Source organism: Brachyhypopomus gauderio, chromosome 3, assembly GCF_052324685.1.
Source record: "Brachyhypopomus gauderio isolate BG-103 chromosome 3, BGAUD_0.2, whole genome shotgun sequence".
NCBI lineage: Eukaryota > Metazoa > Chordata > Actinopteri > Gymnotiformes > Hypopomidae > Brachyhypopomus > Brachyhypopomus gauderio.
Genome location: NC_135213.1, coordinates 33,226,343 through 33,347,935, shown reverse-complemented (window position 1 = coordinate 33,347,935; position 121,593 = coordinate 33,226,343). Strand labels below are relative to the sequence as shown.

The 121,593-nt window shown below is 42.6% G+C and overlaps 13 protein-coding genes across 19 annotated transcripts; 10 read left to right on the top strand and 3 right to left on the bottom strand.

Annotated features, from left to right (window-relative positions):
* Positions 1-5,592: 5,592 nt before the first annotated feature.
* On the top strand, positions 5,593-24,067 carry jak2b (Janus kinase 2b). The gene is made up of 24 exons (XM_076997733.1): positions 5,593-6,285; positions 11,042-11,319; positions 12,535-12,658; positions 13,033-13,150; positions 15,301-15,446; positions 15,700-15,994; positions 16,943-17,062; positions 17,628-17,785; positions 18,008-18,119; positions 18,205-18,391; positions 18,490-18,614; positions 19,011-19,145; positions 19,297-19,384; positions 19,505-19,632; positions 19,720-19,858; positions 20,049-20,200; positions 20,494-20,644; positions 21,121-21,260; positions 21,738-21,927; positions 22,133-22,257; positions 22,385-22,557; positions 22,709-22,826; positions 23,166-23,279; positions 23,433-24,067. The coding sequence occupies exons 2-24, from the start codon at positions 11,115-11,117 to the stop codon at positions 23,565-23,567; spliced, it is 3,378 nt and encodes a 1,125-aa protein (XP_076853848.1). The 5' UTR covers positions 5,593-6,285; positions 11,042-11,114; the 3' UTR covers positions 23,568-24,067.
* Positions 24,068-27,003: 2,936 nt separating this feature from the next.
* mboat4 (membrane bound O-acyltransferase domain containing 4) lies at positions 27,004-31,598 on the bottom strand. 2 transcript variants are annotated; one of them, XM_076997730.1, is made up of 4 exons: positions 31,521-31,598; positions 28,975-29,010; positions 28,662-28,886; positions 27,004-28,465 (listed from the first exon to the last, which is right to left on the bottom strand). In XM_076997730.1, exons 2-4 carry the CDS (start codon positions 28,980-28,982, stop codon positions 27,532-27,534), a joined length of 1,167 nt encoding a protein of 388 aa, XP_076853845.1. In that variant the 5' UTR covers positions 28,983-29,010; positions 31,521-31,598; the 3' UTR covers positions 27,004-27,531. The 2 variants fall into 2 exon arrangements, with proteins under 2 accessions (XP_076853845.1, XP_076853844.1); XM_076997729.1 differs by lacking the exon at positions 31,521-31,598 and having other exon boundaries at positions 28,975-29,044.
* Positions 30,339-41,560, top strand: gldc (glycine dehydrogenase (decarboxylating)). Its single transcript, XM_076997728.1, has 25 exons — positions 30,339-30,910; positions 31,105-31,183; positions 33,103-33,238; positions 33,712-33,876; positions 33,960-34,037; positions 34,125-34,272; positions 34,527-34,723; positions 34,876-34,972; positions 35,081-35,186; positions 35,266-35,405; positions 35,542-35,622; positions 35,723-35,820; positions 36,433-36,517; positions 36,597-36,638; positions 36,881-37,023; positions 37,511-37,586; positions 38,685-38,810; positions 39,043-39,192; positions 39,282-39,394; positions 39,553-39,694; positions 39,773-39,884; positions 39,963-40,058; positions 40,159-40,331; positions 40,464-40,544; positions 40,700-41,560. Exons 1-25 carry the CDS (start codon positions 30,632-30,634, stop codon positions 40,835-40,837), a joined length of 3,081 nt encoding a protein of 1,026 aa, XP_076853843.1. The 5' UTR covers positions 30,339-30,631; the 3' UTR covers positions 40,838-41,560.
* Positions 41,152-44,644, bottom strand: coq2 (coenzyme Q2 4-hydroxybenzoate polyprenyltransferase). 2 transcript variants are annotated; one of them, XM_076997732.1, is made up of 9 exons: positions 44,464-44,644; positions 44,119-44,203; positions 43,673-44,013; positions 43,320-43,486; positions 42,506-42,627; positions 42,249-42,334; positions 41,967-42,100; positions 41,647-41,835; positions 41,152-41,505 (listed from the first exon to the last, which is right to left on the bottom strand). In XM_076997732.1, exons 3-9 carry the CDS (start codon positions 43,977-43,979, stop codon positions 41,338-41,340), a joined length of 1,173 nt encoding a protein of 390 aa, XP_076853847.1. In that variant the 5' UTR covers positions 43,980-44,013; positions 44,119-44,203; positions 44,464-44,644; the 3' UTR covers positions 41,152-41,337. The 2 variants fall into 2 exon arrangements, with proteins under 2 accessions (XP_076853847.1, XP_076853846.1); XM_076997731.1 differs by lacking the exon at positions 44,119-44,203.
* Positions 44,645-46,422: 1,778 nt separating this feature from the next.
* Positions 46,423-51,869, top strand: LOC143509227 (major facilitator superfamily domain-containing protein 10-like). Its single transcript, XM_076997725.1, has 13 exons — positions 46,423-46,581; positions 47,381-47,581; positions 48,452-48,548; positions 48,637-48,740; positions 48,914-49,072; positions 49,195-49,383; positions 49,461-49,569; positions 49,808-49,919; positions 50,265-50,373; positions 50,567-50,657; positions 50,793-50,840; positions 50,992-51,081; positions 51,325-51,869. Exons 2-13 carry the CDS (start codon positions 47,435-47,437, stop codon positions 51,426-51,428), a joined length of 1,359 nt encoding a protein of 452 aa, XP_076853840.1. The 5' UTR covers positions 46,423-46,581; positions 47,381-47,434; the 3' UTR covers positions 51,429-51,869.
* A 1,064-nt stretch (positions 51,870-52,933) lies between these two features.
* inpp5e (inositol polyphosphate-5-phosphatase E) lies at positions 52,934-58,482 on the top strand. 5 transcript variants are annotated; one of them, XM_076997721.1, is made up of 11 exons: positions 52,934-53,076; positions 53,561-54,362; positions 55,064-55,187; positions 55,330-55,427; positions 55,502-55,626; positions 55,760-55,879; positions 56,194-56,301; positions 56,381-56,542; positions 57,092-57,207; positions 57,304-57,440; positions 57,679-58,482. In XM_076997721.1, the coding sequence occupies exons 2-11, from the start codon at positions 53,581-53,583 to the stop codon at positions 57,806-57,808; spliced, it is 1,902 nt and encodes a 633-aa protein (XP_076853836.1). In that variant the 5' UTR covers positions 52,934-53,076; positions 53,561-53,580; the 3' UTR covers positions 57,809-58,482. The 5 variants fall into 5 exon arrangements, 4 of the variants coding, with proteins under 4 accessions (XP_076853836.1, XP_076853835.1, XP_076853837.1 ...); XR_013129612.1 differs by lacking the exon at positions 52,934-53,076 and adding an exon at positions 53,088-53,344 and having other exon boundaries at positions 57,321-57,440; positions 57,679-57,819; XM_076997720.1 differs by lacking the exon at positions 52,934-53,076 and adding an exon at positions 53,088-53,344.
* Positions 58,483-59,682: 1,200 nt separating this feature from the next.
* Positions 59,683-64,352, bottom strand: pmpca (peptidase, mitochondrial processing subunit alpha). The gene is made up of 13 exons (XM_076997724.1): positions 64,247-64,352; positions 63,697-63,899; positions 63,522-63,601; positions 63,342-63,424; positions 63,051-63,145; positions 62,867-62,967; positions 62,170-62,433; positions 61,929-62,021; positions 61,692-61,810; positions 61,039-61,129; positions 60,878-60,940; positions 60,643-60,787; positions 59,683-60,519 (listed from the first exon to the last, which is right to left on the bottom strand). Exons 1-13 carry the CDS (start codon positions 64,291-64,293, stop codon positions 60,350-60,352), a joined length of 1,554 nt encoding a protein of 517 aa, XP_076853839.1. The 5' UTR covers positions 64,294-64,352; the 3' UTR covers positions 59,683-60,349.
* Positions 64,353-64,662: 310 nt separating this feature from the next.
* On the top strand, positions 64,663-68,888 carry LOC143509228 (arrestin domain-containing protein 2-like). Its single transcript, XM_076997727.1, has 7 exons — positions 64,663-65,268; positions 65,693-65,731; positions 65,984-66,044; positions 66,358-66,505; positions 66,999-67,095; positions 67,208-67,464; positions 67,564-68,888. Exons 1-7 carry the CDS (start codon positions 65,001-65,003, stop codon positions 68,041-68,043), a joined length of 1,350 nt encoding a protein of 449 aa, XP_076853842.1. The 5' UTR covers positions 64,663-65,000; the 3' UTR covers positions 68,044-68,888.
* Positions 68,889-69,919: 1,031 nt separating this feature from the next.
* Positions 69,920-80,086, top strand: LOC143509224 (arrestin domain-containing protein 3-like). Its single transcript, XM_076997719.1, has 6 exons — positions 69,920-70,265; positions 70,632-70,686; positions 71,692-71,836; positions 78,320-78,416; positions 78,538-78,794; positions 79,146-80,086. The coding sequence occupies exons 1-6, from the start codon at positions 70,004-70,006 to the stop codon at positions 79,440-79,442; spliced, it is 1,113 nt and encodes a 370-aa protein (XP_076853834.1). The 5' UTR covers positions 69,920-70,003; the 3' UTR covers positions 79,443-80,086.
* Positions 80,087-91,227: 11,141 nt separating this feature from the next.
* Positions 91,228-95,421, top strand: LOC143509223 (arrestin domain-containing protein 3-like). The gene is made up of 7 exons (XM_076997718.1): positions 91,228-91,647; positions 92,005-92,043; positions 92,296-92,356; positions 92,670-92,817; positions 93,336-93,432; positions 93,535-93,791; positions 93,891-95,421. Exons 1-7 carry the CDS (start codon positions 91,386-91,388, stop codon positions 94,368-94,370), a joined length of 1,344 nt encoding a protein of 447 aa, XP_076853833.1. The 5' UTR covers positions 91,228-91,385; the 3' UTR covers positions 94,371-95,421.
* A 6,541-nt stretch (positions 95,422-101,962) lies between these two features.
* Positions 101,963-106,070, top strand: LOC143509219 (uncharacterized). Its single transcript, XM_076997713.1, has 3 exons — positions 101,963-102,490; positions 103,140-104,191; positions 104,763-106,070. The coding sequence occupies exons 1-2, from the start codon at positions 102,043-102,045 to the stop codon at positions 104,144-104,146; spliced, it is 1,455 nt and encodes a 484-aa protein (XP_076853828.1). The 5' UTR covers positions 101,963-102,042; the 3' UTR covers positions 104,147-104,191; positions 104,763-106,070.
* A 5,714-nt stretch (positions 106,071-111,784) lies between these two features.
* Positions 111,785-115,831, top strand: LOC143509641 (arrestin domain-containing protein 2-like). Its single transcript, XM_076998492.1, has 4 exons — positions 111,785-111,835; positions 114,681-114,777; positions 114,899-115,155; positions 115,535-115,831. Exons 1-4 carry the CDS (start codon positions 111,785-111,787, stop codon positions 115,829-115,831), a joined length of 702 nt encoding a protein of 233 aa, XP_076854607.1.
* A 2,622-nt stretch (positions 115,832-118,453) lies between these two features.
* polr2g (RNA polymerase II subunit G) lies at positions 118,454-120,933 on the top strand. The gene is made up of 8 exons (XM_076997716.1): positions 118,454-118,601; positions 118,880-118,989; positions 119,073-119,232; positions 119,352-119,402; positions 119,685-119,750; positions 119,870-119,941; positions 120,075-120,108; positions 120,315-120,933. Exons 1-8 carry the CDS (start codon positions 118,590-118,592, stop codon positions 120,326-120,328), a joined length of 519 nt encoding a protein of 172 aa, XP_076853831.1. The 5' UTR covers positions 118,454-118,589; the 3' UTR covers positions 120,329-120,933.
* Positions 120,934-121,593: the final 660 nt, after the last annotated feature.

The window sequence follows — 121,593 nt, the reverse complement described above, 5'->3', positions numbered from 1 at the left end:
ATATTGCTTTTGGTACTTCATCTATACGGCTTCAGCAAGTGAAATACGCATTTCCTGAAGTCCAAATATGAAACCTTGATTTATATCACACAAAAATATCACACAAATCACATGAGCATCAGAAGAAAGTGATCACAAGTGACTCCAGCACTGTTTTCACCACAGCTGTTTTTCAAATCGTCAACAAAGACGTCTTTTTTTGTGCTGAAACACCCACCCCCGAGCTCCTGCACCAACATACAGTGTGCATTTCCCGCATAAAAAAAACACAAATCATTTGCGCTCTCTCTCGCTCTCATAACTCTAACCTTTGGTCCCTGCATTGACAGAAGGTCCAAGAGACAGAGGGGGAGACAGGCAGGTGGCCAACCCAATCCTCACATGCCCCCTGCTCCTCTTCCCCTCCCCCTCTCCGCCCTCCCCTTCCTTTCTTTCACTATTTCACTCCATTTTGCGTGCTCTAGCTCCCGGTGACAAGACGCCCCATTCACGTGTTCACTCTCCTCCTCTCCCTCTCCTTTGTTCAGCCCCTGCTCCCCTATTCAAGGTCCAGACGGCCCACCATTGACGGGAACCCTCGCCCAAGACACACTGCCCTACCCTGCACACACCCCCCACCACCACCACCCCCAACATACACACACACGCACGCACGCCTGCACACATACTCACACATACACAGCTCTGCAGCTGCTATGGTAATGAGAGAGAGAGAGAGAGAGAGAGAGAGAGAGAGACGTGAAGTAGAAGACTCCAGAGGGGAGGGGTAGAGAGGTGGGGGGGGGGGGGTATCCTTATGCAACTCAATAACCAGTGGCCCCAGGTTTTTTTTTTCTTTCTTTCTTTTTTTTAACAAATGGAAAATCTCTCTACCCCATGCTCTCCTCCTTTCTTCTGCCCTCCTGTCGGCTTCACACCCCTGCTCCCTCCTGCACTCTCCGCCCCCGCCACCCCTCCCCTTGTCTGGCCTCCACACCTCCTCTCCTGACCTCCCCCTTTCTCATTGAAATCCATTTTACACTCAACCCTGAAAAATGCAAGTCCAAAGGTGTGTAAAGTTACTCTAGTGCACTGCTTTTAAAAGATGGTGAACGTGGTGTGTTTCTGTCCCTACATTTGACATTTCGCTTTGCTTTTGGCATATGAAGCCCATTTATGTTACACTGTGTATGACCTGAATATCATCACCTACCCCAATGTATATATATATAGTGCTAAATAATCATAATCTACATCATTATAGTTTTTTTAATAAATATAAATACATTAAATGTTATCTAAATCACATCTTGCAAAATAACTTAGACCCTAAACTTAAATGGAACCAAAGTATGTGTTTGCATATGTGTGTGTGCGTGCGTGTGTGTGTGTGCATGCGTGTGTGTGCGTGTGTGTGTGTGTGTGTGCATGTGTGGGTGCGTGTGTGTGTGTGTCTGTGTGCGTGCGTGTGTGTGTGTGTGTGCATGTGTGCGTGTGTCTGTGGGTGTGTGTGTGTGTGTGTGTGTGTGTGTGTGTGTGTGTGTGAACTCAAGGCCTATGCTGGCAGACGGTGGTGGGGCCCCATGCCGTCTCCGATGCGCAGCTATTCGTCTTGCGTCTGTGCATGGTGACCTGCAGGATCATGTCTCATCTGCCTCCCTGTCACATTAGAAAAGAGATGCAGGACCGTCCATATGGAGAGCCTCCACTCTCCAAATACTGACACATAGCTCGGCCCATGTGTGTGTGTGTGTGTGTGTGTGTGTGTGTGTGTGTGTGTGTGTGTGTGTGTGTGTGTGCGTGTGTGCACATTTGATTAATAAGTGCAGACACACAGTATGGTGTTAAACATCTGTGAGGTAACAGGTGGAGGGGTTATGATCTTAGAGGCAGATTTTAGACAGAGGATGCACTGAAAACCCAGATGTTATTTCACCTCTTTCTCTCTGCTTGAACTTGCCTGACATTTTGTTTGTTATACAATGTGGACTATGTGGCACGGACGTGTTTGGTGTTATGTACACTAGAAGTACTGACTGTTTTGGTGAATACGTTGCATCTTTGAACATGCTGATTTAAGCTCTTATGTACCAAATCTTTGACCTGTTCATTCTAGAGGTTTTGGAGCAGTGATAATTGGATCCACTTCATTCGCAAGAGTTCATTATGCACTATTTAAGCCAAAGATCGGGAAGGTTTATTTAAATTCAGAAAGAATGTTAACGTTTAACACATAAAGTTGTATACTTTTTTAAAACCTCTCCATGACTTCAACTTGAACTTGAGCAATAATATATGTCAGACGTATATATTAGAAATAAGACTTTATAAGCGAGTGGGGTGTTTATAAAGGAACGCGACCATGGATCCACCTGCAAGGAATTCATTTGCAAATGCAAGAGCATGTGCGTACCACTGTTTGCATGCACACACGTGGGCATGTGTTCACACCCCTGCTCACGCATGAGCATACGTATGCGTGTATATGCTAGCGCGTAATTATGGAGGATAAAGGCACAGTTGTAGTAAGTGAAACCCCGGGCTGGAGAGAGCCCGGCTGCTTTTCTCTGGGGCTGGCCTGGCTGAATGGAGCCATTCACGAAGCTTTAACCGCATGCTTTCTTTATCTGCATTGTTATACCCCCTCCCATTTACCCACCACGGCATAATGGCACTCCATAATGGGTGCAGGGTTTGGTTTGTGTGTGTGTTGGGGGGGGGGGGGGGGGCAGAGGGAGTATTTGGGTGAAAGTGAAGAGTGGGGCAGGGGGTTTGTGGACACACACACACACACAGACACACACCCATGCACAAAAAGGGTTGGGGCGATGCAGAGAGGGGGTAGAGGACAGCCTAACAGAGCAAAGGCTCCTGATCCTACGAGCCATCCTTTTGTCACACCTTCTCCGGGACTCTCTCGCTGCATCAAAGGTGTGTGTGTGTGTGTGTGTGTGTGTGTGTGTGTGTGTGTGTGTGTGTGTGTGTGTGTGTGTGTGTGTGAGCGGAGCACTCGCGCATGCGTGCGGCTGGTTGCCGCTCACGTTACATAACCAGGCTAGGAAAGGCACACAAGCAAGTGAAGGCAGTGGAGACAAACGCAGAACTGGAGTTGGTAAGGCCCCAAGTTGAACTCTGCACACCAGTGGAAGAATGGTTCCCCCTGGTACCTTGTATGTAGCTTCTAAAATAAAGGCTGCCCCATCTGGCCTCAAATGGTGATGCGGAATTTTTGAGAAGCGGCTCTTTTGTATAGCAATGGCGGGGAGCGTTTGCTGAGTCTAAATGTCTGTGTGGGATAAGGAGACGCCTGGTCGGGATCTTGGATAGGGCTCAAGCAGAGTAAATAACCCTAAACCTAACCATAACCAAAGCCGGAGTGGCTAATCGGGAGATTCGGGAGGATTCCCGATGGGCCGGTTCATGTCAGTCTCTAGTTTGGGCCGATTGGGAGGGAAAAATAATTTTGGGCCGGATTTGGTCATAAAACTCCCGGGCTGAAAAAGTGTCCCACTCCGGCCCTGACCATAACCCTAACCCTAACCCATTGGATGTACCTCCAATATATTTACTCTAGATGCTACCACACTCCTCTCAAAGAACACAGGATGATAATCACAAGTCAAGGAATATCAACAACAAAGATTAATTTTACAAAAGAAAACACTAAAGGTGTAGAAGACTGCTCAGGTAGGCCTGGTGCAATGACACATCATGATCTGCAGATTTCTGTCACCTTTGGTCAGATAAAATAATTGATATTTCTGGCTAAGAGTGTCTTTCTAAAGCAGACATACGGTCAAACATGTTTGATGACTGAATTGATCATACACCATGGCATATGAACTCTGGCATCAGGTCTGATGTTCTTTATATAGATTTTATAAGGTAGCAAAATGTCAAATATTCATATCAGTGTTATTACTCTATCACATTTGATAAATATGATCCAATTACTGTAAGCTTTATATTTAAATACAGATACATTAAAATTTATTTGTTTGTATAGGTCTGGATCAAACCTCATATGAGAAATCTAGTTGATCTGAGAGAAAAAAAGATTAGTTGGTTTGAGAGCATATTGTTGAACAATGACTCTGCGTTTGAGAAATGCGATATTCATTTATCCAGCAACTTTTGAAAAACCACAACAGTTGCTTAAAGATTGAGATTTGTACGACCAACCTTGCACTCACTGAAAGTCTCAATAGACATGTTTACTTTTTAGCATGGCAGAAAAGTCAACAGATGACCAAGAACAAAAGTCTTGAGATGACCAAAGCACTGATCTGGACACCAAATAGAGTGCATTATACTGCGGTTGAGGACAAGGCTTGCGGTGTTAAAATAATAAACAGTAGCGCCCTCTAGCGGCTAAACCTCAAATGCTAGAATTTGACTCCATTACCTTAAAAGTACCAATGAAAACAATAGGTTTCCCACACTACGTGTGTGAACCCTAAAAAAACAGATCACTAATTGTCAGTTAGTGTGATGGAACCAGAGCAAGGAGAGAACGGAAGGAGGGCTGGAATAAAAGCGTCCTAATATATTTTACATAAACTCTGGTATGTCCCATAACGTGACACTCCGAAACAATAACATGCATTTCCCCATGTACTGAGGTCAACACTGCAATGGTTCTGTAGGAACTGTGAAATGGATTCTTGCAGAGGAAAATGGCAAAAAAAAACCCCAACAACATGACCTTCCGCACTTCACATGACCTTCCGTGAAAAGTTATCTTTTCAAGGGAGGTGCAGAGAGTTTTAACACTGATAATAATCCTAGAGTTATGATTCTCAATACAACCTACGAATAGTAGCAGTGTTTGTACATCTAAGACCTACTTGTTAATAAGAATATAATAACGCTCATTTGGGTTCCTTCTGCAAGTGAAAGGACATTTTCTGTCTTTAGTGTTTGTGGGTATCGTGTGGCGTTGTTGTTCCTGTTTTTGTGGTGAGGTCTTCGTTGCTCTGAATAGATGTCGCTATAGCCATTGCTGATTCTGACACCTAAGGTCTTCTATATACATCCTGAATCATTTTCAGGACAGTGTCTGTACTATACTATGGGATCAGAGACCTTATTGAAATGTATATTAAAATCAGTTAACTGGTTTTAAAAAAACAGATTTTTGTAAAATGCTACTAATGTTCTATTAATCACATTAATGACTGGATGAATCAGACTAAGAATAAAGTTTTGTAAGGTTAAAGATTTTAATCCTAGGTCTCATCATCTAGATAGTACAGACAATTCAGATTTCAGGGTTCAAAATTCATGGTGAAGCCGCGTTACTTCTAATCATCATCCAGAAAACCCTAATTTTCCAAAAGCAAATAATTTGAACCCTAGTTAATAATAAAAAGGGCCGATATGCGAGCTGCCACTTGATTTCATGTGCGCGGCCTGCAGAGTTCACATTTCACAGGAAAATTAAAGCAGCGTGTTCATACCTCGACCACGTTATAGATGATATGGAGTTAGACTCACGGTGTGTGTGCATTCAACAGGCTTGCAGCACACACTAGTGTGCAGCCTACAGGTGGTGGTATAGTCTGTAGATGTAGTTGAGTCCGTTTTGTGTGCCATACGCGTACGCCCACATAGACCCGATCACCCACACCAAACCCCATCATGTGTCAGTTTTAACAGCTTCTCTTTCTGTACTTACCTGAGTAGCAAAGCTACGGGCAATTTAATAATTAAGAAGGGGAAAAAATACACATTACTGCTCTCGTCTGGCTCCCCTCGACTGTAGGCCGGAGCATTTTTAGGTTAAATGCAATCAGTAATTTAGTGTTGAAGATCCAAACGCGGTGACTGATCTTGGGCTTGTTGTGTTTTTGGACAAAGTCAATGAACTAAGTAACGCTGGACGGATGTCTCGTCTCGCTGGCTAAGCTAGCCGGCGCGGTATTAAACGTTATTCGGCTCTAAAAACGCGGTCATGCGTTATTTCTTCGTGTTTTGGATCCGCCGTCCTGGCCGTGATGTTTGACTAACCCGGAGTCTGGCGGATTACACCTTTTTGCTGCCAGATGTGAGTGCCAAGATCCACTAGTTAGCTGGACGGCTAGCTAGATAGACTGGGTCGCCCCACCAAACCCGTCTCGGCGGCAGAGACTCGGATGATACGAACAAGCGGCACCGACGAACACGTTTGGACCACGACGGACCGGCGCCATGGATTAAACCCCCGACACTCGAGTCGGGATTATTCGAGATTACGCGAGCCGTGGCCAGCGAGCAGGTCGGCTAGCCTCGCTAGCTTAGTTTAGCTTAGCGACATCGAGCAGCCAAGTAAGTTTGCGGGTTTGCTTTTTTAAAGTTGTGCATTGCGTTTCAACACTTTACTATTGTTTAAATGTAAAAAATATATATATTATAATGTCAAATATAAAACCGCATATTAGTTTGGAGACATTAACCATGCAGCCAGTTGGCTAACATGGCTACTTATTAAGAAAGATTACAGCTGTAAACATTCATGGGGGGAAGAATATAAATTGCGAGGAGATGCGTGGAAAACGAGTGTTGTTACGACCTTTAGCTTCATGTCTAAACACACCTGCGAATAAATGTGCGAATAAAAGCGAGTTTAAAGCCGCTGGCTGTGAATGTCTGGGAGGGGAACGTTATAGTAGTGCCAGCCTTACATGACACTGTGGCCTTCGGGGCTTTGGGCTCCTGTTTTCGGACAGCGCACGCGACCCTTCAGTTTAGTGTGTGCTTCGTTTTGTACTGTTTTGTCTCTGTTTTTTTGCCAACAGCACAAGTGTAACGTGAGTGGTGACAGGTTTATATAACAGAAAGTGAGTGTTGAAGAGTGTAGGTCCGTTGTTTTTGATCTTATCTCCCAAGCGGAAGTGAGGCGGGCCCCTGGTAGAGCGGTCATCTTTGACATGTGTCATCTGTCACTGAGATTAGTCACTTGGGACTGACAGCCTGAGATGTACGTTGGATTGATTTGTATCACAAATTTCTGATAGTCTTGTCAGTTTGTCCAAATATTCAAACCAAATCTAGGCCTGTTGCTTTAGCAGATATTGCAGCCCACACACACACTGTGTGTGTGTGTGTGTGTGTGTGTGTGCGTGTATATGCATGTGTGTGTTTGTGAACAGAATGGTGTTTATTTATTTGTTTGAGCGCTTTTAACAACTGACGTGCTCAAGTCACCTAAAGATTTTGGGCAGTTCTAGGTAGTACATTTTACATTTACATTTTACATTTACAGCATTTAGCAGACGCTCCTATCCAGAGCGACTTACAAAGTGCTTTGCTTCTGATCAGGTAGTAGAATTCCTAAACAAATGAATCATAACAGATACAATTCGATAAATGTTCACATGGTTCAGAAATGAAGTAAATGATGACAATCCGAGGGAGTAGTTTGTTGCACGTTTGTTGCCTGCCAAGTTGCACGTGCATATTATTCATGATAATTATGGCTCTAAAAGTCACTGAGTTTGTCTCATGTCTGGCATATCCCGGAACGAGGAAACAACACTTGCAGTTCCAGGACGGACGCAGGAACATGTTTAAATACATACATGTCACAGATTTCATTAAATTGCATTGTAAGTGTAAGAATTAAAAGGGGATAATTAAATAATTAAGGGCCAGATTTAAATGTGCATGGCAAAATTCAGAATGAAAATAGTATGCTTTCAAAGTCACTGCTTGATGATTTGCCTTTCAATATAAAAACAAATATTGAAATATTGTTGTTTTAAACAATTATCATATTACATATTTTGTGAGGGAAGTATATTTGCACTACAGTAGATAAATGTTTTAGAAAAATACTTCTTTTTAATTAGACAAACACGATTTTGGCTTGTATTTTGTGGTGTTTTCAAATCCTTGTACTGACACAACAACACAGAAAGGGCAGAATAGCCAAAAGACAAATGTTTTCTAGTATTCTCAGATCAGTATCACTATGAACAGCACAAGCCTTGTGTTAGAGATATGGGTTTGTTTGGTTTTTGTCACTGAACTGAGTTTGCTTTTGCAAGAAAGAGCTCACTGACAAAGCGAGTTGTTCATTAATGCTGACTGATCTGAGTTGATCTGTCCGGAGGAACAGCTTCCATTCAGCACCCTATGTAATACCTATACGTTCTAGCTGGTGGAAGTTTTCCATTTGCGTAAATACACTTGACGTTGAAAGTGGTTTTGGTCTTCTTTGACCCAGTTACCCTGTAATATAACTGGATTGAACAGTTAACAGAGATTATCTGCAACGGAACAATTTATTCATTCACCACCCCCTTTGATGCTTTGATGTTTCTTATTCACATCATATTTTGTGGACTTTAGTGGCACGTTCTCAGAGCCATCTGTCGTCTTTTTCACTTACTTTTCTAAATGACATGTTTTGTTTTAATGGGTAATTACATAATAAACTTATTCTACTCTGGATTTTCTTATTGTTTCCTAGATAGAGGTTTGTTCCATCTTAATTTGGATTTACCAGATGAATGTGCTTGTTTGTGTAGAGCACTGATCTTCGGGTTCTCCGGCAGTGTCTGGAGTTTGTGACCAAGACTTGGTGGTGTGCTCTCACTGATAAGAGAAGTGCGGTCACAACTTTAATAGTGCCAGTCCCAAGACGAAGGACACTGTTGTGCTCAGTTTCATTAACCTGAGTGTGAAAATCAGACAGAGTTTGGAAGCAAACAAGTCGTTTGGTGTATTCCATTAACTATTTCTGCCTGAATATTCGGTTGTATGGTGTATTTTTCAAGGATAATTGAAATGTTTAATTGTGCCAGTTAGGGAAAAAGACTTGAAGATCCTTAAACAACTAAATTCCCCCCCAAGCTGGCTAGTTTAGAGTGAAGATGACAGTAAACAGTTTGTGAAGAGTGTTGTTTCCCTTTTAATTTTAAGGGTGAAATAAATTGATCAAAGAATTTCACTAACGTTCGCTAATGGCGTTATTGTAGCTAGTTCTGTTGAGCGTTCAAAGTTGTTGGCTTGAAAAGCGAGATGTCAGTGATGTCATTAATGGTGAGGAGATTTGCTGTAGGCTGATTTAGTCTAGCATGTTCTGCTTTGGCCAGCGTGAAAAGGAAATGATTTATGTTGCTCAGGAGTTGTAATAACTGTTAAGTGTAAGCTGTCTGGTAAAGGTAGGCTTGTCTGCAAAAGTACTGCTGTTTAAGATACATAAGCAGAGGAACTCACCTCTGTAGATTAAGTATTTAGGTAATACACGTATACATAGATATTAAAACTATAGTGAAGTACGCAACGTTTCCAGAGAAACAGGACGTTTCGGACAGAGGTCTTCCATCAGCTGTGAAGCCCTTGGCTTGCACAAAATTGAATTATTAATGTTCCTCTTCAGTCAGAAGGGGTTAAAGGTTTAGACCAATTCAGTAGTAGACGCTTCGTAACATCATTGGTAGGGGCAAACATGGTGAACCTAGAGTTTCTAGCTTGCTTCAGAATAGACAGAATCAACTTTTGACTCAGTCAGTACTTATTGACGCAAGCAAGATGGTACCTGTATTCACCCAGTTATCCTCAACCAGTGGGAATGGTGGTTAGTGTCATTAACAATTTAATTAGTCAAAATCCTTAGCCTCTTCTGATTGGCTGACAACTTTTGCCCATGTTTTGCGAGCATGGGGGACCTATGGACTCCACAAATGAAATCAACTGCAAGTTTGAGCATGAACAGGATGTATCAGAGAGGCACGTCCTGTCCAAACGAGTGCGGGGTACGTCTGAGTGAGCACGTGCGTATTTACCATGAGGGAATGGAAATCCACAAAATCTTATAGAAATAACATATTTGTTCCTTTTGATGTCTGGTAAGCATGAAAGCTGTCTTGCTTTTCAGTGTAACATTACTGTGAAAGCAGTTGTAATGGGAATGTGAAAACCGATCTTCCCTTACCTGCATCTTGTTTCTGAATAATGTCCTGATAAGATTTCAACCACATGAACGGAGACCCCGTTAACATTTGGTCATTTCATGCATCTCGAATATCAGCATTATAGGAACTACAAGGGAATAGAAAATAGTAATAGTAGAAGTAAAAACGTAAATGCACAAAAGACATTTAAAATGGATTCAATGGATTTGCTCAAAGCAGTTCAGAAGATGGTCTGAGATATATTTGACAGATTATATTCAAGTGTAAACGCATTAATCTCTCTGAGCCACATTTGATTACTACACCCTCTTCGCCTCTCATCAAAGCCTCACAATGGAACTTTTCAGGAGTTAACCCCAAGGCGGAAATGCAGATCTTGGTGATGTCATCCAACATGAGAATTAAAAACATTTTCATAGCAGCTGTCATTATCTATGTAAAGCACATGAAAAGGGAACTCTCAAGAAAAAGGAAGGAAGTGTGTTATGACAGTTTTTTTTTTTTCGTTTGTTTGTTTTTGGGTTTTTTTTTTGGTTTGTTTTTGTGTGCTAAGCAACAATTGAATTACAACTTGGCTAACCATTTGTTTGTGATGTAAGTGCTTGTGGTTAAAATCTTCTCAAGGTTCCACCCAAGTTAAAGACGCATGAAGTAAGCAGGTGCTCTTTCATCGCTAAGGTTTTTAACATTCATCTTTCATTTTATTCTTAGCTAAAATTTCTCTCAGAAATGGTTGGAATGGTTTTGATGTTTTTACTTTTTTATTCTCTTGTGGATAATCTCCATCCAGATATAATTCTGATACTCCAGATTACCACCTGTAAGTGGTTCAACGACTCAGCTGTTATGTCCTAGCAGCTATGAGGCTAAAGTTCTCATGCATGTTTTTTTCCCCCAAGGTATTGTGTCATTATATTCACAATCTTTCAGTATTGTAGCTCAGGAATGTTTTTTTTTCTCCCTTTCTTCCATCAGTAACCTTTTTATGGCGCTGTTTGAATGTCCTGTTCATGTCCTGTCACTTGCCAGCAAAACTGGAAACTATAATAATGGAGCACATGTCGTGTGTGATGGAAACAAAATGCATTGTTGAGGTGCTGTGATTCCTTCCCGTTTCCAAGATCACTAATCTGCGCATTACGCTGTGAACGTATTTCTTCTAGACCCGTCGCCACCAGTGCCCCCTACGCCCAGCTGAATGTTGCTCCATCACCTACGTCCACTTGCGTGTCTCTGATGGACATGGAGCTAGCTGCGTGCCCCACGCCACACCAGAACGGTGACGTTCACCGGCAGGAGCGAGTCTCTGAGCCGGCCACCTCCGCCCTGAAGGTGCACCTCTACCACAGCAGCTCGGGCGAGGAGGACGGCTCCTCCCTGTGTTACCCGCCGGGCGAGTATATCGCAGAGCAGCTGGCCATCGAAGCAGCTCGTCAGTGTGGTGAGTCATTCACAAGTGCTAAACAGAGAGAAGCCGGTGACCACTAGACTGAAGGGTTCAGCATCATTGGTTTCTAGTTATGCTGAGTATGTTAGCCATTTGTCATTGGCCAAGAGTTGATATGGGTGTTTAAGAGCTTTGTTGGGGAAACAATCACAGGCAAAAGTCAGTTATTTTGAATTTGAATATTTTTTTGTACAATTAAAAAACACAAAATGTAAATAACATAACATACAGTGCAGGTAGAGATCAAAACCTGATATGGGCTTATATAAAGCCTCTACCCTAATAATCAAAAACATATAACAAACATAACTTCAGCAAGACAAAATCAGATCGCACCAATATAAACACAAAAAAACGGTTAAAAGTCAGTTATGAAATTTAACTAAGATAAATAAACTGAATGTAATTATGTTTTTAATCGTGGAATTTTTCTCCAGGGTAGCCTGAATTCTGGAGACTGTTCCATCATGATTGATTACAGGAGGCCTTAAAATTTGGGACCAATATTGAGTCTCTTAAGCAAATTGGATCAAATGTTTACAGATTAATTGAACCAATCACCAAGTGAACCAGTCACCCAAAGAGACTCCATTGCCCTACAGCTCTTTTTGTCCTTGCAACAGATTGATGGGATTCCTAACCAATTAAAAACATCAGCAGTTCCAAGCAGTAAGATAGGCGGGAAGCAACCAGTCTAACATCTGGCTGTAGACTGGCTTAAAAGGCAGTGGCACTGAGACAGCGTTTGAATGAGAATCATGGGAGAGACGCATCAGTCTACCTCTATTTACTGATCTCCAACATAAACATATAACTCACCAACTGGGAATTCATTAAGAGGGTAAGGCACCAATGATTGGTGTTTGGGTTCGTTTAAGGATAGGTTTGCTATTTACAGTCATTTCTATTTATTTATTTATTCAGTTCCTTAACAGTGTCATACAGGCTGTGGTACCATATGAACATATGCTCGGAATGCAAAAATATACACACACACACACACACTGTGGGGAGTGTGTAAATATGTATATTTCCTGCTCATAAAAAATTAAAATTAATGAGACTGCAGACAACAAAGCTGTTGTAAAGAGCTGTGGGAGCATGTGACGAATAACAATGTTGAGCTCCTTGAGCTTGAATGTCTGTCTGCTAATGAAAGTGAGGCGCTTCTGCCCTTCACTTCTTCTGTTCTACTTTCTGCCCCTGCAGGGGTGACACCGGCCTACCTCAGCCTCTTCTGCCTTTATCGAGAAAGTGACCGAGTGTGGTTGCCTCCCAGTCACACCCTCAGTCTGGACGAGTCCACCAAAGAGAGCCTGATCTTCAGAATTAGGTACTCCGAGCACTTTTGAAGTGAAAGTCTACTCACTGTACTTACCCAAAAACATGCTTAATTTGTTTATAAAACATAACGCCCAACATGATATATGGCATCATGTTATGGAAATAAATCGAGCACTTTTTTTGGGGTGCGGGAATCTGTCTCCTGTGCATATTTATCATTTTTTGCCATTCTAATTTGGTTAATTACCTTTTTTACATTTCTTTAGTGGCCAATATTTGTGGAAAATCAACCACAATTATTTGGTGCCAATAGTGCCCACATAAACTGAAATCTGGTTTGCTTTCACCATTTCCCAACTCCCTTCATCCTACTGCCGATGGTGATGGTTATGTGTCGTGTTTGCTCCCGTATCCTTCGCACAGGTACTATTTTCCTGGGTGGTACAGCTGTTCAGCCTCTCGAGCATACAGATGTGGCGTTACTAAGGGATCCGAGAGCCCTGTTCTGGACGACCACGTCATGGCTTACCTTTTTGCCCAGGTGAGACAGTCACGTGCAGCCTGTTCTGAGATTTGAATCGCAGCTGTGGACCTTTCCGGACAGGGACATTGGTCCATGTGGCAGACCCGTTCTCATGCCTGGGACTGAGGTTGGGACTTATTAGACCCCATCAGCATGAGTTTGCATTTTGAGTCATGGCAGTGACTCACTGAAAAGCCAGGATTGAGGTTTCAACCTCAGGCGCCATGTGCCAGGATTGTGTTCAGATCGGGCACAGCAGACAGTAAGGGTAAAAGTCCTCTTACTGTTCAACAGGACAGCAGGGCCCTCTCCTAGATCCTGTGCCACTAAACTGTAAAAGGTGTAAGAATCGTTACTTTGGAATGGAAATGCATCTAAATTGTTAGCCAGAAGTGGGTTTTTATAAATCATAAACCATTTTCTTTAATCCAGGTTAGTGTGGATGGTTGTGGATGGCTTGGTTCTTAATAATGAAAGCACATCTTTCAGCATGCGGTGTACAAGTTGGGAAAGGCAACCCAGTTAATAACGGCTGTATGTTTTTGTGGATTTAACACTTGTTTCAGTATTGTTGTTCGTTGGGCGTTTTGCATATGAACCAAAGAGAGCTTTCCTTGTGGTGAGGACTGGATCAAAATGAATTTGTGCAGAGTAAATCTACATACACGTTGGCCTTTATTTACAAAACAGAAGGTAAATAAAGGAAACCCATGCTGGCTGACTCCTCCGAGAGGTTCTAATCTGCCTGCAGTGCCTGTTTTGTCGTCTGCCAATATTTTGGTGTGTGCTGTTTACTATAAGTCAGCTAGGGTGATACTTAACCATTACATGACCAGGTTTGTTAGATGTATGCATTTGCGAAAATAGCTGCGATCCCTAAGGAAATGAATGCGAAATCTCACATATCTTGATCAGTGTGCAAGATATCCATGACTCTAGACAGGATTCTGTAGGGTCCCGCTGTCTTGTAATGGGATAGTATGGAGAGTTCTGGAGTGCTGTCAAAGAGCCTATTTATACTCATATTTAAAGTTCAGCATGATGAGCTATGCTCTCTGTTTACTCTGCAATTATGACAGGATCATCACTTCGACGTTTATCCGCACTTTGTCACTTCATGTTCTTTTGTAGCTTATTGTCTTGTGAAAAAGCTGCTTCTGCAACATTCCTGATACCCTTGTGATCTGCACGTTAACTGTCATTTCTGTCAGCGTAATGGCTATTATTTTTTTTTTATAATGAACATACGTTAATTAAGTTGTTACAGGCCCTCTGTGATTGCCCTTGACTGGTAAGAATATCAAAAGGATTCTGAGGAGCTGGTAACTTTAGAAAAGGGAATCGTACAAAATGGCGGATTGTGAAACGCCTCCTTAGCCATTTAGGAGGTCTGAAGTGGGAGAGTAGCCTCAAGATTTTGCCTGGGGAGAGGGAGGGCTGGAATTAAACTGCAGTCTTCCAGGAGCTGAACTCCGTTTGAACCGCCCATATTGAGCATATTCGTGTCTTGGGCCGAAGCCAGTCAGTCACTCCGCTCAAAGGAGCCAAACTCTGAGGTGTTGGCCGTTGCGATGCCGTCAGCGCGTTCTCCTCACCTGTGTGATGCGGGAAGGCAGCAGTCGAATCTAGTGGCTTCGCACGCCGACACGAACCACGTTAGCTTAGTCGACAAAATTGCCACTTTTCTAAAGCTTGTTTTCTTCTTCGTTTCGGCCTCTTGCAGAGAGCAAGTGGTGGTCGATCTGTCGAGAAAGATATGACCAGAGGTGCATGACCTTTGTTCTGTTTTCTGCAAATCAGCCTTTAAACACCTCTGCATAGCACACCAGTATCAGGACGCCGGCTTTGTCCACGGATTATATATAACTGGCGTTTGGGGCCTTGCCAAGCTGGAACTGAAACCCAGAACTCTGGTGAGCGAGGTTAGCGTGCCTGTGGGGTCATTTTACGTGCTCCTGCAGGGCTGCCGCTAACTTGCCACATTATTGCACAGCCTGCCAGGCATAGTTAACCTTGGTGGGTCATTCAGCCCACCACACAGGCACCCGCGACACCAACACCATATCCTCCCTCCCCCCCCCGCAAACACTAATTGCCATGTTTGCACCGGTTTGACAGCCACTTCTTAACGAGCCTTTGTTCTTCCTTCACGTCGACTTCCTCCGCAGTGGCGGAGCGACTTTGTGAGCGGCTGGGTGAAGCTGTCTACCAGTCATGAAACCCAAGAAGAGTGCCTCGGCATGGCCGTCCTAGATATGATGAGGATCGCCAAGGAGAAACAGTGTTCACCACTCGATATTTACAACGACATAAGGTATGAATTATTGAGAGCCTGTTCAATCATTCAGCATTTGGTGGGCGCAGTTATCTTGCAGCCTCCTTCTAGCGCTACTGTACAACCCCAGTTGGGTCTGACCTAATTTCAGTGCTTACATCCTGTTTGACTGTTGGCTGAGCCCTTCCTTTGCGTCCCTGCACGTATTTTTGCGGTTTTAGAGTTATTAACATCTTAGCTCTTTGTCATCCCCCTCAGCGCTGATCTCACCACGCTTCCTCTCCCCCTGCAGTTATAAGTCCTTCCTGCCCAAAGACATGCGCATGCAGATTCAGGACTATCACTTTGTGACCCGGAAGCGGATCCGCTACCGCTTCCGGAAGGTGGTGCAGCAGTTCAGCCAGTGCCGGGCCACGGCGCGCGACCTCAAGCTCAAGTACCTGATCAACCTCGAGTCCCTGGACCCAGGCTTCTACACCGAGCGCTTCCAGGTCAAGGAGGCCTCGGCCGGCCAAGTAACCATCGTCGTGTCCGCCGACCAGGGCATCCAGTGGTGCCGCGAGAGGCAAAAGGAAGCTCAACCAGAGGTGAGGCCCATTTCGCAGCCTGCCCGTCGGAAGCTGCACAGGTGGCCGCAACTCCTCACAGTGCCTTGGAGTGGATGGTGGAGGTTCTGAGTTGAGACCTTGCGTAACCGTGGGCAGATCGGGTCTTCATTGGGCTCTGGTTCCTCACAATAGCACCATGGGTAATCAGATAAGTCAGATAAGTTCTGCCCCATAGCGCAAGGACTGCACTGGGAACCCCTCACCTATAAGAAAGTGACTGGCCGGTGATCAGGACACACTTCCCCTTCCTCATATCGTGTTCACAGCATTGCTGGGTGTCCAGGTGATAAGTCGGCTGGAAAGAGAGACTAAATTTGTCGCTGACCTCACAATTACCACAGCAAGAGCAATGCTGCCTCCAGATGTCAGGGGTAATGATGGTCTACTGGGCTACAAAGCCACACAGACTCGGATGACAGTACCTCACAGTTTCCTTGTCTCAGAGTTGCTGAGCATAAATGGAAACACTTTCTGACCTGCAGTAATAGTATCTGCTTCCTTTCTTTATTCACTGCGTGACCTTTGGGTTTAACATTGAGTTACTTAACTATTATAGCCAAGCTCTGCTCTTTGCTAAGTTCATATAAGGATCAACTGAGCAAATGGTCCAGTGAAATTAATTAATTGCGTGTCTCTGATGTTTTGAGACGAGCGGTCCAGGATGTGTTGGTGGGGCAACTTTGGTCCTGGAGGGGCCAGAGTCCACCAACTGTTTGGTGATTTGTCTGCTCAAACACAACTGATTTGACTTATCGGTTAAAAATACCAAGTTCAGTCAACGTAAGCGGGGAAATCACCAAATCGGCCTGGACTCTGGCCCTGCCGGACCAGACTCGGGCCCCCGTGGCCCGGATCAGTTGCGGTCACAATGCAGGCCACAGCAGTGTCTTTGCTGTTCCCTGTTCATGGTGTTTGCGTTCCTCACAGGACCTGCAGACGTATTGTGATTTCCCAAACATCATCGACATCAGCATCAGACAAGCAAGCAAAGAGGCAGCCAACAAGAGCCGGGTCGTCTCCATCAACACCCAGGACGGCAAAACTCTGGTAGGCCCGTCACCCCAGATCACCCCAAAAAGGCCAATGCTTGTATGAAAGCACGGGATCCTGCTGCCAGTAATCACTTGGGATCTGGCTAATGTCCAATGGCCTTCATTCATGGTTATGATTTAGCTTGGCGTGTTCGTTGGGAGCGAAATGTCGAACCAGCATGGGCTGGAATTTGAGCAGTGGAACAAGAAGTGGGGGCGTAATGGAGCGTAATGATAGTACGCCCTATACTGATAGTACACCCTATATTGATAGTACGCCCTATTTTGATAGTACGCCCTATTTTGATAGTACGCCCTATACTGATAGTACACCCTATATTGATAGTACGCCCTATTTTGATAGTACGCCCTATACTGATGGTACACCCTATATTAATAGTACACCCCATATATTCATAGTACACCCTATATTGATAGTATGCCCTATTTTGCTGCTGTTGATTCAACTGGTCATTGGGGTATAATTCGAACTCTTTCTTGCCATCATAATGCTTCTAGCTTCTGGTTTGCGTAAATGCTTTCGCTGAAGGACGTGCGTGTGCCGTGTGGTTCTGTGACAGGAGGTGGAGTTCTCCTCCCAGGCCGAGGCCCTGTCCTTCGTCTCCCTGATTGACGGCTACTACAGGCTGACTGCCGACGCCCACCATTACCTCTGCAAAGACGTGGTGCCCCCTCGGCTCCTGGAGGCCATCGAGAACTTCTGCCACGGGCCGATATCGTAAGCCTTAAACCCCAGCCAACGAACCTGAGTGCAAAGACCAACTGTCCTTTGACCATCCAATTCGTATGAAAAGCCTCAGTTGTGGGTATTGCAAATGCTAGCTAACCAGAGATTAAGCGGCATAGATCATTAAATAGATGAAAATCAGATATATGTTTCTTTGGTTGATGGGTTTTAAATAACAAATGCAATGTAGTGACTATTTCTGTGTTTGTGTAGAATGGAGTTTGCCATCAGTAAGTTGCGCAGGGCTGGAAACCAGCGGGGTCTTTACGTCTTGCGTTGCAGCCCCAAAGACTACAACAAATACTTCCTGACTTTTGCCGTCGGGGTACGTTCCCCGGCCCATCTCATGGAACTTGTAGGTGTCACGCTTGCCTGATTCACACCTCTTCGACGCCAACCCTTTCTTTCAGATGTACGATCAGGTGGAATACAAGCACTGTCTGATAAATAGATCAGACACTGGCGACTATGTCCTGAGTGGGACTAAGAGGACCTTCAGAAGCATGCGGGAGCTGCTTGCTTGCTACCAGAAAGAGACGGTTCGATCAGATGGCATCACTTTTCAGTTCAGCAAATGCTGCCCTCCCAAGGCCAAGGGTTAGTACTGCAACAAAAGTACCAGTTGAGTAGTCTGTGTTTTCAATCAGCACAGAAGATTCTAGGTCATTTTTTGATGTTGCCTTTGTTTGTTGCAGAAAAGTCGAGTCTGCTGGTTTGTCGGAGTAATAAGGACTGCGAGGTTCTCCTTTCGCCCACCCTGCACAGGCAGAACATTAGTCAGATGGTTTTCCACAAAATCAGGAAGGAAGACCTAGAGTTTGTAAGCATTCTGTCTCACACTGTCCTTATCTCCCCTTCTGTGTAATCATCTGTAAAAGTGCAAGTGCAAACCTAATTCTACCAATCAGTTCTAGAACAAACCTGATTCTACCAATCAGTTCTAGAACAAACCTGATTCTACCAATCAGTTCTAGAACAAACCTGATTCTACCAATCAGTTCTAGAACAAACCTGATTCTACCAATCAGTTCTAGAACAAACCTGATTCTAGCATTCAGTTCTAGAACAAACCTGATTCTAGCAGAAAGGTTTGACAGTGTCTTACTGCAATGTGTGTCATGTGGTGAGTTTCTCTTTAGATATAAAAACTGATAAAGTGATTTTACTCTCCACATCTTGTATGATCATATCTGGGTTCCTAACCTTACTGTCTCAGGGGGAGAACCAAGGCCAGGGTACGTTTACCAAGATTTTTCGGGGGATTCGTAAAGAGCTGGGAGACTACGGAGAAATGCACAAGACAGATGTTATCATTAAAGTCCTGGACAAAGCACACAGGAACTATTCAGAGGTGAGTACGAGGCAGTGTGTCCTGGTGAGGTGATGTTTTTAATGTTTCTATTAAGACACCGAATGTGATCAGATTGACCAATGGCAGGTGCACCATGGGTTTTCTAAGGAGCTGTGTTTATCGTTCCTTCTCTCTTTTCTTCGTTTGGCAGTCCTTCTTCGAGGCAGCCAGTATGATGAGCCAGCTCTCCCACAAGCACCTGGTGCTCACCTACGGCATCTGTGTGTGCAGTGAGGAGAGTAAGTGTGGCATCACGCCTCGATAAATCCCACGCCCTCTGCATGACCTCTGACCGGCTCGACCGCCGCCTTGGGGCATGCCGGTCCAACCACTTTACCCCGCTTAACGTGTCATTGCAGACATCATGGTGCAGGAGCACGTGAAGTTCGGCTCCTTGGACACCTACTTGAAGAAGAACAAGAACTCGGTCAACATCTTGTGGAAGCTGGAGGTGGCCAAACAACTGGCGTGGGCCATGCACTTCCTCGTAAGCGTCAACTACACCGCGGCGTGTTAACCAGTCGTTGAAAGCAGAAGTCTGATATTGACACCCCTCCCCCCTTTCCGTCCGCAGGAGGAGAAAAACCTGGCCCACGGGAACGTGTGCGCAAAAAACATCCTGCTGATCCGTGAGGAGGATCGAAAAACGGGCAACCTGCCCTTCATCAAGCTCAGTGACCCAGGCATCAGCATCACAGTGCTGCCCAGAGAGAGTGAGTGAGAGCGACCCTTACCATGACCTCTCCATACCTCCTGACCTCTCCATACCTCCTGACCTCTCCATACCTCCTGACCTCTCCTGGTTGATGAATACCAGTAGATGAATGAATCTATGGTTGGAGTGTCCACGACTGTCCGCAATACCCGGAGGTGCGATCTCAGCCCCACCCTTTCCCTTTTTAGTTCTGGTGGAGCGAATCCCATGGGTGCCCCCTGAGTGCATCGTGGACCCCAAGAATCTCAGCCCCGCTACGGACAAGTGGAGCTTCGGGACAACGCTCTGGGAGATCTGCAGCGGAGGGGAGAAGCCTCTTGCCAACATGGACAGCTCAAAGGTGGAGTGTGTGGGTGTGTGCGTGTGTGAGAGAGTGTCGCTCTCCTTCCTCTCCCTCCCTCTTTCCTGGCCTAGCACTCCTACATGTTTATGCTTTCCTGTTTAACGATTGCCAAGCAAATGCATTAATAACCATGAGGAGGGTTTTCTCTCGGTCGAGGCAGCTGGTTGGACAACAGAGGCGGGAATAATAAGTAGGGCAATGCTGAGGAGTCAAACACGCTCTGCTCGCGCCTCTTGTATATCGCCCGTGATCTGCTTCTTTATTGCTCTGAACTCTTTTGATTCATTCAGAAACACCTGTTCTATGAGGACCGCCATCATCTACCCATGCCCAAATGGACCGAGCTGGCCAACCTTATCAACAGCTGCATGGACTATGAGCCTGCCTTCAGGTCGTCCTTCAGAGCGGTGATCCGTGACCTCAACAGTCTCTCCTGTCCAGGTGGGTGAGACACACACACACACACACACACACACACACACACACACACACACACACACACACCTTAGTGGAGAGGGGCGGTGCTCAGTAAGAACTGGTTCCCTGGCCTGAAGGAACATGCAACACCACCAGTGTTTCGGTTAATAATGCCGTCATGCTGTGAATGTCAGGAATTGGGATGATTTGCTGTGTTTGATCCCCATTAGTCTTGATGATCCAAGGCAAAGCACACTTCAGATTGGCTGTGGGGAGCTGTTGTATCCTGTGCTTAACAGCTCTCTCTCTCCCTGTTAGAGCCGTTAAACCTGTCATTATCTGGAACTTTGCATAGCTACTGTTACATTGTGGTTTTGGCATCGCTCCCTCTGAAAACAACCTATTTATTATATATATATGTGTTTTCAGTTTGGGGGGTTGTGAACTTGATGCAGTTCAACTCCGGTTCAGGTTCCTGAAATCTTTCCACGTTTCCCCAGACTATGAGATGATGACGATGGAGAGTGACTTGGTGCCCGGGAGAAGTGGAGGTCTGGCGTTTGCTTCAGGAGCCTTTGAGGACCAGGAGCCAGTACAGTTTGAGGAGAGGCACCTGATCTTCTTACAGCAGCTAGGAAAGGTAGTGCCCTGTGACCTCTTCCGGAGGAGAAACCTCAGAGGAACCTGCTGTGATGCTATATTGTCCATGGTACCGTGTGTTGTACGATGTCATGACAAGTACCATAGAAGGTTCCCTTCTGACAGTATTTTATTTTACATGGGGTTTATACAACTGCCTCGCAGTCTTATTGGTTGAAAAGCTTTCTAATCATGCTGATGTTCATGATGACACCACAGGGTTTGCCCACCAAAACTGCATCACCTGGCTCAGTTGTTGCTAGGTAACAACAAGCTTTATGTTTGGGGCTTCTTTTCTTTGTCGATCTGTTGCTATGAAAACAAGCTTAGAACACGTCGGGTTGTTTATCTCCTTCGGCTCACGCCTGTGAATCATAGATGTTCTTCACGATAAAACGCCCCCCAGTGCTGTGACTCAGGCCGGGCCCGGGAGGTCTGGCCTGGTCGTTGCCCTAACCGGCGTTGCCGTGTGCTGCAGGGGAACTTCGGCAGCGTGGAGATGTGCCGCTATGACCCTCTGCAGGACAGCACGGGCGAGGTGGTGGCGGTCAAGAAGCTTCAGCACAGCACCACGGAGCACCTGCGAGACTTCGAGCGCGAGATCGAGATCCTCAAGTCACTCCAGCACGAGAACATCGTCAAGTACAAAGGCGTGTGCTATGGCGCAGGTGAGAGAGGGTCGGGGGTCGGGGGTCAGGATAGTGGCTAAGCGATGAACTAAAAAAAGAGTTTTGCCTTCGTCCCCCCAAAGAATTACCAGCAGGATGTCTGCTGTAATTTCTTTTCGTTTCGCCCATATTCGTGTTCTTCTCTTGAGGAAAGGGTTTGTTGTTGCTCTGCAAACGTCACGAGAAGGTGCTTGTTTTCTCGCAGGGCGGCGAAACCTTCGGCTGGTGATGGAGTACCTGCCGTACGGGAGTCTGCGAGATTACCTCAGCAAGAACCGAGACAGGATCGACAACAAGAAGCTCGTGCATTACGCCTCTCAGATATGCAAGGTAAGATGTCTGCTTGATCGCTTATTCACATACTCTTAAAAATGCCCATTTCCTCTGTTCTTAAAAAGTCAGCTCTATGATGTATGCAGATTTTTTTGTGGGGGGTTCCAATCTTGTGCTAATACAGGGCATGGAGTATCTTGCAAACAGACGGTATATTCATCGGGATCTGGCCACTCGAAACATCTTGGTGGAGAGTGAGTTTCGGGTGAAAATTGGAGACTTTGGCCTGACAAAGGTCTTGCCTCAGGACAAAGAGTACTACAAGGTCAAGGAGCCCGGAGAAAGCCCGATTTTCTGGTGAGACTCTTCAGCGATTTGATCATTTAGGGCAGAAGTTTCCCTTTGTAACAGTTACAGCCTGCCACCGTGATTCACTTTTACGTCACGGTCGCACACAGACGTCCACAAGGTTTCGGCGTCTGATGAAACGTGCTGTGTGGAATTGCAGGTATGCCCCCGAATCCCTGACCGAGAGCAAGTTCTCTGTGGCCTCAGACGTCTGGAGTTTCGGGGTTGTTCTGTACGAACTTTTCACCCACAGCGAGAAGCTCTGCAGCCCCCCTACGGTGTGTACCTTATTTGCATATCAATCATCCTGTTTCTTGTGTCTCTGGTTTGGTTGCTGCTGTGTGATTTTCCCCCCCATCTCATTGCATATTCATCAGATCAATATATATTGTATGACTGATCAGGTTATAGTTGTACTCAAACAACAACAAAAGGCCATCTTGGAATGTCTCTCACAGTTCCATGTCATTCATATGTGAAATGTATTAGTAACTTAGTAGTTAATATAGTACTACTATATTAGTAGTAGTAGTAGTTTGTGAGAATAACTTATGGATGACATGCCGTGTCTGCAGCTAAACCTTATGAATCAAAATCTCAATTCTGGCTCTGTTCAGATCTTCATGAGCATGATGGGAGGAGACAAACAGGGCCAGACGATTGTCTATCATCTCATCGAGCTCCTGAAGAGAGGGAACCGCCTACCGCAGCCGGTGGGCTGCCCTTCTGAGGTAAAACACCCTCTGTGTGCCTGTGTGGTCACTCCCCTGGCCAGCCATGCATGGTCACCTGCTTCTAAACTTTCTAGAACTTTCCTAAACCTGAAACAAAGTCACTTTGGCTCTATTGAGTGCCTGTGTGTGTGTGTGTGTTTTTGGTTTCAGATGTATGAGGTAATGCAGGAATGCTGGGACAACGACCCCAGTTTTCGGCCAGCCTTCAAGGAGCTCGCTCTGCGCGTGGACTTGTTCCGAGACAGCAGCGACTCAGACAGATACGCCCAAGTGCCTCCGTTTTGAGAGAGAAGCACTCTGCTGCCTTCTCAAAGGGTGTCGCTCTCTGATCGACGCCATGCGCCGCCTGCCTCCCTGGTGTTCGTCAGCCATCTTGGCATATATCACGTATATGAGAGGACACGCAGCCCTGAACTCGGCCAGCTTCTTAAGGTCACTTGTAAGGTCACACGTTTTCATTTGCTCCTCCCCCTGCGTTCTTTTGCTACTAGTGCTGGCGTAACCCAGGCCTCCAACCCCTGTCAAGAATGGGGGGGGAGAAAACTGTGAATGTAAGAATGCGCAAGCACTGCATTCTTTTTCTAAGTGTTTTCATGTAAATATATATAAAGATTTTATAATTTTATAAAAATGAGAATATGAATGCACTGCTGGTTATATTTGAACTGTTCCCAAGCGGTGAGAAGCAAATGAAGAATTTCAAGAGAGAGAGAGAGAATTGTTTATAGGTTTTCATTTCCATTGTCATGCAGGTGGTGTCTTAATTAAAATCATATTATACTGGTGCTGAATGTCTCAGTCATTTTGTAAATGTGGCGTTTGGCGGGTTTTTTTGACAAGTAGCACACGCACCTCTGGATTCGTGCTAATTACTGTGTAGTGATGAAGATGGTGCACTTTTAAATGGCATTAGCCCTGGTTTCATCTGATGTGTGCATGTTTTTTTAATTTTTTTTTCACCCCTGAAGTCTGCACGTCTAGTGTTAACTCTTTGGCCTGTAACTTCTGACTCATAAGTCATATTCTCAAAAATCTTGTTTTTTTTTTATATTAATCCTCGTCTTCTTGTGAATCCTCTAGGCCCTGCCTGTTCATTTATGCAATGATAGGGGATTTTTGCTTATTTGCATAATATGCAAAACCTACTTTTGCAAACTTGTCCTAGCCTTTTCCGATTTGCTTGAAATTGGTGTCAAAATATACACAAACGTCTGAATCTCAATAATTATCAAAAAACATTTTGAACTTTTCCAGTAATATGACTCTGTCCATGAAAAGTCCAGGGGCACAACTTTATATTCCTTATTTATTATTCCCAGCTGTAATTTCAGAACCGCTAGTTCAGTTTTTGGTGTGTTTACCACAATAGGTTTTTGCTGTAGCTTATCAAATCTGGCATATCTTTGGTAATAGGGTGAGTGTTCTCTTTCTGTAAACGCTGCTATAAATAAGCTCATTTTGCAATTTGCTCCTGTGGTTAAGCTTACTGAAGGATTCCTAACGATGGCCTCCATTAGCCAATCGGCTTTAAGTGGGGATTTGCCATGCTTAATATTTACCAATCCAAACTAATAATTTATATTTTTTTGCCATCCTACGAAATGTAGTTGTCCAGTTGTCAGCACTATTGTGAGGTTCTTTTCAAATGTGTCCCAGACGGACCAATTTGGTAATTATGCTTGATGCTTCATATTATAAACGTTTTTTTTTTTACAGACACCTAGTGGTCTGAGTGAATTAGAAATCCTGTACTAAATCCACTTTAAACATGAGCACCTTCATGCGGGGGACTTGCTCTATGGCACATAAGCTGGTTCATTTGAGGACTACAAAGAAACTTTGATTCATCTCATGATTTGCGCTTTATAGAAAAAAACGTAATAATCTCTTAAATAATCTCATACATATTTTTTTCTACTTTCTGCTCGTAACAGTGACTTATAACAGTAATCGCACCTTTGGCCTGATTTGTGAAATCCACTGTCTTAATATGTGTCAATGGAGGTCAGTACACTAGTTGATGGAATTTAGTGCTGTGATATGACAGTAATTGCAAACTTTGTGCTACTTAAACTAAAAAGGCAAAGTGTTTTCTCCACTACTGGAACTGAGGGCTGGGCTCTGAGCAGGGCCTTTAATTTCACCAAAGCTACAAAAATTGCAGATAATGAAGAAGTGGTTCATTTTGCTAATGGGGTACGTTGTCGTCGTTAGCCACATTAGCATTGTTGTGTACTGTATTGCATTGTTTTCAAGTATTGTGAGCATGACGTGACCGACTCAGACCTGGCAACATGACCATCATGCAGTGTGAGGTGTCCTGACCTCTTTACTCCTGGAGATCGTTTTGGATTTGTTAATTCCAATGCAATATTAGCCCGGCCTATGCGCTGCATCGTATCTAAAAAAAATCCCGCAACAATTAATTTAGATCGACAATTAAAAGTGTATTTACACTTAATTACTGTCAACGAACCAGCTGCTTCGCGGAAAGCAAAGCTGCTGCTTTGCTTCGCTGAAAACTCTTGAAAGTCAGGACACAAGATGACACAAAGTGATTTAGAAGATTCTGTGTGAGATTTTCCCAGTCAAACATCAGTGTTGCTATTCACAAATTTTCTATCAGAATTGTCACTATCAAAGATGTATATGATTTTTAAGTGGTTTATAAGAGGAAAAGTTGAATATGTAATGAACAGTATGTCCACTGTAGCAGTGACAGTCCAGTCACAGATAAATGTCAACCTTTTTCTTTTTATTACTAACACTAGTGCTTGCATTATGAATGTAGTAAACCATTCAAATTCACGAAGACTGTATTGTCCAACAATTGTCGATCTTAACTGTAAATGTGCAGGTTTCAATGTCTTGTACAGTGAAAATGGGCCTAATTTTCAAGATAAGTATGGGATTAAAAATGGGCAATACATTGTCAGCACTGCAAGAAATTTGGACCCCCTTCAAAATGAGTTGTCACAAATACCACTGAGCCCTACCTGGGATGTGGGTTCTTTGTAGAAGAACTACCCCACTGTGTGTCTCAGCATCATAACTAGATTAATTATGTTATAATAATAATAATAATAATAATCCATTTTATTTATAGTGCACTTTACATTTCAATGAAACCTCAAAGTGCTACATAGTAGTTAAAATCAGAACAAACATATAAGAGCAAGTAGATAAAAGCAACAAAAATTTTCGCACATCACATCATGTTAACATACATGTCTGAAATTCTTATAATTACTCATTTTTTACCACAGGAACTCCTGATACCTGATTTTGTAATGAATAAGAGTTTCATGTTGAAAGGGTTTAGGTTCAATGTGTTAGTACATGTCACATACATCGTGCTTTGAACGTGTTTCCAGAGAAACAGGATGTTTCGACCACAGGCCCTCCTTCAGATGTGCAAGTATTCTGAATAAGTAGAAAGAGGAACCAGATTATATATGAAAAATTATCACACTCATTTCAGGGGGATCTAAAGTTTCAAGACTGTACATCAGTTATTTTTCTTTGAGGTTCCTAATTTCATTGCTGCCATAGCAACAACTGGCAATGCAAACAAATATGTCATTAATGCAATTTCCATTAAAATGCCTTGCCATGGATATCACAAGATGTCATAATCTTGATGATACAAAAGTGTTCAACAAACCCATCAGAATTAAAGATTTGTTATATCTTGTCATGTACTACTACAGTACACTGCAGATTCTTTGTTTTTTGGTTTTTTTTTTTTTTTGCTTAAATGTTTATATGTGTATATCTATATTTGATTATTCAGAGCTCAGAGCATCCACTAGGTGGCATCATGGAAGTGTAAATAGCTGTCTCACTACTAATCAAATCTGAAAGGTATATGGTGTTCCAATCACTTACATGGCCACAGCTGTATACAGTTAAGCACCTAGGCATGCAGACTGTTTTTACAAACATTTGTGAAAGAATGGGTCGCTCTCAGGAGCTCAGTGAATTCCAGCATGGAACTGTGATAGGATACCAGCCACGTAAACTGACGGAGTGGGGCCAGCGGATTCTGAAGTGCATAGTGCAAAGAGATCGCCAACTTTCTACAGAGTCAGTCACTACAGACATGCAAACTTCATGTGGCAGTGGAAGTGTGTTCTCTGGAGTGATGAATTGCGCTTCTCCGTGTGGCAATCTGATATGAAAGCAAAAACATACAAAGAATCAATAATGCTATTCATCAATGATGAATATCACAAACTTAATGTACTTATTACAGAATAAACAATATCACGACACTTGCAAGTGGAAACAAAGCCACGTGCGTTGCAGCCAGCGCTGAAGCTGCCTCAAAACTCCGAAGTTCAGTAACCACAACGACCCAAGCAATGACGATCTGAGTGTAGGCCCAGCTTAAGCATGTGAATAAGGCCTCCCTCCCAGGAGTTCTAGACCTCAGGCCAAAACGTGCATGCAGCCTGTGGTCTGCCAACACGGCTACGGCCCACCCGAGAAACCCCATGACCTGGCCTGGGTGCAGTCCGTGCCACAGGGCCGAGAAGGCGAACGTAGCCAGCAGTCGAGTCCGTCTGCACCTCTGGAACACCAGTCTGCGCAGCCAGGCAGCTGTCGTGGCATTCCAGCGGCGGGCGAACGCAGATATGTGGGCGGATGACTCGATCTCCCATGCGTCTCCATCAGAAAGGCCGTCCCACAGCGCTTCTCCACTCGGGCCACGCCCGCTGAAACCCAGGCCCATGGCGTTGTTAAGACATTCGCTCATTTTCCAGTGTGCGTAATAGTTGAGCCTGAGCACCAATGAGAAGACCCAGATCCACAGTAGACCGGGAGAACCATCAGTGCTGCTGGATCTCAAACTGCTTGACAGTAGAACGCTTGTGAGGAGATATTTGAGAGCTATCAGGGCCAGCACCCGCAATAGCTTCAAAGGCAATATGAAAAGAGGAGAAGGTGGTGGAGTGATGCTTATCTGCTCCATGAAGGATATGTAAGTGTTGAAAGGGCACAGCGGACCTCCAAGAAGAGCAGGGAAATAGAGCGTGTAGCTCAAGAGAGGAACGAGGGAGGGGGTTTCATCTCTGGAGCTTCTTTTGAAAGACCCAGTGACGTTTGCATCCTGGAGATCCATCGACACAGATGTGACTCTTTGGCTGAGGAGCATTAACGCAGACATGGCCAGAAAAAGTCTGCAAGAGAAGGAAACAGAATTTATAGACGTGTAACCTGTGAGTGACGGCAAGGGGCTTCAGCACCAGGCTCGGCATCCCAGGGTCGGTCCTGCATAGTTTTACGTTCCCCTGCCCTGGCGCACATGGCCCAACTCATGAAGACCCCTGAACTACACCAGTCTGTGAATCTCATGATCATGTTGCAAGGTGATACCTGGGATCTGTAGGCTCTTGGACCCAGTATTGCTGGTACTGAATGTAGAAGTGCCAGAACGTTTGCCAGCACATCTGCAGTCCAAAGATCCAACTGTGCACGTGAGCCGGTTCCACAAAGGACACCAGCGGCACAAACACGACCGACGTGGTGAAGAGCAATAAGCAGTATGGGCCCATGGTTAAAACAGCCAGCAGGAGTCCTCCCAGCGTTACACAGATATGCCTTAAAAGCATTTAACTTCAGTTACTATGCAGCATTATAGCCGGAGGAATATTTAGTAATAAAACGTTGCATCTGAAATCGTCCTTACCTGTTCATCAAGGTGAGATACCCTCGTGTAGCTAAGCTGTAGAACATCAAAGCAAAAGGTACAGTGAGCATCTGATAGACCAGGTGTAGATTTTCATCCAAAATGAACCACAGAAGACCCATACTGCAGAACCAGAGGAGGGTGACAACTGTGTACGTATGTGTTATCTGGTGGAGAGCTTGTGCTCTCTGTATGAAGCATGAAGTATTGAGTTTATTATTAACACCCAAAGAGCAAATACCTGCTCTCTAACATTTTTGTTTCACCTTAAAAACACACTATCAAAATTCCAGACATGCACAGGTAGACATATGTGGTGGTCATCTACTGGTTCTCTAAATGGATTTCTAAAACATGGCAACACTATCATGGGTACATAGTCCTTGCACTACATGTGGTTGTGCTGCATGATGCTTTAAGGCTGACATAAAAACACATTTACATTTCTTTGAATATAATGGTCAGCATTTTAGAGTTATTGCCTAAGGCTTTTTTAATCCGGGATCTGACCTCTATAATGAGGATGTCATATTCCAAAGAGAATTTGTGAAAAAGGATATTTATTGCTACTTAACAGAGGTACTCCCTTTTTATTGGGCATTTCACTTCGTAGTAATATTTCATAAATTCCCACCTTGTAAATATGCATGTATTTGTGCTAAAATAACAATGAATTGTCATTATGGTCTACTTCTTTATTCTGGATTAATACCAGGTGCAGACAGTGCAGTGTCCAGGGGTTTCTGAGTGCCTTGGCAAATATTGCCATAAATAAATATTGTCATACAAAACCACATGTTCATTGTAGAATATGCATTTCTTTGATGTAATACTAGCCTTATTTATATACATATTGTAACATTTAATTGATCTTTCGCCATGCCTGATATAGATTTGAAATAGATTTGGATTCAGCATAAAATAGTTCTGTAAGGTCGACTTTATAATGTGTGGTACAAAAACTTTTTGTCCAATGTTATTAGTCGGTTTGAGCACATAGCAGACATCAGCATTTATCTTCAAATAAATAAAGCAGTCTCGGGACATTCAGTCTGTGAACCAAATGTAAGACAAAATGTTACTGGTGCGAATCATCGAAGCGATTTCAGGCAACGAATTATGTTAAACGTGATCGAGTGAACGAGTGTCTTAAGAGGTCCATGAGGTGTTTTATATCACAATGTTCGTTTACAAAACGTCTCAATTTGACAGTGATGAACGTGGATTAGATGAACCGAAAGCATTTCAACACCTGTAGACTCTGGAATGTTTGTGGTTTAACCTGTAGATTTAGTTTGTACCAACATGTAACTCAGTGCTTCCGTATGGATTACCAAATAAGTCCACAATCCAGAATCAGGCCATACGGAGGTGTGTACCTTCGTGGGATCAAAGTAGCCTAACCCCTATAATTTTGTATGAGCAAAGATAATTTCGTATGTTTCAAAGTTAGGGACGAAATCTTTGCCCGGGTCTTGTGGTGGCGTCACGGGGCTTCTGGTGTGGATTGGCTGGTCTCCGTGTAATCAGGAGGCGTGTAAACTGAATTTTGGAGCAGGTTTTTTGCAGCATCGGTATTCAGTAGGTCACACGGAGTAAAGTGTGGCTGAACTACTCAAGTTTTTTTTTATTTCGTGAATATTTTTTTACCGGAAAAATGCAAAACTGCGCGAAATCCTGGGGGTTCATCACCAGGACGGTTAATGCTCGAGTGCATTACAAAAACCTTCATGGAAAGAGTAACATTTTTGTGAAACTGTATAACCAACCAAAAAGTCTCAAATTGTCCGCCAATATTCGTGGAGTTAGGACATCTGCGGTTTGGGGGACGAGAAAGATTGAGAGAATACTACCAAGGCATGATGACTTTTCTGAGAGGCATATTGGACCCGGCGACAAAGAGAAGAGAGAAATGCTTAATACGCTTGGGGTTGGGGTAAGATAAATAAGTTCTCAATACCTCTCATAATGAAGGTTACCTAAAGATTTTTCCTTGTCATAAAATATTTTAACCATTTTGTAATCGATCAATTTTTAACGCTGACAGTTGTCCTCTAAATATGAAAATAAAATGAAAGTCTAATATATGAGTGTACACATTATGGTGTGTGCTATCCATTTTGATTTCAGTCCATTTCAGAGCTTATAGAAAACACAATTCCATCATCTATTCGCCTGCAAAGGAGTTTGAAAATGGACGACCCTGTCTGTAAGTTTTACTCCTTTCTACTATCAACCACACACAGAGAGAGAGCACGTGTTATTTGTTGATGTGATTTCATCGATTATTCGGATCGACTCGCCGTTAAGCATTTGGACCACTTTGAGATTAAACCACAGCATATATGGTCGGATATTCCTAGAATACATAAGAGACCTCTCGCTGTTTTCTCGTCAATACGTTTTTACCCCTCATCATTGTTTTTACGAATTAATTTAGTCCGAAACATGAACATACGATTTTCAAAACGAACCCGGCCGGAACAAAAGAGACTATTTCGGGCGGAATGTAGGTTGCACGCTTATTGTGTGCCAATAGACTTTACCGGAACGTTTTTCACCGTTAAGTCTTCCTTTGAACATATTAGGAGTTGTTTTTGCGGAACCCGGCGAGCAGCGCCAACCTCCTTGCGCCCCCGGCCGATGCCAGTAGGACGATCCCAGTGTAAAGTCCAGTTTGATCTGGTTAGCGTCAACCTTGCATCACTCATCCGCGGTACCGTGTAACGAGCGATCGTTTAACGCCGCGATTCTGTCCCATAACTAAAATAAATGCACGATGAAATCGTTGCTTTTGCAAGGAAATATTTATTTCAAGTTAGAGGTGTTTGATTCATTTTGAAGATTATATGTATTAGGTATGCTTTTGTTTTTTGTTTTCAGAACATTCTGCCGCTCTGCTAAATGAATTCATTTAACCAACAGTAATTATATTTATGTACTTATTCTATGCGCGTAAGAAAAGTGCAACTTGTGATGCAACTCTTTTATAGACCCATATGACCTGCAGAAATATTATGTCAGGAAAATATTAAATTAGAGGCAATTTTTCAGTTGTATACGAACACTTGATGATATGGGGAAGGTCTTGAACGTGACATAAAGCGTTGTGATGTCAGTTATAACTGCTCTGTCTGCCTCGTAATGAGTTAAGCCATGCTGAAAAACTCCATGGGGAGCCATACTGGATTTTGCAGGTTCAGCTGGATAGAACTTGGTTTGCAAATCCAGCAAGAGCCTCATGCTTTGACAATAGATTTTGACAAAAGCCTTTGGCCTCATTGAAAATAGTTCACAATGGAAGCTCCAATATTTAGATCAGCTGTCATGTAAAAAGGTCGCGTTTATCCATTCTTCACTGTTTGGAGGTGTTGAATGGTAAAATGTCCTCCATATCTATACCAAGGTGTTGTGTTGCATAACACTGCTCAGTTAAAATCAACTGGATTTTTTTTTGGATGTGACCACCTCAGTGTGTCTTCCTACATTGTCCCATCACTGCTGACTTTCTGTTACTGAGCTGTGGCACAACAAGTGGGGAATTTAATGTGTCTCGGTACGCAACTGGTTCCAGTGCCTCCAACCAACTGGAATTACACTAGTTGGCCATCAGGAAATAGTCCATATGTCCATCACACATTCTTGGCTTTTGTGATTTTGATAAAGTATGTGCTTGCACCTGCGGGCTTTGAGTGGATTAAACATGGTCAATAGTGCTTTTTTTATTAGTTATCCAATACCAAATGTACATACACACCAAGTATAATAATTAATTTCAATAGCGGTTTTGTTAAATGGAATATTGAAGGTGAGTGCAAGAATATGAACATCATGAATTAAAAATGTAGTTTCTCAACCAGATTTGAATTATTGTGTTAATTTGTGTTACCTGCTAAATAATTCAGTGGATAGCTGCTTTCACTTTTAGTAGACTGTTTGCTCTGTGTACTGTGTGAATTTCTTTGTCTATGATGAAACAAGATGATTCAAGTGGATGTGGGTGGTGATATCATCATATGAAGCTTGAGTGTTGCAGCCAATAAAATTAGATGTTGGTCTATATCTGTCTATCTGTTTCTTGTATGTCTGTGTGTGTGTGTCACAATAGTTCTAATTTACTCTTTACAGGTGAAAATGAAATTCTTGAGTCACTCCAAAAGATTGCTTCCAAGAATAAGCTGTGGAGATCCTACATTGGAATGGGCTATTATAACTGTTCTGTGCCCCCTGTCATACAGAGAAATCTTCTGGAAAATTCTGGATGGTGTGTGGTTTTTTTCCAGAAGGTCGTCTTGCATGTTTTATTTCTGTCCTTAATATGTGACAGCAGAACACAGACATTGAACATACATGCCTTAAAATATAGATGTTTAATAGATGATTGTATATTGTGCGATTATGTAGAAATACTATGTTTAAAAATAAGCTTTTGAGAAAATGTTGAGCAGCAGTTTCTCATCACTCTTGTCTGTAGCTGACAATTATTTTTTCTGCCATTTAAACGTTTCTGGTGACACTTAATAATTTAATTATTTGATTTGTGGTCTTACGCATGTACTCTCCTTGAATGCAAAGGTTCAGCTGTATTTATTTAAAGATGAATAAATTATCTATCTTTGTAATGCCACAAACTTTTTGAAATTCATTTCTACCATTTTACTTAGGGTCTAAAATTATTTGTAGTTTAAACAAGCAATTTGGGATGCTCCTTCCTGCCTAAATCTCTTCTTTTACCAGGGTGACCCAGTACACTCCCTACCAGCCTGAGGTCTCACAGGGTCGTCTAGAGAGCCTGTTAAACTACCAGACCATGGTGTGTGACATCACGGGCATGGCTGTGGCTAACGCTTCGCTGCTAGACGAAGGAACGGCGGCCGCCGAGGCGATGCAGCTCTGCCACAGGTTCGAACGCAGCGTCCAAGACCTCATGTGACGAACGAGTCCAAGCGTACGACTGACCCTTGTTCCTACCGCCTTGTGTTCAGGCAAAACAAGAGAAGGACCTTCTACATCGATCCCCGCTGTCATCCCCAGACCATCGCCGTGGTGCAAACCAGGGCCAAGTATGTCGCGGCCGTCCAGCCCGAGACGAGCGTGTATACTTTGCGCATGATGTACGCTGCTAAGTTGAAGTTCTGACGTATGTTTAGCTACATCGGGGTGAAGACCGTGCTGAAGTTGCCTCACGAGATGGAGTTCAGTGGGAACGACGTGAGCGGGGTGCTCTTCCAGTACCCTGACACCGAAGGACGGGTGGAGGACTTCTCTTCGCTTGTGGATCGGGCCCACAAGGGTGGAGTACGTAACGATCCTGCAGCACTATTAAACGTGGAATGTTTTAGCGGTCTTTGACTTTTAACGTCTTCTGTAGACAAGCGCTGATGGTTCAGCCTGACATTGACTTTTAGCCCAAAGGGAAACTTCTGCTGCTTTGACAAATTGATACAATCCCTTGTCTTCTCAGAGGAATTCAGTTTGCTCCTGGCCTTATTTGACTGCCTGCCTCAGCTTGTCGTAATCATTTGTGTTGTACCCCCCACTCTGGATTGAAGGCGCTGGCCTGCTGCGCTACAGATCTGCTGGCCCTGTGCATCTTGCGCCCACCGGGTGAGTTCGGGGTGGACATCGCCCTGGGCAGCTCGCAGCGCTTTGGGGTGCCTCTCTGTTATGGTGGCCCCCATGCTGCCTTCTTCTCCGTCAAAGAAAACCTGGTCAGGATGATGCCGGGAAGGATGGTTGGGGTCACCAGGTGAGCTTCCTTAACGGACCATTCTGACGTTGGTCTTTCATCAGTACCAATCCAAACGTGATGGTTTTGCCATCTCTGAAATCGGGTGCGTGTTTGTGTGCACATATTTAGCTTCACACTTTTATCGCCCCTCCCCTCCTTGCTTTGTGTAGGGATGCCGCTGGGAAGGAGGTGTACCGTCTGGCTCTGCAGACCAGGGAGCAGCACATCCGTCGTGACAAGGCCACCAGCAACATCTGCACTGCGCAGGTGCCTACACGGAACCTCAGAGCGCTATGTGACGAAGCGTGTGGCCATGTTCCTACTGGCTCCTCCCTGTTCCTACTGACTCCTCCCCTTCCTGTGTCTTCTCCTTAGGCACTTCTGGCAAACATGGCTGTTATGTACGCCCTCTACCATGGCCCACAGGGTCTGCGGCACATCGCCGAAAGGATTCACAATGCAGCGCTGATTCTCGCCGAGGGTACGGCTCCGCCCATCCCTCCCGGTCATTTTGGGTTTTCTGGGCCCCCGGTCCAAACGTGTTCCCTTTGCTGTCACAGGGCTGATTAGAGCTGGCCACAAGCTCCAACACGACACCTTCTTCGACACGCTGAAGATTCACTGCGGCGTGGCGGCCAAAGACATACTGGAGAAGGCAGTTCAGCGTGAGGTCAACCTCCGCGTCTACTCTGAAGGAGTGGTGGGTCCTCTTCAGAAACAAATATTCAGTGTCATATCAATTCTTGTATAGGACTATAAATAAGACTTTTAATAAGATCGACCTTGAAAGATCTTGACCAGGCCAGCCATAAAAACTACTGTGTGAATGGTTACAGCTTGGAGTGTCTTTGGATGAGACCATTACAGAGAGAGACTTGGACGATCTGCTCTGGATCTTTGGATGCGAATCCTCTGCTGTAAGTGTGACCATAATAATCCTAAAATGCAAAATCATAATGATGTGCTAACCAGACCTGATGACGTTTTGAGCTTTTCTTGGTTTGGTTTTTGGTTCAGGAGCTCCTTGCTGAGAAGATGAGTGAGAGAACAAAAGGGCTGCTGGCAGGTCCTTTCAAGAGGACCAGCAAGTTCCTCACCCACCCTGTGTTCAACAGGTCCGTCACGGCGCCTTAAGGACTCACATGGGATGCTGCACTGAGCTGTATCTGCCCATTGAGTATTGCATGCAAAACTGGGAGGTGTTGGCCTTCTGTGACGCGAGGAAATAATTGATCAGTATCTGATGTTCTTGGTATTAGCAAAATAGCGCCAGTGCTTTTTTTTTTTTATCTAATCTTGCATGCTATTTCAGTACAAGGGGTTATAAGAGGTTAAATCTCAGCATGTTCAAAATCCATGTACTCATTCCTTTTATTGCAGACAAGAATATGACTATTTTTTTTAACATTTCTAACCAAATAAGTTTTACATTTAACTATTACTATTATATATATACCGATAGTCATGGGCGCTAAATAGAATGACTTCCCAATGACCTTCTTTGTTCGGTAATTTCCATGACATCATAATGTTTACAAAATATTAACTGGACATATGGAACTTACGGAAACAAAACAGTAATTATAATTACTTGATTTTGATGCAGTTGTCATGCCACCAATTGGAATGCAATTTCAGCTTTTTGTAAGACAGTTTATGTAATAATAGACTGGACAAGAGATTGGATTTGTTTGTGCAAAAGTAATAATTTGCTCTTCGTGCCACAGTTATCATTCGGAGACCAACATAGTGCGGTATATGAAGAGACTGGAAAATAAGGACATTTCCCTTGTTCACAGCATGATTCCTTTGGTAAGGAACGCACAGACTGATCCTGAATCTCTTACATCTTCATTATGAGCAGTGCACTAAAATCTGCCCTTGAACGTAGGGGTCCTGCACAATGAAGCTGAACAGCTCCTCAGAACTCATGGTGAGAAGTTGCTTCTTCCCTCCCACTCTGTGATTGTTGTCAGGGTTATCGATGGGTCAAATGTAAGAATGTGTGCCGTCACCAAGACCTTACTCCCGATGCGCTTTGGAATGTAGAGCCCTACCCCACACTCTGTCTCCAAATGACCAATCCATTCACGTTTTCACTGCTCATGCCTGTTTATTGAGCCTCGCTCAACCAATCCATTCAAAGGAATGCTTTCCCCCCCCCTTCTCCGACAGCCAATCACCTGGCGTGAGTTTGCTAACATCCACCCCTTCGTGCCGCTGGACCAAGCTGAGGGTTATCAACAGCTCTTCCGACAGCTGGAGAGGGATCTTTGTGAAGTCACAGGATATGATAAGATCTCCTTTCAACCAAATAGGCGAGTCCTACATCGACTGAAAAAATTGTCCATATACTATGACAGAAAAATGCAAATTTTCAGTCTAATTGCCAGTATAGAAATTGCAACTTCATTAGACAGAGATCACACAGTTAATTTATTGAGAAATTGAAGCTGTTCTGATCCTGAAGAGAATAACTACAAAGTTTCACAACAGCAAGTTACATATTACCTTAATACTGTCCTAATGAATATCAACAGGAAGGTCATTCTTCCGGTATACATGTAAGCCCAAAAAGGCTGTTAATGTTTTATAAACCTGCTTAGATAACTCAAACTGTCTGCTTCAATTAATATCCTGTAGAAGTTTGGTTATGTAATAGTACAGTGTCACTGCTGTCCACTCGATCCTCTTGAGAGAAGCTGCTCCCCTCCTGAAGTCCCTTGTAATCTTTGAACTGCAATTTGCTGAGGCAAACGTTGGGGCTGGTGCCAGCGACAATGACGGTTCGTCTTTGCCTTTCAGCGGTGCTCAGGGCGAGTACGCCGGCCTGGCTGCAATCAAAGCCTATCTGAACTCCAAAGGAGAGTCCCACAGAACAGTGAGTCCCCAAGCTCTCTGCAAACAAAACAAACTAATTAAAACCAAGGGGCAACTTGTATTAATCAGTCGACAGAGTAGCTCAGATGTGACTAGATGGAAGAGGCCAAGTTGAGATAAACTCTTCACAGAAGATTGCATGTCTTGCTTCTAGCAATTATCAGAAGGCCTGTTTGAGCACATAGGAGAAAGAGATAAGGACAGTTGAACTACTCAGCAGCCAATGGAAAGGAATAAATGAATGGTTCCTGCTATCAGACCTGCTGGTTGATTAGCAGCTCAGTAAGATTAGAACGTGACGAGCGAATTCTCCGGCTAGCGAGGCTCTTTGGGATTTCATGGAACATGGGATTTCAACTGGAAGACGTGTTCTGTTTTGGGAGTGAGATCCGTGCTCCTTGGGGACGGTGTGATTCGGGTGGTAGGAGGATGGTGTCTTTTAAAATACAGCAGCAAAAGTGGCATACAGGAGCTGGGGTTAGGACGGGGGTGGGCACCTCAAGACAGCCAAGGTAATCCTTTACTCTCCTGTAAGCACATCTTAGATAGGCAACCGGGCTCCTGACACAGTCAAGGTCCAAACTGCCATGGTTGAGATAATAAGGTATAGAACACAACTACACTTTTCCCACGTGGGTGGTGCTTTTCACTTGACTGCACCCTCTCCATATTTGGAAAAGCCATTTGTTGATTCACAAACATGAACCGGTTTCTCTGGCCCGTTAACTCTGTACAGAATGTTCCTAGTGTATGATTGAAGGCCATTTTTTATAATGTTTATGAGAATCAGCACAAAACTGTACAAACATGCAAAAATATAAGCAAGCCAAACAAGCCCTGTATTACATCTACTAAAAATACACTGGCATTGCAATATGGTGGTAATGCATTTTACACATGCATTTTATTACCTTATTTCAAACTGTAAATATCTTTTGAAAATAAATTTATAGAATAAGAAATGTACACACTGTTACCAGTTACCTGTCACCAGTGGCATATTTGATCTTGAACCATCCAGCAGTGTTCATAGTTCATGTAAATTATGATTCAACAAATCTGCCACTATGTGGTGCTGAAACTGCCTATGCTGTCCCAGGTGTGTCTGATTCCTAAGTCGGCTCATGGGACGAACCCAGCCAGCGCTCAGATGGCTGGAATGAAAGTCCAGGTGGTGGAAGTGGACAAAGATGGCAGCATTGATATGGCTCACCTGAAAGCAATGGTACAGATTATTATGACATTTAAGTGTCTGGTGTTCTGATACTAATTGTCATGGTCAAAGTGCATTTACAGCAGACAAAAAACCTCATTACCCTCTTATGGGACATTTACATCATTTGAGGTTTCAGAATAAATGCCGGCATTCAATTCTTTGAGCAAAAACTCGAGAGATCTTTAAGTGGGTTGCAAGGTATTTACCTTTGAGTGTCTCTCTTCAATGTTATTCTTCCCAGGTTGACAAACACAAGGCAAACCTGGCAGCCATTATGATCACATACCCTTCAACCAATGGCGTGTTTGAAGAGAACGTGAGCGAAGTGTGCGACCTGATTCACCAAAATGGCGGACAGGTCTATCTGGACGGGGCCAACATGAATGCTCAGGTGACTTGGGCAGTGCAATCAGCCCGATCTCCATCTCACCTGCTTCAGCACATCCAATAACTACGTTATGTTATGTTTTAACACAACAGGTGGGCCTGTGTCGGCCAGGTGATTACGGCTCAGATGTTTCTCACTTGAATCTTCACAAAACCTTCTGTATACCCCATGGGGGTGGGGGTCCAGGGATGGGGCCCATTGGCGTGTAAGTGTTTAGCTTTCCTTATGTACAATTAATCATGTGTGGGACGTAATGTTGTACTGTGGTCCATAGTCGGATGGCTAAATCAGTTTTGCTGAAGGGTTTCCTCAAGTTTTCCACTCTGATTTTAAAGATGCAGTGTTTTGACGTTTCTGTTCCAGGAAACAACACCTTGCTCCATTCCTACCAAGCCATCCAGTGGTGAACATGCAGTCCAGCAATACAGTTAGCTCTCTGGGTACAATCAGTGCTGCCCCCTGGGGGTCTAGCGCCATCTTGCCCATCTCTTGGGCCTACATAAAGGTAATGACATAACAGAACACAATGCTGAATCAGTGCTGTAGAGTTGACTGATTAACATCTAATGCCCTCTTTATTTAGATGATGGGTTCAAAGGGGCTAAGACATGCAACAGAAGTAGCAATCCTTAATGCAAACTACATGGCCAAGAGACTGGAGAATCATTACAAGATCCTCTTCAGGGGATCTAAAGGTAAATAGCAATGATGTTACATTGATGTAAATGATTCATAATGTTGGTGGGTTTTGTTCTGAAAATTTCATTTTACAGGGTTCGTTGCACATGAATTTATTTTGGATGTTCGGCCATTTAAAAAAACTGCCAACATCGAGGCAGTGGACGTTGCAAAAAGACTACAGGATTACGGTAAAAACGCTTTCTCACAAACCCTGCCTGTACACCCCTGCCTCTACCTACCCATCCCAAAAAACAGTGGTGCAGAACTCATCTCTGAAACCTTCACCAGGCTTCCATGCTCCCACCATGTCGTGGCCCGTGGCTGGAACGCTGATGATCGAGCCTACAGAGTCTGAGGACAAGGGCGAGCTGGATCGCTTCTGTGACTCCCTGATGGCCATTCGACAGGAGATCGCAGACGTCGAAGAGGGCCGGATGGACTCCAGGGTTAACCCGCTAAAGGTAGCCAATCGGATAACTGGCCGATGAGAAACATTGTGATTTGTCGAACTCTACAATAAAGACATTTTATTATAAGAAGGCTGCCTGATGGTCAGCTCAATTCAGCATCCTGATCCAAGTCTTCTTGTGCAGATGGCCCCTCATTCACTGGCGTGCATTGCTTCATCCACATGGGACAGACCCTACTCCAGGGAGTTTGCTGCTTTCCCCATGGTATGTGCTTCATGTCTTTAGACATGCCTCGTAATATCAACACACGAGTTGCAGATCAAGTCTACATGCATATTTGCCCCTATTGCAACAGTACAATAACAGTTACAACGGTAAATGTTATGTTTGCTCACCAACTTCTTTTAATTTTAATCCAGCCTTTTGTGAGACCCGAGACCAAATTCTGGCCCACAATTTCAAGGATCGATGATATCTATGGTGACCAGCACCTCGTTTGCACTTGTCCCCCCATGGAGGTCTACGAATCTCCATATGAGGAGCGAGCATCTTCATGACCACCTGCTCGCAACATCTCACCATCACAGTCTTCCAAATGATGCATCTCCAGTTGGTATCAGTTCTCCTTTGGATTAATCCTCTACGTTTGTGGTCTTGGTGCCTCATTTCACACACGGTACAAATAGCTGCCCTGGCATCTCTGCCCTCACTTTAGTGCTGTTCCACTACTAATAAAAATTAAATCAGTTTTTCATTCTGATTTAGTGATCTTGTATAGGTTTTTGTTTTTATATTTGTTTATTACATGTATGAATGTTTTAAATGTACGAATTTTCTTTTGACTGTATGTAGAAAAAAAACTTACTGGTACTGTTCGAAATGTTCACATTTAATTTTTACAGATGTAACCTTTTCTAATTATTTAAGGAATTATTACATAGACTGTTTGTAGAAATTTAATAAATGTTTTAAAGGAACCTCTCTGCTTTTTACATTTATTACCATAGAAAGAAAATCGTAGTATAAATAGTAATGTATATTAACCTTTAATTAACCATTACTGTCCATTTGTAATGGCGTTTAACTGGGTGTCATACTGACTGTCATTTCGTTTCTTCCAAAAATTTCCAACAACTATTCCGAAGAGCAACAGTAGTCCTAGATTACGATTGGAGACAAATTTCTTCCAGCAATCCTCAGGCTTGTTGATGTCCAAAGAATATATCTGAATCGCAATAAGAAAGCCATTCGTTAACTTTGAATAAAGCTTGAAAAACTTTTCTTATAGTATGTACTTTTATTTCAACATACAGATCACACAAAGCTAGCTGGTGATAAAATCTTGACTATACTGAACTATACTGACCTGGTGTGTTAGCAGAGCGGCCACCGTGGACACGGCAGCGTAGTAAGGAAGAGTCTGGTCAGCGTTAGCACCTGCTAAGGCCAGACCTGAGACCATAGCCACGGTGAAGGCACTGAGCCATGACTTGGTCTGCTCCTGGAACCTGAGCGCTGTGGACTTCACGCCCAGCTTCATATCGTCCTCTTTGTCCTGCTCAACAGAGCGCATGAGGAAAAAAACGGCAATGGCTCAAAATCCCAAACCGCTGCTGCACAGCCAAAAACAGACGATACGATGTTATTAGCACCCCTGGGTTCTAATGTTAAACTAGAAGGTAGAACCTGATGTGCGTAGATGGTGTCGTATATCAACGTCCACATGATGCCAGAGAAGTAGAGAGGCAGACACACGGTCCAGTCACAGGATCCCTTCACGGCGGACCAGCCCAGCAACGCGCCCCAGTTAAACGCAAGACCTAACGGGGCGTGAAGGTACCCTTCAAGCATTCTCACTATATGACTTTTAACTGCATACAGTAAACCTGCGAACGTTTTTTATGTTTATACACTTTGTATCATTTGTATTTTTATAGATGTTGCATTTATGAGTTTTGCGGTACCCACCTAATACAAACTGAGGCCAGTATGTTATTCTCTTCATTAGAGGGTAGGTGACAACCAGCAATAAAGAAGCAGCTCCTAGGACAATGCTGACAGGAGACGGTCATAAAAAGAAACAGCATTTTCATTTATGTGAAATTGAACGCTTTATGAATAAACACGATCAAATCGTTATGTGATTTAGTTAAAAACAAAGATCAAGAATTAAAAACATTTACATTAAAAGCTAATACAATGAGATACACCCTGAAAAGAGGTACCTGTAATAGTTGAGAGAGAGCAGGACTGCTAGTGCTAAGCTGAGCTGGCCACCGAGGAACACCAGAGCCTGAAACTGAGAGATCTGTCCTGCAGCTAAGGGTCGCATGGCTGTGCGAAACACCTGCACGTACACAAAGAACACATTTTAAAGTCACAAAGGACTGAAAGCTGTGTCGGTAGGGTTTTGTTGCGCTGAACTGTATCATGACAAGCATGCCATATGGGTTTGTGTTAAAATTTGAGCTACTCTAAAGAAACAATGGGTGAACCACCTTTGCCTTGTTCAGTTGGCATAGCCAAACGAGTCATCAATATGACTAACGAGGTAAAGGAAGTTAATACGGTGAAGCTGACAGGGAAATTTGAGCCCAACCAATGTGTTTCAGTTCCAGAATACTCACATTTAAAGAATCTCCTGTGCAACACAAATTGGTTTTCTGAGTACACTGAAGGAGTTTTGGAGTTAGTAGAGTCACTGCAGCCCATAATAATGCTGTTTTAAATTCAAGTTGGATGCTTTTATGTGAACGTGTTGCTAGGACCAAGGTCAAATAATAGAATTTGACTACAACAGTAGATTACGTTGTTTGGGGAAATACCTTCACCCAAAATCTAACTGCAGGTCAATCTGGAGTACATTTCAAGAATGTTCACTATGTACTCTCACTATGTAACTCAAAATACAAGACTACAAGGTCACAATATAGCTACATTTGAACATGAAGCTCTTCTAATCCGTAACCTTGCAGCTGCATTCCTCCTCACGGGTTGCGATGTTGGACCCAGGAAGCCCGGCTTGGACGTGGCGGCTACCTTCTTGTCGAAGTCTTTGTCCCACATGTCGTTGATGGTGCAGCCAGCCCCTCTCATCAGCAGGGCCCCCGTGCCAAACAGGGCAAGCATGCGCAGGTCAGGGATGCAGCTGGGGTCTGCGGCCAGGCCGATGCTCCAGGTGCAGGGCAGGTAGAGCAACCATGTCCCTGCCGGCACGAACAGCTGATGGTGAGGGAGCTTGAGCTCATTTCAGGCACAGTCTTACTTAGATTGTGAAGCAGACACGTTGAATTAAGACTCTTATGTAATTACGAAAGCCATGTTTCTGAGTTTGTAAGACATGCACATGACAGGTGGTTGTTTTTATTTTTTTGTTGTTTACATGAACTCACCGATAGGTTTGTCCAACCTCATTAGTCGGAGGTATGGTTGCACAGACGCAGGGGCTGCGTTAACTATACCCGCGGGTGTGAGACTGAATGACCTCTTGTTTGACAATCCATAGCCGGAGCCAGCCAGTGACCGTACTCTTTGTTTCTGAAAGTCCCTTTTAATAGTACAGAAGCCTGGTGGAACAATCACAACACTCTTATCTTTCCTGTTCCTCTGGATGCTTGAGAGATAGGAGTAACAAGTCTGTGGTGGAATTTTCCTTATTGGATGTGAGGCGAGGAGTGTTAATAGTTTAGTAGGCATCATCTTCTTGTCTGCTGTAGCAGCGGTTGCAGCCTCCCTGTTACGGACGTTCAAACAAGAAACAAATGCATAAATGCAACATTAATGACTTTTTGATTCACATGCTAACGGTTACCCCAGTTCACACTCTCAAATAACCTACCTAACAACAGACTTCAGCGAGTGCTCTCACACACCGATGACATCCCGTGTGGTAGGTGTCTCCAGTCATGTAGGTAACATGTTTGCTAAAACGTTTAGTAAGCTATCTTAGGCAATCAGGTGTATCTGTGTTTATTTTGTCAGAAGTTAAAACACGTCATGCCTTTATATAGTCAAATGCAGTAAAATGTACCTATTAAAAACATACCTAGGCTTCAGTAGTTCACTAACCTAACTAAAGGAGAAGGATTAGCTAGCTAGGTTGGTTCAATGGCTAGCCAAAGCAGCTAGCTACAATCTATTTTTAGCTCAGTGTTTGCTATTTTGGAGAATTAAAGGAACTTACAATCTCGAACAACCAGATGGTTGATGGGGTACTTCAAAAACTGTCCATTACAATGGGATATTCAGCATTATTCATTCATTCATTCATTTCATTCATTTATTAGTTAACGTTATGATGCTAACTATCTTATACATCCCATAGTCAAGTACGGATGGTTGGTCTGTCTGTGCTCTAGATCTAATGTCCCCCCAGAAACATCGAACTGGTTTTGGATTCCGCTTGTCACAACCGTGGCTCGGATCACTTTGTGCAGATAGAAAATATTTCCTTACGTTTATCTTCAGAAAGCGGATTTATGCGTGTGTTATATAAACTAAAATTAAATCTATATCCTTGTTGTTTCTAAGAATAATGTTTTAAGTTATAGTCCTGAACAGCTCAACCTTCAGCAGATCACTTGCAATACTATAGTAAATGGTTTGCCACATTGAGTCCTATGATTTGAGTCTTAAAGGATTCTAAAATAGATTTAAAAGTGGGTTGCGATGAAGTAAGCATACATCAGCTGTGATTAGAGTACTTATATAAAAAGTCTGTGTCTACCTCTCCCAGTTCACTGCACTGATGCCCAATCTGGTTTACTTGCTTTCCTCTCTGCCTAATCCCATGGGTGTAACACAAAACACTGCCACACCTGCCACACCTGTATTTTTACTGACGCTGTCATGTGATTTGTTTGTTGTGATGCTCCTACGACTATGTTAAAAAACATTTTACTGTAACGACACTGGTACAGTATAACAACTGCTTTGGTAACAACTGTTACACTGTAACTAATATATTATGTAACAATGTGTAACTATTCATAGGATATACGTATATTGTGTACACGTCTGTGCAGTTTGTAATATAAGTCCAGATCAACAATTCATTGTTAAATACTGTTACTAATCAATATACTAATCAATTGTATCATCGCATTGTAACAGTGGTGGTATAGTGGTGTAGTGGTGTAGTGGTGTATATTGACAACATTATGATTAGTGATTTCCTATGTCAGTAAAACATATGCAGCAGACATTTTGTAGTTATCCACAGATAGATGGCTATATGAGTTATATTGTACACTGGAGGCTAAGTCCAAACATTGCTTAGGATCCACATAGAGATTTATTACAATGGAGCCTAAAAGACAATGCAGAAACAGCAAATTCATAAAACAGGTGTAGGTCAGAATCCAAAATACAGAAATGAAATGCAAGCATTGGTTTGTAACTGAGGCATAAGGGAAAATGACTGTGACCAACCAGAGTCAAACAACTTAATGCAAACAACGCTCTGAAGTTTTGATAAACAGTAAGAACTGTAAGAACTGTTAATAATATAATAATAATCACTGTTAATAAATGCATGTGGCTTTGGGTCATTGGGGAACACATTAAACTTTATTCTGTGTTACGGGTTTAATGACCCATTTCCTCTTTTGTCTAAAACACTGGTTACTGCATAGATGGCCACTTAAGATAAAGTCTAAAATTTACCAAGAAGCAGAAGGCGAAAATGATGTGAGAGACATAAGGATAGCTGTCTAATCGTTTTTTTAATGTTAGATTAAAAATATATAGAGAAAGAAATCTTATATATAACGCTAGAAAATCTAGGTAGTTTACTCTCTGTCAGTTAGCTAACATAACAACCTCCACACGTCTAATTAGTGTAAAACCTACCTAAAGACAAACTGAGCAATTTATGAATTACAGTATAAACAAAAACAGCTAACAAATTTCCATCTTGTAACTGATAGCTGATACAATGTTTGTACAGTAAGTGATACGGCGCATGTGATCTATAACTAAGGGAAGGGGGACCTCTGGTGGCCATTATTTAGAATCGCATGCGCCAACAATAATAATCACCAACACCTGGTAGTACATGATTATTATTGTTGTGTTGTTGATGTTGTTTTTATTATGATTAGTATTATTACTGTTGTTGTTGTTGTTGTTGTTGTTGTTGTCGGTATTGCAGGCTTATTTTAAGCCTTCCTCCTTTTTGCGTCACACTTTTGTCACACCTTATTGAAACTTGACGCCGCTTCCTGGTAGAAAAGAAGAATTGTGTCGGTTTGGGTGAGAAACGCATCCTCTCAGATGAGCACAGATTTAAGAACGGCAGAAGGTAACCTTTCATTCACGAAGCCGTCTGGTATTTAAATATGCACGCAATGTCTTGTTTCTCTGGGCTCTCAATTTTACTGTGGTTAATAATAATTGCCGGCTTAAAATGCTCGTGTCTAACATATCAGTTTTGAATGAAATGTAACTGTTTGGAATAATGTCAGTAGCATAGGCTTAGTTTATCTGCGAAGATTTTCATTAACGATTAGTTGAATTACAGCTCGTTTAGATATTTTTGTGACGTTTCTCAAATAATGCATTATACTGAGAACGGTAGTGGGATAATTGGAGGTCGTACGCAGAAGTGAACAAGTTTTGAAAAGTACTCTAGGCTACGAAATATTATAATTCAAAATAGTAGAATGTAGGTCAGTTGCGGATTAGTATAATTACTCCAAAAAGCTCATATGAGAAGGTTTTGCTTCTCCTTTTTTACTTCGTGTACATTTTAAAATAGTTTATAGTAATTTTATAGTATCTTATCTTGATTCTTTAAGAGGGCGTGCGGACATTGTTTGCATTACGGACTAACGTCCTTAAAGTAGCTTATCAAATATATATACGAATATTTATTTCAGATTATATATATATATATATAATCTGAAATAAATATTAATATATACATATATATACCACCATATATATACCATATATATATATACTACCACCAAACAAAAACGGGGGAAAGAGGGAAGAGTAACAAAGTTTTCAGGTTGTTGGGTCTTTCATCATACTCAGCTGGAACAACAGCTTACACTGTACCACATGTGATGGAGCTCGGTTTGTCTCGATGACCACAGGAGATGCTCTGAGGGTCCTACACGTTTGAAGAAGAGCCCGTGAAGCGTGGAGTCATGGCTGGGGAGAAGCGTTCTCAGGAGGACAGCCACTCCACCAGAGTCATCAGGGTGGTGTTCCTCGCCCTTCTGTTGGATCTGCTGGGGTTCACGTTAATACTTCCCCTACTCCCCTCCATCTTGGACCACTACAGTCAAAAAGGGGTGAGACTCTATTCTCTTGGTCCGTTTAGCTGACTGGCGCTCTTAAGGAGTTACAGTATCTTGCTAGGAATGTTCATTCACTAATGTAATGTGTCAGGCAGTATCATTTAGGTTGTATCTGCATCACCATGTTCACTGAATCACAATGTTTGTGTGAACCACGTAGAAGAGCCTCTCCCCCTCATTAGCAGATGTGTGGAAAGACTACCGTGATACCTATCCTGGCACACCACATTATTGCGCAACAGATTGCCCAGAACTGCATTCCCCCCAAGTATTGAGGAAAGAGGAACATGTTTGGTCAGAGAGGCAGTGTTCTTCCTTAAAAGACAGCGATCATTGTGTTACTTTGTTTTTCACTTCAGAGGACTTGTGTTGCTTTGTTCTCATTGATATGCCGTTTGTTTGAATTTCTGGACAGCATGCGCTCACAGGGCACCGTTGTAGAAACACCCACCTGCTGAACACTGTATTTTAGAAGTGTATAATTACACACTGTAGCCTGTCACACTGAAGAATTTGCCAGCTACGCTTTATCAATGGACACTTTCTGAACATGAGGCGAGTGATTGTGGGGCATTGTGCAGTCATGACTGTAGTGGTCTACCAATGACCCAGACAACAACAGCCCAATAATCATAAACCAGTGATGAAACCCTTGAGAACAACTAGCACTAATTTGCTCATGGCAACAGATGTAGACTCAAAATCTACGCCTACAAGATTCACCTGCAAGGTTACTAGGTGGTTCTAGTGAGTGTATGTGATTTAAGAATAGAAAATCTGTATCAGATATTTTGAGATCAGATTGTGTTTACTTTTCTGTTTGTTTTGGGTTGGGGTTTTTTGGTTTCTCCTCTATTGAAACAGGATGATGCATACCAGTCACTGCAAAACATTGTTGACTGGTTCCGTGGGGCTGTAGGAGTTCCTATGGAAACAAAATACAACAATGTACTTTTTGGAGGTAATGATTTTTCTAAGCTTTGGACTTTTATCGTCTGAGCAACTTGTCAGACCAGGAGTGATCTTTTTCTCTGTATTCTACTCCTTAGGTCTGATCGGCTCACTCTACTCTCTGCTGCAGTTTATCTCCTCTCCTGTGATTGGGGCTGCATCAGATAAGCATGGAAGAAAACCACTGTTGCTTCTAACTACTGTGAGTATGGGAGACTTAAATCCGAATCCGTTTGACCTGAAACCGTAATCCATGGCTTTTGTGTACAAACAAAACCTCAGAGGTGCTTGTTAATATATCTGGAAAGATTTGCATAAATTAGGATGCTACAGTGTTCACAGTACCATTTCAAACCAGTGTTTCTGTGCTTCTAGGTGGGGGTCACAACCTCCTACGTCTTGTGGGCTGTTTCCAGCAGCTTTGGCGTCTTCCTCCTGTCTCGTGTTGTCGGGGGGGTGTGCAAGGGCAGCGTCAGCCTCTGCACCGCCATCGTGGCCGACCTGCCCTGCCCCAAAGCCAGAAGCAAAGGAATGGTGAGCCGTCAGTCCGATCCCATCTGGTTTTCCCAGGGACCTCAGAAGCGGTCGTATCTCATCAGTGTGTGCTTGGTTGCAGTGGTGGCCATTTTGTTCTTGTCGCATTGCTCTCCCACCAGGCGATGATTGGTGTTTCCTTCTCCTTGGGCTTCACCCTGGGCCCGATAATGGGGGCTTACTTCGCGTTGAGATCTGTGGATGCCGAGTTGTTCTACCAAGGACCGGCTCTGCTAGCTGTCTTCTTCTCCATCTCAGACATTCTCTTCATCCTTCTAATGCTGCCAGAGACTTTGCACCAGGATGGCAAGGCAGGATAACACAATATATATTAGCTTGGTATACTATGTGCTTTACTATGTTTGATAGACGATTTCCTTTAACAAAGGACTCCTCAGATGCTTCAGGCGTTCAGGAGGTTGGGGATCTCCTCAACCCTGTGGCCCTTTTCAACTTCTCTGCCGTCACAAGAACCAAGGAGCCACCATCAAAACAACGTAGGTTCAAAGAAACATTGATCTGTAGTTCATTGATCACACACTTTCTATCTGAGAATGTGACTGCTGTAAAGTACGTTTCATGACACATGACGCATTTCCGTGAGCATATAGAAATAATGGCGTAAAATAAAACCCCATTGTGTATTTTCTTGCACTGGTTTATTCCCTGCATTGTTTAACTCTAATTCTGTCCTAAGACGTTTCCTGCATTGTTGTTTTGATGTTGGTACGTTAGAAATGCGCAATCTTAAAGTGCTGGGCTTGGTCTACTTTGCGTACCTGTTCTTTTTCTCTGGGCTGGAGTTCACTCTGAGCTTTTTGACACACCAACGCTTCCAGTTCTCCAGGTAAGCTTCACCATAGCACGTCTAACATGCATTGGACGTACTCCACATTGTGGTGAAACTGTGAAGGTCAAAATGGTACATGGTGTATGCCTTCTAATGGCAGTCGAGTCACAAAACATTCAACAAGTGTATAGTGATGTACAGTACTTATTTAATTAAAGGTTCCAGGGAACGGCTCCCAGTCACGTTGGTCGTAGCATTGGACCAATCTGTACACTTTTCCCTCATCAGTGATCTCAAGACTGTATTATTTTAAAGTTCGATAACATTGTGCCAGTGGTAAACTGATTGAATTGACCTTTGTGGAGATGGTAAGGTGATACTAAGGTAATATTTTCCTCCCAGTATGGAACAGGGGAAGATGTACTTCTTCATTGGCATCACCATGGCTGCGTTTCAAGGTGGATATGCCCGTAGGATCCAACCAAGTCGCCAGATACAGACAGTCCGCATGGTAAATCCCTCGTTCCCAGCGGCAGGAGAAGAATATTCAAAGACAAATAATATAACATGATTTAAAGAAATAACAAATTTGCTCCAGCATCTAACACACCAGAATGACCTCGCTATGGTATTGCTGTTATTAAAGTACAAGAAATTATGTGTAATTGATGTAAATGTTTACTATGTGACTTTTATTTTGTCAGGCGATATTAGCAATTATACCAGCCTTCCTGATTATTGCTGTAGCGTGGAACTTGGTATTGCTCTATGTTGGCCTGTTTCTCTACTCCTTTGGTAAGCACAGGCATCTTATGGATGGGCATATTGTATTGTATTGAGAGCAGCCATTGTAAAATAGCTAAAATTAGTATTTGGCTAAGAGAAGAGTGTCCTTCCTTCACCTGTTGTGTTCTTTCTCGTTGTCTACAGCGGCTGCTGTTGTTGTGCCGTGTCTTTCAGCGCAGGTGTCTGGGCACGGTGAGGCTGTCCTCTTCGATTTATCCCCCCACACTCCATTGTTAAGTTTTTCTTCCTGTGAAGTCAGTGGGATTTCAAGAATACTTAAGCTTGTGATACTTATGGCCTACACTCCTCCCACGTGACCACGGTCTTGTGCTCGCTCCGCTAGGTACCGTCAGGCAGAAGGGGACGGTGATGGGTATCCTCCGCAGCCTGGGGGCGCTGGCCCGAGCACTGGGTCCTGTTGTGGCCTCCTCAGGTAACTAGCCCCTTACCGTCGGTCTGGTTGTTCACAAGAAGCAGGAAATGTCTCGTATCACAGTCATCTATGCTTTACCGTTAACACTTCAGGAAGTAATATACTCTTTTTACTGAAGGCATGGCTAATATTTCACCTTTTTGAGACAAATTCTTCCTGGTTGAGATCATTTAAAATGAAGCATGCTTGAGTGTTCGTAGCTGGGCACTAACAAACGCACCTATTGTATCATTTCCCTTGTAGTGTACTGGCTGTCTGGGGCTGAGACCTGTTTTGTTGTCAGTTCTGCCTTCTTCATTGTTCCTTTGTTCTTACTGGGCTGCTTGGAGAGGCACAAAGAGGACTGAGAGCTTTCATACTTCCACCAGCTGAATGTGTCCTACGGTACCTTTTGGGAATGATGTACTCATTCTTTATATTATGATCTTATTATAGAATACACACACATTTTGTTTACCTTTGTAAAAATATGTTTACACATCTTTACAATGTACTATATGAAAGTATAATCTCAGAAGACTGTCATATCAGTCATATGGCATGATTTTGTACCACTCACAGTCTACAGACTTCAACCAAACTTGGCTGCAATGCCAAAATATTTGTGTTAACACTGTATTACAATGGCAATTAAGACAGAAACACTTAAACCTCTGGGTAAAGTAGGAACTACACATATAATATGCTATGGAACACTTTTGCATATTAATATTTGAAAACTGAAATCACATTTCATATTTGACTTTTGTAAGCAAGATTTTTTAAAATAAAGAATGGATCACAAGTTAGTTTATTGTTTACAGATTTTTACCTATGCTTCTGGCTTCATAAACACTAACCTTATTACTAGTTCATGCTGACAATGAGTGTGTGGTACATTTAACCTTTAGCTTGTCCAGTAACCGTGAGCAACTGATGTCTGGGTTTTGAAAGGGGTCACAATCGTGCTGTGAATGTGCTGGCAATGGAAAGAACAGAAGTCTTGCCCCTTCAATTTATCTGAGCCACAGTCTTGTAAATGTGTCTATCCAGCTCTGTGTATATCCACCCACTACCACAGTTAACTGCATTCAATTAATGTGAGCTTTCTTAATTAAATGGAAAAAGGAAAATAAACTTACCTGGGTAGCAATTTAAAATGTAATAATGATAATGTATAGATTTGAACATTTTGACCGAGTAAGTAGAGTAGACAGATCCAAAGTATTGCTGTTTAATTACAGTCCAAAGACACTAAATATTTTCCTACTGAACCTACATAACTTGTGAAAATTTTGAGTAAACTATAAAATGTTAATTGCTGGTAACGTGACATTACACAAACATTACACAATTCCCAGTAAATACATTTTGTATAATGTGCTTTATCTATTTTATCTATCAAGAAAATGTAAAAACAAGTGTTTCTTGTTGAGATGCACACATCAATTGTGATTTTTCACCGCAATCGAAATTTGTCCTTCGCTTTTTACCCATCTGTGCAGTTAACACACACACACACACACACACACACACACACACAAGTATTACTAGGGGGCTGTGGTGACTGCCCCTAACAACGACCAAAGGACAGAGGTACACTTCGTAATCAATGCATTCACATTTGTCCACTTATTGTACAATCTAGTTGCTCTGTAAGCAAAGTTGACCCTTGCAGCCCTACAAGTTGAATGCTTGTTTGATTACATCTTATGCTTTTGTAGATAATAATTTTATTACATAGTGTTCCTATTATAGGTTACATATAAAAAAGAAATCAACTGAAACGTCTGTGATATAAACAGATAACTATGCTCCTTATCGTCTAAGATTTCTATAGACAATCGTTTGAAATTGAAATTAACGGTAACGGTAATAAACGTCCAGAAGACTCCGTGCGCGAGCACAACGCGCATGCTGCCGTGAGACTGTGACGCTGGGCTAACGCTACTCTTTAATTGGCTGGTGGTTGCTAAGGAAGTAGAAAAAAGTTTGCCGTGACGCAAGTTCCTCAAGGTAATGGGAGGCTGTATGTTTTTAAACGCATGTTTTCATCGTTAAACTCCACTGTTACACATATTGAGCCATATGTGATTAATCACGTAGCTTACTAGCGAGATAGAGAACTAACTGCTAAACTAGTGTTGGTTAGCTAGCTGGCATTATGTGACTCATCGATTTAGTCAACCAGATTTTCTATCCCGTCTGTTATTTAGTGGTTAGCTGACAGAAGTCGATATAACTTATAAACTGGGAAACATCAACCTGTGGGCTCGCTAGCTAGGTTAGTTTCACCAACTTCTAAGAGCTGTTTCTCTCATGTTGGCGAACTAACTTAAAAATAGCTATTATTTCAGCTGTAGTATGTGTCCATCGTATTCATAGATAATACGATAGATAGATAATAGCTAATTAAGTAATGAGTGATGCAATTTTTACATTAATTGCTTAAAGTTAATTGTTTTCGTGCAAGGCAATAACCTTTTCTCCCCCTTTCCAGTATGTAAGCTTTCGAGGACCATGTGTGAGACCATAATGAATGAGTATGGAGACACCATCATACCATTCCCACCTGCTGAACCTACCTCCAAGAAGGATACAGACATCATCCACATAGAAGGGGGAAATGATGGAATCAGCAGCGAACTGAGAGGTACCAAGAAGTCTAGGGAAGCACTCCTAAATCCCGAGGATGAGCGAAACCAGGCCACGAACATCAGTGCTTACCAGCCACATCCACCCTTCCTCCCCAGACCTCCCAGTATAGGGAAAGGAAACAGACCCCCCCTGTTTGAGGAGAAGATCAGAGGGAGGAGACTGAAAAGCAGCCAGGAGAGTCTCACCGACCCGACCGAGGCCGGCTCCTCCACAGACTTAGGCAGCATTGCTGGTTTGAAGAATGGCCAGACTGGACAGAACCGGGTCGATTTGGCGAGACAGGAGTCTCCACCTTTCCGGGACCGATGTAGCAGTCTCCCTGGGGAAGACGGACGTCCTCGCGGGCAAGGCAGCCTGGCTGGGCAGAAGCCAAAACCCTCCAAAATCATTTTGTCCCCCCTGCATCCCATGGGAGCGTTCCCCCCACTTGAGCACAGCATAGCGTCCCTGTCCTTAAGGTCCACTAATCGGATTGACAGGGATTGCATGGATTATGAGGGAGAGATCCCTGTGCATAGGCTGCACAGAAACTTCAGTGACAGCCGGCTGTTGGACACCATGATGTCGGACAGCATCTCCGTCAACTCCATGAAATCCACGTTGAGTGCGCTGAACCCCATCCGACCCAGAGACATGAGGAACAGGTAGAACTCTTTTGTTACTTCTGGGGTTGTTTGCATGTTTGTTTTAGACATTTTTTTTGCTGCATTTGAGCAGCATTTCCCCTTTTGATTTCTGGATTTGTTATTCAGCATTGTGATGGTATTTGAATGATTTATGTCTGATGCAGTTTGCCAGCCGTTGCTATGATTAGGTGGTCTTTCCTGTTTCTGCATGCGCTCACCCATTATTATTGAGCACTTTGTGTTTTGTCAAGTCCTGTTATTAAAATTACGCTTAAGCTGCATGAGGAATTATGTAATTTGATCACAGTCTAGGATTTGATTGCAGTCTAGTCAATCAAATAAAAAAAAAAACTTCCTTCGTGCATTTCAAGAACATCATGATGATTGAGTTCACAGCATGTAGACAGAAAACTTGTTCAAAGTAAATTTTAGGACTGGCCTGTTAGGCTGTGTAGGCAGGAATGAGAAAGAGGACAAAGCCATGTGAACACAAAGGCTTCAGGGTTGGATCAGCAAGTCTCAGTAGGAATCGGCATGTTATGCTCCTTCAAAAGGACTCGGACTCCCCTTCAATATGAAGAGCTTTTGCGCTGAACTAATACGACAGGCCCGGGCCAAGCTTGGATTACTGTTGTATTTGTACATGGATTCATTCTGCACATTTCCACATTTCAGAGACCCGTGAGTAGCGTTTAATTTTTCGCTGGTGCTGCTTTCAGGAGCTTTCTGGAGGGCGGCATACTGGGGACCAGGGCCTTGCTCGGCGCCGAGGAACTGGATCGCTACTTTCCCGACAGGCATCTGGGGATCTACGTCGCCACTTGGAACATGCAGGGAGAGAAGGTGGGTGTGGCCTCGAGAGAGAAGGTGGGTGTGGCCTCAAATGCCACGCTGCCAGTCTAGCCATACGGTGTCACTGAACCCTGTGGCACCATCCAAAATTTGTAATGGCAGAAACGTGTGTGTGTGTGTGTGCTGCGTGCAGGGGCTTCCCAGCAACCTCGATGACCTGCTGCTCCCAACGGACATGGAATTTGCACAAGATCTCTACATCATCGGAGTTCAGGAGGGAAGTCCTGACAGGTAACGTGTTCCTGTTCATGTCTGTGTCTTTCTTCACTTTCTGCGTCTGGACGATGACCTCTGCGTGTCGACAGGAGGGAATGGGAGGTCCGGCTGCAGGAGATTCTGGGGCCGTTCTACGTCATGCTCTATGCCGCCGCACACGGAGTGCTGTATCTCACCATCTTCATACGGAGGGACCTCATATGGTTCTGCTCTGGTAAGCTGTTTGTGGTTGATGACCGTGCAGGTTTATGTTTGTTAGACGAGTCCGTTTTGCCAGCGGACTGATCTCAAGTCAGCGCGGTCTCATTGGTTGCTCGCCGGCGGCCGTTCTGGGTTGTTGTTTGTAGAGGTGGAACACGCCACCGTCACCACCCGTATCATCTCTCAGATTAAGACCAAAGGGGCAGTGGGAGTCAGCTTCACCTTCTTTGGGACGTCCTTCCTCTTCATCACGTCTCATTTCACTTGTAAGTAAGACCTTTAAGAATGCTCAAGTGCCTGCTGGTGCATAATGCACGTTAAAATCATCAAGATGGATTTTTCAGATTTTGTTTTTAAACTGGGAAGCGATGGAAACATAGAGGTGGACAGATGTGCACGAGTTTAGGCTTTTATGTCTTGCAATACTGACTAGTAATAATCAGGGCACTTCAGGAAGGACTTTTGGTTGCAGGTCACCTGCAGGCTGATTCACACACCTCGACATGAAGAATGAAACTAATACCTATACTGTAGTGTATTTCCATGTGAAACGGGGGGGGGGAAACATTTCTGATTCTAGCGGGAGATTCCAAAGTGTATGAGAGAATCTTGGACTACAACAAGATAATAGAAGCGCTAGCTCTTCCCAGATGCCTTCCCGACACCAACCCTTACCGCTCCGTTTCCTGTAAGTGTGCCTTTAAATCCCATTTGACGTTTCGCATTAGAGCGCTCCAAGGCTTAACGCCGCTGTCTTTGTCCCCCAGCGGATGTGACCACCCGTTTCGACAAGGTCTTCTGGTTCGGGGACTTTAACTTCCGTTTAAGTAAAGACCGGCAAGGAGTAGAGGCTATTTTGAACGAGCACATCGGGGAAAACGTGGGATTCCTCCTCCAGCACGATCAGCTGCACAAAGAAATGAAAGACGGTCAGTCTGGACTGATTCCATTGAATATGCCATTTAATACACTGAGTGATGAATCTACTCTATAGCCTACAGGCCATCAGTCCTTCTTCAGTGAGTAATGGTAAAGGTAACTTGTCTTGTTCTCTTGGCCTATAGAGCCATTTTTCCAATGGGCTCTTTTATGAATAACCTGTTTTTACTTTTTATGAAATATGGTACAAGCCATGTCAGGATATATTGTATATGTGTGTGTAGGTGAATACGGTCCATGCTATGTTTGGTAAAAGATCGCCTGAACAGTATTTACAGAGGTATAAATGATCACATTATAAATGTGGTGAATACCAGGCCACACATGAAAGAGCTGACACACAGGGTGAAGTTCTCACTTCAGAGCACATTAGTGGAGTCAGCAATGGTTGATAACTTACAGCTGCCTCCAAAATGTACAAAAGCCTATTAGATAAGTATACCTAATGCAGTCATCACTCAGGATGTGTTAGACACACTGTTGAATATTATAAGATAGAAGATTGAAGAATGCACTTCATTAGCAATTCCTGTTCACAGGCTCTATCTTTAAAGGATTTCAGGAAGCCCCCATCCACTTCCCTCCCACCTACAAGTTTGACGTTGGCTGTGATGTTTATGACACCACGTCCAAGCAAAGGACACCTTCATACACAGTGAGGAATCACTACCATTGGCTCTTTGTGTGATTATTTTATTTTACTATAGATCTGTAACCCCCCCCCCAAACCTTTAATTATTATTAACTGCAGGATCGAATCCTGTTCAGGGACCGACAAGCTGACGATATCAAAGTGGTCAAGTACGTCTCCTGCTCTTCTATCAGGACATCGGATCACCGGCCCGTCGTTGGCATGTTTCAGGTCAAACTGCGGCCAGGTAGAGACAAGTAAGCAATCAGTTCTTTGTCTTGAAAGCATTGTTCACATTTGAATGTTTGTGTGTGGATGGCTTTTAGCCTTGGGCTCCTTACATGTTTATCTGGAGAAAGTAACCAAAGGCTTAAGAAACATCTGAGGTAATAAATCATGTAAACATGCTGTGTTTGTTAGTGAAAAGGCCTCAAGCTGTCGCCGTTGACGTTTGACGTTTCTGGTTAACATGAATGTCGTGTGCATGTGTTCCAGCATTCCCTTGGGAGCGGGCCAGTTCGACAGAGCAGTGTACTTGGAAGGCATCAGACGGAGGATGAACAGAGAGATGAAGAGGAGGGAAGCCGTGATGAAGAACCAGAGTGCCGTCTGCTCCATCTCCTGATCCTGGATCAGAAACCCAAGAGCTTGATAGCCTGAGACTGGGCACTCCCTGGGCTGAGCTACCGATTCAGGAAGCTGGACTTTCAGGACCACAAGGAAACTCAGAACTATGGGAAATGTCGTGTGCCTAGTGTGCAACCTGTTAAGCATTGTTTGCCACACTTTCATAGGGACTTCAACAATGGAGTTGCACATCTACACAAGAACGATAAATGCTCAGCAGTGGACTGTGTACCTGTCCATTTATACACAGGTACACAGAACCGACCAATTTTTAGTTACCAAGAGGACTTTCACTAGGAACATTTTATAACCCACTCACCTTGCGAATGCTTTTAACTGAAAAGCTGTGTCTGTGTGACTTGTTTTGGTATTATTTTTGTACACTTTTAATTTAGGACAGATGACTAGTTTGTTTTATCACTCATATTTGTCAAACTAAAGCAGTGTTGAATGGCTGTGTACGGTTCAGTTAACAGCTTCACTTCTCCAAACGTCCAAACACAGATCTGTTATTACTACCACGTGAAGGACGGTTGCCTTTGTACTTGTTTTATGGATCCCAATTACTTGCTTGAAATTATAGAGCGATATTTTAATAACCATTTCAAACATCTACTGGGACCCTTCTCAGGGACCATCTTTAACAAAGAAATGTAATCATTTTATGCACCACCAAGTTTGATGTTTTATTTCTGGACTGTCCTTTAAAAATTTAACTAGTATATAATAGAGATGCAGCATGTGGAAAAGGCCCAGTGGACACTGTACTCATTAAGATGGAACAGAGAGGTTTAGAGTGGACGTTGGTGCATTGTCTGGTCATAGAAATCATCGATTGCACTCAGTGGTCATCTGTGTACGGTAGCAGGATAGTTTCTAACTAGGCATAAGCAAGCAACGAATCCTCATGCATGGAGTTGTGTAATGCACTCATCACATTCCTCACTGCTTTTAGAAAGTGCCTGAGATCGAGTTTTATAACTGCCTCTGGGCTTTTCTGACCAAATAATGGCATGTTCTAAATGTTTAAAACTATTTAAGTAATATAAAACCTATTTCTGACTCAAAGTTTTATGAATGACTGTTCTTAAGATCTGGAAAAGCTAAGCTTGACCAATACATAAAAAAAGAAATCTAAACCACAATTATACAGAAAAACAAATATTCCCATAATATCAGGATTATTAAGATGTTTAAAATGTCTTGTTTAAACAATATACAACTATTTTGAAATGAAAGATTAGACTCTTTCCCAGTATTCAAGGGATATATATTTGCTACATTGGGACATCCATCACACAGCACTGATAGGGTCATCAAACTGGGAAAATGCCACAGCATGGACCGTAACCTAAACGTAGGCCTTCAGGACATGTAGCTCAACAGCAAAATGTCCAACATGGCTTCTTGATGGGAATATCACCAACATCAGATCAGTTATGCACTTTATAAAGTACTTAAATGTGCAAAGGTTTATAACAGACCCTGGGAGATATTTTAAACCTGTAGTTCCAATTGCTATTCTGGTAATCTCTGCTCTAAAGTGATCATCCAAACTTTAAAGAAAATACATTTATAAATGGATATCTGGACATAATCCTGGATACAGTTTAAGAGTGTCGAACCCATGCTTAGTCTTTGAAGAAACCAGCTGAAAATAGTGACATAAAGCCTGTTTGAATACAGGGCAAAAACAACCATGTCAATGACCATAACGTTCTGATCAGTATTTCGTATTTGTTAGACTACTCAAATTGTTCTGGTTTTGTATGTTAATCATGAATTCGTAAGCAACCTCTCAATATATAAACTGGTTACTCTTCTAGTACCCAAGTATTTGATTACTATTTTTGTCAGTCTTGGTGGAACATCTTTTTAACCTGTACTAATAATTTTACATAGATTTTTTTTTTTTACTCTAATTTTCCTTATTGTAAAAACTATATAGTTTCAAGGCTGGAATAGTCATCCAAAATGTTCTTCACCATGACTAAGATCTTAGAGAGTTTGCACCAGTGTTTCATACTTAAGACTTGAAAATAGTGTACATGACCAAATCGACCAACAATCAATTAGTCGTACCAATGCCTCCATCAGTGAACACGCAAAATCTCTCCAATAGTGAACAAGCAAACCAATTAACAATATATCAGAATCTCAACTAACAAGTCTTTCCGCCACATATTTGCATCACAATAAATTGGTAATAATCACATTTCCATGTGACTCTTGACCCTGGACAGAGCTATTGTATCAGTGTCCTGTGTGTCCTGGTCTTGAAACATTCCATCCTCCTTTCTCTCTTTCTTTTATGGGGGGACATAATGTGAAGAAAAAGTCAGCACAAGTCTTTTTGGGGCAAAACGTGCCTTTGTCAAGTCAGCTTCACCCCCCGAGCCCCAGCAGTGGGTGAAGAACCGTAGCGTTGAGGCCACCGTACGAAGCGCTCCGCGACAAGAGGCACGACCGCAACTTCCGTTAAACTTTCCCGTGAAAGTCGCGCCATGGGCGGGTCCTCGGCGCCGGGGCCGACGCCCTCCTACCGGAAGAGGCGGTAGACGCGCGGCAGACGGCCGTCCTTGCTGGAGAGGGCCGCCTGGATGTGCTCGTACGACGGCAGCTCCGTCAGGTCGCCCAGGGCCGCCACGGCCGGCTTGCTCCGCAGCATCTTGGCCGTCACTCTCTTGATGTCACCGGCCGTGACGTTGCCTAGCAGCAGAGACGAGGCACACGGTGAGCACTGAAGAGGGAGCTGATCTATGCTCTTCGATCGATATATACACATTTATTGTCTGCATAAATAACTGTATATGGACTCTGCCTGGGCCTTACTGATGAGCTGACAAAGCTCGTGGGGAAGCTTCCTTTTGCCTGTGGCCAGAACCTGCCGACCGACATCCTCAAAGATGACAGGCCTGGACTCCAGGTTCATCATCAGCATGGACTTCAACTGCGTCTTTGCTCTTTCCAGCTCCACCTGTGCACAAGCCAGAAATGTTGCCATAAAAGCGTGTTCGAGTTGGGGTTGTGCAGTAGGCTCCACAGATGCAGACATCCACAAACCCACCTCTCCTGCAGTGCCAGCCATCTGAATAAACTCCCGTGTGATTATCTCCACCATTTCCCTCACCTGATGGATAGATAGAGAGAGAGAGAGAGAATTTCTACTAAATTGATCTTGCCAAACAAGAGAAACCCACTCTGTCCTTCAAATCTGTCCGAGTGTACCTGTCTAGGGTCAGCGCTGGCATGGATACAAAGCAGGCCACTGTCCTCATAGCTGTGATGGTAAGAGGTAGCGTTGTACATCCAGTGATGTCTGGAAGACCATATGAGAGTTCATTTAGTAGAGAGGTGCTGGGCAATGTTTAAGATCAGACTTTAAATTTTTTTAAGCAATGCTATATTCACATATACCATTATTAATAAATGCAGGACCAGTGATCTAATTCTCAGAAAGCTAAATTACTTACTCTAGTTTTAATCCATACCTAAAAATATATATACACTATAGAGTACAGCACAAAAATCTGAAGTTGTTATCTGACGAATTTGGAGCTGCGATATTTATTTAGCACTCAAGCTGCTCTGATAACACCAATAGCTGGGAAATATGTTTCAATAAAAGTCCATCTTGAAAAGGTGTAGCACTAGCAATAGCACTGATAAAGCACATGCAATTGTACCAACACACCCAATAAGATCAGGCATTTGTTGTTGCAAATGCATTTGTTGCAGATGTGAACAAAATTCTGTAATAGGAGGACATTTGTTACAATTTGAAAATGGGAGTTTTAAAAAAATGAAGCAAATGGTTTGTCATACTCATTTTGAGATATTGAGATACGCTCCATTTCAGTTTCAGCATATACGAGGTGTACCTGTTGAGCACGTTCAGATAGAGCCGCGTGAACATGCCTTTCCCCGGGCCGCCCGCAGAGAACGAGCCTCCTCCTCCCATCATCATGTTGAGAACGGCGAAAGGAATGAAGTCGTCCTCCTGCAGAGGGTCGGGAAGAATTTACCCAGGGGTTACACGGCGGGGGGGGGGGGGGGGGGGGGGGCAGGACGGCTGTACGGTTGAAGGCGTTTCCCCTCCGAGCGGTGCAAAAACCCACCAGGAAGGAGCAGGTCTCCAGGCCGATCATGATGTGCGTAAGTTCCGGGATCGGCGTGGGTCCCAGGCTCACATCAGACATGTCCTTCTCCATCTGTAGACACACAGCACCAACAATCATGCCCCCTTCGATGCACACACGGAGTTTAATGCTGTAGTAGAGCCGATCACAGAAGAGCAGATCCTGCTGACTCCATCCCAGGACCAGGGCGACATGCCGCCTCCGGTATCTTCCAGCTTACCTTAACAAAGCCTCCCGTGTACTGGGCCACCGAGCAGTCCACGTGGCCCGCCGGGCCCGCTCCCCACACGGGCTCCACACCCAGCAGGTGCTTCCTGGCACACTCCAGCAACCGCTCGTGCTCCACCCCCACCCCGGCCAGCACCATCCGCTCTGGGCAGTAGTAGCTACGCAGGTAGGAATGTAGCAGCTTCCTGTCGATCTTCTCCACATTCTCCACAGGGCAGAAACGAGGCAGGCCCACCGTGTTCCCCCTGTATGCTGCCTGAAGGCATGGGAACACCAAGATGACGAGGTCACTGGGTGGTTACAAATGTTGTCAGGATTTCTGGGTGTAGATTAATGTTTTGCCCAAGAGTTGAAATAGAATCTTCACTAAAATGTCCAGAGATGTCCAAATGCAGTTATTCTGAACAATATTGCAGTTTAAGTAGCAGTAATGTCAATTAAGCTCCAAATGTGTATGCATGATCGCAATAGTATCTAAAATTTTACCAAGCACAATAACAAACTTATCTAGCACCAATGTGAAAATCAGATGAAACATTGCAGATGCTGCTATTTAAGCAGCACTAAATTGACTGTAAAAAACAGCTCAAAAAAATTAAAACTCAATTAACAAATCATGACATTTTAACTGTTTGAGCACTTTCAGGACCCAAATACTGAGACTTTCAAACACGGCGACTGCCACTCACGGCGTGGATCATTTCTGTCAGTAGCGGCTCAGGATCGGGTCTCATGTTCAAATCTTCCAACTCGAACCTCACGGTCATTCGAGTCATCTCGAGCTCTTCATCTATTAAAAATACCAGAGCCACAAGCTTAGAAACTGCCCCAAGAGTCAGAGCGGCACATCTGGAAAGCACGACAAGCCCTCACCCAACAACCGAGGCTGTAGAACAGCATCTGCCAAGAGGTTAACCACAGTGTCCAGCCCTTTGACCTCAGCTGAAACTGCATACATCGTTGTATCCCTGAAAATGAAGGTAAGATCTCCATGAAGAACAGCGGTAGCACTTTCTTATACACAACCTGGCAGTATTTCAGTGTGTAACACAAACAAATGTAGTATAGTTAAATGTAAGCTCTGTAAAATTATAAGGAAACAGCTTATGAAGCTAATACAGCTTTGATAAGGAGAACAAGAAAAAAAAGTGAAAAGAGTCAAACCTGGATGTTTGACAGTCACAGATTCCTCCATGCTTCTCCAGTGACAGAAGTATTTCATCTTTACTTCCGTACTGGGACGTAGACTTGAATGCAAATGCAAATAATTAGCAAAATATCCTGGAGACTACATCTTTTCTTAAAAAAATAACATGGAAACATTCTAGCTAGAAACATACTTACAGAAAAAGCAAGCTTTTCCAAAAAGTGTACAATTCCACTAGGATATTTGGTTTCATGACGAGATCCTGAATTCACCAAAACTGTAAGTATAACGGAAAGTCATGGCGTGATCACAGTTACACAGTTACAACTGTAGCAAACACGAAGCACAACCACCAGAAATGAGCATTCTTACTTCCAACGGTGCAGAACTGGCCAAATTTGTTTTGCGATGCAACCCTGAGGCCGTTCTCTAACGTGGTTATTTTAGTCTCGTATTTCTCATGACCATCAACTGAGGCGTATATAGGCTGAGGGATCCCGGGTAACGGCGTGGACAGAGAGACGTTGGGGTATCCGCCGCCACTGCTGTACTGCCTACACGCAGCGATGCCCAACCTGGAGCAGGAACGCACGTGTTATCCCACCATCACAACACCAATCACTTTGTCAAGGAGAAATGGATCAGCAGTTACAATGTGGTTCCTTGACATGTAAAAAAGCGCATCAGTGAACATGAACTCAACTCACTAGAGCAGCAACAGATAAACGTGACCGTTATGTTTGCTAGTTGGCTAGCTAATTTAGCAGCCTATCTTACCACGGCGTCGGTAATTAGCTAAAAAGGCACTTAGAGACATTTAAAGAGGTCGTTTTACTCTGTTCATGTGAAGTACTGATTATCGTCGTTACTGCTGTAATTTACACAAGACCCTGTCTCTAAACTTTAAATAATGAAAGGCAACCTTTGTATAGGGCACCAACACCTTAATCTTGACATGTGAGCCGCCATATTAGATTTTCCGAAGAGTCCCGGAAATGATTCAAGAGCACATCCGGGTCACCGTTGCTTAGAAACGGCACTCTCGCGCTTTCCTGCGCTCTTGGTGGCGCTCCAGGTCATTCGGTCACCGGGTGGAGAAACGCTGTCAAAAGCACATGGGTCAAGCTTGTAGACTCGATACATTTTAATCTAACACACAGCTAAAGGTGTATATATTTGCAAACTTGGAGAACCAAAGTGCCTAAACTGAGATGACTTAGAGGAGAAATAAAGGTTCTGACTCCTGATGTTGAATATGCAGAGTCGTTCAGCCTTGATTCAAATGTGTCTCCACCTTGAGTAAAAACAATAAAGACGATTATTTTAATAAAAGGTACAATGTAAGATCATTTAGTTTCATTAACTCTAGCGGGGTTTTTTCATCCTTGCATTTTGCATGTATGATATAACGGGAGCAAATGAACAGGTTCCACACAAACAGGAGTAGCTAGTCCACCTGCCGTGACGTATTCTTCCGGCACACCTGGCCTGGGTTTCGGCACCAGAAAGCCCTCACAGCCCTCACTTAGAGACGGGTATGGCTGCAGAAGGCTGGGTTGCTCACTTATCCAAATGTAAGGGAATAACCTTTGCCCAGTGGAAGGAGTAACTTTAAACATTGCGACACGGAGTGAAATCACGCAGTCTTGTGAGCAACGTGATCCCAGGACGCAGTAATGGCAGCAACCATCAAGCACTTCTCCGTAAATTACGACCCGATTAATGAAAACGACACGTTTACAAACGGCAGCCTCGTTGAGGGGCGAGTTGTTTTGGAAGTAACCAAAGACCTAAAGGTTAATCGGCTTTATCTAAAGTGTAAAGGGGAAGCGGACGTGCACTGGACGGAGTCCAACACCACCAACGACACGGACGACTCCTATAGCGCCCATGAAAGATACTTCAAACTTAAGCAGATCTTTATTCAGGACGAATCTAAGAAAGGTAAGATGTGGGTCCCAAGGTTGAAACGTGCGTGAACGGACTCGAGAAATATCTGCTTGAGTCTCGTAAGTTAGTTATCACTGTAATAGATGCTGTTTCATCTGTTCGGGCACCTTTCTGGAAGTAGATTATAGTCATGAGGGTTCATTATCACCATTGCGAATTTGTTCCGCATCTGTGGCTCAAACAAATATATGATGTGTTGTTCTTATCGGGAAATGAGGTATAGTGGAGACAGATATGTGGGGACAGAGAAAAGTACAAGATAAACAGGGAACGAACAGGAAAAGAGACATTCTAGCTGAGGGACAGACACGGTTAATACCTCTACACGGATCTTAACAAATGGACTTGGTCTCTGTCATGAAGTAATAACACGTGACGTCAGTGGAGTTTGTCAACTTTTTTTGTGGTGTCTTTACAGAAAAAAACAAGGGAGCCACAATAATCCATGGGGAGACTTGTGAGTACAGTGTATCACATTGCTGCTGTTGGATTTTCCTGGACACAGTAAATACAATGGAGTAAAGAATATATCCTTTAGTCTACTAAATACAACAAGGGCTATTATTTTTCAAAAGGCCTAATATGATAACATCAAAGGCCTAATATGATAATAATATGATAAAATCATGTTCCAGAAACGTGTTTGTATTACTGCCATATTGTATTACACCATAAACAAACTTTAATTCTCTATGTTGTAATCTTCCAGACAACAATTTGGTCATACCAGGGAGTCATGTCTTTCCATTTAGATTTCAGCTTCCTGAAAGGTAAGTCATTCTGGAAGAACTGACATTTCATTGGAAGCATTTTACAATATATCTAGTGTAATATCTCTCTGTGTGTACATAACATATGCAACACATTTTGTTATTTATATTTATTCTGTTTGTGTGGTGTGCCATCTGTGTTGGACAGTGTTTTGGTTTCTCATAAACTGATGAATCCACACTATTTCAGGAATAGTTTAATTTACCAATATGCCAAGTGTTCTGTTCAAATGCAAAACAGTTGTGTGATACTGCACAATCTGGGGGAAATGATTAACATGTGAAAGTTTATTTGTATTAAACTGTGTTGTAGGAATATGCCATCATCTTTTAAAGGATTCCATGGTTCAATTAAGTATGTTCTTGAGGCCAGACTGTGTAGAGCGTGGAAGAGGGCTCGTAATGCATCAAAAGAATTCACATTTGTGTCAGGGGTTTATGAAGATACTCCTTATTTAATGGTATGTGCTTAAAATATTTATATAGGTATTAAGTCAAAAAGAGGTCTTTAATATGGATGAGCAAAAACAAATACCTCAAAGATAAAGCCACACTCAGTTGCAAATACATTTTTACCTGCAAATAAAACTGAAGAATTGTGGGGTTAGGTTTACACACTGTTACAACTTTTCCCCATTTTGTTTTCCTCTTTGTGCCCTGCTGTTTTGACCTCTTTTTGACGTGGGGCCAGTGAAAGAGGGTGAGGAAGGGCTGGTGAAGATGTCATGTTGCGGTTATGAGACCTTATTAGCTCTCATAAACTGCTGTGATGAGCGTAGCCATTTCTTTAAATTACCATGGCCATCATTGATTCATCTGCACCATGTGTTTATATAGTTATGATTGGCATATAAGTTACTCTGACCCTAAGCTTCTAGAAAAGGCTGCTTCCAGTATAGTTTATGTAGATGATTGCCTTTAAATATTATTTACCCTAAATGTCTGCATTCACAGAAACCACTTTCTGGTGCCATTGAGAAAAAGATGAAATTATTCACATCTGGAAGTGCCTCAGTTAAAGCAACTACTGACAAAACAGGCTACATGCAAGGTAATCTTCCATCATTCCCCAAGCCCAATCGGATCCTTGACTACTGACATAACTCGAGCTGTTAAATGTGTGGAGTTTTAGCCCACTATTTCTCAATTCTGTCATTTTGCAGGTGAGATCATCACAGTTGAAGCCGACATCGAAAACTCTTCGTCTCGTGATCTCAAGTTGAAGTACAAACTTGAACAAAAACAGACCTTCACCGCTCAGTCTAGTCACAACTACTCCACAACGGTTATCTTCAAAGTGGTTTCAGATCCCATCCCATCTAAATCAAAGAGATCTGTGGCCAGCAAGCTGAAGATCCCTCCAGATGCGAGCCTGTCCATTGCAAACTGTGACATCATTAAAGTGGAGTACATCCTCAAGGTGCTGGTGTCTGATTTACTTTACTTGATTTCATCAACATCCACATTTATCCTCCAACATCACGTTACCGTGTTCATTATTTATATCTTTTGTTTAAAGGTGTATTTGGATATCCCTTATGCCAGAGACCCGGAGGTCTTGTTTCCGATCATCATTCTGCCAGCAGACCAGTACTTTATTCCACAGCGAAATGAAGCAGGTGTCTGTGCCAGTGCAGAGATGGGGAAACCAGGGTGGAGTAGTTACCCATCCCAGCCTGCACCATCACCCTGCCCCCCTGCTGCCTCCACCTTTGGTCCGGCTCCAGGACTATACCCCAGTCTGCATACCCCACAGCCAGCCAATCCGGAAGGGCCTCCACCTTCTTATACAGACATCTTCCCTACTTCAATTGCAGTGACATCAGGGCTACATCCATCTCCATTGCCCTCAGCCCTCAGTGCTCCACCCTGTCCTCCTCAGGAATCTACAACTTCTACTGTTTCATACCACCACCCGGTGCTAGAATGTCCCAGTGCCCTCGGATACTGCCAGGGTCCACTTTATTCTGAATTCTACCCAACTACAACATCTCAATAGGCCACATAACCAAAACTGCCTTTGAGCTCTTCACTGGCTGAATTTTCACTGTAGGGGGCATGGGAATTAACTACTGTGTTTACAACTGCTGTTAGGTTAAGTTAGGTTAAGTTTTTAAAAAAGTTTTATTTATACATATAATTAAAATTATATATATATATTATATATTTTTTTCATTCATTCATTGTCTTTCTGTTAAAAACTCAATATAAGTATGTAGTTACTCCATCCATTGATAAATATATTTTAGAATGCTGATCTGCCATTACTCCATGACTCCAAGCACGGTTCAGTTTCTCTGTATGTCACAGCACTCCACTGAACATTTTGCCATAATTTAAAGCCATATCGAGACCACCGCCGCAGGAGTGGCTTGAAACTTACACTGAGAAAGGCGGACAGCCATTTAGGCAAACGAATACTAATGTTAAATTACCTCAATTAGTCTTACTATTTTATTCCTTTGCACCGCCTATATTTCCGTCTTTAAAACAGCCAGTCTGTGAAGAGATAGTAAACCAATGCCAAGCATAAGTGATTCTGAACGCTTTTTGAGCAATTCTGAATTCTTATAAATGTTCTGTTTTTAGCTTAAATGATGCCCGAGTGCTTATGTGGCTTGAGATGGAAGAATAAAACTGCTGCACTACATGAGAAATCTCTGTTGTCTGGTAGTGTTTGTTATAAAGATACATGGTACACTATGTTCATCTCTCACTGTCATTTCCAGCAGGGGTCTGATGAGGGGATGCTCCACAAAGGCTTCTGGTGGGGAGGGCGGGGGGCCAGTGCCCCTGTCACAACATCCTTGGCCCCCCTTAAGGCCCCCCTAAATGAGGCTAGGTGTGAGACACATCATTTTGTGAATTCACAACATAGTGATTTTGGTTGACATTTTGTAGCTTGTTACATTGAAAATTTCATTAGTCGATTGCTGTCATCATCTCCTGCATTCATTGTGTTGGTTAAATATAAATTCAGTAATAAAATTGAACCTATTTTTAATGCATGTCAACGTTTTGAATCACTATTTATTACTCGTTTAGACATATTTTCACTATTGGACATCTCAAATACAGAGTTTAAGTGCTGGTGTCTGATTTACTTTACTTGATCTTACCAGCATCCACACTGATCCTCTAACATCAGGTTACAGTGTTCATTATTTATTTCTTTTGTCTAAAGGTTTATTTGGATATCCCTTATGCCAGGGACCCAGAGATCTTGTTTCCAGTTATCAATCTGCCAGCAGACCAGTACTTTATACCACATTAAAAATATGTTGAAGTTAGAATAACACATTCAAAATAAATTTTAATAAGTAATTTAAGTAGTACACACTTAAAAACTATACTTCTGACATTTGAGATTATAAACTTAAAAATAGTACTGATTTATTTGTTTATTTACATTTTTATTTATTTTTTATACAACTGATTGCCTTAATGTTTTTGAGTTCTGTTAACTTGTTTGGGTTTAAATCCCAACAGGTAAGTAACAATCCCAAGAAGATACAGCTCTCTTTTTAATATACAAAATAAAGCAATAAAAAACGTATGTATGTGCTATTAAAAGGAAATAAATCATTTACATCACTGAGTTTTTTCAGTAGAGTTTGATGCTGTTTAAATAATTTATTTTATTTACTTTATAATTTTTGTAATAACAATATTATTACAAAATCAGTATTTTACATTTTTTATTTCTCAGAACAAAATTTACCCCGCACTTCTCAGGGCGCACACTTTTGAAGCAGTTAGACCAGCACTATACGTGTGGGTTAATAGCGCACATGCGCAATGCTACTGGGCATAAAATAAGTAGTAACACCCTCTCTCTTGTGTGGGGAGTTTTGTTCAGGTGTTTTGAGGTGTTAACATTTATCTACCACAGCGTAGAACCGAGCGTACAGCGCATGTCCTAACGCTATCTAGGTGAAGCGTTAAAAATAACAACAAAAATGTCAGGAACAATCAAAGGGCTGTCTTTGAACTACAATCCCGTTAATGAGAACAACACGTTTACAAGCGGCGACATTATTAATGGTCAAGTTAACTTAGAACTATTTAAAGAAGTCGCAGTTGACCGTTTTCTTATAAAGTTTAAAGGGGAAGCAAACGTTTGTTTGTACGTGTCATCAGGCGAGAGTGATTGGGAAAAACACAGTTCTTGTGAAAGATACAATCTTACACAGTTTTTCATTCAGGACCCATCCAAAAAAGGTAAGCAATATCTTGTACGTAAACAAACAAACATAAACATAAATCAATCTTCAAATGATTTTATGTGCGTTCCTTTGCCATATGTACGTTTGCTACGTTTGGGCGTGTTATGTGATAGCGTCAACTTATCTCCTAAAGTAGGATTTAAATATGCAACGCAATAACAGCTTTTTTTTACAGGAAAAAAAATTGTAAGTGTAGTCCATTTTATTGTTTACACCATTTATTTACAGTCACTCAAGTAAAATGGAAATAGGATTCATGGTGTTGGCATCAAATTTAAATTGTCTCAACTTGTGTTTTGTTTCCATCCTCTGTTTTCCTGCTTTCTCTTTCTATTTTTTATTATTTATTTTTAACTTCTAGATAGTATTAGACCAGGCAGCCATGTTTTTCCATTTAGCTTTCAAGTGCCCCAAGGGTGAGTAATGAACCTAATGTCTTTCTAATACCAGCAGTATAGCCTATTGTCTTTCGGAGGTTTGCTTTGGTGTAGTAATTCTCTTCACTGTAAACATTGTTCTGAAGTAATAGTCGTTTTGTCTTTTGAAATTTGAGATTGTTGTTCCCCTATCAACTAAAGTGGCTCATAAGATATTGTGACACTAAGATAAAAACCCATAGTGGTACAGAGAATCTGTAGGTGTAACGCTAGGGGCGTCAGTGAGCGATAAGGCGGATGCATGTGCTGAGCAGAACGAGGTTTATTAAGGGCAGATCCATAATCAGAGTCGGCGTCACAGTCCAGGTTCATCAAGCCAACACTGAGATTCATAGTAACTAACGAAGAGAAACTAGGCAGAAAACATCAACTAGAAATAATTTACAGATTAAACAAACAACAAGAAAAGATTACATTGACAAGAAATCATTACAACGATCTCTGCAGTCTTTCATAAACCATCTAGGAAATCTTTATTTACTAAGGTGCTGTATTGACAAAATTGACTTTGGGCACAGGAATTGGGTGACACTTGTGTTGCTAGGATACCTGACGGGAGATAAACAACGGTAGTGAATAAAAACTGCAGACATGTTCTGGATCATGGTGTATTGCACGTTACCCAGCTGGGACTGAACTAGCCCTCCGATGTGTCCAACTGCTGTTATACGGAGTGTGATACTAACATTGCAGATAAATCCAACTAGATGACAGTATCTCTAACCATGCGTGTCTTTTAGCGCCTGGGCCTGAAAACTTTATTGAGAGAATATAGACATTTAACTTTTTTTTTACTTGCGAGAGACTACTGAGAACGTCAGATCATGGAACATCATGTGTCTGTGTGTTTGTATAATATACATCATACATTATGAAGCATTTCTCAAATATCCACACCCAAATAATTTATTTACAAGTTCACTTTTAAATCATCATAGTTATGCATGATGTTATACAAATTTGAAAAATGTGCCATCTTTGCAGGAATTTTCCTGCATCGTTTATAGGACGCCATGGGTCGGTTAAGTACATTCTCGAAGTCACACTGAGCAATTTTTGGACGACTCGAACTGCTACCAAAGAAATCATCTTTGTCCCAGGGATTTATATTGTTAGTCCCAATTTAATGGTATGTGCCCTTCTCACTTGTTCCCCTAATCAGCAGTGGTGGGAATTGTAGCAGCCACATCTCAGTACTGCCACCTAGATTAGATAACTCAGTACTGCTATCGCAGTGCTGCTTATAACCTTGTTATTTCAGTGAATATTAATGTGATGGAAATAACTTTACCTCAGCAATCCTATGAATCCTATGCGAATACGGAAAAGATACTATAGATAAACGAGAATACGAGACAACTAAATAGGGAATACGGGTACAGGATCAAAAAGCAACGTACGACGAAGAAACAAAAGGGAGAACCATTAAACAACAGAGAGAGAGGACAGACACACAGACAGAGAGAGGACCGACCACAAGGTAAAACATCAAAAACTAAGCAAACTAAACTATAGAAAAACACAACCAGAGTACAACATGGCCGACATGGAAACTAACAAGTAACAACAGTACAATTGATAAACAAGAGGGGCAACAGAATGAAAACATAACTAAGAGAAGCATTAGAGAAATAAACCAGGAACATAAATCAGGAATAATATATAAACAGAGACGACAAAAGAGCAGGGGGGTATTCCATGAAGCGAGCTAACTCAGTAAGCCGGGCTTTTTAAGACAAGCCTGGCTCATTTTGCTCAAATTCGGTTCCACGAAAGAGGCTAGACTTAAGCCTCGCTCAGTTACTACCAGAGATGCTCACAAGTCATTTTTTGCAAGTCCAAGTCAAGTCTCAAGTCTTTGACCTCAAGTCTAAGTCAAGTCTCAAGTCTTTGATCTCAAGTCCAAGTCAAGTCTCAAGTCTTTGTTCTTAAGTCCAAGTCAAGTCCCAAATATTTGAGTGACACTGTAGTCACAAATCACTGTATAGTTGTAATGGTCTGTTATGACTCTTCTGATGTATAATAGCTTAAACTGGTAAATGAAGAAATAAAATTTTTTAAAGTGCGCACGCACACACAAATGTTTTCCAGATAAATTTTGTATCCGTATTTTTATGAGGGCTATTTTTTATGAGGGTATTTTATCCGTATAAAGGAGGGCTGTGAAATTAAAAAATCACATTTTAACTATATATATTAAAGGTCTGCATATAAAAAATAGCAACCAAATTAGTGATTATAAAATAAAAATTAAAAACAGAATTCAAATTTTACAATAATAATGATTCTGACATAAAAAGCCCTGCAGCAACAACTATTTGTGTCCTAATGAACTGGATCAAACACAATCTATTTGAACTTCAAGGTGTCTTTCAGTGTCCAATACAAGGAAAATGTTTATGCAACTAACGCATTACATTTTTAAAAGATCAGGATTGACAGGGTACTTGTACTTAGCCTGGCTCAGTGAGGGTGCATTATGAGGCCTCCATGACTGAACACCCTCTCTACTGCCACCACTGGTGGCAAGTCAATACCAATATTGCAATATTGCTAATAACCTTTCAGGCAGTGACTAACCTTTCCGGGTGGGTTTTCAGGTGGAGAATAAAATTAGATGTGGTGGAACCAGCGTTCTGTATTTTTATGCCACACACGCTGCAGCTTGCTGCTCTTCTATTTGCTACTTGTACTTGTTTTGTACCCAAAACTTATTATGAATGGTGGAACAGAAGCGAGCGGTCTCACCAGCGCCGCCATTATCACGATGTTTTGCGTCGCGCGCAACGGTCACTTGCGAAATACTTGACGCGTCGCGACCGGCGCGAGGGTCTGCGCGCAGAAAATGTTACGTCAGCGGGAAGTAAAAAGCATTCAGACAGGCGGAGAAAAGGTTGTCAAATTAAACACAAAAGAACATTACAAATAAAAGATTGTTCACGAGTCTCAAATCACGAGTCCAAGTCGAGTTGCAAGTCTTTTGAATGGGCAGTCATGGCCTGATGGTTAGGGAACTGGTCTTGTGACCGGAGGGTCGTGGGTTCGATTCGCAGACCTGAGGCCATGACTGAGGTGCCCCTGAGCAAGGCCCTTAACCCTCAATTGCTCACTTGTATAAAAATGAGATAAAAATGTAAGTCGCTCTGGATAAGGGCGTCTGCCAAATGCCATAAATGTAAATGTAAAGTCTAAGTCGAGTCTGAAGTCACTGTATATGCGACTTAAGTGCGACTCGAGTCCGAGTCCCAAACTCGAGTCCCCATCTCTGGTTACTACAGCAACATATGCTTGGTACTAGGGGTGGGCGGATCGATATTTATATCGATAGTATCGATACAAAGGTGAGGATCGGTATCGGATCGATACCACAGCGAAAATATTGATTCTTTTGCTGCAGTTTAGAGGTCTGCGCGGGACTGCTTTTTTAATCCCGCTCCCGCCAAAAAATCGCTTGTTTTAATCCCGCTCCCGCCCGCACCTGCTTGTTTTAGTCCCGCTCCCGCCCGCACCGGCCAAAAAATCGCTGGTTTTAATCCCGCACCCGTCCGCCACATACACTACATTTCCTGTAGTTGGCTTAATTGTGGTGTATTCGCCTGTTTTAATTGAATTTTCCACAGCTGAAACTGGTTGACCGTCTACAGCAGGGGTCGGCAACCTATGGCACGCGTGCCACCATTGGCACGAGGCATAATCACTGGCACGCGACACTCTGGACCAGCATCAGCAAAAATATATATAATTTAATATAAATTATTATATTAATGGATTATAATTTCAAGTAAAAATTATCGCCCCCCCCCCTCCCCCCCCAACGGTTTGGAAGTATCGGTATCGGCGATACTGACCAGTATCGTATCGGTATCGTATCGATACCAAAATTCCGAGTATCGCCCACCCCTACTTGGTACCAAGCTAGAGTTGAGGCTTAGCTTAGCAGGACCGCTTCTATTGGCTGAGCAGTGTGATGTCAGTCTCGCCATCCGGGAAACAAAAGAACAAGGTTCCGCTGCTGTTCTGTCCATTAAATTGCTGTGGATGTAGCATATCATATCTTTATACTATATAGTACTGTAATTATTAGTTTGGAATGATTGCAGTTTATTATTAAAATTTAATAATTATATTTCCAAATGCAATTTATATTTCGATCTTCAGAGTACATATTCATTGTTAATCATTGAGGTTTCTGCACATTTCAATGTATTGGTTTAATCTTAAATTCAGGTCAGTGTAAAATGGAATACAGTGTCTAATCGCAGTTATGGTCCACAAACATACGTTAGCATAAACTCTATATCACAAAAAATACGATTATTTGTACCTAACTTAGTAATTTAGGTGAAGATACTTTTAGGTATATATTTATCCCCATACTTCCTCTTTTGTGTTCAAATTACAAGCAAATTATATCACTCCGCAATTCACATATGTTCAGTATAAATAATGTAAATGTGTGGTTAACTTAATGGTGCAAAAAGGAAATGAATACAGACAACAACCTTACCAAGATTTTCATACAGGTGATACAATTAATCCAACATGTTAATCCTGTACCTGTCCTGTAGAACTGTTCGCAATTTGGTGTTGGGGGAATTTCTCACTTGAACTGAGTTAGTGGGTCCCTAGACATGAAAAATCACTGAGGTGCTCGTCCGCCATAGTGCCACGAATTCCGCAATGGTCAAATTAAATATGGCCGCCATCGGCTATGATAAAAATCCAACTTTTTTGTTTCTGAATGTATATAGACATATAATACCTCCATTTAGACTAATTATGGTATGGGGAATTCATTTCTGATATTGTTATGACCATACTGGATGATTTTAACCTTGACTGGTCATGGTCAAGGTTCTTTTCCTATTCTGAAGTATCGTAAAATACTGGAGAGACACCCATACCAAGTAGTTTTACAAGGGAGGATTATACTATGGCAGGCATGGATAACTCTGATTATGCTGATAAGTCATCACTCTCTGGTACCAAGGGATCACACTATGCAGCATTAGTACTGTTCCAAGACACAACAGTAAACAGACCACTTCATAAGCCTCCAGTGTCAAGCAAAGGATTAAGGCATGCTGATCCAATCCTGCGGACAAAATTGTCATGCCAACAGGTACCTCACCATGCCAAGCCAGTGGTTCGACCTGCTCTGCCACCAGACATGCTGCTGCATCCTGAAAACAAGCAAGCAACATTACTTGATGTTGCAACTGCCCAAAGTGTATCAGCAAAGCAAGAATTCTTGATCAGTCTGATTCGCTGTGGGGTATCAGCAGGAGGCCCTCTGATATGGGCTGCTGTGCACACACTTGTCTTATCTGCTGTGGTACCGATGATGCGTGTTGGCTTCCTCCCTGTTGTACCAAGACCCATTACTGAGTGTGCCACCGTCAGACATTGCCTCACTAACTTCCAGAGCGTTTGCAGGCAACTGAATCAGGCATCAATGCCAATTTGGTGTGATGAAAGCGTGTTTGCCCTAGCTGTAGATATTTACCTTCATGAGACAGAACAGTTCAAGGATCTGTTCCTCTGTATGGGCCCTTTCCATTGGACCCGTGTTCTACTCAGATGCCAGGGAAAACTCATTCGAAGTTCTGGCCTGGATGATGCATTGGTGGAGTGTGAAGTGTTTGGACCTGGCGTGATTGAGTCTGTGTTAAATGGCAGTCATTATGTCCGAGCTTTCACTGGAATGCTAATTGTGGAGGATGTGATCAGGTCACTAGGGATATGGTGTGCAATCGAGCCAGTGGCAATGCTACTGTAATTGTGAGTTCTGTTGTCATTGATGATGAGGTGCTACCAGCAAAGGCAACTTGTGGGGAAGAGATCCCAGACCTCTTGAACTGGATTGAAGAATCTGATGCCAGGTTGCTGGTGCATGTTGAGTGGGCTATTCGTGTGAAGCAGTATGAGAGAGTTATCATAGTCTCCAATGACACAGACACCTTTGCACTGCTTCTCCGCTACAGCCCATACTTCCAAAAACTTGGGATGAAGGAGATCTGGCAGCAGTATGGCACTGGTGAGAGGCTTCGAATGCTTCCACTCCATCAAGCAGTCTCTCGTCTTGGAGCATCACTGTCAAAGACAGTGATTAAAGCTCATATCCTGACTGGAGATGACTGTATGAGCAAGGTGGGGACTAAACATGCTGCTATGGCTTCTGATCCAGTCCAGTACTTAGCCAACTTTGGAGAAGCAGATACCTTGACAGAGCAAGATGTAGCAGCAGTAGCGGTTTTCTTTCTGGTTGCTAAAATATTTTATACAGTTATTTAATGTGGTGTTTTACCTTTTCCTGCACATTAGACTAATCAACTGTACTTACCATTCTGGGGTATATTTTTATATTTCACCTTGACCTGCTGCCACATTCTCTTCACCCTCATGATTAATTAACATTATTAATTTACTATAACACTTTTTAAATGCCAATGAATGGATTAAATTATATGATCACGCATTTAATCTGTTTGCAATATTCAGACAGCTTCTCTGACTTTATAAATACAGGACGTGTTGCCTTTCTTCGTAATTGTCAGGTCCTGCACTCCCCGATCTCGCCACCAGAGGTCTGACTCCCCTGAGTTCTAGAGCGTACCAGCTGTCTGTCATTACACCTGATCATGAAGCGTATTTAACACTGCCAGCCCCCTTGCTCATTGCGAAGTATTGCCGTTCTTTCGTAGTCTGCATACCAAGCCTTTATTCTCGTTAGTCTCTTTGTGTATGATTCTGCCTGGTTCTTTCGACGTTGCCTTTGCCTTACCTTTGACATCTCCTCTGTATTCTGGATTACCCGACCCCTGCCTGTACGACTACGTTTCTGGATTGTCCTTATTAAACCTTGACCTGCACATGGATCCGAACATGCCTCACGAGTCTGATTCGTCACAGTAATAATGTATTTATATTCCTCATACAGACGTATAAGTAGCTCCTGTTCAGCAGAAGAAGCAAAAACGCTGCTCGTTTCTTTAGCTCTTTCGACATTTTCTTGCCTTTTCGAATATCGATTAGTGAGACTGTGTAAATACTGTGTGCACCCATGTGATCGCCTATTATAAAAGCCTGGCTTGAATTAGCGGGAACAAGTTGCGTCTGAATTTCGTTAGTGGAACGGAACTAGACGGAAGTTAAATGTTTGGCTAACTCAAGCGAGGCTTACTCTAATAAGCGCCGCTTTCATAAGCTCGCTTCGTGGAATAGCCCCCAGGCCGTCAAAGGGAGACTCATGTATAATGACCAACAACAAGGGGTAGAAACCAAGGGAACGGGGAAAGCTAGGCGGGACCAGGGAGGACAGAGGAGCTGGACGTGGCATCAGCTCTGCATGCTGAGACAGGAAAGAGAGGTTTTGTGGGAGTTGGATGTGGATCTAATCTAGATTAGATAACTCACATGTTATGAAATGTTTTTAAATGAGATTTCATCATTTTTTTCTGAAATATTTACATCAAGCTACAATCATTTTGCCATTTTACAATTCATTTTGTCATTTTATTGCACTAAATTTCTACATCATTTCTACATATGTGTTTCATTTAAGCAGTCCTCTGTTATTTTAGTTTCATCTCTGTTGTGTTCTTCTGCATAGATCCCACAGAGTGGTGCAACTGTCAAAAAGATGAAACTCTTCACCTCAGGAAGTGCCTCAATTAGAGCAACAATAGATAAAAAGGGTTATATGCAAGGTCAGTGCACATCATTTCACAAATGGTGTGCAACTCGTCTGCACCACCAAACCACCATTCAGTCTGTTTCAGCGCATTGTATGGAATTTCTGACTATTTCTTGATCCTTTCTTTCCGGAAGGGGAGATCATCAAAGTTTCCATTGACGTTGATAACTCTTCATCTCGCAACCTCAAGCTGAAGTACAGTCTCAAGCAAAAACAGACCTTCCATGCAAAGGGTCACTGTCAATATCACACCTGCAAAATATTCAAAGTAGTTGGAGATCCCATTCCTTCTAGATCAAAGCAAACTGTCACCACCCTGCTCACTCTCCCAACTAATGTGCAAGTCTCCATTCTAAATTGTTGCTTTATCAAAGTGGAATATGTATTAAAGGTACCAATAGCCAGTTCCTTCTCCATCTGTTACACCTGAAGTTTAAGGGGGGGTAATTCACTTGGTTACCCATGTACCCATGTTGCCCAAATTACTGAACTTCCTGTAATCTTTACAGATATGTTAACTGCCAAGGACAAATGTTTGAAATAGTTGTGTATATTGAAAAAGTACATGCTTTAATTTTTTACCCTGTTGTTTTATAGTATGTTATAATGTACATTCATTAATACCTATATAATGAAGAAATTCAAGTTGTGGTCTGCTATATAAAATTGCAGCATTGAATAATCTTAAAACTAGCATGTTTGTTGTACTAATTTGCTGTAATAACCAGCTGATTTTTCTCAGGTATATCTGGATGTTCCCTGCGCAAGTGACCCAGAGATCAAGTTGCCAGTGGTCATTTTGCCTGCAGGCCTGTTTCTTCCTCCACTGCCTAGTCAACAAGGCTTTCGGGCCTTTGGGAAACCTGGTACAGCAGGATGGAGCAATGTTTCACCCCATCCGGCATTTTGGCGCGGTCCCCCTGGTGCTGCTTATGGACCCGCCCCAGGGCAGTACCCCAATATGCATCCTTCACCTGTGCCTCCACAGCCAGCCAATCCAGAAGCACCACCTCCTTCCTACTCAAGCACCTATCTGTAGGGCCGGCCCTATGGAGTGATTTTTGTTTCAAAAGTTCCACAGAAGCAAAAGTAAATCTGCAGGCAAAATTCTTAGCATCAAGAGCAGAAAGTATATGTTATGAATGCAAAACAGAAAAAAAAAAAATCAAATGTATATTTTAAAAATATAATTGGTTATTTGAAACTTATTTTCGTTTGCATTTTGACAAGTTTTTGGTTCCATTGTTTTTGTCTTTTGCTTCTGGAATCTCTCTTTGCTTCTGCTTCGTTTTTTGCTTCTGAGTTTTGGAACACATTTACATGTGTGGGAGGGGCTTAGATGAAGGCGTTCCTCGGCAATCTCCACTGGTCACTGATTCCGGACTGACACAGAGCTCAGAAACCGCCTCTGGGACCAAGCCACACCCACCCCACCAGCTTCCCAGCGTTTTCAAACATGGCAAAATGCGGGGGTTCTGTTTCACAGTAGCATGTAAACTGAGTTTTACCATTAAAGTTTATACAAAGGTTATAATTAATTGCTAAATGGTCTGTAGATATTGCAAATGTACACTGTATAATAACTACATTAAGCATAACGGTTAATATTTAGCACACTTCACCAGCATCAATCAATCAATCAATCAAAGTTTATTTATATAGCGCTTTTCACAACACATGTCACAAAGCGCCTTACAGGATTTAAAAGGTTAACAATACTACGGGTCCAGAACCCTAATGAGCAAGCCAAGGGCGACAGTGGCGAGGAAAAACTCCCTAAGATAGTGGGGAATAGGAAGAAACCTCGGGAGAACCAAGACTCAAAAGGGAACCCATCCTCCATTGGGCGGCCCGTTAACACACAGATTACACAAAATACAGACAAATACACAAGTCACACACAAATCACACAATCAGACTAAGTAAAGGTAAAAATGAAAGTTCTGGGTTATGATATTGTCACTGTAAATGTCTGTTGATGAACGCCAGGCTTTCATTCCGTGTCGGAGCAGCGATGCTGGTATTGTAGGCTCCGACTGCAATGTTACTCTCCAGGTGAACCTCGGAGAAAAGATACGAGATGTAGTAAATATGTAACAGATTAATCAAAGGCCAAACTAAACAGATGAGTCTTTAATCGAGTTTTAAACATTGAGACTGTGTCTGAGTCCTGAATAGAGGCAGGAAGATTATTCCACAATTGTGGAGCTTTAAAAGAAAAGGCTCTTCCACCTGCTGTGATCTTTTTGATCCTAGGAACAGTTAATAACCCTGCGTCCTGCGAGCGAAGTGAACGCGCTGGGTTATATTGTTCAATAAGTTCACTAAGATAGTCTGGAGCTAAGCCATGCAGCGTTTTATATGTTAATAAAAGTATTTTATAGTCAATACGGAATCTAATTGGCAGCCAGTGTAATGACGATAGTACGGGACTAATGTGATCAAACTTTTTAGTTTTTGTTAAAACTCGTGCTGCTGCGTTCTGAACCAGCTGGAGTTTGTTTATCGATTTACCAGAACATCCAGCTAGGAGACTGTTGCAATAATCTAAACGAGAGGATATGAATGCATGGATTAGTTTTTCTGCATCACTAATATTTAATATGTTTCTAATTTTGGCAATGTTGCGCAAGTGAAAGAACGCTACCCTAGTTATATTATTAATATGTGTATCGAACGAGAGATCTGGGTCTATTGTGACGCCCAAGTTCTTTACCTCTGCGCTGGGGGTTATAGTAAAAGAATGTAGATTCAATGCTGCATTATGTATCTTGTCTCTCGCAGCCCTAGACCCAACTATTATCAATTCTGTTTTATCGGCATTTAGTGCTAGAAAGTTACACGCCATCCAATGTTTTATCTCTTCTACACATTTCTCAATCTTACTGTTTGCGCCTAAATCATCGGGTTTTGCCGATAAATATAGCTGAGTGTCGTCTGCGTAGGAATGGAAACTGATGTCATGCTTATGCATAATTTCGCCTAAGGGTAACATGTACAGTGTGAATAGAAGTGGTCCTAGGACTGTCCCTTGTGGGACACCATATTTAACCTGCACAGATTTAGAGGTTTTATTATTAACACTTACACATTGGAAGCGGTCAGTTAAATATGATCTAAACCAGGAGAGTGCGACTCCTTTAATACCTACTGTGTTTTCTAGTCTATCCAGCAAAATGTTGTGGTCTACAGTATCAAAAGCTGCACTAAGATCCAACAGTATAAGGAACGAGACGAGCCCATTATCGGCCGATATTAGTAGATCATTCACTACCCTGAGTAAAGCTGTTTCAGTGCTGTGGTTTGGTCTAAATCCTGATTGGAACTTTTCATGGATACTATTTGATTGGAGATAGTGGTTTAACTGATTGGAAACTGCTTTTTCTAAAATTTTAGAGATAAATGGGAGATTAGAAATGGGTCTATAGTTGGCTAAAATCTGCGGATCGAGATTCTGTTTTTTAATCAAGGGTCTAATTACGGCGCATTTTAATTGTTTGGGCATGTAACCTAGGTTAAGGGAGGAGTTAATCATATTAAGTAAGGGCCCTGCAGTGGCTGGGAGTAGGTCTTTAAATAGACGGGTTGGAACTGGGTCAAATATACATGATGTAGGCTTAGACGAATTAATCAGTGTTGTGAGCTCTTTTTGCGATATAGGATTGAAGATATTTAGCTCAGTAATATTTTTGGATGCATAGTTACTAATAGCTGAACTACTGGGGTTGGATTGGAGGTTAGGCTGCGATGTATTATGACTCTGTAGTCGGATATTATCTATTTTATTATTGAAAAAGTTTAAAAATTCATCGCTAGTGTGTGTAAGTGCTGTGTTAGAACTAGTGTCGTTGATATTTCTTGTTAGATTAGATACCGTCGCGAAGAGAAATCTAGGGTTATTCTTGTTGTTTTCTATTAGTGTCGAATAGTATGCGGCTCTAGCTTTTATTAGGACATGTTTATATTTGACTATGGCGTCTTTCCATGTGATTCTAAACACTTCTAGTGAGGTGGATTTCCATTTTCGCTCCGCTGCTCGAGCTGCCTGTTTTAGAAGACGAGTGTGTTCGTCATACCATGGTGATAGCTTTTTCTCCCTAATTAATTTTGTTTTAATTGGAGCTACACTGTCTAAGGTATTGCTGAGTGTGGAATAAAACTGTTGTGTTGCCTGTTCCAATTCATTGGGCTGCAGTGGCATAGTGTTCGGTAGCTCTGGCAGTAAGTTTATAAATGTTGCTGCAGTGTCGGATGTAATAGTGCGCGTGGTTTTTGTATGGCGCATCTGATGTACATTGTATAAAGTCATTTCATATATTAGTAAGAAATGATCTGAAATGGCGTCATTTTGGGGGATGACTGCCAGATGTTCTATGTTTAATCCGTAAGTAAGTATTAAGTCTAAGGTGTGTTTACAGCGGTGGGTAGGCCCTGTCACATTTTGGGCTATACCTACTGAATCTAGTATGGAGTCGAACGCAATTTTCAGTGGGTCTGATTCATTTTCATAATGAATGTTGAAATCCCCCACAATTACAAATCTCTCGATGGTTAAGACTAGTTCCGAAAGAAACTCAGCAAATTCCTGAAGAAATTCTGAGTAGGGACCCGGCGGTCGATAGATGGTCACTAATTTAAGCTTTGTTTTATTGCCTATAAGATTATTGCCTATTTCACCTATCAAAGCCTCAAATGAGTTAATAGAGGTGGTTGGTTTTACAGTAAAACCTATGTCTGTGTCATATATTGTGGCTACTCCACCTCCACGCCCTGTGATATGGGGCTGATGAACATAACTGTATCCAGGAGGAGCTGCTTCATTAAAACTTACATATTCGCCTACTCTAGCCCATGTTTCTGTTAAACAGAGTGCATTTAGTCTGTTATCTGAGATTATTTCGTTTACTATCACAGCTTTTGATGAAAGCGATCTAATGTTTAAAAGTCCTAGCCTTAGCTTAATATTGCTGCTCACTTCATGTTGATTATTTAATTTAATTTTAATTAGATTTTTAGAACATATCGCCCTGTTATTCTTATACCTGCCACGGCTAACAGACACAGTCTCAATGGTTTGGTAGTTAGGGAAGTAAGTTCTACTTAGCTGATTTGCGTGGTTTGTTGTGGCTGGTCAGGCCCGACGTAGCACGTCCTCGATGTTCCTGGAGAGGACTGCCGAGCCTAGGCGACTGGGGTGAAGTCCATCTCGGCGGTAGAGTGATGGACGCTCTCGGAAACTCTCCCAGTTGTCGACGTAGTCCACGCCGGCGCTGCTACAGGTGTCCCGGAGCCAGCTGTGGAGACAGAAAAGACGACTGTATGACTCGCACCCTCGCCGGAACGTTGGAAGCGGACCGGAGACAACAAGCCTGGCCGACGTCTTCTTCCGCGCGGTGTCCAGAAGCGAGCGGTAGTGCTCCTTCAGGATCTCGCTGCGCCGGGCGAAGGTGTCGACAGCCCCCACGTGAAGGACGACGGTGCCGAAGTCGTCTCGCTGCTTCAGCGCCGAGGGAAGCCGCCTGGCCACGTCCAGGACACGAGCGCCTGGAAAACATGACACAGTGGGGGTTCTTTTAGCGCCTGGCAGGTGAATCTTTACGTGTCGTGTTATCGAGTCGCCGATAACAAGGATACCGCCCTTATTCTTCTTCGGTGCCGGCGCTGGTGAGGGTGGTGTCGGACGCAGGGGTGAGGGCGAGGCGGAGGACCTGGAGCTGAGCACCTCGAACGGATTCGCAGAGGAGAAGTCCGGCTGAGGTAGGGGTGACGACGCCGGCTGCCTTCCGCGTCCTCGCTGGCGCTCCCAGCCTGGTGCCCGGGTCAAGATGGCAGTCGCGCTGAGCCGCCGTGACGAGGGAGTGGAGACGGCCGAGTAGGCAGCGTCGCGGGCGGCCTCGAGCCTGGTCTTCTCCTGGGTGAGCTCCGCTTGCTTCTCCAGAAGACGCTGGATCTGCCGACCCAACTTGTCCAGCTCCGAGCCGAGCTTGACGAGAGCCCGTTCCTCCGCGGTAGCCATGAAAAACAGGGGAGACAAAACAGAGGGAGAAAGAAAGAAACAGGGGGAGAAAACAGAGGGAGAAAAAAGAGACGAGTAAACAGAAACGAGATAAAATAATCAGATGTCGGTAAGTGTATTATACTGATTTAGAATTGTAGTGTTTAATGTAAGTGTATTAGGCTATAGCTAAGCTATGCTAATGTGATACGTGAATCCGCGTTTGCGTGCGAGCGTGCTGCCGTGCGCCGGTGAAAACAGCATGAGCTTTTTAAAATTTTTGTGAACTGGATGGAGAGAAAACACTGATGTGTGGAAGAAATATGAGTATTTGCAATACATTCTTTATAAAGAAACCTGCCTTTGCGTTAACTTACACTTTGAACACTAACGCTAGAAGGGCTGCATGCAATACATATAAGACTTATTTAATCACCATCTAATAACTTGAATGTCAAATGTGTCAATTTAAAGAAATAAAAAATAAGTATATATTCAAACACTGAACCATGTATACAGTAATGGCATTGTAATTGCTCTGTTACTGTTTTCAAACAGTATTTGCAAGATTGCAATTTCAAAACACAAATGTGAAATTCCATTAAAAATCACCTTACACATTATTGCACATTATAGAAAGTAAAGTCTAATGATCTCTGAACACATTTAAAGGGGAAATAAAAACAGGGGTTCTTGTCAAATGTTTCCTCCTCCAATGTCATGTTTAGGGGCAGTCATGGCCTGGCGGTTAGGGAACTGGTCTTGTGACCGGAAGGTCGTGGGTTCGATTCCCAGACCTAAGGCCATGACTGAGGTGCCCTTGAGCAAAGCACCTAACCCCAACTGCTCCCCGGGTGCCGGGCTAGGGCTGCCCACCGCTTTGGGCACATGTGATCCACAGCCCCCTAGTAATCACTAGTGCGTGTGTGTGTTCTGACTGCACAGATGGGTTAAAAGCGGAGGACAAATTTCGATTGGGGTGTAAAAATCACAATTGACATCATATGGCACATTTACATTTACTATTCTGATGTTGATTGACTAATGCTAAAATGGTCGACTGAATTAAGGTCTACACTATCTGAGTTGACCGTCTTCCGAGTCCACAGCCAATAGAAAATGAGTTTCGAGCCAATTCTAAGGTGCCGTCCCAGAGACGATGTGTAGTGCTCCAGGCACCACTGCTGCTCCCGGGCCAGTGCATGCTGCTCTGGGCCTGGAATGGTGCCACCACCGCCCGCCATCCTCAGCTCCAAGAGGCCGATGCTCGCCACCCAGCAGACAGCGTGAACCACCCCAGACCTGAAGGTGATCCCAGGTAAGCGCTGCTTGCTCAAGGCGGCTCAGCGCCCCCCATGGAACAATGGGTACACTTGTGTGGCAATTACAGCTATTAATCATTTTTTCCAAGACCTAATCTGGCCAGCACAGGTCTCTGGAGTAATCTTGGCCCATTCCTCCATGCAGATCTTCTCCTAGTTGTCTAGGATCTTTGGGTATCTCATGTGAACTTTGGTCTTGAGCTCCTTCCATGTGTTTTCAATTAGGTTAAGGTCAGGAGACTGACTAGGCCACTGTAACACCTTGATCTTTTCCCTCTCAAACCAGGCCTTGGTTTCCTTGGCCGTGTGCTTGGGGTCGTTGTCCTGTTGGAAGATGAAATGATCTTCAAATCCTTGATGGAGTAGCGGAGGTTCTTGGCCAAAATCTCTAGGTAGGCTGTGCTATTCATCTTCCCATAGATGCAGACCAGATGGCCAGGCACCTTGGCTGAGAAGCAGCCCCACAGCATGATGCTGCCACCACCACACTTGACTGTAGGGATGGTATTCTTGGGTTCTAATGCAGTGCCATCCTGTTGCCAAATGTCCTGGGTGTGGTTGGCACCAAAGACCTCAATCTTGGCCTCATCAGATCAGAGAGCCTTGAACCTGTTTGCCTCAGAGTCCAAGTGATCATGAACAAACTGTAGAGGACCTCTTTGAAAGCAGAGGTACCTTACGGGCTCACCTGGAACGGAGACCACTGCAGTGGAGTTTGTTACTTATGGTACTGATTGAAACTAATGTCCCCATGGCCATGACATCTTCCCGGAGCTCTCTCCATGTTGTCCTTGGGTCAGTTTTGACCGTTCTGACCATTTCATATGTCCAGGCTGATCTACAGTCCAAATGTCACAAGCAAAACCTGCAAAATCTGCAGGGGGTTGAATGCTACTTGAAGTATATGTATATATGCATATACACTACTGTTCAAAAGTTTGGGGTCACTTAGAAACGTTCTTATTTTTGAAAGAAAAGCAGTTTTTTTTTCAATTTAGCTAACATTAAATGCATCAAAAATACAGTCTATACATTATTAACCCCCAGAAGACTAGAAAATAGCTGGTTTGGCAGCAGATATACTCATAGCGCTGCATACATTAGCACCTTGTCGTGAACCTCAATCTCTTAAAATGCATAAAATAATTAAAAATATTGGGTAGGGAAAAACAGTGGCCTGCAAGCACCCCAACTGCAGCTCCACTCCGTTCAAGATGAAATTGTTCACTCTGCCCTTAGAGGCTTACTGGCTCCGTAGCTGTAACATGAACACAACAGCATTTAAGCACACGCTACGAACGAACACATGCATGGTAGCCATCCACCAATAAATGGTCAAAACACAATATTATAGTGCTTAAAAGGTACATACCCAGTAGATACGCAGGCAACGCTCACATCCACACCTGTTAGGTCACTGTTGACGTCAACGCTTCGCAATCTATGCGAGCAAAGGTGCAGCCAGTTAGCACAGAAGCACTCACCAGCACGTCTCCGTACGACGATCCAGCGACCTACCGGTTGAATCCGCTATGTATAACCCTCCACTTCTCAATTGGATGGCCACCAATACAGTCTCAGTTCTTCCAGGCATGACGTTCACACACCAGACAACATGCAAGGCCTTCGTGTACCCAGACAGGAAGTGAATACACCACAGTGTGCTCCCTTTTATCGCCCCCCTTTGGCGCCAAGCCTCACCTACAGTGGGCGTGATGGTATTACGCTCAAGGTACACTTACGACCATGCCACATTTCCTATAATAAACCCAACATTTAGTTGCAAATTTTTTATTTATAAATTTTCTACAACACTCTCGTCTCCTGGTCCATGAGGCCGTGAACTATAGGCCTACTGAAACATGAACCGTTCCGCCGTGTATCAGTTAAGGCTGGATACTTTATAAGGCTGGATAATTTGACTGTCTTCACACGCCACACATCCAATTTCTCACGTGGAAAAAAATCTAGTTTATTTACCTCTGATCCACATCTGATCAATGAGTTACTAGTTCGCTCTGGCGCCAAATCAATGGCGATTGATCGCTATATAATATAATCCATTTTACACCCCAACAATTTACACTCTGAACGATTCGGTGAACGAATCTTTTGAACTAATCTTTTAAGTGAAATGATTCTAATGATTCAGTTCGGCTAAAAGAACTGTTTTGCCCATCACTAATTCTGATATTCTGTATCAGAATTAGTGTATTATTAGTGTATTATTACTAATTCTGTACGCCCCTACCTGGGATTTTCCTCTCCAACGTCCGCTCACTCTCCAATAAAATGGACGAGATCGCGCTGCTGATGAGAAGAAATAGCGACTTTTCCTCCTCTAGTGTGTTGTGCTTCACCGAGACGTGGCTGAACACACAGATCCCGGACTGTACGCTCCATCTCGAGGGATTCCAGCTCCTCCGCGCGGACAGACAACGGGAACTTGCCGGAGGTAAAACGAAAGGTGGAGGAGTCTGCTTCTATATCAACAACGCCTGGTGCTCCGATGTGACGGTGATTTCCCAACACTGCTCTCCTTCCCTGGAATACTTCTTCATCAACTGTAAACCGTTTTACTCTCCACGTGAGTTTTCCTCATTCATTCTGGCCGCTATTTATATTCCACCGAGCGCCGATGTGCGCGAAGCTGAGCATGCTCTGGCGGACCAGATTATGAACGTGGAGCAGTTTTTACTCCCTTGTTATAGTCCTCGGAGATTTTAACAAAGGGAAACTTAGTCATGATCTACCAAAATACAAGCAGTCTGTTGCATGTCCGACCAGAGAGGGGAACACGTTGGATCACTGTTACACTACAGTGAGTGGTGCTTACCGTGCTGTGCCCCGTGCGGCTCTAGGACTCTCAGATCATGTCATGGTTCACCTGATCCCTGCGTACAGGCAGAGACTAAAACTCTCTAAACCTGTCGTGAGGACATATAAAAAGTGGACCAGTGAAGCTGTGGAAGAGCTACACACGTGTTTGGACACCACAGACTGGGACATGTTCAAGGCTTCTACAGACAGCCTAGATGAATACACAGATACAGTGACATCATATATACATTTCTGTGAAGACTCCATCATTCCATCACACCCCAGAATCACCTTTAATAATGATAAACCCTGGTTCACACCAAAACTTAGACAGCTTCGCCAGCAGAAAGACGTTGCTTTCAGAGAGGGAGACAGAACCAGCTACAGAGGTGCAAAGTATGAATTTAGCAGGGAGGTGTTAAAAGCTAAAGCTAAGTACAATGCTCGTCTGAGGCAGCGGTTCTGTGCTAACGACTCTGCCACCGTATGGAGGGGGCTGAAAGAGATCACCAACTATAGGCCCAGAGCACCTCAATGTTCAGAAGATTTCAAGCTGGCTAACGACCTCAACGACTTCTATTCACGTTTTGAAGTCATGGATTCACACCCTCCATCCTCCTTCCCCCACACCACAATACACTCAATCACTCTGGATTGCCCACCTGCCCCTGCTGCCCTCTCAGTCCAGGAGGGGGATGTGAACAGGCTGTTTAAGAGGCTTAATCCACACAAGGCTTCGGGCCCTGACTCCGTGTCCTCTGCCAACCTTGAGACACTGTGCTGATGAGCTGGCTCCAGTCTTCACAGGAATCTTCAACTCTTCCCTAGAGTCATGCCATGTCCCAGCCTGTTTCAAGTCCTCCATCATCGTCCCTGTCCCCAAGAAACCACGCGCCACAGGACTTAATGACTACAGACCTGTGGCCCTGACGTCCGTAGTCATGAAGACCTTTGAACGTCTGGTATTATCCCACCTCAAGTCCATCACCAACCCTCTTCTGGACCCCCTGCAGTTTGCCTACAGGGCCAACAGGTCCGTAGATGATGCCATAAACCTGGCCCTCCACTTCATCCTGCAGCAGCTGGACTCCCCAGGAACCTATGTTAGGATCCTGTTTGTGGATTTCAGCTCTGCATTCAATACTATCCTTCCCACTCTGCTTCAGGACAAGCTCTCTCTGCTTAATGTGCCCGACTCCACCTGCAGGTGGATCACAGACTTCCTCACGGACCGCAGTCAGCGAGTACTGCTGGGGAAGACTGTCTCGAACACGCGGACTTTAAGCACAGGATCTCCCCAGGGCTGTGTACTTTCCCCTCTGCTCTTCTCCCTGTATACAAACTGCTGCACCTCCATCCATGACTCTGTCAAACTGATTAAGTTTGCGGATGACACCACCCTCATTGGACTCATCTCCGACGGTGATGAGTCTGCCTACAGGATGGAGGTGGACCGGCTGATGACCTGGTGCAGCAACAGCAACTTGGTGCTCAACGCCCAGAAGACAGTGGAGATGACTGTGGACTTCAGGAAAGCCACAAGCCCCCTGTCCCCACTCATCCTTACCGACACCCCCATCACCACTGTGGACTATTACCGGTTCCTTGGTACCACCATCACCCGGGACCTCAAGTGGGAGCTGAACATCAGCTCCCTCATCAAGAAGGCCCAGCAGAGAATGTACTTTCTGCGGCAGCTGAGGAAAGCCAAACTGCCGGCCCAGCTGATGGTACAGTTCTACACGGCCATCATTGAGTCCATCCTCAGCTCCTCCATCACGGTGTGGTACACCGAGGCCACAGCCAGGGACAGACAAAGGCTGCAGCGCATTGTGCGCTCCGCGGAGAAGGTGATAGGCTGCAGCCTCCCATCTCTCCAAGAACTGTATGTCTCCAGGACTGTGGGGAGAGCGGATCGGATCATAGCAGATCCTTCTCACCCCGCACACGGACTATTCAATCCACTCCCCTCGGGCAGGAGGCTTCGGTCCATTCGGACCAGAACCTCCCGCCACAAGAACAATTTCTTTCCCTCTGCCATTGGACTCAAGAACAGCACATAATCATTTTACTTATCCCGCACAACCTGCCTTCGTCATTTTACTTGGAATGCACTATTCCACATGCACTATTCCACATGCACTGCTGTACATAGCACTGTTGTTGCACATTCTGCCCCTGTATTTTTATGCCCTTTGTATTTTAATTCATCTTTTATTCACTTTATTCATTCTATTTATATTCCCTTATTATTACTTGTTTTTTGTTGCACCTTAATGCCGAAACAAATTCCTAGTCTGCGAACCCTGTTCATTGACAATGGCAATAAAACTTTTTCTGATTCTGATATCGCTGCTATGGACAACTTCTCTAGGTCACTTTGGACAGATTGGGTTTCTGAGATGTTCTGACTATGCAAAAGTTTTTGCATATGGCCTCCTGCATATCTCAGGTATATTTATGTGTATACTTTGTGTATACACATAAATTTGTACAAATGCAATTTGTATTGTTTTGGTACTGTTTTTACCACTATACGTGATGCTGCCCTGCTGTAGAATTATTACTATCTGAGCCTCATCCAAAGCATTTCAATGCTTGTCCCGACATGATGTGCAAATGAAAAATAAACTTGAAACTTGAGGTTCCACACAAACAGGAGTAGCTAGTCCACCTGCCGTCACGTTGCATATTCTTCCAGCACACCTGGGTTTCGACAACAGAAAGCCCTCACTTATCCAAATGTAAGGGAATAACATTTGCCCAGTGGAAGTGTAACTTTAAACATTGCGACACGGAGTGAAATCACGCAGTCTTGTGAGCAACGTGATCCCAGGACGCAGTAATGGCAGCAACCATCAAGCACTTCTCCGTAAATTACGACCCGATTAATGAAAACGACACGTTTACAAACGGCAGCCTCGTTGAGGGGCGAGTTGTTTTGGAAGTAACCAAAGACCTAAAGGTTAATCGGCTTTATCTAAAGTGTAAAGGGGAAGCGGACGTGCACTGGACGGAATCCAACAGCGACACGGACGACTCCTATAGCGCCCATGAAAGATACTTCAAACTTAAGCAGATCTTTATTCAGGACGAATCTAAGAAAGGTAAGATGTGGGTCCCGAGGTTGAAACGTGCGTGAACGGACTCGAGAAATATCTGCTTGAGTCTCGTAAGTTAGTTATCATGAGGGTTCATAAACACCATTGCGAATTTGTTCCGCATCTGTGGCTCAAAACAAATATATGATGTGTTGTTCTTATCGGAAAATGAGGTATAGTGGAGACAGATATTTGGGGGCAGAGAAAAGTACAAGATAAGCAGGGAACGAACAGGAAAAGAGTCATTCTAGCTGAGGGACAGACATGGTTAATACACAGATCTTAATGGACTTACTCTCTGTCATGAAGTAATAAGACGTGATGTCATAGGAGTTTGTCAACTTTTTTGTGGTGACTTTACAGAAAAAAACAAGGGAGCCACAATAGTCCATGGGGAGACTTGTGAGTACAATGTATCACATTGCTGCTGTTGGATTTTCCTGGACACAGTAAATACAATGGAGTAAAGAATATATCCTTTAGTCTACTAAATACAACAAGGGCTATCATTTTTCAAAAGGCCTAATATGATAAAATCAAAGGCCTAATATGATGATAATATGATAAAATCATGTTCCAGAAACGTGTTTGTATTACTGCCATATTGTATTACACCATAAACAAACTTTAATTCTCTATGTTGTAATCTTCCAGACAACAATTTGGTCATACCAGGGAGTCATGTCTTTCCATTTAGATTTCAGCTTCCTCAAAGGTAAATCATTCTGGAAGAACTGACATTTCATTGGAAGCATTTTACAATATATCTAGTGTAACTTCTCTCTGTGTGTACATAACATATGCAACACATTTTGTTATTTATATTTATTCTGTTTGTGTGGTGTGCCATCTGTGTTGGACAGTGTTTTGGTTTCTCATAAACTGATGAATCCACACTATTTCAGGAATAGTTTAATTTACCAATATGCCAAGTGTTCTGTTCAAATGCAAAACAGTTGTGTGATACTGCACAATCTGGGGGAAATGGTTAACATGTGAAAGTTTATTTGTATTAAACTGTGTTGCAGGAATATGCCATCATCTTTTAAAGGATTCCATGGTTCAATTAAGTATGTTCTTGAGGCCAGACTGTGTAGAGCGTGGAAGAGGGCTTGTAATGCATCAAAAGAATTCACATTTGTGTCAGGGGTTTATGAAGATACTCCTTATTTAATGGTATGTGCTTAAAATATTTATATAGGTATTAAGTCAAAAATAGGTCTTTAATATGGATGAGCAAAAACAAATACCTCAAAGATGAAGCCACACTGCAAATAAAACTGAAGATTTGTGGGGGTTTCTATATTCGACCTTGCTGCAATTCTTTTGCAATGCAGATCTGTTAGATTTACCCACTGTTAAAACTTTTCCCCATTTTGTTTTCCTCTTTATGTGCACTGCTGTTTTGACCTCTTTTTGATGTGGGGCCAGTGAAAGAGGGTGAGGCAAGGCTGGTGAAGATGTCGTGTTGCGGTTATGAGACCTTATTAGCTCTCATAAACTGCTGTGATGAGCGTAGCCATTTCTCTAAATGATGGTGGCCATCATTGATTCATCTGCACCATGTGTTTATATAGTTATGATTGGCATATAAGTTACTCTGACCCCAAGCTTCTAGAAAAGGCTGCTTCCAGTATAGTTTATGTAGATGATTGCCTTTAAATATTATTTACCCTAAATGTCTGCATTCACAGAAACCACTTTCTGGTGTCATTGAGAAAAAGATGAAATTATTCACTTCTGGAAGTGCCTCAGTTAAAGCAACTACTGACAAAATGGGCTACATGCAAGGTAATCTTCCATCATTCCCCAAGCCCAATCGGATCAGTGACTACTGACATGTTCAATGTGTGCAGTTTTAGTCCACTATTTCTCAATTCTGTCATTTTGCAGGTGAGATCATCACAGTTGAAGCCGACATCGAAAACTCTTCGTCTCGTGATCTCAAGCTGAAGTACAAACTTGAACAAAAACAGACCTTCACTGCTCAGTCTCATCACAATTACTCGACAACGGTTATCTTCAAAGTGGTTTCAGATCCCATCCCATCTAAATCAAAGAGATCTGTGGCCAGCAAGCTGAAGATCCCTCCGGATGCGAGCCTGTCCATTGCAAACTGTGACATCATTAAAGTGGAGTACATCCTCAAGGTGCTGGTGTCTGATTTACTTTACTTGATTTCACCGACATTCACATTTATCCTCCAACATCACGTTACCGTGTTCATTATTTATATCTTTTGTTTAAAGGTGTATTTGGATATCCCTTATGCCAGAGACCCGGAGGTCTTGTTTCCGATCATCATTCTGCCAGCAGACCAGTACTTTATTCCACAGCGAAATGAAGCAGGTGTCTGTGCCAGTGCGGAGATGGGGAAACCAGGGTGGAGTAGTTACCCATCCCAGCCTGCACCATCACCCTGCCCCCCTGCTGCCTCCACCTTTGGTCCGGCTCCAGGACTATACCCCAGTCTGCATACCCCACAGCCAGCCAATCCGGAAGGGCCTCCACCTTCTTATACAGACATCTTCCCTACTTCAATTGCAGTGACATCAGGGCTACATCCATCTCCATTACCCTCAGCCCTCAGTGCTCCACCCTGTCCTCCTCAGGAATCTACAACTTCTACTGCTTCATACCACCACCCGGTGCTAGAATGTCCCAGTGCCCTCGGATACTGCCAGGGTCCACTTTATTCTGAATTCTACCCAACTACAACATCTCAATAGGCCACATAACCAAAACTGCCTTTGAGCTCTTCACTGGCTGAATTTTCACTGTAAGGGGCATGGGAATTAACTACTGTGTTTGCAACTGCTGTTAGGTTAAGTTAAAAAATGCTCACTGATGTTTGCATATATTATTGGCATGTGTGTGGTTAAATTAGTTAAATATGAATGTGTTTGTGCATGTGTGTGTCTGCATTACCCCTTTTTAAAATATAGATTTATTTATACATATAATTAAAATTTTATACAGTGGGGAAAATAAGTATTTAGTCAGTCACCAATTGTGCAAGTTCTCCCACTTAAAAAGATGAGAGAGGCCTGTAATTGACATCATAGGTAGACCTCAACTATGAGACAAAATGTGAAAAAAATTGAGAAAATCATTTTGTCTGACTTTTAAAGAATTTATTTGCAAATAATGGTGGAAAATAAGTATTTGGTCACCTACAAACAAGCAAGATTTCTGGCTGTCACAGACCTGTAACTTCTTTTTTAAGAGGCTCCTCTTTCCCCCACTCATTACCTGTATTAATGGCAGAGCCGGCCCTGACCAATGTGGTGCCCTAGGCGAGATTTTGGTTGGTGCCCCCTGTATCATCAATCATCGGGTTGATTGTGTCACTATTAAAGAAACAAATAAAAAGCAAATGACTTAAATATTACCATATAACAAGCAATAAATATAAAGGTGTTGCACAAAAAATATTTTAAAACTATTTTACATAACGTAGTGCAGAGCACAACTTTTAAATATTAATAATAAATAAAAAAATTAATTAAATAAATTAAAAACAACAACCACCACCAGTGCAAATCAGGGCAATTTGCCTATTGCAACATTATTATTTCAAAAGTGCATCCGCAATGAACAGAGGAGCATATGTGTGTTTTAGTACTGTATCAGGGTTGCCAACTCTCACGCATTGAGCGTGAGACACACGCATTTGACCGTTTTCACACGCTCTCACGCCACACTTCCGATATCTCACGACGAAAAAAAAATATCTAGTTTATTTACCAGTTTATTATATCCAGTTTATATCCAGTTTATTTATTTCGCTAGCTCTGGCGCCATCCACCGGCGATATAACACTGAATCTGTGTCCATTTTACGTTCGACAACCCCCCCCCCCCACCCCCCCGGTTAACAAAATACACTCGCCACCGGCTCCAGGTTAAAATCACACTCCAAGCGAACGTCAAAAGTTGGCAACCCTGCTGTATATATTTATTTTAAGCTAAGCTAATCATAGCACCTACTAGGATTGGGCAGTATGATGACAGTGGCGGTTTTCACTAAGATCATACAGAGGGGAAAAAGCCACAATGACGATTGGGTGTTAGTTGTGAGTCAAGCGAGTTGGTTTCAAAGAAAAACACAACAGCTACAGATTGGCAACATTTTGGATGTGTTTCAAATAAAAATGAGAGACCATTGGAGCACGCCCCCACGATTCTAATTCGATAATATGATTGGTTGATAAAACTGCCAATCTATAATAAAAGCTCTCAATGTAAAAGGGCCTTTCTCTCTTTTACCTAGAAACAACGGTGTGAAATATTCTGATTGGTTGATTTTTTATTTCACCGCTGAGGTTTTTTTTCAAGCACAAGTACGAAAAGTGGATTTGAAAGCCGATTTATAGGAAAAATACAAATTATTGGTGAAGCGTTATTAACATATATTACATATAATAGATAAAGCATCCTTTTTAAGATCAATTAACCTTCAGAGAAGGCATTGAAGTCCCTGACGCTTCGCCAATGGTATAGTGTTAATTCACCACATATTACCATTATATTACCTGTTTTTTGCCGCCTTTCTTCCTCCACTTTTCTCCTTTTACTACCCTGGGCACCAGAGGACTTCTGCCTTTACAGGGAGATGTCACTCACTCTGACGTCTTTACAGGGAGATGTCACTCATTCTGTGGTGTACAGAGAAACAGTAACGAGGTGCGCAGAGCGCGCGGGGGAGGGTGGGTTGGCGCGCGGGTGATAGGTGTCGTGTGTTGTTATTATAAGAATGATTAATTTGACTAATATTATTAAACAATGAAATTATGATTATGTGGACTTTGCTTGTTTTCACATTTATTAATTGTTCATTTGTTAAAAAAAAAAATTAATGGCACCTGTTTGAAGTCGTTAACAGTATAAAAGACACCTGCCCACAACCTCAAACAGTCACACTCCAAACTCCACTATGGTGAAGACGAATGAGCTGTCGGAGGACACCAGAAACCGAATTGTAGACCTGCACCAGGCTGGGAAGACTGAATCTGCAATAGGCATGCAGCTTGGTGTGAAGAAATCTACTGTGGGAGCAATAATCAGAAAATGGAAGACCTAAAGACCACTACTAATCTCCCTCGATCTGGGGCTCCACGCAAGATCTCAGCCCGTGGGGTCAAAATGATCACAAGAACAGTGAGGAAAAATCCCAGAACCACAAGGGGGGATCTAGTGAATGACCTGCAGAAAGCTGGGACCAACGTTACAAAGGCTACCATCAGCAACACATCAGCAGTGTCCCCCTGCTTAAGCCAGTTCATATCCAGGCACGTCTGAAGTTTGCTAGAGAGCATTTGGATGTTCCTGAAGAGTATTGGGAGAATGTCATATGGTCAGATGAAACCAAAGTAGAACTATTTGGTAAAAACACAACTCGTCGTGTTTGGAGGACAGTGAATGCTGAGTAGCATCCAAAGAACACCATACCAACTGTCAAGCATGGGGGTGGCAACATCATGCTTTGGGGCTGTTTCTCTGCAAAGGGACCAGGACGACTGGTCCGTGTACATGAAAGAATGAATGGGGCCATGTATTGTGAGATTTTGGGTGCAAACCTCCTTCCATCAGCAAGGGCAATGAAGAGGAAACGTGGCTGGGTCTTTCAGCATGACAATGATCCCAAGCACACTGCCAGGGCAACAATCATGGACGTAGTTTTGATTTCATAAGTGGGGGGGACACAACCTGGGGTGGCGAACTGTTGAGCGGGGGGGGGGGGGGGGGGGGGGGGGTTGAATGAAAATTGTTGAGCGCTGTGAACAAAAATTGTTGAGCGGGGGGGGGGGGGGGGGAGCTCGGAGCTGCATGATCCTAGTGCTAGATTTGTCGCTATTTGGATATTGTTTTTTTAACCGTTAAAAAGTGGGGGGGACATGACTTCGTCGCTACTTAAATATTTGGTTTTAACTGTAAAAACTGGGGGGGGACCAAAACCGGCTTTTGAAAAAGTGGGGGGGACATGTCCCCCCCGTCCCCCCCCCAAAACTACGTCCGTGGAGGGAGTTAAAAGTCCGTGTTGCCCGCCGACAGCCCCAAAACATCACTGCTCTAGAGGAGATCTGCATGGAGGAATGGGCCAACATACCAGCAACAGTGTGTGCCAACCTTGCGAAGACTTACAGAAAATGTTTGACCTCTGTCATTGTTGTATATCCTCTGTTGGCAAAGTATTGAGATGAACTTTTGTTATTGACCAAATACTTATTTTACACCATTATTTGCAAATAAATTATTTAAAAGTCAGACAAAATGATTTTCTCAATATTTTTTTCACATTTTGTCTCTCATAGTTGAGGTCTACCTATGATGTCAATTACCGGCCTCTCATCTTTTTAAGTGGGAGAACTTGCACAATTGGTGACTGACTAAATACTTAATTTCCCCACTGTATATATTTTATATATATTTTTTCATTCATTGTCTTTCTGTTAAAAACTCAAAATAAGTATGTAGTTACTCCATCCATTGATAAATATATTTTAGTATGTAGGAATGCTGATCTGCCATTACTCCATGACTCCAAGCACGGTTCAGTTTCTCTGTATGTCACAGCACTCCACTGAACATTTTGCCATAATTTAAAGCCATATCGAGACCACAGAGAGCCGCAGGAGTAGCTTGAAACTTACACTGAGAAAGGCGGACAGCCATTTAGGCAAACGAATACTAATGCTAAATTACCTCAGTTAGTCTTACTATTCTATCCCTTTGCACCGCCTATATTTCGTCTTTAAAACAGCCAGTCTGTGAAGAGATAGTAAACCAATGCCAAGCATAAGTGATTCTGAACGCTTTCTGAGCAATTCTGAATTCTTATAAATGTTCTGTTTTTAACTTAAGTGATGCCCGAGTGCAGTTTTGGATTCATGTCAGAGTGTGAGAGTTGTTGACGGGTTGACGGAGGGTGGCGAACGTAAGTTGTTGAGCGGGGGGGGGGGGGTTTGTATATCGCGATCGATCGCCAGTGGAGGGCGACATAGATATGGATTGGAGGTAAATAAAATACATTTTTTTTTCTCGCCGTGTGAGATCGGAAGTGTGGCGTGTGAGCGTGTGAAGACGGTCAAATGCGTGTGTCACACGCTCAATGCGTGAGACTTGAGAGCCCTGCCCGAGTGCTTATGTGGCTTATGTCATCTCTCACTGTCATTTGCAGCAGGGGTCTGATGAGGGGATGCTCCACAAAGGCTTCTGGTGGGGAGGGTGGGGGGCCAGTGCCCCTGTCACAACATCCTTGGCCCCCCTTAAGGCCCCCCTAAATGAGGCTAGGTGTGAGACACATCATTTTGTGAATTCACAACATAGTGATTTTGGTTGACATTTTGTGGCTTGTTACATTGAAAATTTCATTAGTCGATTGCTGTCATCATCTCCTGCATTCATTGTGTTGGTTAAATATAAATTCAGTAATAAAATTGAACCTATTTTTAATGCATGTCAACGTTTTGAATCACTATTTATTACTCGTTTAGACATATTTTCAGTATTGGACGTCTCAAATACAGAGTTAAAGTGCTGGTGTCTGGTTTACTTTACTTGATCTTACCAGCATCCACACTGATCCTCTAACATCAGGTTACAGTGTTCATTATTTATTTCTTTTGTTTAAAGGTTTATTTGAATATCCCTTATGCCAGGGACCCAGAGATCTTGTTTCCAGTTATCAATCTGCCAGCAGACCAGTACTTTATACCACATTAAAAATATGTTGAAGTTAGAATAACACATTCAAAATAAGTTTTAATAAGTAATTTAAGTAGTACACACTTAAAAACTATACTTCTGACATTTAAGATTATAAACAAAAAAATAGTACTGATTTATTTGTTTATTTACATATTGTATATTGTTTATACAACTGATTGCCTTAATGTTTTTGAGTTCTGTTAACTTGTTTGGGTTTAAATCCCAACAGGTAAGTAACAATCCCAAGAAGATACAGCTCTCAACTTTTTAATATACAAAATAAAGCAATAAAAAACGTATGTATGTGCTATTAAAAGGAAATAAATCATTTACATCACTGAGTTTTTTCAGTAGACTTTGATGCTGTTTAAATAATTTATTTTATTTACTTTATAATTTTTGTAATAACAATATTATTACAAAATCAGTATTTTACATTTTTTATTTCTCAGAACAAAATTTACCCCGCACTTCTCAGGGCGCACACTTTTGAAGCAGTTGGACCAGCACTATACGTGCGGGTTAATACCGCACATGCGCAATGCTACTGGGCATAAAACAAGTAGTAACACTCTCTCTCTTGTGTGGGGAGTTTTGTTCAGGTGTTTTGACGTGTTAACATTTATCTACCACAGCGTAGAACCGAGCGTACAGCGCATGCATGTCCTAACGCTATCTAGGTGAAGCGTTAAAAATAACAACAAAAATGTCAGGAACAATCAAAGGGCTGTCTTTGAACTACAATCCCGTTAATGAGAACAACACGTTTACAAGCGGCGACATTATTAATGGTCAAGTTAACTTAGAAGTATTTAAAGAAGTCGCAGTTGACCGTTTTCTTATAAAGTTTAAAGGGGAAGCAAACGTTTGTTGGCGCGAGTCATCAGGTGAGAGTGATTGGGTAATATACAGTGCTTGTGAAAGATACAATCTTACACAGTTTTTCATCCAGGACCCATCCAAAAAAAGTAAGCAATATATTGTATGTAAACAAACAAACAAAAACTTACAAAATTAATCTTCAAATGATTTTATGTGCGTTCCATTGCCATATGTACGTTTGCTACGTTTGGGCGTGTTATGTGACAGCGTCAACTCATCTCCTAAAGTAGGATTTAAATATGCAACGCAATAACAGCTTTTTTTTTTACAGGAAAAAAAATTGTAAGTGTAGTCCATTTTATTGTTTACACCATTTATTTACAGTCACTCTATGAAAATGGAAATAGGTTTCATGGTGTTGGCATCAAATTTAAATTGTCTCAACTTGTGTTTTGTTTCCATGTGAAAAATGTATATGTCATGCAGTCATGGCCTGGTGGTCGTGGGTTCGATTCCCAGACCTGAGGCCATGACTGAGGTGCCCCTGAGCAAGGCCCTTAACCCTCAATTGCTCACTTGTATAAAAAATGAGATAAAAATGTAAGTCGCTCTGGATAAGGGCGTCTGCCAAATGCCGTAAATGTGAATATGTGCCCTTCTCATTTGTTCCCCTAATCAGCAGTGGTTGGAATTGTAGCAGCCACAGCTCAGTACTGCCACCTAGATTAGATAACTCAGTACTGCTATCGCCGTGCTGCTTGTAACCTTGTTATTTCAGTGAATATTAATGTGATGGAAATAACTTTACCTCAGCAATCCTGAATCCTATGCAATTCAGCTGTAACGCTTGTCGAAGGCAGGAGTGACAAACACAAGTTGATGAAGATCTGATAAAAAGGAAACATAAGGCAGATAGGGACTACACTGAATACGGAAAAGATACTATAGATAAACGAGAATACGAGACAACTAAATAGGGAATACGGGTACAGGATCATAAAGCAACGTACGACGAAGAAACAAAAGGGAGAACCATTAAACAACAGAGAGAGAGGACAGACACACAGACAGAGAGAGGACCGACCACAAGGTAAAACATAAAAAACTAAGCAAACTAAACTATAGAGAAACACAACCAGAGTACAACATGGCCGACATGGAAACTAACAGCAGTACAATTGATAAACAAGACAGACACGGAGCGGAGCAGAGGGGCAACAGAATGAAAACATAATTAAGTGAAGCATTTGAGAAATAAACCAGGAACATAAATCAGGAATAATCTATAACCAGAGACCACAAAAGAGCAGGCCGGCAAAGGGAGTGTAACGCAGCCCGTGCTGCGGAGCATGGAGGCGGACACAAATGCTTAGAAGAGCGAGATTTTTTAGAGGGAATTCCATAATCGTAGTCGTCTAAGCAATCACGGGTCATAACAGGGGGGGGCAATCGGAATAACACAGATAAACAGGCATGGCAACACACGGTGAACTCACAAGGCAATGGGAAGAACACTAGACAGAAAGACACGACTGAACAAGAAACAAAACTCACAAACGTTCACGATATAACAGAGAGCACAAGGTCACTAGAGGCGCAGGTGAACAACAGGAACAAAACAACCGATAACTGACTATGGGAGCACAAGGGGAAACCATAGAAACAGACAAGCAGGGTGGGAACAACGGGTAAGGAACAACACAGACACGAGGAACAGGGACACCGGAGTGACAGCTAAGGGAGGGGGCGTACCCCTACGTGACTCATGTACAATGACCAATAGGCCTTTCTCTCGCTTCCGGGGTCGACATTTCCGGTCTAGACAGTTCTGTGTAAAATCATTTCCGTTTGGAGCGTTCGTACTTCTGCCATGGCGCAAGTGACTAGCAAGTGTTTTTGCAGCGTACCGCTGTGCTCTAATTCCAAGCAAAAACAGCCTTATTTGAGTTTCCACTCGTTCCCAGCTGACGAGGAACTCAGAAAAAAGTGGTTGATAGCCATTAGAAGGAGTGAGGGGCCGAATTTCCAGGTAATTAGGAACAGCACGCACGTGTGTAGCGCACATTTTGAGCCACAAGACATCTACGTTACGGCAAAGGGCAAAACGTGGCTGAAGAAAGGTGCTATACCGCGTCGTTTCAGCTGGACTCGGCCAGCGAGGCAGTCTGTGTACAGCAGAGTGAAATCCCGCCTCGGAGATTCTGCTCCATTGGACGAGGAGGGCGCGATGGTGGAGCGGGCTGTCTGTGAGATGGAGGTTGAGGGAGAGGTGAGCGCCGCTGTGTGGGACCACGAGTACGTGACTCGGCCGCCTCCCGGTGAGTAGCAGCTAGCTATTATCCATTTTAGACAGAACCGCTGTTATAATGATAGCTGAATCAGAATGCAAGTTGTGATAACGTTGTATTTCCTTAGTTTATTTAGGTTATTGTTCAAAGTGGAACGATTTTATAGCGCAGTGTTTTTCAACCATGGTCCTGCCAACACACCCAATTTTAAGTAATCAGCTGATTTACAGCCTATTATTGAGTTAGTGTGTTAAATCAATGAAAGTACTAAAATCTAATGGGCAATGGACCTCCAGGACCATGGCAACTGAAACTGTAAATGCTTGCATGTTTGTTTTCCTTGTTAAACGGCAGTTTTCTGACTAAGATAGCGTATAAGGATGGTTCTGCTGCAAATTGGTTAAATATAGAAAGATAGCTTTTTTTATTCTGAACAAAACGTAGCAACAAGACAGTTGGTATTAGTTGAAATACAAAGATTTACAAAGTAACTGTTTAATCTGTCTACTACTCATGTTTGTGCTGGACATTACATTATTTTTTTTCCAGTTAATTTGTTAGGGTTTTACTAGGGGTTACTTTTGGTATAAAACTTTGTAGTGTCAGTTTGTAGTGAATCATGTTATGATCAATCTGAAAATAATGTTTTGATTGAATTTGTTTCTGTTTTGATTAACAGGAGCTGTTGAGGAGTTGCTTGGAAAAATCAAAGCTCTCGAGGAGCAGCTTGAGAGGTTGACAGTTATCAGGACACAGTTCAGCAGATTTTGTGTTTCTGATGACAATTTTAAATATTACACCAAATTCCCTTCTGAGCAGCACTTCATTGTTTTTTGGAGGTCTATTGAGCCATCAGCAAGCAGACTCGTCTACTGGAGCAAAGCACAAAAAATGGGAAAAGAGGCCGCTGCGAACGCAACGCCAAGTCCATCTCGCAAGCTACAGCTGATTGACGAGTTCTTCATGTATTCCCTTCGCACTGCAGTGGGTTTAAAGGAGAAAGTTTTGGCTGACATGTTTGAAGTGAGCCTTTCAAGTGTCAGCAGGGTGATCATTACATGGGCCAACTACCTATATGCAGTCCTTGGTTCAGTTCCAATATGGATGACACGGGAACAAGTGAGGAGACACCTTCCCTCAAAGTTTCAAAAATATTGCCCGAATGTCCGAGTGATTCTGGACTGTACTGAGCTGCGTTGTGAGTCACCAAATGCAATCACTTTACACTGTGAGACTTTCTCCACGTACAAGTCTCATACAACCTTCAAGGGTCTCATTGGGGTTTCTCCAAGTGGTGTCGTCACGTTTGTCTCCAGGCTTTTCACCGGTGCTATCTCAGACAAGGAGATCACTCGGTTGTCTGGTATTATTGACTTGTTGGAGGAAGGGGATGAAGTCATGGCAGACAAAGGTTTTCTTATTGAGAACTTGTTGTCTGTTGCTGGAGCAAAACTTATTATTCCACCTTTCAAACACAAGGCTCAGTTTACAAAGGAAGAGACAGAACAAACTCAAGCCATTGCACGGTTGAGGATTCTGGTAGAAAGAGTCATTCGCAGAGTGAAAGAATTTCATATATTTGACTCTGTAATTCCTCTCACCCTAGCAGGCAGCATAAATCAAATATGGGTCAACTGCTGTCTGCTGGTGATCTACCAAGGACCCATGGAACTTGAACAACACTGACTGAAACACCAAGCAGCCTTTTGTCAGTCTACGTCAGACAAGAAAGTAAGTGTGTGTGTGTGTGTGTGTTTAAATAAATAAGCATTGATATTAACAGCCTTTATTAATTCTGCACCATTTATTCTAAGAGGAAAGGCTAGGCTAATTTATTTCTGTAGCACATTTTATACACATTGGCAATCCAAAAAATTTACTATGTACAAAAATGCATAAAAGTATTAAGACATTCCTGAGATGTAAGAGACTTTTAGCTAAACATGAAACCAACACAACATAGTGCTTTAAAACTAGGAACTAAAACTAACAATTTTGCAATTTACAAGTAGTAACAGATTTTTAATAATTTCAACAGGTTTGGATGTTTTTGCTTCTGTATAAATGTTCAGAGGGATAATATTTGTGCAAAAAAGAATTATTTGGAAAGATAGGCCTCAATATATACATTGTAATAGAACAGGTCCAGTTTCTCTTTCAGTTGTCCAATGAATGCCTCATCTCTCCAGATTCTCTCCACAGTAAAGTCATTGTTTGTGTCAGTGATGAAGTCACACCAAGCCAGGCCAGTGATTGCTAACTGACCTTGAACTTGACTGTAGTATTTGTGTGACTTTTTCAGGTGTGCTTTTCCATCAGCAAGTCGAACATGGTGAACCTGGGTGATCGAGTCGACATTGGGGCACTTCACTTCCACTATTCCAAATGGTGGGTTTTCCGTCGGGTCAACCACTTTGCCATCAGGACTGGCACCAAGATGGGGAGCATCAGAATGGACCACCAAACCACAGGGCAACACATTGACCTTGAAGCTCTCAGCGTACCTTGTCAAGACCTCAGGCTCAAGTTCAAGTCCACGCTTCATAGATTCAGTTTGGCACACTCCTTTCATGATGCGCAAAGACAGAGCCTGGGCAGACGAGTCTCCACGGACATGCGCAGCTTCATGAAAGCGACTGGCAGTGAGACGTGGGTGGCGCATTAGATTCCACAGCTTGCATTTGCTCTGTTCCCTTGTTTCCTTTTCAATTGAAATGGACAGTTCCCTTGATACCTGAAGACTTTGCAGGTGGTAAAAGTGGTGGACATTGGGGACAAAATGTACATTTTGTGATAGCCTGTAATTTTGCAGTGGCAGATCTGGGAACACAGGACCTGGAACGTGTGTGCTGATGTCGACAGTTTTATCTGGTGGACACTGGTAGGACAAAACACACCCACGTGGCACCAGTCCAAATTTTGATTCTACCAGTGTCATCTCATTCATCCCCGAAAGAACCTGACAGACAAGGGGTTGTGGGTCTAAACCCCGCAAGGCATGTGCAGATGCCATTACGGTGTCATCAGGAAGTGGCCCTGAAAAAAAGGCTCTTTTAATGTTTTGTAATGTGTGCATTTTTTTTTTTAATGTTTTGATTTTATGTTGTATGTCCAATTTTACATGTAAATAATTGTCAACCTAGATAAACACCTATAAAATGGACATAAAGGAGAAAGGAGGTGTGAAATTGACTTTTTCTGTAGTAAAACATGATCGTTTTGGTGAATAGCCCACCTTCATTCTCCTACAGTATTCTGAGATAAAGCAATTTTGTTTTGTCCAAACAGGCTTTAGAATGGGTGCTATTCTGGTAGTTTGTGTTGATTAGACACCATATGACATACATTGGTGTTGCATTTAATTTGTGTGTCTCACCTGTGTATGCTTTGTAAAGTGTTGATTTAATTCCACTGCTGCCAGATGATTTTGGTTTTCTTACGCAGAGCTGATCTACAGGTTCAGGTTGGATACCCTAAAATAAATCCATGCTTCTTTTAAATATTCATTTAAGGCTATTGGGCAAATGTAATCATTTCAGCCATTACTAACAGGAAATAATAAGCTATTATTTACCTGAGTGCGAGGTCTGTGCCAAGTTTGAGGCTTGCTTGTGCATGCAACTGGGATGGGGACATCCTTGGTTCCCATTGTACTGTAGTGGGCAGTCTGGTATAGCAGTGCCACTGTGTGGTTACACAGACCTTTACCGGCTGCACATGTACACATGTGCCATTTGAGGTGTGTTCTCTGTTCAGTAACCAGAGATATCTGTAGTGGTGTTAAGCCAGGAATGTAATGGATTCAGAATAACTTTATGATTTTATACATGTAGTCCACTGCCATTTGGAAACAAACAGTGGGACTCAGTGTATATGATCTGCAAATCCTGGCACAGATTTTACATGTTTTTAGCTCTTTGAATACAATGGAACCAGTTAAATACATAACTGGTGGAATATACTTCACTAAGCATATCCTAAATTGTATATCTACTAATTAGTGATTAGGAGGGAAAGAGCTCTGTTCATTTAAAATAACTGCTTTTGGGTTTGTGGGTCACATGCACTAGGAACCCTATCCTTCGCCTTAGGTAAACCTTACCTCTTTGTTAAAGTAAAATAAGATGAAGAATAGTGTTTACTGCTGAACTGAACAAACAAAGAACTGCAACAGCAGAACAAAAGCATGGGGTGTAGTTTAGTATCATAGTTTAATAAGTGAGATGTAGTCTAGCAAAATACTTCTACTAAAATATACCCCAGAACATTTAGAAACAACTGTAGTCCGCATCCATTTAAATTTCACTTTATTTAGCTTAGTCCCCTACTTCATACGTGTATTTTTCAAAAACACTAGCTACTTTCCATTCATCTACGCGTGTGTCCCTCAAGACTGGCACTAGGAAACATCTGTAACGGTAAGTGGCTGTTAGAAAGGTGTGTGGGAGAGGTACAAAAAAACTTAACAGAGCATCAGGTTGTAATAATAACTAGTAAATCTATTTGGGGAAATTAAAATGGGTTAGCGGACTGCAGTGCTGTATCCGTGAGCTTTGACCTCTAGCTTGTGTGGTTCCTCGCTTTTTTTTAAGGACCGGTAGCACCGAGCCCTTACACGGATCTCCTTATCTACAACATTGGACACTGAACACACAAAATCATAAGACACAATAATGCAGGCACTTATAATAGTACAATTTAAATGCTTTATTTATAAATAAGAAACAGTTTGATGAAGGCATAAATGATAGAATGTTGAGTGAGCACGGAGCTAAGACGCTAGCTAGGGATGCTAGCTAGTTAACTTGGCTAAACTAAACTACAGAACCGGATCCATTTACCTTCATAATCAAAAATAAACTGCTCGAAAAAAAACTTGTATCCTTTATCGAGTTTCGCTCGTTTGGTCCTCGATAGCTCCTCCACGGTTCTGGCAACATCGTCCTGCCTAAAGCGCGGAAGGTCAGCCAAAGATGCAGAGTAATAAAACGCATCCATTCTCGTAGCGGTGCTGCTAACCGGAAATAGGTTTACACATCACCTCGCCCGGAACTTGACCCCTCCTCCTTGCGTGAAAAAGGCCTATGACAAGGGGTAGAACAGAGGGGTTTAAATGAACAGAAACATGAAGGTGAAACGAGACGCAGGTGGGAACACTGAGGACATGGGCGTGGCAGACAGAGGGGAAACCAAGGGAACGGGGAAAGCTAGGCGGGACCAGGGAGGAGCTGGACGTGGCATCAGCTCTGCATGCTGTAGGTACCATGCTAAACCAGCAGGTGGCAGTACCACTGGCAACACATTGAACAAGCTTGCTTTGACGGAAGTAAGGGTGTGTCTACAGTTCAGGTGTTTAAATACCCTGAACAGCCATTCATCTCTCTCTCTCTGGTTTGACCGACACATAGGTTAGACCTATTAAAGAGAGGCTCCGTAATATCTCCCTCTCTCTCTGGTTTGACTGACACCGAGGTTAGACCTATTAATGAGAGGCTACGTCATTTCTCTCTCTCTCCGGTTTTTCTTTGAGAACACGCGAACTTTGCAACGACTAACAGCAAACAGCTGAAAGTCGTATTACTTCATTAACGAGCCCGAGTTACGGTGTAATCTAACCAGCAACCGATCAACGTTACCGCGACAACAGATTCACCGAACGATTTCAATCAAGCTTGTTAACGCGGCCACACGGACTGAAACAAAGGCGATCAACTCCCTGTTGTTAAACCGTGAACGAGACTCGCATTCCTGGACGATTCCCCAGCACACCTGGACGACGTCGTTTAATCAACGAGGAGCCTGCGGTGGAAATTCCCTCCCAATTCCAGGAGAATTCAGGGAGGACGACAAAACCCCAAATCCTCAACACGTGAGACTCTTACCGCTGGGCATAGTTCATCAAAGGGCATAGTTATTTGAACTACAGAGTTAACTAAGTTTTCTGTAAATACATTCTGAATGTGTTTAACTTTATTTTCATAATCCTCATTGATTTGTACACACAAAGTCCATGTTTTTATTTATCTAATTAATGAACAACTTGTAGTCTTCCCCATTTTCAGACACACCACATTAATTTTTAGTTAGTAAGCCAGCGCCATTACTCTTTGTTCTGACCACGTTGGAATAAACCAGCTGAGCTCATTAACATAGTCGCGCTGCTCTACTGTTTAAAGTCGGCGCCATTTTAGTTGCTTTGTTCTCCATAGGAGAACTGAGATTACAACTCCGCCTCCTCACACGCGCACAAGCGCGCACACTTACTCCTCCCCTTTTTTTTACACACACACACACACACACACTACATGCTGAGTCTTCACTGTAAATATACTGATCCATGTTGATGCTCTTTGTGTTTTAGAATAGTTGGTTTTAAATAAATGTATCATTTATTTTCACCAAATTGTCTGTGTTGATGTCATTCAAAAGTGGTTGTTGCCAAAACCTCCAAAGAATTCATTGTTAAATCCTTCAGATACCAAACCATTCATTACCTTTAGTTGATAACTAAACTTGTGGTTCTGGTATAATTAGAATATGAGACTGATTCTAAAATTAATGAGACTGATTAATAATTAAGGTAAAACAAATTATATCTACTTTAAAGGATTAGTAGGTGAAACCCCTACATAATTGGTGCCCCGTGTGAGGGGGATTTCTGGCTCAACCATATTTGTTTGATATCAACCATAATTTCATATCATAGGCTTTCAAGCCATTAGAATAGGACCATCTCCAAATTCGCCAGAAGAGGGCGCCAGAGCGCTTCCTAAGTCTTCCTATAGAGGAAAGCTAATTCTTGGTAACTTTAGTTTGGTGATATCTTGTTCTAATTTGTTTACCATTTGGTTACTATTCACATTCATTGAGCAATCAACTGAAGATCAGTATATTTATTTTACTCATTTAACTTCTGATTACTTCAATAGTAATTCAGTTGCTTTAATTTGTGTGGCATCCCACTGATTTCCCCTGTACTGCAGAAGTATCAGGATAATTATTTAGCACAGTTATCAGACTTCACTGTTGCAGTCTTTTATCCAGTGTGCTAGTGTTTAGTTGCCGGTACCATAATCATCTTTTGCACAATTATTTTTACCCCAGTTTCAATTTGGCTTGCCTATCTAGGTATTACCCTTTTACCTGCCCACACTCGCCAGACACAGGATAGCGGCACATTAACTAAGCCAGATTGTACTGAAGCTGACTTGATTTTGTCCCTTTTTTTTGAGCTAGTCTATAAGTACATTTAGACTAACCATGGCTTTTCTAAAGCAGAATACTTGTCCATCTCTGGTTGTTCAGCTCCTTCAGATGCTTGAACAAGGTAGAAAGGAAGTTGACAAACCTCTAAAGGACTCCTTTGAGGAGACCCCTACCGTTCCAGATGTAGTTTTTAAAATGTTCCTTCTATGTCAGCAGCAGGCTCGCTTAGAAGTAGAGGCACTACGCAAGGAAAATAGACTCCTCAAACAGGACACTGCTAAGCTCAGTTCTGAGGTTGAGAGCCTTCGCCACAACCTCCAACTGACCACTCATGCGCTGAATGACGTGCTCACCGTAAGTGAACGTCACACGGGCTTAACAGAAACTGCCCGCCTCCAAAGGGAGAGTGAGCTTGCTCGTGCGAGTGCGCAAGATTTCCTTGCAACTAGATCTGGCACCTCTAGACCTTCTTTATTAGTTACAGTAGAAAGCCCATATAGTCAGCACTCCACAGGTGATGATGCACCTGTCATACATCCTAAGGCCCCGGCTCCAGTCCCCATGAGTCTTAGATTAGATGCAACTAGTTCTTCCTCAGAGTATCCATATGATACTACTGACGGTTCAGCTTCTGAAGCTCAAAGTGAAGCCTCTGTGGAGAATCACCCTCCAAGAGCAGATGCCCTGTCTGCATCCTCTTGCTACAAGTCAGCAGAGCCCTCTTACTCGTCCCTAGCTTCTGCCCCCTTACTCTTGAGTAACAAAGAGAGTAATACTAATCCTGCTATGTCTTTTGGCCCTCCTTATTCTCTGCATGATGTCCAAACCAGGGACAACCCCTCAGGTACAACAGCTAGGAAGCCTTACTTAAATGCTGAGCATCATTCCACTGACCCACGCACAGGCTGGCGCAGTGACGTACATGTTCCAGCTTCTTCCTCAAGGAGAAATGCAGATATTTCTCAACTTGAGATGCGCAAAGGCTCACTGTTGCCCCCTATGGACAGAGACCAGGAAGGTAGAAAGCATGCTGGTGACCATTATCCTCTGTGTGATGTCCAGACCAGGGACATCTCATTAGGTACCACAGTTAAGAAGCCTTGTATGAACGCTGAGCATCATTCCACTGACCCACGCACAGGCTGGCACAGTGATGTACATGCTCCAGCTATTTCCTCAAGAGGAAGTGCAGAAATTTCCCAACTTGAGATGCACAAAGGCTCACTGTTGCCCCCTATAGACACAGAGCAGGACGGCAGAAGGCATGCTGATGTACACCACTGGCAGAACGTACAGACAAGGGATGTCTCACCAGGTAGAGCAGATAACAGTCCTTACCTAAACGCTGAGCATCATTCCACTGACCCACGCACAGGCTGGCACAGTGACGTACATGCTACAGCTTTTTCCTCAAGGAGAAATACAGATATTTCTCAACTTGAGATGCATAAAGGCTCATTACTGCCACCTAGGCACAGAGAGACAGGAGGCAGTAGGCATCATATTGACCAAGAGTTACAACACTTGGACAGGGAAGGTCCACCTTCCTATTCTAATAAACATGTCCTTGAACATTTCCCTCGTTTAAAGTTACTAGATTCACTAGCCAAGGACATGGAGCCATTCGACCCAGCAAGGTCAAACTACCATGTTGAAGACTACCTCCAAGAAATTGAGTGTAGCCTCTCGGACTTGCCCTATGCAACAGAACGAGAGAAAGTGAAGCTAATTTGGAAAACCACCTCTAGATCAGTTCACACGTTCATAGAGTCACAGCCGTTTTCCATTAGGGACAGTTACACTCAGCTATGCAAAGCCCTCGCTGAGGAGTATTCCGCTTATTTTGACGAAGCGTCAGCATTCATGTCAGCCATTAAAATTAAGCACAAGCGTTCAGAGCATCCCAGGGATTACTTTAATCGCTTGAAACAAACATTTTTCCAGGGAAGAAATGGACCCGGTCTCACAGAAGACCGAACCTTCAAATCCCTATTTTTGCACAATCTCCACCCTTGTGTGAGAACCCATGTCTCACTTTTAGCACGCCAAGGTGACCTGTCGATGTGTGAGATCAGAAAGACCACGCAGACAGTTTGGGAGACTGTTGTGCAGCCCAGTATGCCTGGAGGAGACTCCAAAGAGCTCCAAGATCCTCCCTATGATTTCCCTGTAAATTCAGACACTGTTCTTTCTGCAGGCCCCTCTCACTACTCTCGCCACAGGGACAGAGCCAAGAGGTGGAAAGAGAGGCAGAACCAGTGGAAGGGGGGACAGCCATAGATAAGGGTCAGTCAGTGGACCTCCAGCCTGAGCCAGGGGGGAGGTAGAACTGACTTTATACGAAGTTACATGTAAACCTTCAGCCTGTAAACATGTAGCTATGTTTCCAGATCTCTGATCTTTTAAAGGGAGATGTTCCTGGCATCATCTCCGCTCACAGTTCTGTACTTTTGCAATAGGTTCTTTACTAAGGGGGGTGTACCCGGCGTTACCTCCTAACTGCTATACTACATTTTACCCCTCACACATCTTGTATTTTCTTCTCTACCAGCATAGCAAGAGCTATTCGCTTTTGAGACGCTATATGGCAGTCCAGCTTTGTCTAACAAGACTAGTGAAACCGTTTCTCAAATGTGCACAGAATATAGGAAAGCACATCCGCTACCACTGTGATGCAGACTTGGCGAATAAGTCTGGCATAAATTGCATAACTATTCCTCAGGACCACTAGAGATGTTAGTGCATGATGACAGCTCCTGATGCTCAAGTCTACACTTAGCAATAGCAGCATTAGAAATGTATTTTGGTTGTTTAAATACTTCACTGTCACAAGATAGGATGAGGCATTACATCTCAGTTAAACCCCCATTTACATTTTACAATTTACAATTACCTTTAGATCCCACAAGGAACCACACTAACTAGACATTAACCCAAATGTCCTTCGTGGTCCAACGAGATCCTTCACTTTAAACATTGTTAGGTTTGTTCCAGCCAACAGACTAACACCAACATGTGCTAACTCCACACCTTTCTCCATGCCTGATGTACTTCCTCTCCTCCATCAAAGGCATTTAACCCTGCATGTGACCTTTTCTTTGTATAAAGCCAAGAGAAATCTAAGCCATGCATTATTCTTTCATTGTTTTTCGTGATTTGGTTAACCTTAGTTACTGTTCAAGAACTGCCCAGTAGTGAACTTGTTGCCCAGATGTGTCTCTACAGCATATCCCAGCCATCTCATGGATCATGCTATAAGCAGGATGGACAACTTGACTCATGGAATTGATCACCTCCCAGTGGATGCTACAGGGAACATGGACTGCATGGATAACCTTTTGTGCTCTTCAGGACTGTGACATCAGCCCCAGTCTGAAGACCAAGGGGGGAATGTAGGTACCATGCTAAACCAGCAGGTGGCAGTACCACTGGCAACACATTGAACAAGCTTGCTTTGACGGAAGTAAGGGTGTGTCTACAGTTCAGGTGTTTAAATACCCTGAACAGCCATTCATCTCTCTCTCTCTGGTTTGACCGACACATAGGTTAGACCTATTAAAGAGAGGCTCCGTAATATCTCCCTCTCTCTCTGGTTTGACTGACACCGAGGTTAGACCTATTAAAGAGAGGCTCCGTCATTTCTCTCTCTCTCCGGTTTTTCTTTGAGAACACGCGAACTTTGCAACGACTAACAGCAAACAGCTGAAAGTCGTATTACTTCATTAACGAGCCCGAGTTACGGTGTAATCTAACCAGCAACCGATCAACGTTACCGCGACAACAGATTCACCGAACGATTTCAATCAAGCTTGTTAACGCGGCCACACGGACTGAAACAAAGGCGATCAACTCCCTGTTGTTAAACCGTGAACGAGACTCGCGTTCCTGGACGATTCCCCAGCACACCTGGACGACGTCGTTTAATCAACGAGGAGCCTGCGGTGGAAATTCCCTCCCAATTCCAGGAGAATTCAGGGAGGACGACAAAACCCCAAATCCTCAACACGTGAGACTCTTACCGCTGGGCATAGTTCATCAAAGGGCATAGTTATTTGAACTACAGAGTTAACTAAGTTTTCTGTAAATACATTCTGAATGTGTTTAACTTTATTTTCATAATCCTCATTGATTTGTACACACAAAGTCCATGTTTTTATTTATCTAATTAATGAACAACTTGTAGTCTTCCCCATTTTCAGACACACCACATTAATTTTTAGTTAGTAAGCCAGCGCCATTACTCTTTGTTCTGACCACGTTGGAATAAACCAGCTGAGCTCATTAACATAGTCGCGCTGCTCTACTGTTTAAAGTCGGCGCCATTTTAGTTGCTTTGTTCTCCATAGGAGAACTGAGATTACAACTCCGCCTCCTCACACGCGCACAAGCGCGCACACTTACTCCTCCCCTTTTTTTTACACACACACACACACACACACACACACTACATGCTGAGTCTTCACTGTAAATATACTGATCCATGTTGATGCTCTTTGTGTTTTAGAATAGTTGGTTTTAAATAAATGTATCATTTATTTTCACCAAATTGTCTGTGTTGATGTCATTCAAAAGTGGTTGTTGCCAAAACCTCCAAAGAATTCATTGTTAAATCCTTCAGATACCAAACCATTCATTACCTTTAGTTGATAACTAAACTTGTGGTTCTGGTATAATTAGAATATGAGACTGATTCTAAAATTAATGAGACTGATTAATAATTAAGGTAAAACAAATTATATCTACTTTAAAGGATTAGTAGGTGAAACCCCTACAATGCTGAGACAGGAAAGTCAGGTTTTGTGGGAGTTGGATGTGGATCTAATCTAGATTAGATAACTCACATGTTATGAAATGTTTTTAAATGAGATTTCATGATTTTTTTTCTGAAATATTTAGATCAAGCTACAATCATTTTGTCATTTTAATGCACTAAATTTCTACATCATTTCTACATGTGTTTCATTTGAGCAGTCCTCTCTGTTATTTTAGTTCTGTTGTGTTCTTCTACATGCAGATCCCACAGAGTGGTGCAACTGTCAAAAAGATGAAACTCTTCACCTCAGGAAGTGCCTCAATTAGAGCAACAATAGATAAAATGGGTTATATGCAAGGTCAGTGCACATCATTTCACAAATGGTGTGCAACTCGTCTGCACCACCAAACCACCATTCAGTCTGTTTCAACACATTGGCTGGAGTTTCTGACTATTTCTTGATCCTTTCTTTCCGGAAGGGGAGATCATCAAAGTTTCCACTGACGTTGATAACTCTTCATCTCGCGACCTCAAGCTGAAGTACAGTCTTGAGCTAATACAGACCTTCTGTGCAAAGGGTCACTGTCAATATCACACCTGCAAAATATTCAAAGTAGTTGGGGATCCCATTCCTTCTAGATCAAAGCAAACAGTCACCACCCTGCTCACTCTCCCAACTAATGTGCAAGTCTCCATTCTAAATTGTTGCTTTATCAAAGTGGAATATGTATTAAAGGTACCAATAGCCAGTTCCTTCTCCATCTGTTACACCTGAAGTTTAAGGGGGGGGGGGGGGGGTAATTCACTTGGTTACCCATGTACCCATGTTGCCCAAATTACTGAACTTCCTGTAATCTTTACAGATATGTTAACTGCCAAGGACAAATGTTTGAAATAGTTGTGTATATTGAAAAAGTACATGCTTTAATTTTTTACCCTGTTGTTTTATAGTATGTTATAATGTACATTCATTAATACCTATATAATGAAGAAATTCAAGTTGTGGTCTGCTATATAAAATTGCAGCATTGAATAATCTTAGAAATTAAGATTTTCCTTAAAACTAGCATGTTTGTTGTACTAATTTGCTGTAATAACCAGCTGATTTTTCTCAGGTATATCTGGATGTTCCCTGCGCAAGTGACCCAGAGATCAAGTTGCCAGTGGTCATTTTGCCTGCAGGCCTGTTTCTTCCTCCACTGCCTAGTCAACAAGGCTTTCGGGCCTTTGGGAAACCTGGTACAGCAGGATGGAGCAATGTTCCACCCCATCCGGCATTTTGGCGCGGTCCCCCTGGTGCTGCTTATGGACCCGCCCCAGGGCAGTACCCCAATATGCATCCTTCACCTGTGCCTCCACAGCTAGCCAATCCAGAAGCACCACCTTCTTCCTACTCGAGCACCTATCTGTAGGGCCGGCCCTATGGAGTGATTTTTGTTTCAAAAGTTCCACAGAAGCAAAAGTAAATCTGCAGGCAAAATTCTTAGCATCAAGAGCAGAAAGTATATGTTATGAATGCAAAACAGAAAAAAAAAATCAAATGTATATTTTAAAAATATAATTGGTTATTTGAAACTTATTTTCGTTTGCATTTTGACAAGTTTTTGGTTCCATTGTTTTTGTCTTTTGCTTCTGGAATCTCTCTGCTTCTGCTTCGTTTTTTGCTTCTGAGTTTTGGAACACATTTACATGTGTGGGAGGGGCTTAGATGAAGGCGTTCCTCTGCAATCTCCACTGGTCACTGATTCCGGACTGACACAGAGCTCAGAAACCGCCTCTGGGACCAAGCCACACCCACCCCACCAGCCTCCCAGCGTTTTCAAACATGGCAGAATGCGGGGGTTCTGTCTTCCGAGTCCACAACCAATAGAAAATGAGTTTCGAGCCAATTCTAAGGTGCCGCCCCAGAGACGATGTGTAGTGCTCCAGGCACCACTGCTGCTCCCGGGCCAGTGCATGCTGCTATGGGCCTGGGATGTTGCCACCACCGCCCGCCATCCTCAGCTCCAAGAGGCCGATGATTGCCACCCAGCAGACAGCGTGAACCACCCCAGACCTGAAGGTGATCCCAGGGAAGCACTGCTTGCTCAAGGCGGGTCAGCGCCCCCCATGGATCAATGGGTACCCTTGTGTGGCGGCCAGGCTCTCGCCTTATTTTCCTACCTGTCTCTGTCCCCGTCTGGGTAACTGTTACATATTGTGCCTGTTCCACTGTTGCCTTTTGTGTTCTTGCTGCTTCCCCTTATCGTGCCTGTTGTGGGATATTGGGAGATTAATCACACCTGAGATTATGTTGCGGCACACCTTTTCTTTTTTAACCACAATGCCCTCAAGGCGTGTTCGCCCACAAACCACAACACAACAGTTGTGTTTACTCAATGTAGAAGTAATTTCACAATATCCTGTAAGATGAGACATTTACCATGTGACTGTAACATACAATGCCTTCAAGTAGTATTCAGCCCCCTGCAGATTTAGCTAATTTAACAAGTTGCAAATAAGTTAGAACCTTCAAACTTTGAGCAGCATTTATTAACAGATGCCTAAATATTACAAACCAAAAATATAAGTTGTTCAATTAAATTCTTGGTCTAAATCTCTAGGTAGGCTGTGTTATCCATATTCCCATGGATGCAGACCAGATGGCCAAGCCCCTTGGCTGAGAAGCAGCCCCACAGCATGATGCTGCCACTACCACGCTTGACTGTAGTGATGGTATTCTTGGGGTCTAATGCAGTGCCATCCTGTTGCCAAATGTCCTGGGTGTGGTTGGCACCAAAGACCTCGATCTTGGCCTTATCAGACCAGAGAACCTTGAACCAGTTTGCCTCAGAGTCCAAGTGATCATGAACAAACTGTAGAGGAGCCTTGACGTGACACTTTGAAAGTAGAGGTACCTTACGTTCTCACCTGGAACGGAGACCACTGCAGTGGAGTTTGTTACTTATGGTACTGATTGAAACTAATGTCCCCATGGCCATGACATCTTCCCGGAGCTCTCTCCATGTTGTCCTTGGGTCAGCTTTGACCATTCTGACCATTTCATACATTCAGGCTGATCTACAGTCCAAATGTCACAAGCAAAACCTGCAAAATCTGCAGGGGGTTGAATGCTACTTGAAGTATATGTATATATGCATATATGTTAGATTATTTTATTATTTTGTTTGGGAAACTGGGCTCAAATTGGTAATCAAAGAAATCACAAAGTGATTTTTCCTTTTGTCCATGATGGCTCTATGACAAATGTGCCTATGGCACTCTCTATTTAAATGCTTTGTACGTTCAATGTTTCTAGGTCAAGAGCTTCATTTTAAGCTATGACTGTTTTGATGACAGCAATATTCATGTTTGCTCAAGCTGGGACTTCATCTTAGGAAGGGTCATCATCGAGGTCACTGGAGGAATTCATGTCAAATCTCTCAAAATTTACACAAATTGATTTGTGGAAGTTAGTTGGACAGAATAATGAAATACTGCTAATAATAATAATAATAATAATAATAATAATAATAATAATAATAATACTGCTAATAAATACTGCCAATGTAGTGTCGGCCATTTTGTAGTGTTATAATTTTCAGTAATATACATCTGTAGCATGCACTCTAAAAGGTCCACAAAACACTGCATATTGTACTGAACAAACCAGCTACACTACAAGTGTACACCTACTAGTGCATATTTGGGAAGAGCTACATTTGCAAGCTGCTGGAAGTCTGGCTTTCATGTGGGTATTGAGAACAGTGACTTGTGGTCTGACTTCTACATCCATTTCAGAGTCTGTTGTAACAGATGTAAAAAATATAAAAACAGTTGATGGAATATGCACTGCACATGCATGGACCAAATGTATTAAATACTGAGTGATACATAGAATGGAATTGTTTTTGCCCTAAAATACAATTTAGGCAGCATGCAATTGAATAAATTATATTTGAGTCCTTGTCAAATAGTTTTGGAGGAAATTGAATTTTATTACGGTGGTCTGACGTTTTATTATTTGATTTCAATAATCCTTACAAATCTGACAATAATACTACTTTGAACACTCTTAAATTGAAAGCACATTAACCCGGAAGTACATGTGGATTCGCCTTTCTGGGTACCGGAACGTGTAGCTCTATACGTTTTATTTTCAACACTCGGTGTAACGGTGCGATTTAAGTGATGTTTTATCATGTGAGTTACATATTCGTTGACTGAATTCATACAGGTTTTTACACAGCTAGCGAAATGGTTTAGGGGATAACAGACCACACTGGCGTACCAGTGAGTTTGTGTGTTTGCAGTGCTGTATTGCTAACAAACTAGCCGAGCATCTGGCAGTTTTCCGTAGTTTAGGAGGCTGTGAACATCTGGCTGGTTAACTATGTTAATAAATAAGTGCGCTGTAGATTAAGCTCCATTTCCTAACCAGGGTCTGTCTAACTTGGGTCTGTCTAACTTGGGTTTGATAGATCTCCCTGGAACACGAGATTCTCCTTCACCCTCGGTACTTTGGCCCAAACCTTTTGAACACGGTTAAACAGAAGCTCTTCACAGAAGTGGAAGGCACGTGTACAGGAAAGTAAGTGGCGTTGGAGGGTAATCTTCATTAACAAACGTAACTGTCATAACACTGTGACTTACCTGTGACCCGTCTGTTTCTAGATATGGATTTGTCATCGCCGTGACCACAATTGATAACATCGGGGCTGGTGTTATACAGCCTGGCAGAGGGTTTGTCTTGTACCCTGTCAAATACAAGGCCATCGTGTTCAGACCTTTCAAAGGAGAGGTGGTGGATGCAGTTGTCACTCAGGTTAACAAGGTACGAAAATTATTCCTCCATTCATTCCCTTTTCCACTTATTCTTAGACTACTTTACGCTTTTTTCTGCTTTTTGCTACTTGTAATTGTAATTTTGCTACTTGTAATTGTCTTTTACAGGTTGGGTTGTTTACAGAAATTGGCCCAATGTCTTGTTTTATCTCACGGCATGTAAGTAATCTGATTGGTTGAGAGAGTATATTTTCACAGTTGAGTCATTTACTTCATATATAAACATCACAAAAAATCATTAAAATTCATTGTTGGGTATGTTTTGCTCAAGTGTAAGGTTAAAACCCATGTCTGCATTTAATATGCTGTATTTGTTTTAAAGCCACTGTTTATTCCATTAATAAAATCTTTTTCCAAGGGAACCACATATATTCTGTCACGCTGCACATAATCTATCTTTGATAATAGTTTTGATCGTTTTCATTACTCTTATGTGGCTAGTCTATACCCTCAGAGATGGAGTTTGACCCAAACTCCAACCCCCCCTGCTACAAGACGGTGGATGAGGTGAGTTGCAGGCAGTCTTATTCAGGACTGTGTCTTCCATGGTGAAGAGTTTATTCTTTTTGTTGTTTTGATTACTTTGAATATTCTAAAATGCTGCATAATTCATGACTTCTTTATAGGATATTGTTATCCAGCAAGATGATGAAATTCGGTTGAAGATTGTGGGTACAAGAGTAGACAAGAATGATATTGTAAGTTTGTTGTTGTTTTTGTTTATTTGTTTTTTGGTAACACGTCAGTTCCCAAAGAGAATTGTTAAATGATTATTTAAAATGCTTTCATTTGCAAAATCATCATTTGTAATTCTGAAATATTTCTTACTAGTTTGCTATTGGATCTCTCATGGATGACTACCTGGGTGAGTATTGTTGGCAATATTTCTGATTTTGTAAGTGCTTATTGGAAGGGGACAAAATGATTTCAACTAGTGTGTAAAAAGTTATCTTGCACTGTGAATCTTCCTTTCTATTTGATAAACCTATGGAAATATGCATTTAGAGGGGAAGTCTGTTTTGTTCAACATTTTTGTAAACGTTAGAAAATGGCTCTTGTCTGTCTTTCCAGGTCTTGTTAGTTGATCCCTCTGCCAAAGATGGTGCTGCACCCACTTGTTTGTACATGGAGTTTTGCCATTACTAGAATAGAATATTTGTTTTATTGTATTTTCTTTAGAATGTGATATTTTATTGCAGTTTTTCAGACCTTATAGACACAGAAGTGTTTTTAGTGTGGTTCTTTTTGACTGGTCAACATGAGGATTTTCTAAATTATTTACACAAGAAGAGATGCTACAAAGTCTTTTATTTGATGACTAACATACTTAATAATATTTAGTTTAAATAATTGTTTTTTGGTGTAAAGGTCCAGGTAGATTGCAGGTTTGCTGTGGTGTTCATATGGCTCAGTATCTGCAGCACCAAATTGACTTGATTATTCTTCCTAATCCAGTCATGTGTCTCTTTGTATTTACATATCCAGTTTTTTCCTATTTTTCTGTAAAGAGTAGTACATTCGAAATTGCTGATTTTGTTGTGTATATATTTTTATTAATTAAATCTTGTAAAAGGAAGTGTAGTGTTGTTTATATTCAGTTTTATTGCATACACACTTTTTGCAAAACGGTGAACCATGTTGATTACTGCTTTCCTACTAAATGTGGAAATAAATCCAACAGTGAGCAGCAGACTGCATCAGCATTGCTGATACTTACCTGGCAATGTGTGCCATGATTCCACAAACAAACCCTTTGATTAGCAAATCAATTATTGGATCATTTTTTACCATGTAAGTATTAAAAATGGCTATACTGCCAGCTCAGTTCCAACAACATGCAGACCTAAATCCTTAATAACTAACTAATGCATTAGCAGATAAATACATTTAACTCACTTTTGGAATATTCAGAAAGTCCATTAGCTTCCGTTTTGCCCATTAGCTTGCACTCCAAACACTTCCACTGGAAGAGTTGCATGCACTACAAATCCAGCCTATTTAATTACCATCTCATAACCTGAATATTTATTGTGCCATGTTTGCTCTATGCAGAAGTGAATATTCATAATGACCTGCAAGAGGGGGCATCCATCTTGCAGCCATAATAAATCTTAAAGTACTAAATATAGTCTAGCACACTTCTTACTGCCCTGAGCTGTTTGATCTGTGGGAAGCTCGTTTATCTAAGGGGGTTACAGGCTTGTACTTTGTCAGCTGAAAGATCAATGAAAATTAGCTGAAGTATTAAAAGACACAATATAATCATGTTATTACCCAATCAATAAAACCCATGGTACATTATTTCATTAAACTGTTTATAATGCGACAAGACAGATGTATAAAGGTGTAT

Excerpts from the sequence above, each read along its gene's own strand:
- polr2g (XM_076997716.1), top strand. Across the intron at positions 118,990-119,072 it reads GAAGGCACGTGTACAGGAAA|ATATGGATTTGTCATCGCCG; the intron begins GTAAGTGGCGTT and ends GTCTGTTTCTAG. Across the intron at positions 119,942-120,074 it reads GAGTAGACAAGAATGATATT|TTTGCTATTGGATCTCTCAT; the intron begins GTAAGTTTGTTG and ends ATTTCTTACTAG.
- LOC143509223 (XM_076997718.1), top strand. The coding sequence starts at position 91,386 with ATGGCAGCAACCATCAAGCACTTCTCCGTAAATTACGACCCGATTAAT. Across the intron at positions 91,648-92,004 it reads TCAGGACGAATCTAAGAAAG|AAAAAAACAAGGGAGCCACA; the intron begins GTAAGATGTGGG and ends GTGACTTTACAG. Across the intron at positions 92,044-92,295 it reads AATAGTCCATGGGGAGACTT|ACAACAATTTGGTCATACCA; the intron begins GTGAGTACAATG and ends GTAATCTTCCAG.
- coq2 (XM_076997732.1), bottom strand. The coding sequence starts at position 43,979 with ATGATGCCTACTAAACTATTAACACTCCTCGCCTCACATCCAATAAGG. Across the intron at positions 42,335-42,505 it reads CTCTCTCTCAACTATTACAG|CATTGTCCTAGGAGCTGCTT; the intron begins GTACCTCTTTTC and ends GTCTCCTGTCAG. Across the intron at positions 41,836-41,966 it reads ACACCATCTACGCACATCAG|GACAAAGAGGACGATATGAA; the intron begins GTTCTACCTTCT and ends TCTGTTGAGCAG.
- inpp5e (XM_076997721.1), top strand. The coding sequence starts at position 53,581 with ATGTGTGAGACCATAATGAATGAGTATGGAGACACCATCATACCATTC. Across the intron at positions 55,627-55,759 it reads CCTCATATGGTTCTGCTCTG|AGGTGGAACACGCCACCGTC; the intron begins GTAAGCTGTTTG and ends TGTTGTTTGTAG. Across the intron at positions 57,208-57,303 it reads AAAGGACACCTTCATACACA|GATCGAATCCTGTTCAGGGA; the intron begins GTGAGGAATCAC and ends TATTAACTGCAG.
- LOC143509227 (XM_076997725.1), top strand. The coding sequence starts at position 47,435 with ATGGCTGGGGAGAAGCGTTCTCAGGAGGACAGCCACTCCACCAGAGTC. Across the intron at positions 50,374-50,566 it reads AGATACAGACAGTCCGCATG|GCGATATTAGCAATTATACC; the intron begins GTAAATCCCTCG and ends TTATTTTGTCAG. Across the intron at positions 51,082-51,324 it reads TCCTGTTGTGGCCTCCTCAG|TGTACTGGCTGTCTGGGGCT; the intron begins GTAACTAGCCCC and ends TTTCCCTTGTAG.
- jak2b (XM_076997733.1), top strand. The coding sequence starts at position 11,115 with ATGGACATGGAGCTAGCTGCGTGCCCCACGCCACACCAGAACGGTGAC. Across the intron at positions 17,063-17,627 it reads CCCAGGACGGCAAAACTCTG|GAGGTGGAGTTCTCCTCCCA; the intron begins GTAGGCCCGTCA and ends GTTCTGTGACAG. Across the intron at positions 22,258-22,384 it reads ACGCCTCTCAGATATGCAAG|GGCATGGAGTATCTTGCAAA; the intron begins GTAAGATGTCTG and ends GTGCTAATACAG.
- LOC143509219 (XM_076997713.1), top strand. The coding sequence starts at position 102,043 with ATGGCGCAAGTGACTAGCAAGTGTTTTTGCAGCGTACCGCTGTGCTCT. Across the intron at positions 102,491-103,139 it reads CGTGACTCGGCCGCCTCCCG|GAGCTGTTGAGGAGTTGCTT; the intron begins GTGAGTAGCAGC and ends TTTGATTAACAG.
- mboat4 (XM_076997729.1), bottom strand. The coding sequence starts at position 29,021 with ATGTTCTACAGCTTAGCTACACGAGGGTATCTCACCTTGATGAACAG. Across the intron at positions 28,887-28,974 it reads TATCTCACCTTGATGAACAG|GCATATCTGTGTAACGCTGG; the intron begins GTAAGGACGATT and ends AATGCTTTTAAG. Across the intron at positions 28,466-28,661 it reads CAAGAGCCTACAGATCCCAG|ACTTTTTCTGGCCATGTCTG; the intron begins GTATCACCTTGC and ends CTTCTCTTGCAG.
- LOC143509228 (XM_076997727.1), top strand. The coding sequence starts at position 65,001 with ATGGCAGCAACCATCAAGCACTTCTCCGTAAATTACGACCCGATTAAT. Across the intron at positions 66,045-66,357 it reads AGATTTCAGCTTCCTGAAAG|GAATATGCCATCATCTTTTA; the intron begins GTAAGTCATTCT and ends ACTGTGTTGTAG. Across the intron at positions 67,096-67,207 it reads CAAAACAGGCTACATGCAAG|GTGAGATCATCACAGTTGAA; the intron begins GTAATCTTCCAT and ends GTCATTTTGCAG.
- pmpca (XM_076997724.1), bottom strand. The coding sequence starts at position 64,293 with ATGGCGGCTCACATGTCAAGATTAAGGTGTTGGTGCCCTATACAAAG. Across the intron at positions 63,146-63,341 it reads TGTGACTGTCAAACATCCAG|GGATACAACGATGTATGCAG; the intron begins GTTTGACTCTTT and ends CTTCATTTTCAG. Across the intron at positions 60,788-60,877 it reads TGGCTGGCACTGCAGGAGAG|GTGGAGCTGGAAAGAGCAAA; the intron begins GTGGGTTTGTGG and ends GCTTGTGCACAG.
- gldc (XM_076997728.1), top strand. The coding sequence starts at position 30,632 with ATGCAAAACTGCGCGAAATCCTGGGGGTTCATCACCAGGACGGTTAAT. Across the intron at positions 30,911-31,104 it reads TTAATACGCTTGGGGTTGGG|TCCATTTCAGAGCTTATAGA; the intron begins GTAAGATAAATA and ends TTTTGATTTCAG. Across the intron at positions 35,821-36,432 it reads ACCCACCCTGTGTTCAACAG|TTATCATTCGGAGACCAACA; the intron begins GTCCGTCACGGC and ends TTCGTGCCACAG.
- LOC143509224 (XM_076997719.1), top strand. The coding sequence starts at position 70,004 with ATGTCAGGAACAATCAAAGGGCTGTCTTTGAACTACAATCCCGTTAAT. Across the intron at positions 70,687-71,691 it reads AGCTTTCAAGTGCCCCAAGG|GAATTTTCCTGCATCGTTTA; the intron begins GTGAGTAATGAA and ends CCATCTTTGCAG. Across the intron at positions 71,837-78,319 it reads TTGTTAGTCCCAATTTAATG|ATCCCACAGAGTGGTGCAAC; the intron begins GTATGTGCCCTT and ends TCTTCTGCATAG.
- LOC143509641 (XM_076998492.1), top strand. The coding sequence starts at position 111,785 with ATGCCTGGAGGAGACTCCAAAGAGCTCCAAGATCCTCCCTATGATTTC. Across the intron at positions 111,836-114,680 it reads ATCCTCCCTATGATTTCCCT|ATCCCACAGAGTGGTGCAAC; the intron begins GTAAATTCAGAC and ends TTCTACATGCAG. Across the intron at positions 115,156-115,534 it reads AAGTGGAATATGTATTAAAG|GTATATCTGGATGTTCCCTG; the intron begins GTACCAATAGCC and ends GATTTTTCTCAG.